The 144179-nt window shown below is 38.0% G+C and overlaps 1 protein-coding gene across 2 annotated transcripts; it reads left to right on the top strand.

Annotated features, from left to right (window-relative positions):
- The first annotated feature begins 32950 nt into the window (after nucleotides 1-32950).
- Nucleotides 32951-132364, top strand: Claspin (claspin). Of its 2 annotated transcripts, XM_083118649.1 has the most exons (21): nucleotides 32995-33086; nucleotides 33296-33402; nucleotides 35898-36287; nucleotides 50552-50671; nucleotides 52115-52288; nucleotides 60463-60668; nucleotides 65496-66668; nucleotides 68255-68487; nucleotides 71857-72210; nucleotides 75463-75579; nucleotides 80721-80834; nucleotides 81450-81640; nucleotides 95871-96081; nucleotides 97887-98328; nucleotides 103337-103488; nucleotides 118406-118706; nucleotides 120551-120672; nucleotides 126691-126821; nucleotides 127701-127892; nucleotides 128615-128776; nucleotides 129394-132364. In XM_083118649.1, exons 3-21 carry the CDS (start codon nucleotides 35955-35957, stop codon nucleotides 129508-129510), a joined length of 4845 nt encoding a protein of 1614 aa, XP_082974775.1. In that variant the 5' UTR covers nucleotides 32995-33086; nucleotides 33296-33402; nucleotides 35898-35954; the 3' UTR covers nucleotides 129511-132364. The 2 variants fall into 2 exon arrangements, with proteins under 2 accessions (XP_082974773.1, XP_082974775.1); XM_083118647.1 differs by lacking the exon at nucleotides 33296-33402 and having other exon boundaries at nucleotides 32951-33086.
- Nucleotides 132365-144179: the final 11815 nt, after the last annotated feature.

Here is a 144179-nt window from a genome sequence, read left to right as displayed (position 1 = left end):
ACTTCAGGATTTATCGAGTCTAACTTAAGATTTTTAGGACCTATTTCAGGATTTTTAGAACCTATTTTAGGGTTTTTCGAACCTATTTTAGGATTTTTCGAGCCTAACTTAAGATTTTTAGGACCTATTTCAGGATTTTTAGCATCTAAAAATCCGAGGTCTAGTTATGAGATATGGGATTTTTCCTATAGATGTCCACCTGCGAGCAAGGAAGTTAATTCTGCATTTCGGAGGGGACACATATGTTAAGTTAGCCGGGCCCCTCTGGCCGAACCAGAACGCCCCTGCTTATTATCGAAGATGTCGTATCATATGTTACTGGAAACCGGATTTCTGTCTTGTAAATTAAATTATTTCATAAGCGACACTTCCTGTTGAATTTCTAAGCTATATAAAATTTCAGAAGCAGAGAGAGAGAAAGAATATTGCGGGGCTGGTTCTACACCTCGCCACACCCTGCATTGCCGGGCGGCCACTACGCCACTGTCTCTAATTATCATGATCAATTGAGCTTTCGTGGCTCCCTTCTGTAGCTGTTATGTAAATCTTCGCAGGTTTCAGATTCAAATCTTCTGTGGAAAAATAGCGACGCATTGGCTTCGAGGAGGAGGGTGGGGGGATAACCTTGAGTTAGGACTCACTCACTGTCGTAATGTTCCCAAGTTTACGACCGCAACCATTACCCCGATGCCCAAACTGCTCGCGGATCTGATTCAGGTTTGGCCCGCTTTTGAAGGTCCTACAGGCATTTTCTTCCCCCAACTCTCGTGTTTACAATCCCGCCAGAGCCAGTTTCTCTGTGACGCAGGCCCGTAGCCAGAATTTTTAGTAGGGGGCGAAGTCAATCCTAGAGGGGGCAAATTTTTAATATATTGTGTTGCATTGGAAGATGCCCCCTCCCCCTCCTCCAAAAGTGATAAGTAACAGGAAAGGGATGATATCTTGAAACTCCAACGAACAAAAAAAGTTCGAGCAACATCAAATAACAATATTTCGATAATGACCTTTTCGGACTACCAAAGAATACAAAGATAAAGTTTAACATAAATAGGCTAATCGGGACTGTATCTACGTTATATTTACAGGTCAATAATGTTAATAGACGATTAATATGTACCAACAGCTTTGGGCTTCTCTGCGGAACTGATTAAGGAAGACGTTTATAAATCGTGCTTCATAATGTTTTCCTCTAGTTTCCAGTATGCAAGATTTTTACGCACAAAGGAATCTAACGAGAATCCAAGAACACCATTGTGTTGTGTTAGGCAAGAAAAATAGAATTAATTAAATAATAATGGTTACATATTATCTACACTTTGATGAATTGTGTAAACATTTACATTTTTTTAGGCCTACTTGCTAAAACATTAAAATGGGTCCCTTACTCCACCATGGATTATATTTGCTTCAAATGAAAGACTCTTGCATCACTTCAGACAATCTTTGCCTACGTTAACCATTTTGCAAAATATTGTGTTGACACCTTACAAACAAATAGGAATCCCTTGATTGATCAGCGACTTCTTGGATTACACTGTCATCATTAATATTTCATGTTTTATCAAGTTTTATCGAGGGAAATGCTGTATCCTCTTTACATTTTGAAAAATACCTCCCTTAATGACTATGGTACGAAACCGAAACATATAAGGGGCCTCCTTCGCTTTACCCCATTTCCGCGGCACGAAGTCTCTGAGCAGCTTATCGTCACCACTTTTTGAGCAGAAGAGTACAAACCCCAAATATCAGGGATTTTTATTCTGATATTAATTTTTACCAGTCACACAATGGCTTAAGATATATGAATAAAATTAGGAGAATCCACTCCATAGCAGAAGAGTTGACATAATTATTTGTCAAAAAATTAGGTTGTGCCTGAGGTAGGTTTAACAGACAACTTCTGCTACAGACACAATTTATAATTATAAATATAAGAAAATAAATAGAATGTAATTTGAGAGATTTTCAATCGTATTTATTTCACTGCAGCTTTTTTCTACTTGTCATTTTCTTGAACCTATATCCATAAGGTGTCGCCTGATAACATTGACAACTTTCACAGTGTGTGCAGGACATCAAGGCAAGCAACTTTTCTCAGTCACTATTTGCGCCTCTAATTCATCTTTCGATGTTACAAGCAATCAAAATAGGCATCTTCTGTCCTTAATGGATGCAATCCCATTGTAAGCTTCGTACTTGCAAATGTCATTTATTTTTACTGCCGTTTAAAATTCTGAGAGCAATATATAACATGCTATTGAAACGATATCATGCAAACAGTCAGGGTTAAAACTTAACTTTTCCTTTATAAAATGGATACAGAGGCGTGGCGTGCATGTAGCCGCTGTTACCGCAGGTAACACTAAAATATAAAGAATTGAAGAACCTGTCTTAAAATATTATTACGTACATAAACTGGTAATATTGTCGTAAAGTAAACATTGCAGACTGATATTTTTTCTGACACCGGCAAAAGCGAAGAGGAGGACTGATCCGGTACCCTCCACAGGCAACATGAGGGAAGGGCCCTGAGCCCACCAAAGGAAGACTTGGCGTAGCGGTAAAGACTGTTATGGCGGGAGGAGGAGGCGGGCTGTTTAGCCGGCGCAGTTGCCGGTGATCCTTACAGGAAACATACCAGTGTTGCCATATTCAATTGACAGAAAAGAGCTAAGTCGCCTAATCGGGTCTATCTTACTCTGAAGGTGTCCAGTCACACTGGGGAACGATGGCGCAGTGTTAGTAGCCTTATAATCAAGGGATTCCGGGTTCGATACCCGGTGGAGGCACAAGTGGTTCGGATCCAACTTTAAACTGTCCCGATTAGCATTACTGTTCATGAAGTGGACTTAAATCGCCAAATCAAAATTTTAAAAAATCAAATCACACTGGGGCAAAAGCAAACTAGAAAGTGATATTTTGTATTTACACTAAATATCAGCGATTATGAAAGTCCTCTTTGTCCTTCTTCGACATCATGGGCGAGAAGGAGAGGAGAGGGATGGGTATGGTCAAGGGGTCCGCTGTCCTAAAAATGACAACCTAAAATTCTATATTTCACACATATAATATTATTTCGGTTACAGGAATTTGTGATAATAGTTGATAATACAGATTGACATTGACATACGTTGTCGCAGGAATGCAATAATTTCGGATTGAAGCAATGTTTTTGAGGTGGTAGAACTGTTTTTGGGTGAAAACAATACTTACAAGCATAATTTTCCGATTGTTATCTTAGCACGCTCTGAAGTGTCAGGTGTCGCAGGTTTGAATTCTCAGCAAGAAATGGTTATTTCAATGTTCGTTGTTATTATTTTACTTACATAATTATAAAAATTAATAATTACATACCCAAAGAAATAATAATTTTATTTCAATAATTCACCATGCATCCTCATCGTCACGATTATCCTATAAAGCGAAAGCCTTAAAGGTAGCAAAGGACGTAAAATATACGAAATAGTAGTGGTGTCAGAAATGAGATTTCAGTGGATTTAGCGAAACATGGGAGTGGGAGTAGTTAGGAAACAGATGAAGACTACATTTACTCTACATACGTCTTATTTGAAACGAAAATGTTTCGCGATTTGGGCAAATCTGGTTTCAAAAGAACTAAGATGGCAACATTAGTAGAACTGGACTTCTTGCAGGTTCCGAAGGAAATATTGGGGAAGGGCCGATGCTGAGAGGGGAGGGGGCAAGGAGGGTGCTTCACGTGTTACAAAAGTAAACAACGGTTTGTGGGGGGGACTGTGCAGTGGGAGTTTTGTGACTGGTGTCTTTCGTCTTTATGGTGTTTTCGGGCATTGTCAATTAATTTATGAAGCTTGCTCCGAGTTCCGAGGTGGCGGGTTCATCCTATCTGGACAGTGTGTGTAATCGTGCGATAGAAGATATTTTGAAGCAATCTTTCGGTTCGTTATTTTGCAGAAAACATCGAAATTGTGGCGAAAGGGAGGCCAAAGCCTATTTTGAACGATTTAAAAACCAAGTCGTCTGCTGGATATGACTGACATTTCAATGTTTCGTGGTATAACGACTATCCGTGCTTATGTGGATGTGTGCAGTTTTCTAAACTCTTTTGTTGGCCATGTACTCTATTTTCGGGTGAAAAAAAAAAACGTGTCGAATTCAGATGTGGATAACATGGACCATGACCATGACGCACCCAAAAATTCAAATTCAAATGAAAAACTTCTCTTTATGACAGCATCATAGAAGTTTTTTGATTTGATTTGATTGATTTTGCTTCGCTTGTGCCACTTTTGGCTAATTTGCAAAGATGGGGATGAGTGATGATATGATTAAATTGATGAATAGACATCACAAACGCCCATGCCCAAGCTAGGTTTCGAACCCGGGATCCCAGCATCATATAACTATTTTCAAAGTCGGATTGATCTGCTCTATAAGTAGCCTTCGATGTTTCTGTAAGTATCAAATTACGTATTATTGTGTCAACAACCAATGTTTGCGATTTCACTTTAGTCCTTATGTCAACATTTTTTTTTTCTGATTAATAACTTTACCAAAATAGTATTGAATTGCATACGTACCAGATTAATATTATATGAACTACTTGAAAGACATTGGGGGGGGGGGGCATGAGGTGGGGAGGCGCCCAAGTCTCCCTTAAATGTCCTACTGATAACCGGTAACACTTTTAAAAATCCACGCCACGCCACTGAATGGATATCATAACACACACCTATGTTGCTTACCATATTTGATGCGTTTGCATAGAGAAATGATTCATAAGATTTGAAATTGATATTTACACTCCATAAGATGCTTAGTGTAACCCTATCGAACTACAAATTTTATCGCTTTCTAACCGAAATAATAATTGTGAAACACTATCACATTTTCATCGTGTTTGATATTTGAGCCAGTAATCTGTCCTACATCTTTCACTAGCCGATCTACATGGTAGGATGGTTACATAACACACTGCGAAGCCAGGGGTTCCAGGTTCGAGCCTGGGCATGAGTCTTCTTTGTGAGCAGAGGCGAAACCACAATTTCTTTATCTGGAGAGGGGGGTCAAGTACCAGGACAAACGTGCCAATAATAATAATAGTAATATAGTGCTGGTAATGGTAGTAATAATAGTAGCATTACAAGACGTTATTATCGTCGTAAATCATGCAAAAGGGGATAGAAGTCGGTGGTAAAGCATTTGTGTTTGAACAAATTATTTGAAATATTTTTCCAACACGTTCAATTTCATATTAGCTAATAATGGAAAACAAGCACACAAACCGTATTTTTCAAGGACAGAATAATGATGAACATTATTATTTTGTACATATGACAAGTATAACTTTCATGTATACAACATATATTTTAAACATATGTAACATAGAGCGACATAAAATAAGAAAACACATATTCAACATGTTAACGCTAAATTGTGTACGTATTCAAAGTTTCTTTAATATATATATATATATATATATAATTTAAATACATTACATGGTCAATTCATCCGCCAAATTGTCTCTCAAATGTGAACGCTCCATTTCCTCAAAAGAATTGTTCATGCATTTAAGCAGCAACAGTCTGAAGTATATATCTGGCCTTACCTCTCTCTCGGGTAATTTAGAATGCATTACAGAAAATAATCATATAGGGATCGAAGCGAGCAGGAAAATCTTTAGTATCAAATGTTTGCAAACTGAAAACAATATTTATTTAATAGGGCGCAACAAATTTCACGGGGAACATGGCATTCTCTTTAACATTTTTTTTTAATTTAGATCGTTTTGGCTCCCAGGGCTGACTCCCGCCGCCCCCTAGCTATAGCTCTGAACGTGGGACTATAAGAATATCAGATATTGACGTTGCGAGCGAAGCGAGCAAGAAAATTTTACGAAATGTACTTTTATTTGTAAAAAAAAAATTGAAATCGAGGGAGCAATTGCCCCTCTTTGTCCCCTGCAAGTGCCCTTAGCCGTCTGGAGGAAAATAGCAAGAAACACTTGAAAACTAATTTCAACTTGAGTAACCATTTTGTTCTACTATTCTTAGATTCTGCTAGTCATGTTTCTTTACTTCAATGTTTGCCCCCTCCCAGATTGGAATTCCGTTCAAGATTGGGGGGGGGACAATGCCCCTACCCCCTGTGGTTGCAGCACTGTTTGTGAGTGTCTCTTCATCAATTTCACGTCACTCCCTCTCTCTATCACGTGAATCGCTATTACCAAAAGGTAGACTTGGGAAACAAAAAATTATGCTGTTCAAACTTCTTAGCAACACATCCAAGAAAAACATCCAAATACATTAGGCACTTTTAATACAAGACTACTCAAAATATCACAACTGTTCTACATACTGAAAATTGATAAATCATTTCCCGAAGTTTGAATCTGGAAGAGACTTTATTCCCCAAATCCTGATGCGACATTATACGGAATCCCACACACCTTCATAAATCACAAAATCAATAAATGTCTTTGTTATGTTGCTAGAGTAATACAGGATCAAATTGTAAAGATTAGTGAGAATTCCAGGTACATATGTATTCTGTACTTTTTACAGGGGGGCAGTTGCCCCTTTGCCCCCTATAGCTACAGGCCTGCTGTGACGTCATCTACGTAGGTGAAAGTTCTTCCGAGGGTCGCCATTTCAGCAACGAAAACATGTTGATTTGAAGAAGGGGGGCGTATGTCAGGCTCACACAAAGCATTTGTGGGGGGGGGCAGATTCGAAAGTGTTGAATGCTCAATTGATTGAATTAGGTTATTTACGTCGTTTTCTGCCACTTTGGCTAATCACGGCGATGAGGATGAGTGATGATATGATGAAATTCATATGAGAACATTCACAATGAACATCCATGCCCAGGCCGGGCATCGAAATACACGTAGAACGAAACAATTTAATAATGATTGATGATCCAATAATATCCCTCTTTCTTGGAACTTGAAATAGAACTTGAAATAGAAGAAGAAGACAAGTTAAGCTATCTAGATATATTGATGAAAAGGAAAAGAGGACAAGAAATTGAAACCGCTTGGCATCAGAAGAAGTGTGCAGCAGGGGTATTCTGCCACAAAAGAAGTGATGTAAGTGAGGTGACAAAAATAAATTTTATAAAGAATATGGAGGACAGAATCAAGAAAATATGCATGAAAGAATGTGAAAAAGAAGGCAAAATAAATAGCCTATGGAAACAGCTGGAAAAGAATGGCTATGAGAAGCAGGATAGACTGGACATAAACAGAAGAAGTAAGAAAACGGGCAGGGGAGAATTGGAAGAGAAAGAAAAAGAGGAGAGAAGGTTTGGAATAAGGAGTATGGGGAAGACCACAGAAAAGATATGCAAAGTGCTTAGGGAAGCAGGAATTAAAACTTACAGGAAGGGAGGAAGAAGCATCTTAGGAATAGCGAGGAATGCTAACAAGAAAAAGGAAAACAGAGAAGAGGAAGAAGAAGGGATTATCTACGAAGTAAAATGTAAAGAATGTCAGAGTGTGTACATAGGAGAAACGAAAAAAAGGCTGAAAGACAGGTTGAAACAACATAGGGATGATGTACGACTTAAGAGAGAGAGAAATTCAATATTTAAACACACGAGAGAAACAGGACATGACATAGAGTGGGATGAGGCTAAGCAGATAGGAAGGGAGAAGAGAATGCTAGTGAGAAAATGGAAGGAAGCCAAGGAAATAGAGAAGAAAGGCGAAGAAGACACAATGAACTGGAATGGGGGACTGAAGTTAAACAAAGAATGGAAGAAGATGTTGGAAAGAGTGGAAAGGACAAGAGAAAAAGAGGAGAGGAGAAGGAAGAAAAATGAAGGGAAAAGAGCGTGAGATTAAAAAGTCCAACCACATTCTATATGGAAGTGTTTAGCCTTTTAGGTGAAAGTAAAGTTGGAAAGTGAAAGTCATCTGCTAGAAAGTTCCAAACAACTTTCTAAATAGTCTGGAGGGAGTAATGTTTGTGTATATATATTACCCTTCTTGCTGTATCTGGTTACTTTTGTACTTGATACAGAGTCTGAAGAAGACCTTGCTAGAAGGTTGAAACGTTACGTTAGTTTATGTTTTTTAATAAAATAAATTACTGCCTTGGTCAGCATATTTAGTTTTTCATAATCATGGAAACAAGGCTTAATGGAGTTATAAAAGAAATTCTGTGCATAATTGTTGACACAAGGTGTTGTATAACAATTCAGCTCAAACAATGTGATTTCTCCTATATCAGTAAATATATTGTCGCCAGACGGATTATTGTAAAAAAAACAAAGGGTACAAAGTTTTGTGTTCTGTATCGGATATTTTGTCAGGGAGCAATTTGCACTCTATGGAATTGAAAGTGACTTAACAGGAAGTGATATTGTTCATTTCAAGTAAGCTACTCTTGTGTAGGTGGAAGTCGAGAAAAAAATTTCGGTGTACAAGGCTCTCTTGTCCAAAAACCGACAATCATTCGTTGTGTACTGCAACTCAGTACTTAAAGTGTAAAAGATGACAAAAAGTGAACTTTCTTACTTGTACTACCATCATACGCAATGAGCAAGTGCTAGATACTGTAACGTTGATTTGTACTTTGAATTTCTCTTGGTAGTTTATAAATTTGTTTTAAAAATCTTTCAGAATTTTTAGGTCATTTTTCTAAGTTTATAGGACATTTTCTTGCATGTATTAGGTCATAAATGCATTTACAATGTACTTAAACCTGAGTTGAAGAAATAAAAATGAATAAAAAATAATAGAAATATTGGTATTTTAGGCAATATTATATAATATGGGCAGGCCCGTACCCAGGGGAGGGGCCACGGGGGGCATGCCCCTCCTCGAACTATGAAATATTTAAATGTGAACTTACAATAAGCTACGAAAATAACATCGATGATTTTTCAAATTTGTAAAATTCCAATTTTCTTCTTGCAAAAATGAATGTGTTTGTTGTGTAGAGAGGCAGACATCAGAAGTTTGCAGTCTGCAATATTGTGTATTTTTAGTTCTATTTTACAATCATTGATGCAAGGGGGGATTCTCTTCGAGATTCAGACTTCGGGAAATGATTTCGCAATTTTCAATATCTAGAACAGTTGTGGCATTTTGAGTAGTGTTGTATTAAAGTTCCCTAATGTGTTCGGATGTTTTTCTTTGATGTGTTGGTATGAACTTCGAACTGCTTAAATTTTTGATTCCCAAGTCTACCTTTTGGTAATATTGATTCATATCATATGAATCATATGGTAGAGAGAGGGAGTGGATATTTAATTTTTGTTACTTAGCTTTGCTTTTGTGCAACTTCTAGCTAATCGCAAAAATGAGTGATGACATGAAATTGATAATAAAGAGACACTCACAAACAGTGCCACAAGTACAGGGGTGAAGGGGGCATTGTCCATCCCCCCTCCCCGACCTTGGATTGAGTTCATTCTAGGGGAAGCAAACATTGAGGAAGAAAGAAAAACAAGGACAAATGGATACTCAAGATGGAATTAGTTTTCACGTGCTCCATGCATTTATCTTTCAGACGGCCGAGGGCACTTGCAGGAGGGCACAGAGTGGAAATTGCCCCCTGGATTTCAAATATTATACAAATAAGAATACATTTCGTAAAATTTTCTTGATCGCTTCGCTCGCAATATCTTCACACTTATAGTTCAAATTCAGAGCCATACCATGGGGCGGCGGGAGTCGGCCTTGGGAGCCAAATGATCTATGTGGGGGAAAAAATGTTAAAGAGAATGCCATGGAGCCCCGTAAAATTATTTGCACCCTTTTAATTAAATTTCTCTCTATGAAACTTCATATGAAATATTAATGATGCCACTGTAATCCAAGAAGTAACTGATCAATCAAGGGATTCCAATTTGTTTGTTGGGTGTCAAACACATTTATTTCAACAGTAAAATAACAAAATTCACACAACATTTTGCAAAATGATTAACGTAACCAGGAGGCAAACATTGTCTGTTGTGATGCAAGAGTCTCTGCCCTTTGAAGGAAATAGAAACCGTGGTGGACTAAGGGACCCATGTTTTAGCAAGTAGAAAAAAAAAAATATTACAAAGTTTTACATAATTTATCATCAAAGTGTAGATAATATGTAACCATTATTATTTAATTAATTCGATTTTTCTTGCATAACACAACACAATGGTGTTGTTGGTTTCACGTTAGATTCCTTTGTGAGTAAAAATCTTACATACTGGAAACTAGTGGGAAACATTATGAAGCACGATTTATAAAGGACTCGGTTAATCAGCTCTGCAGAGAGGCCCAAAGCTGGTGTTTTTCTGGCTTTGATTCTCGGGATGGGTTATCTAAGGTTGGTACTTTTCCGGCCTTATGCCTCCAAGGTTCACCCACCCTTATATCAATGGGTACCCGAGAGTAAATCAACGTGGTAAAGCCTGCCAGAGCGTAGTGATCACATCACCTCCAAAATGGTCGAGATCGAGAATGTGTGGGCCCCACCCTTGCATATGCCATCATGGCACAGTCATAGGAGCAGACTCCATGGGGCTTGGGGGGGGGCTCGAGCCCCCCCCCCAATGTTAATGATATGGGGGAAGAGACCCTCAAATAATTTTGCTTAAGAGAATCTAATGTATTATTTTGCTTCTCTTGTAAAGTTTACTCTGAATTGTGCAACATGAACTTAACTTAAAATACACATTTGAAATGTTCTAGACCATCAAATTTGGGGGCTGAGACCGCTAAACCATCAACTTTTGGGGGGGGGGGCTATGAGCGGAGACAGCAAAACACATGACTTATTACTATATACTAGGTATATAATTATGAGTATTGATAATATTTTTACTAAAAAGAGTTTCAAAATAACGAGGTGATATGACAATTATACCAGTATGTTGTTTAGTGAAATCGGAACAATTTGAGGTCGTATACACGACTTTCAGGCAATATTGATATGTACGATATTTAGTTATCCTCGAAATCTCTTCCTCTAGTCCAAAGAATAAGGGGAAAATAATTCTAAAGTCTTTGAGTTTATTTAACACTGGCTTGCAGTAAAGTACGCAAGGAAAGCTTATGAAAAGTCTGTATTGCGAAAGCGGGAAGGGTTATGATCAAAGGCATTATTGCTAAAACACGGCGTGCTATGTGTTTATTTATTATTGCAAAATTAAATTTAAAAAGTAAAATATTGTAGCAAGAACAAAAAAGTAAAACTATTTGCCTGCGATTTGTGTTAGCATTTATGTAAATAATTAAATAAAACTGTTAAATATTGTAAATATTCGCTATTTTTATGGGTACGTCAACACTAAGGTTCTTTGCACCCGTCACATGTCCTTTCTTTACAAGTCTGTTGCGGACATTAAAACACACCCATGCCCTCGCCGGGACTCGAATCCGACACCTCCGGATCAAAGCGGGTTGAGCCGATCACCCAACACGCTCGGCTACCGAGCCCGGCATAAAACTGTTATGTTGGCCTCTTAATGTAAATACATAGCCTACTTTTAAATAAAAATGTTAATTGTTATCTAAAAAACAAATGAGCAGACACACGTTTTTCATGTTACATTTCATTTGCATGAGGAATATAATAGCTGCTTAAATCTGCTATACGAAGCCGTAATTTTTATTTTTTAAAAAGGGAGTGAGTCATTCATTCATTTATTTCAGTGATCAGAGCCACCCCAATAATTTTGACAAGTCGGCGCCCCTGGGCACGGTGTTATATGCACGGGAAAATTTACATTACCTTTACCTATGGAACTCACCAGAATACATGTTGCTAAATTCCACTGAGTCTATTTTTGCGTTCAAAAGTAAATTTTAAAAAATTGCAACGCATTAATCACTTCTAGGCTATTCAGAAAGCACTTCATCAACATTATTTACTGATGTAGATGTAGATTCAGTACCACTTGAGAGTTCACAAGGGGATACGAAATCAATACCGGGAAGAACGTTCGCAATAACGACGACCCAATGCGACGAGGCAAGGAATTTTCACAATTCTGGCAAGAGTCACCCCTTGACTTTTTTTGGGGGGGGGGGGAGCGGGAATGCAAAATTGAATTTTGCGGTGGCGGTAGCTTACATGGTTTAGACATATCGAAAGTTCTCAAACGACACTGTAAAGATTCGTGATAAACCTCCAATACCGCTCTCCAAATTTTCCATTATATAATCAAAGCTCAAGAATGGGTTTAAACTCGGTACACTCAGTACACTCCACTGATGTTTCTATTTCTATACGCTTCCACGTGAACACATCACAGGAAGGCAAGTTCTTCGAGCCGATGTGACGATGACGTCACAGAATTTTCAGACCGCGAGGGTTGACAAAATCCCATTCATTCTCTTTGCAAAAGGGAACGAGGCCTTGCTCGAAAAAGGTTTTATATCCCTGCAAAAGGGGACCTTCAGGCAGTGGGCAGAGAACACAACGTAACTTGACTGCGGGCTATGACTGCGGGACAGAAGGGATGCCTTCTTGCGAGGCATAGAGGACCAGTCGTCCTTGAGCGAGGGAAGGTTGGGGGAGAGACGGAACCATTGACCATAGTTTGATGTCGTGCGTCAACGATTTCTTTAAAAACAACCCGCAAACTCCGTGCTGTGACTTCCTGCGTGATGTAGGCTTTATCTTGGTTGGGACCAGAGGCGCAAACACGAATTTTTGTCTGGGGGAGGCAAGTACCAGGATAATCGTACCAATAATAATAATAATAATAATGTTAATAATAATGTTGCTAATAATGTTATTGTAACATTATTATTATTATTATTGATTTACTTTATTTTACTTCTCTTTTTGTGCCGATCACCACTACTAATTAGCAGTCTTAAAAATATTCCCGAATCAAACGATAGTATTATATATATTGTAATATTGGGCAATGTTTGTTAGAAGTTTTAATTTAAATTTTAGATGAACTGAATACTTAAGAAGAAATGATGCCTCTCGCCAGGCACGTATCCAGAGGGGGGGCTTAGGGGGCTCGAGCCCCCCCCGAAAGTTTTAGTTTTACACTAGATAAAATGAGGTTTTTTTTGTTTCTTGTGGTGTGAAATAAAATAATGTGACAATAATTTAAGGAAAGAAATAATTATCGAGGCAAGACGGACCATGTTTTATACCCCTGTTATTATTAATAGCACGTTGCCAAGGTGGGGATGAGGTGGCTCGAGCCCCCCCCCCTCAGGAAATTTTTAAATTTACACAAGATAAAATTAGATTTTTGGCGTCTTGAATAATGTGAAGATAATAAATTTATAAATCTGAGAGAAATAATTATCGAGACAAGACGGAGAGTGTTCTATAACCCTATTATTGTCAATAGCACGTATCCAAGGTGGGAATCAGGAGGCTTGAGCCCCGCTTCAGGATTTTTTTTCTGTTTACACTAGATAAAATTAGGATTTTGGCTTCTTGAATAATGTCATGATAATTTGGGAGAAATAATTATCGAGACAAGATGGAGAATGTTCTATAACCCTGTTATTGTTAATAGCACGTATCCAAGGTGGGGTTGATGTGGCTCGAGCCCTCCCCCCCAGGATTTTTTTATTTTACACTAGATAAAATTAGGTTTTTGGCTTTTTGAATAATGTGACGATGATTTAAGGAGATAGACAAGTATCGAGGCGAGACGGAGAATGTTCTATAACCCTGTTGTTGGTAATATTGCACGTACACTTTTCTTGCGCTTTCGGTGTTGTCTCGGCGCACTTGAGGACTATGTAGAGACTTGTCAGCATTTGGAAGTTGCACAACAAAGGTAGAGCCACACGTAGGGCGATTCGTTGTAATTTCTAATCTCTGGAAGGCGGGAGAGGGTACGTTCTTGAATGAGAGAAGGAGTCAATTACTGGCGATATTAACGAATCGTTTTATCTGCGGAACGTTCTACAATATAATGAGGATATAAATACACCGATTCAATTTTCGATTGATCTGTACAAAGAATCAGTTAATGAGATTTCAGAGGTAAGTGTGACAATTCATACAGTCGATTGGTGATCAGATCAGTCAGCGTCCTCTGGTTGCTTTATAAGATATAGTGATTCGAAAATGAAGATATTGACGACAGGAGAACTTCCGGGGCCTCAGAGTAGTGCTAGCTCGGTTCGAGGGCCGAAGAGATCAAGGCCTCTCTCTCTCTCTCTCTCTAAAGTGAATATTTCATCAGTACCGGATATTAAAACAGAAATAAACTGCATAGATCAACTGAAAATCAAAGTTTTGAGTGATGATTTAGTTTTGCCAGAACTAAATTTCGTATATGCATTCTGAGAATTTCATGATATAAAAAATAGTCAGTCCTGATTTTGCCATTTTTTCCGTCTTTGACGTTCCTCTTCTTTTTTTTTTTTTTAAAAAAAAAGGATTACTGGGTCAAATGGGGTTATTACCTCACCAACCCTCCTTTGGGCACGTCACTGGAGATAAATGAGTAAGCATTTGATCATACTGGGAGACGAAACATTAGATGTGTTGGGAACGGAAGGGTTTTCATTATGCATTAATTGTTTCCTGATCCACCTGTATTCGAGAAAACTTCCTTTGTTTCGAGCCGATATATAACAAGACAGCGAAAGCTGTGACAGGCATTTTTGAACACTTGTGAGTGCAAAGGCCTGAATCGGAACAATTTGGTGGGTTTCGGCTTTTATAAGAGCTGAAAAAATGGGAGGACAAGACACGTTAGTGGTGTTCAGGCTCGAATCAGAGAGAAATATTCGAGAGCTGTCTGCGTCCAGTTCGCAACCCACAATTTGAATCTCGTGTTGTCGAGTGGATTGTCCATCCCGTGCATGTGTAACAGCTTCGTAAAAACACTCAAAGATACCATAGATGTGTTTATACCTGATGAGAAGAAATGGACAAACACACATACTGAGATGGTTCCGGCACACATTATTAATGCATGGAAACAGAGGAGTCGAGTGGTAAAAAATGTTCCGATTTCACGTTCTGATTAAAATGATAGCCTTACAGTGGCAACGATTTAAGGGATAGTTGCTCCCCATTTTTTATTTTTTTGCCTCAACATTATGTTCTCTTAATGTTAGCCTTGGCTACCAAGAGAAAGTAAACTTTTCTTACAACGCCCTCTGCACCCCCCCTCCCCTGTTTTGGAACTCAATTGCCACCTCTGGTCTTAAACACACAATTGTGAGGTTCTTACTATACCCCTTAGAAAATAGTGTTGAGCCCCCCCCGAAAGGAATTCCTGGATACGTGCCTGCCTCTCGCTCGAGCGCGTTCGTCTCCCGAGTTTTTCCCATTTACTTCTGAAAGAAGTAATCAATTCCACTTCTGCGTAACTATTGGACTTACGACCTTCAAATTTTTATGGGACACTTTTCAAAGGTTTATTTCATAATCTATTCATTCAAATTTTCATTCTCACAAATGGTTTGATATTTGGTTTTATTTACATTAAATTTGGCAATGTTCATTCCAAATGCCATAAACAGGCGAAGTCAAAATCGACCCTTTACACGGAACGGGGTCTTTCCCGGCGGTTGGAGTTTTCCCCCCCTCATTTCGGCAGGACCGCGAAGGAAGGGAGGGGTGCTGCTAATGGCCCGCCTGCTTTTGAGTACAGAATGCTTGAACCTTCTTTCAGTGTGTTTTACGAAGCAACGGGAGTTTGTGTTATTTGTAACAAGTGCCAAACCTTCGTTGGAAGAGTAAACCTTCAAGAAATGGAAGATCGAAGAGAGAAAAGGCGCAGAATACCATATTCAAAGGTTCCAAAGAATAAATCTCGGCAGGGTGCTCTTCTTCGGAATTAATGGAAAAACCACCATTCATCTCTTTTCATTTAGATCTTTCGGCGCCCAAGGCCGACTCTCGCCACCCCCAGCTACGGTTCGGAACTTGATAATACTAAGAAAATCAGGTACTGCTAGCGAAGCGAGGAAGAAAATTTTACGAAAAGTATTTTTATTTACATAAAATTTCACAATATTTTTTATTAGCTTTATTTTTACTTCAACTTTTGTTCACTTTTTGGCTAATTTGCGAAGACGGGGATGAGTGATTATATGATGAAATTGATGAATGGACACTCACAAACATCCATGCCCAGGCCGGGAACCCGAGACCCCTGGCGTTGGAGCGCAATGTGCTAACCACTCCGCCACGGGAGCCGGCGGAGTTCACAATGAAAATTGTTTGCATGTCCGGGTAAAAACAAATATTTAATTTCGATTTTGTGGTTTGATTGAATTGGTTTATTTTTATTTGCTTTTCTGCCACTTTTAGCTAATCGTGAAGATGAGGATGATTGATGTTCTGATGAACCGACACTCACAAAGAACAGCCATGCAACGCCCTGGCTTCGAACTTTGCATCCCTGGCATTGTTGCGCACAGTGCTAACCACAGCGTCATGTAGGTCGGCGATTTGGTGTATTAAAAATAAACAGAGAATCCTTGTGTATTAAATCATTCTTAAGCGAAGTGATAGCAAGGGACACCAGATCACCAAAAATAAAAAAAATAAAGACAAAATGAAATTAAAATAAAGAATACGGCTTCGGTAGTCTACTCGGTAGGGCGTCTGACTGCCACGTGGGAGACACAGTTTCGATTCTGGAGGTGGGCCTTGTCCCCTCATAAAGCGGCTCTGAGGCTCACCTAGCCTCTAATCAATGTGTATCTGGGGGCAACCCCTGGGATAAAGGCGGCCGGATCGTGGTGCTGATCACATGACGGAGACCGAGAATGTGTGGGGCCCTACCTCACATCCCCTAAATGTGTGTTATGGCACGGTGTTATACTCACGGGGAACTTTGCTTTACCTTACCTGTGAAAGTAATGACGTCCTATACAGAAATTTATCCACGCACCCCTAACGACTACAAAATTTCTCAACTCTCACCAAAATTTTTTCACTGAAGTCAAATTTATGATTATTTCGGCTCTAAATTTACCCTTACACTTCTGTAAAATTCTAGGTTGACCCCTGATCATATAAAATCAGTATCGTTCGGCTTGCAATTGCAAAACAGTGATAGACTTTTTGCTAGCTTTTTAGTAATACAAACTTTCTAGTAGAACGATATCAAATTCTTAACAGTTGGGCTGAAAAGTTCGTAGGCTAACATAGTAAAAAATATTTTTTTGACAAAATTCGATTTTATTATTCAATATAGTTGCCTTTGAGGGCGATACAACGATTATAGCGGTCATACAATTTTTCGATGCCATTTTTATAGTACGATTTCTCTTTAGCCTCAAAATAGGCCTCAGTTTCGGCGATTACCTCTTCATCAGTGCTAAATTTCTTTCCAGCGAGCATTCTTTTAAGGTCTGCAAACAGGAAAAAGTCACTGGGGGCCAGATCTGGAGAATATGGTGAATGGGGAAGCAATTCGTAGTCTAATTCATATAATTTTGCCATCGTTTTCATTGATTTGTGACACGGTGCATTGTTTTGATGAAACAGCACTTTTTTCTTCTTCAAATGGGGCCGTTTTTTCGTGATTTCATCCTTTAAATGCTCCAACAACGCTATGTAATAATCGCTGTTGATGGTCTGGTCCTTTTTGAGGTAATCGATGAATATAATACCATGCGCATCCCAGAATACTGATGCCATAACCTTGCCAGCCGACTGTTGCGTCTTTCCACGCTTTGGATTCGGTTCATCACGTGCAGTCCACTCGGCTGACTGTCGATTCGACTCTGGAGTGTAGTTATGGAGCCATGTTTCATCCATTGTAATATATCGACGGAAAAATTCGTGTTTATTACGGTTGAATATCGCTAAACATTGCTCCGAATCATCAAAACGTTGTTGCTTTTGATCGATTGTGAGCACGCGCGGCACCCATTTTGCACACAGCTTTCGCATGTTCAAATATTCATGCACAATATGTCCAACACGTTCCTTTGATATTTTTAAAGTCTCAGCTATCTCGATCAACTACACTTTACGATCATTTAAAATTATTTTGTGGACTTTTTTGATGTTTTCGTCGGTAACAGCCTCTTTGGGGCATCCACTGCATGCATCGTCTTCGATGCTCATTTCGCCTCGTTTAAATTTAGCAAACCACTTCTCAACGGTTGATTTTCCTGGTGCAGAGTCCGAATAATGTTTATCAAGCCAAGCCTTGGCTTCAACAGTATTTTTTTTCGCCAAAAAGCAATGCTTTATTAACACACAAAATTCTTTTTTATCCATTTTTCCACAATAACAAAAGCTGCTTCACTCACAATGCTATATCTCACGGACTAATTATCCGGCAGCTGTGAAATTTATACACGTATCTTTTGAAGGTTAGTACTAAGTAAAAATCACATGGATTTAATTCTAGTAACGCCATCTATGAGTCAGCCTATGAACTTTTCAGCCCAACTGTTACTTATTATACTTGGAAAATATTTCTACTTAGTAAGAACTTTTCTCCCGAAAATTTTGGCCAGGGTATGCGGTCGGAGGCCACTCACCATCGTGAGCAAATTGGGAAGCTACGAACGATTAGTGTAATCAGGTCGTGGAAACCTATAACAACAACTGAGGGTTCGTCGTGCTAATCACACGTCATCCCGTAACTGGTAGCATGACAGAGGCGGAACCACGAATTTTTTAAATTTTTGTCTGGGGGCGGGGCAAGTACCATAATAAACGTACCAATAATAATAATAATGTTATTATTATTGATTTTCTTTATTTTACTTTGCTTCTTGTGCCACTTTTGACTTATTTGCGAAGATGGGGATGAATGATATGATGAAATTGATGAATTGGCACTGAAGCCGGGATTCGAACCCGGGACCAACATTATTATTATTATTATTGGTAGTAGTAGTAGTAGTAGCGGTAGTAGTAGTAGTATCAAAGACGTTATTACCCTCGTAAATTATGCAAAAAGGGGTAGAAGTTGGTGCTAAAGTATTTGTTTTCGAACAAACGATCTAAATTATTTTTCAACACGTTCAATTTCACATTAATAATGGAAAACAAGTACTCAAACTATTTTTGAAAGATAGTAATGCTTGATAAATGCATTCCAAATATAATTCCCTTTTACATTAACATGTATAACTCATGCACGATATATGTTTCGCACATATGCAACACTAAATTGTGTACGTATTCAAAGTTTCTTTAATGCATATTATATACAATATAATATATTATTTAAATACATTACACAATAAATTCATCCATCTCACAATAAACCAACAGCAAAAATTACATAAATTGTGCACGCTCCTTTTCCTCAACAATTGCTCAAACATTTAAAACAAAATCAATTAATAAAAGTGTTACTATCTCTCTGGTAATTTACAATGCATTACAGAAAACAACCTGCGAGCAAGAATATTTTTAGATCCATTTTTTTTTTAATTTAATAGGGGGCAAATAATTTCACGGGACGCCAACGCACTCTCTTTTACAACTTTTTAGCCTCCTCGATGGCGTAGTGGTAACGTCGTCACCTTTTGATGGAGTCCCGGGCTCGATACCCGGCGGAGGCACATGACAGTGCTTCGGATCCCACTTTAAACTGTATGTCCAGTCCCTATTAGCCTTTCTGTGCATAAAGTGGACTTAGAACCACAATTCATCTCTTTTCATTTAGATCGTTCGGCGCCCAAGGCCGACTTTCGCCATTCCCAGATATATTTCGGGACTTGATAATACTAACAAAAGCAGGTACTGCAAGCGAAGCGAGGAAGAAAATTTTACGAAAAGCATTTTTATTTATATAAAATTTGAAGTTGTGGGAGGTAATTGCCCCTTGCAGATGCACTTGGCCGTCAATGTTCCCCCACCAGAACTCATTTCCGTCCAAGGTTGGGGTGGGAGGCAATGCCCCCCTGTAGTTGCGCCACTGTTGCATGATCTCCCTCTGCTGAGGCATGTGGGAGTGATGCCGGCAGTATCTTGACCTGCTTGGACCTTTGCGCCATGGGTTATAATTATAATTATTGTTTACACGGAGAGAGAAATTGTATTGTATACGCTTCATCATCCTCATAGTGGCGATTAAACTAAGAATTATAAAAGCAACGAAAATAATAAATACAGTCAGTTTATGTGAATTATAAGACTATGTTTTCCATACAGACCTCGTATGCTTTCTTTCAATTTTCTTTATCTTGAAACTTTTTCCCATCAAAGTTGATCTAACGGTGAGGTGAATATAAGTGTAAAAAACTTAAATATATTGCTCTTTATATCATTAGATTAAGAAAGACGAGATGGAGGAATAAAAATATGAAACTGGGAGGAAGAGCCTCCATTATGGTACCATCTTTGAATTTATCCGGAGTAATTAAGTACAAACTGATACATGTACCTATATTTTCTACATTTAATGGACAGCCTCAGTGGCCAAATGATTTGAGTTATCGACTCAAAATCTCACCGCCGAAGATTCCAGGTTCGAACTTCGCCCTGGGTAATGTACACGTTTTCTTGAAAATTCTATTAATGTTTGAATTAGATTTTCGGACAGATTTCATTAGTGTATATCCCACGATATATATTGATCGCTGATCATATAAATTAGAAACTATCTGTTGAAAATATAAATTACAAATTTGCTCTGTCTGGATGTCGTTCAATTTGTCTTTCAAACATGGATTCGTATAAATTGTACGCAATTGAGGCTTTTCAAATCTCATTTCACGGTGGATTTTTTTTTATGTGGAAGCAATTCTGTGAAGACTGGACTAAATATAATCTAAAAACTAATTTCTGACATAAGCACAGAAATAAGCATAATATTTCTAATGACGCCTTCTTTGACGAGATCCCAAGAGAAGAAATGGAGGACCTCTTCAACCTGGACATTAACGATAGGTTAATTATCATCTCTTAAACATGTAATTCAATTTCTGTAACAGTGCATTAATTATTATAATAGGCCCGAACCCGAAGTGACATTGGAACATGCTCTTCACAGGAATATTAGAAAATGGAATCCAAGAAGTTAAATGAAGATAGAAGTGTTTTAGTGTTCCAAGGTAAAAACCTGCAATTTTGTGACTGTCTTCGTTTGGATATCACTTTAATTCATTCCTGAATTAACAAACTTACGGACAGAAAACGGCAGCAAAAGTTTCACTAGAATAACTTACAAAAAAAGAAGCTCAGTTGTAATAAAATAAGCCAACTATTCTTTTCAGCGAGTTTGCAGATTCAAAATAAAATACCAGGCTGTTCCAGAAGACCTGCACCATACTAGAACGAAAACGAAACACAGAATATCAGAAACAAAGACAGACTTTATTCAGCAAAGTACAGGCCTCCATGTTCAATTACCTTCACCCACCTCTGCGACAACAGTTCAATCTGATGGCGATACCAGGTGGCAGGTTTAGAATTGAAAACCTCACGACAGGCAGAATTTACCTCATCATATGAACTGAAGTGCCGACCACACAGTAAATGAGAGAGAGCGAAACAAACCGTAATCCGATGGTGCAACTTCCAGACTATAGGCGGGATGAGGTAACAACTCAAATCCGTCAAGCTCAGCTAGTGTGTTGGTCACTCTTCGAGACCGGTGACTGGGAGCATTGTCATTTTGCAGCAGTAACCTCTTCCTCCTCGTTAATGCCGGGTATTTCCCGTCCAGAATGGCATACACTCGGCGTAATTGTTCAGAATACATTTCACCTGTTACAGCATGGTCTTCTGGAACAAACTCATAATGGACAATCCCGTCAATATTCCACCACACACTCAGCATGAGCTTTTTCCCAAATCTGTCCTGTTTCACATGGGCGATGGCCTCCTGCCTTCTTTTCACCCACTGTTTACGTGTATCGGGGTTTTCAGAAACACATACTTCTCGTCTCCTGTCACAATTCTCCTCCAAAAACGAAGATCATGCGGGTTTTGTAGCAATGTCTGGCAAATTGCAACTCTGCGCTGGGCCTGCACCTCTGTCAGCTCGTGTGGACTTTGTCGAGACTGTTTATTGGCGTAATCCATGTCACGCAAGCGAAGTTTTACTGTCGATTTGGATGCCCCAACCACCCTGGCTAACACGTGTGCTGGATTGTGGTGTAGCATGCACAGCATCCTGCAGAGACTCGTTAATGTCCATCGGAGGTCGCCCCGTGCGGGCCTTGTCCGCGAGGCGTAGATCACCCGAAGCGAATTTTTTAAACCAACTGGAAGCTGTCCATCGATTCACCACTTCTTCGTTCTCCACACGACAAATTTCCTCCGCTGCCGCTTTTGCTGTTAGACATTTTTTCCATAAAAAAAAGCTAGCACTGCACGAAGTGCAATTTGGTCCTCACTCATCGTGGCCACTTTCATTTCAAAGGAACACTCGCTACACGTGCCTTCACTTGATCCCACGAACCTGTCCTCTATGCCTGCCAACAGCCTTTCACCGGTGGCGCCACCTACCCTCGCAAACTTCATCTCTTAGGGCTCAGTGTGCTGATGGTGCAGGACTTCTGGGACAGCCTGGTATTAGTGTTGAACTAGTGTTTAATGACTAAATTATATATTTTACGCATGTACATATTTGTTGTGTGTATATGATAGGACAGGGTTTCGCCGATAAGCTGTCATTCTTCTGCTGGCTTCCTGCTTAATTGACTTCTATAGTGAGTACAGTTTTAATTAAAATTATTGATTTGATTTGCTTTCTTTTACTTCGCTTTTTGTGCCATTTTTGTCTAATTTGCGAGGATGGCGATGAGGAATTATATGATGAAATTGATAAATGGACACTCACAAACATCCATGCCCAGGCCGGAATTCGAGCCCAGGCCCCCTGTCGTCGTAGCGCGATGTGCTAAGCACTCCGCCACGGGGGCCGGCAGTTTTAATTACACAATTAAAATCAATCAATTTAATAAAACAATAATCAATTTTATACGGAATAATATTATATATTTTTTATCAGAAAGGGGTTTGTCAATAATAATGAACAGAAATTAATTTAATGATGATGGCTTGAGGAACTTATATGCTATAGTATTGCATTGGTCCAGTGATTGGTAACTAATTTAAATTTATATTTGTCAGTCTTTATGATTATACCACACTTTCCAATTGTTAGTATAAACTATAAAAAAAATGAAAAGTATTTACGAATAAATTTGTTGGGATTGGGCATCGTCCTATAAAATAAAAAAATACTAGGCCGAGGTCTCGAAAAGGTTGAGAACCACTGGGATAGAGTAACCAACCTACCATCTGCTCTGTGTTCCTATGGACACAAGCAAGTGGAGAATAGAAGCTGCTGCGAATTTTGTCACGCTGCCCCTGCCCATGGCTATAGTAAAAGGCCGAGGCTATTTATTCTGGAGGAGGCAGTTCACTCCCCCCTCCCCTCTCTCTCAATCCCTCCCATCGGGCGAAACACTAGAAACCACTGCCCGCTCGGTCCCGTCAATTCTCGAAACCTGTTTTGTTTACCCTCGGATTCGGAAAGTGAGAAGCCGACCATTTAGTGAGGCAATTGTACGCTGTTACCAAACTCAATATAATTAAAATCAAGTATGGAATCATTATTGCTACAGAGAATTTGAGTGAATAGATTATGAAATAAACCTTTAAAAAGTGTCCCATAAAAATATGAAGGTCGTAAGTCCAATAGTTACGGAGGAGTGGAATTGATTACTTATTTTACAAATAAACGGGGAAAACTCGTCTTTCTAGGAAAGGGAGGGGGAGACGGTCGCGCTCGGGCAAGGGGCATGATTTCCTCTTAAAATACTATTTTTATATTTATAAAGTTACTGGACAAATGACAGTTATACAAAATTTTATTGCTTGAGACCTCAATTCGAGATGTTGGAATGAGCTCTAATTTATATGACTGAAAATGTAAGAACATAACCATCAACAAAATTTTCAATATGCAGTTATTCTCACAAAATACTTTAACAATGAGTATTTCACAAAATAATCGTTTATTTTTTAAAAATAGATTTATTGATTTAGTGTGAAAGTTTATACTATTTGGAGCACTTCTGAGAAAACCAGACATTCATAGGCGTCACCGTTCCCGAGAAATATCAAACCAAAATAAATCTAATACGGTGGACTATTTTGAACATGGGAGGCATCGGCACGCACATAGCGATTGGCTCCTCGACTGAAAATTCCTTAAATGGCATAACAATTATACTACCAAGTCTCTTGCTTTTATCAAAAAGTGTAACAATTCGTCAATCATTAGGGACTTAGCCGCTGGACAGTGATCAAGATGGTGGGTACGAGCCCTCTATTTGGAGACACATCTTATGGCGATTCTTTGATTAAATGCATTAAAAGTTATATCAGTTTAACGCTTATAAATTAGGCTATAATTTTTATTCCAAATAATATTCTGTCGCATAATTTATTTGATAGTTACAATCGAGAAAATTCTAAAAGTACAGGAAGACTTGTCTCTATTTTACAGGGGAAGACAAGACTTGTCTTTATTTTAAAAGATGATTTCTTACATAACGTGAAAACCACTTACATTCGTATCATTGCCTATCCTTCCAATTTTCATTTATTTCGAATTGAAATAAATGAATATCCCACATCTATCACCACGTGGGATCGTACTACGGGTAATGTAGCTCATTCATCATTCATCACCCCAACTATTGGCATACTCGCTGTTCATGGCAAACCTGATGGTAAGGTGCAAGTGGTACTGACTAAACACATACGTGTGGCTAGGGTTAGCAGATCGCTATAAGGAAAATGTAGGACATGCTATCCAAAATGTAGGTAGGACACAAAACATTCTCAATAAATAATAGATAAACCTATAGAACACTTTAGAAAGTAGTTGAAAAGTGACACTTTTCAGTTTTAAAAAAAATAATTCTTAATGAATTTTTAAATGCAAAATTTCAAAACTTGCAATCATACTAATCAATGCACCTCTCACTACATGATTTAAGCGGTACTTCTCAGAGGAGACAATCTTTATCAAAATTTCAGGTTTAGCCAAACTATATTTATGTTAGAGTGGACAGTCAAACTCTTTGAAATTATAGGGACCAGTACCAAACAAACATTTTACAGACTTCATGAAAAAATAATTTCTCTCGTGAGTCTGTTGTGCTGATGGTAATGAAAGTACTCTCTCAACATTTGAATTATGACCTGTAATGGCAAACAAATATTCAGCAGTTACCGTAATTGAAAATGGTTCGAGAAGTTTAATCTTGAGTAGTGTCCAGGGTGTCTACCAAAATAACACATCCAGAATTCTTGACTTTTCCTGGACTTTTCTATACCTTTTTCCGTTTTTCTTAATGTCTATTTATTCGACCGCTACTTAGGTAAAGTTGAAAATTAGTAATTAAGAAAATAAATATTTATTTAATGAAAAACCCTACTAAAGAGCCTGAACTGTGTTTGGCAGATAAGCGAGGCTTTGGCGTGTACTCATGTGGGGCTTGTGTCGGTTGTAGTGTTGCCCACGAGACGAGACTTTGGCCTGTCTCGTCTCGTGGAGCCTCGTGGAAATGCTGTCCCGTCTCGAAAATATTCGTTTGTCTTATGACACATGGTCAATCTCGTCTCGTCTCGAATTTTTGAAAGCCTGTCCCGTCTCGTCCCGTGGGCAACACTAGTCGGTTGTCCCTATATGTGTGTGACTGTCTCTTCATCCATCTTATCTTACCACCATTCATCCTCATCTTCGCGATTAGCCAAAGGGACAAAAAAAGTGAAGTAAAATAAACTAAATCAACCAATCAGTCATTATGATAGCAAAACTTCTTGACCACAAGAATAATTTATTGCCTTTTTATTGACTTCTTGACCTACTTGTTAATATATTTACTTTTTCTTGACTACCATGACTTTCTTGACTGGCAGACACCATGAATAATTTTGTTATCTATACCCCTGCTTTACAATCAAATTGTATTGAATATTGAATCAGAATGGGCAAGACCTTGTTCCATCAGTATAAACCCTAAGGCAAGAAATTCTGCTCAGGCATTGAACAGTGACGTTATCAGAAAGTGGTCCCAAAACTTTGTTCATTAAGTGCTTCATTTTTCCTGTTTGTTTAATAGCAGGACAAACTTTTTTTTGGGGGGGGGGGGCAATGACTCATGGCCGCGTTCACCAACTCCGATTATTTCGAAGTTCAGATGAACGAGATCAATTTTAATCCACAATAAATGAACTTGGTTTAAGGATTTGCATTGCACCAACGAAAAACGACGTTCAGGAGATTCCGTTCAACTGATACGAGATTAATTTGTAAGGCTATACCTGATTGGTTGGCTAACACAAATTACAACCCAAGAACTCCATAGAGTAATGTGATGTGGTAAAGTATCAACATGTAGGAGAAGAAGATAATTCGGGCTGCAAACTTCTCTGAATTTGAGAGATGTACTAATCAACCTTGTCAATATGTACAAGGATGTAGTGGAGTGTAAAGAAATAATGATATTAAAAAAGAACTGACGGTACAACACAAAAGAGAAGGAGAAAGCATAGAACTTTCTTCTACAGGACTTTAATGCCTTACGAAATACATTCGATTTTGAGAGAACAGTGTACGCTGAACCTCGCCCGCAATAAAGATATATTATTATTATTATTATTTCTATTATTACTGTACTGTGTAACTATTTGAATTTTTAATTTCTTAATTCTTATATATTTATATTGTCGTGTCGTGTAAATAGCCAGTAACATGTATTTTCGTAAATTTATACAATCATATTTCCAACACCATGTAGCAATATCGTAAACATTGCTGTGTTCTAATTTACCTTGCACGTACATAATATATGACATTTATATATGTTTTGTGTTCTGGGATAGAAAGTACAGTATTTATAAATATTACAACTTTGCACCACAGAACCACAAATTATTATTATTATTTTAGCAGTTTTTAGTTTACATAGTTCTCGAATTATCAGCATTGTACATCCAACATCTCTAGCGTTTGCACGCCCTCGATATCACTTTCCGCTCTTTTTATATTAAAAAACAACTGCCTGCAGTCGAAGCGTCAGTATCGTGAACCAGGATCACACACCAAAACGGTCGCGAATGGCCGATCAGAAGATAAACAAGTGTTGAACCGTCTTCGTGCAATGGAATTTTCCAGTGATCCTTTCCCGATCCGAGTTTAAAATTTGATCTTCGTTCGTGCACACGGACATCAATGACTGAAGCAAAATAAATTTCACTATTGAGTTTGGAAGCGTAGTCCATAGACTTGTAACTTGCATGATTTCTTTCTGTTACCTATTTTCCTAATTAATATTTTGTGACGCTCAAAATGTAGGACTTTTATGATATTTTTCAAATTCCTCCCGGACGCCGGACATAAGGCTAAAATGTAGGACATGTCCGGGAAAAACCGGACATCTGGTAACCCTGCGTGTGGCAAGACACACCACTTGAGTTTTAAACCCCCAAAGACTGGATCAACATGGCTTATTGGAAAGGGTATACTTGTCTCTGCACTACAGCTGAAGATATGCGATGAGAGGTTAAGCTCGAGACTATACAAAGAGTCTGACTTGCGACTCGTCTCGACACGGTCTTCCCAAGGCGTCCTCTTATCTCTCTTCGTAATCCTCGTACTCGCTCCTCGATTGACTGACTTAGAACTGACCACTGACCTCTCTCCTTCCAGACATTTATTCCAATCGAATTTACTCAGTAATACCGACTCAGTTATCTGTAGACTCTTCCTTGATTGCGATCGTTTACACCTGTTTGCAACGACAGCGATCAAGGAAGCTCGGCAATGTCTGACAAGACATTCATTCCTTAGATGGTTGTAGCAATATCCTGATTTGGAAAGTGATGGCTAAATGTCTGGGATTTTAGAGTTCGTTGTACGTTACATTTAAAAGATTCTACAGATCGTTACGATGCCCCTCTCCGGAAAATAATTCCTTTGAATTCGTCTTTATATGTGATCCAATCTTATAGGGGTATCGTTCATTACCAAAACATAAAATCCTACAGATCGTTACGCATTATTGAACAACGAAACATTACCTTTTCTTCAGTCTATCTAATGAGGATCAAAAGTTTAATAGAAAAATAACTGCTTAGATATAAGCCAGTAACTAAGAGTCTGTGAATCCGATGCTTGAGGGGAAGCACAGGGGAGAAGGACGTGAACTTTTGAGATTTTTTTCTTCTAGCAGAGGTCTAACAACTGACCAAAATCCATCTTTTACGGAATCATTCCCAACATTCGTCGTTTTCAACTTAATTTTTTTTTTTTTTGGCTAACACAGAAGTTTTCACAACACTCCCACATCTCGTCCCCATGAACGCGGCTAAAAATATGAAAACAGTAACGTATAAATTATCAATAACAGTACAAAATAAAGGCAATTATCAAGAGGAATATCATCTGTCCCTGAACAGTACGTCCTCTAGCGCGACACAAATGAAAAGTCTCATTATAGCTCAGTTCATTGCTGATGCAGGACAAATTTCAAATTCATTTTTCTCTCTTATATATATATAAAAAAAACTCGATAAAACTTTATTAGTATGAAGAGGAAGGATGGTAGTTAAAAATATTCAAAAATGAGAAAAATCGATGGGGGAATGTTTTGAGCTGTTCAAACTTGAAATTTGAACATTTGAACAGTGTGTTCAAATTTTACAAAGTTTCAACATTTTATCATCTCATAATATGCAACCGTTTTTCCCCTTTACAACGAGCTCAAGAACGCTTCTGTATCTTCGTTCGTTCCCGAGATATACTTAATTGAAAAGAGCATGATGCTCAAAACTGACATTTTGAACAACCTTCATATAATTCGTAATAATCATATTTCAGCAAAATCCTTTCACAGGTTTTGGAGCAAAGCAAAGCTGTGTCCGAAATATCATCAACATCGTGACTATGAGGGTCAACTCCTGCCTGATTTGACATGGAATGAATGACCCGACCCATATTTATATAACAGTTGGGCTGAAAAGTTCGTAGGCTAACATAGTAAAAAATATTTTTTTGACAAAATTCGATTTTATTATTCAATATAGTTGCCTTTGAGGGCGATACAACGATTATAGCGGTCATACAATTTTTCCATGCCATTTTTATAGTACGATTTCTCTTTAGCCTCAAAATAGGCCTCAGTTTTGGCGATTACCTCTTCATCAGTGATAAATTTATTACCAGCGAGCATTCTTTTAAGATCTGCAAACAGGAAAAAGTCACTGGGGGCGAGATCTGGAGAATATGGAGGATAGGGAAGCAATTCGTAGTCTAATTCATATAATTTTGCTATCGTTTTCATTGATTTGTGACACAGTGCATTGTCTTGATGAAACAGCTTTTTTTTCTTCTTCAAATGGGGCCGTTTTTTCGTGATTTCATCCTTTAAACGCTCCAACAACGCTATGTAATAATCTCAGTTATCTCGATCAACTTCACTTTACGATCATTTAAAATTATTTTGTGGACTTTTTTGATGTTTTCGTCGGTAACAGCCTCTTTGGGGCGTCCACTGCGTGCATCGTCTTCGATGCTCATTTCGCCTCGTTTAAATTTAGCAAACCACTTCTCAACGTTTGATTTTCCTGGTGCAGAGTCCGAATAATATTTATCAAGCCAAGCCTTGGCTTCAACAGTAATTTTTTTCGCCAAAAAGCAATGCTTTATTAACACACGAAATTCTTTTTTATCCATTTTTTCACAATAACAAAAGCTGCTTCACTCACAATGCTATATCTCACGAACTAATTATCCGGCAGCTGTGAAATTTATACACGTATCTTTTGAAGGTTAGTACTAAGTAAAAATCACATGGATTAATTCTAGTAACGCCATCTATGAGTCAGCCTACGAACTTTTCTGCCCAACTGTTATATATATAATGTCATTAAATGTCTCAAATTATTTTATAATATATACAATATATTATATCGACTGTCTTTCATTCAAAATGTATAATTGCAAATAGATGAACAATGATGTGCATAAGGGAGGAGGGATAAAAAATAAGATATATATATTAAGATGATAATAGTTTCATGTATAAAATTCACATATAAATGCTATTATGTGTTTTATTAATATATCTATGTACTTCGTGGTTGCTAACGAAAGACGATGAGAAATGGAGAAGAAGTAACAAGTCGGTCCAATTTCTGTGTTCTGGGGATTGCTGGGTTTAGTGTCCTTAGAGGTGAGGCTCTTTGTTGTCCGTTCTTTTTGTATGTTCTCGATATTATTCCAGTCATGTATATTCGAATCTCAAACTAATTGTTTATATTTGTTGTTAAAACAAAAACTCTTCCCCCCTTGGAAGAATTTTTGTGAGAGGAGGGGGGGAATTTCAAGACAAGATCGTTGGTGGGAGGAATTCCCCCGTCCCCCCGGGATTCCGCACCCTGGTTTGGAACATTTATGTTACATATTATGCTGTTCATTAAATCACATTTTTGTAATCTGTAATTTTAAGGCAGTATATTGTTTGAAATAAAATATTCCAAACCATTTCAAAGGTAGAATTACAAGTATTGTCAACTGACCCCGAACATATCGCCAACTCACTCCACATACAGGTTGAATTGACAATTGTCACTCTTAAAAAAAAAAATAAAAAAAAATAACAAAATAAAAAAGCAATAATTTTACAAGTTTTTTGGAGCATGGTGAATTAAAAATTTGTAGTGGTTGAGGAAAATACAAATATTGCTCGTAGGATTTCATCAATAGTATATCTTAATTTTCAAAAGCTGCAAAAATTAAAACATAAAAACATGGTCAAGTACGATTTGATGTTGCTCTTAAAGTAGGGTGACCATAATATTTTGACCCAAAGGTCAACACTTTACTCCCTCCTGAAAAATTGGTTAGGCCTAATTAGCTATAAAATTATTGTCATATTAACGTATTATTATTATTATTTATAGCAACCGCTGTAGCTCAGTCGGTGGTCGGCCTCCGTGGAGGAGTGGTTAGCATAGTGGTCCCGGGTTCGAATCCCGGCTAGGACTTGGATGTTTGTGTTGTCCGTAAATTTAGAAAACCGAGAATATAGAGAAAAACTGATATGTACGAATGTTGAGAAAATGTGTGTGAATGACGGGGGATACCACCGAATAGGGGTATTTCTTTACTTTATATATAAAAAAAGTCGGTATGGCGTCTGACTACCATGCGAGAGGCCCGGGTTCGATTTCCGGCTGAGAGAACCGGGACTTTTTCCACCTGTTTATGCGGCTCCGGCGCTCCCCCAGTGTTGTATGAAGTGGATACCTGGAGGAAACTCTGGGAGGTAAATGCGGCCAGGGGCGTGGTGCTGATCACATCACTCCAAGCTTCGGCCGAGATACGCCTTCATGGCGTGGTGCAAAGCACAGGGGAACACTTTAACTTTTTTATTATTTATTATAGTATGGATCACATAAATGATACATCATGAACAATATCTATGTAAAATATGATCTCTCGTCGTCAAGAGCTATTAATTTTTATAATCTCGGTATGACTACTATGCCAGAAGTATTTTGCAGAAGGACCAATCTTCTTGAGAACAACTTTATTCTTTACTAACCGTTAATAAAGCTCCCCGAAAAAGTTGCATCACATATTAATATCTAACACAAAACGCGGGATTTGACATTTGAATTTCCGCCAAGACACAGAAAGTCATTCTTTTTAAGAATCTCTCAAATTTAGACTTGGTTTTCAAGCTAATTCCTAGACTTTTAAAAAACGGGACAAATAGTGTTTCTTGTATAATATCGACGGGACAACTGGGACACGCCTATGAAACGGGACTCTCCCGGTCAAAACGAGACGAATGGTCACCCTATCTTAAAGAAACGATTTTATTTCGAGCAAAGTGAAACAAAAATTATTTGAATTTCACGCTATTCAGTTCATTTTCATTTCTTGTGCAGCGAGGTCGAGTAAAGATTGTTGCAGTCAAGAAATGATTGTTGCGCCGGTGCATGGAATTCGCCGCCCCCCGTTTGTACTTCAGTTATGAGCTATTATTTTTTTTCTTTTTGCTCAGGCCAATCGGGACTAGACCTACAGTTTAAAGTGGGATCCGAACCACTTGTAGCTCCACCGAGTATCGAACCCGGAACCCCTTGATTACAAGGCGACGACGCTACCACTGAGCCATCGGGGAGGCCCACACACTGTACTCGTTATTTCAAAAGTGGTAATGGAAATTTCCACAAGCGAAGTTGAAATATTTAAAAAAAAAGTTTTTTGAGAACTGAATTTGAAAATTCAGGCGCCAGTTGAAAATGCCTACATTTTACATTCCCAATTTCGCCTTCAAATAAACACTCAAAGAACTGTAAATTGCATAGGAAAGGCAACCTTACTTTCGAGTAAAAGATTCCGAAGAACTTTGCGGTGGCGGAAACGCATCACCCATCCCATCTCTTCACCCCACCCCTAACAGCGGTGCTAGGAAGGGAACCAGCGAAAAAGAAAGCCCTTGCCATTGGTAACAGCCTTGATGGGATACAAGAGATCTGACCAATAAGGACGTTTGAAACCCACGTGACTGTCACCGAAAGAGCTCTCCCCCCAATTTGTGCTGGAAACAGCAAAAGAAGACGGCCGCGCCATCTACTGGCCACCGATGGAAATGCAATTTCAAAGCGCAGCGAGGTTTAAATGTGGGGTAATCCTCTACTCCCTAACTCCTCTATGATAGAACTGTGTAGCTGATACCCCTTTTCCTTGTAAAAGAATATCCATTTCGCCGTTTCATATTAACGCACCATCTGCTTAACAGGATGTGCGAGGGGAACCGGACGAGTGCGCATGCTCCGTAGTAGCTCCGCCTTTAAAACCATCTATGCATGATTGGCCTAATCTAACCATCACAGATTATTTACCACCCAAATGGTACCAGTCAATGGGAATACTTGAAAATGTTGTAGCAGCAATCATTACCTTTATTTTTTTTAAAGAAACTACAAAAGGTTTAGGCCAAATCCTCTACTTTTTAAAGAGAAAGAGAGAAGATTGGATACGGATAGGATAGGACCATTCTCTTAAAGAAAAAGAAGGAGAATACGAAAGCGAATACACTGTGCTTAATGCGGGCGGGAGCGCGCGGAATGTTGAAAGTTTGTATGGGATCTTCAAACAATTCTTACCTTCTAGCAAACTAAAGTTACTAATTTTATTCTACGGACATGTATAAGGTGAGTGAATTAGCTTGGAGCATCTATAGTACTTCACCACAAATTAGATCATACATTACCGCTGTTGTACCCAATTTAAGCCTTTGGTGCAGTATAATTTCGCTATCCTTCTCCCATAGGCTTACGTGAGAAGGTTAGGTTTGGTGCTCTAAACGTTATAATTATGCTCGTACGTGCTCCTTGCCCTTATTATTTCCTTTTTTTTTCAGTTGCAAAGCTCTTACTAATGGTTCCTGCAATCACAACCAGTTGCATATGAAGAGAAGGACCTTTGACTTCTACCCTGTGGAATTTTAAATCTAGAGACTTCGATTTGGTGAGAATTGACAATATAGAGAAAGTCTCCAATTTTGTTAATTTTCGAAATTGGAGACTTTCTCTATATTGTCAATTCGCTCCGACAGAATGTGTTGTTATCAACTGTACTCTAGTGTGTGTCTTGGAAATCTATTGAAACTCAATGGTTTCCCACTGAACTTCAGTAGGTGTTCAGTAGGCCTACTGTACATGTACAGTAGAAGAAATACAAGTGAAATATTCTCTTCAGTATTACATGTAATGTTGTATACAGTGCATGTAACTCAACATGTGGGCTGTAAATATAACTTTTCATTCCTCCTGATTTACAGTTTGTTTTTATATCTATTTGAAAATCGAAACACAGTAGTTTCAAAACACCTATAGATCAACTGAAAACAGTAGACAAAATTTTCATGAGGGGTGGGAAGTAAAAGAAAGCGAAAATTACAATAAGCCTTAGTACATATAGTATTATCCCTACATGTAGTTATAACACATATGGTGATTTATTTACAACCGTTTGTTTCCCCACAAACTTTATTAATAATGAAAAAGCATACATTTTAGTACAAACGTGCTACTTTGATGTCACGTTTCTGTTCGTACAGTTGCAATGAAAACATAAAAATGTCACAAAATGAGACTGTTTAATAGCCAGCTCCATAACCCCTTGGCCTTAATAACTGCTTGGCATCTCCTGTGTATTTAAGCAAACAAGGTCTTGCAGAAGGTAACAGTTCGTTATATCGGAGACACTTTTCTTTAAATTTACAGGAGAAACTACTTACTGAAATCAGTTTCTGTAGCAAGTGCAGCAAACGGTAAAAATTTACTATCCTTCGGACACCTCTAATGTTTTCGTTTCGTCAATTTTTGACATTCGTACTTACGTATCTGCTTCGCGGAACATTCCTGAAGGTGTATCAACGTTGTTTTGATTAAATCAATTGCAATTTTTCACATTACCAGTAAGTCTTTCTCATAGGCCTTTTCGCTTGCCTGAGACTAACTAACCTAACCACGTGCCAATGGTTCGTGGGGCTAGCGCCAATGGTTCGCAATTATTTCCAATTTCTAGATCCTGATACTAACACGACACCAAATTTTAACTATGTTTCCTAACCTAACCACGTGCCAATGGTTCGTGGGGCTAGCGCCAATGGTTCGCAATTATTTCCAATTTCTAGATCCTGATACTAACATGACACCAAATTTTAAATATGTTTCCTAACCTAACAGAACTAACCTATCCACGCGCCAATGGTTTGTGGGGCTAGCTATTCTCCATCGGAGAATTAATTTTCAACAAACAACATGAATTTCAGCTATGAAACATTCCCACATCACACAAAACACCTTCCCGATGTTCGACAATGCTACAGGAACTTATTACGGTAAGTAGTTTCTTCTGTAAAAATAAATAAATGTGTCCGAAGGATAGTAAACAAGTACCGCACCGGATGCTCGCAGTAATACTTTCATGATGTAAACTGAAACAACATAACCACATGCATATATTCCATATTTTCCTTTGTCTTCCCAACATGTATACAAAGTTTTCCACGTGAGAGAAATTTTTCAAATGGTGATAACATCGGAGCATGATCACTGTGTACTTTTTTTTCCCATCCCACATAGTAATACTGTGGTTGATTATTTTATGCAACTTATTTGTGGAAGTTTCAGTTATACAATTCAATTGGATTATATGTAGGTGCAGTTGATCTGTCTTTGAAGGTGAAACATTGTCGAATTAAGCTGAGAAAGCATGAAAATGAGTGTAACAAAGTCATGCTGTAGAAATTGCTAAATTTGTTCATTGTGCAAATTGTACAATCAGATATATCTTATAAAGATTTTGGGTAACATAATGTTCACTAGATAATGAGTTTTATGTGAGTTATGAAGGCTCTATAACCTGGAAAATATCAATTTTTTGCTATGAAATAAGTAAAAATATGTACATTTCGAACCTTATAAAATTTACTGCATATGATGATATGGATAGATTCATAGTTCATCCTCCTCGTAGTGATTAATTCAGGAAGTTGAAAAAGTGACTAAAATACCATAATACTAGGACTGAGACAATATTGATCTATAAATTAGCTGATATGAGTGTATCGGCACAAGCAAATATCAGTTTGAATTTAGTTCCTGATATTTTTTTGTAGCCTGGACATCATGAAGTCTGCTAAGAATCTATGCAACACTTTCACATGATCTAAATATTCTCGAAATTATTACAAATACCTAATTTTGCTAATTATGCAAAATGCTTGAAGCAAAACTGGTAGATTGTGATATTAAAATATATAATTATTCTGAATAACTTTTGAATTGTTACAATTTTGAAGTATCTGTATTAGTACCAGTGGGAATCAGGAAGAGTAATGGCTTAGCCTTTAACAATACCAAAGGATTTCTGATCTATGAAACTCAAGGAACTCTCAATTTTATTACCTTAGTGAATACACTGCTGTTTAACTATATTATTATTATTATTTCCAGGTTTCTGCAAGTGCTTTATATTAAGTGATTTGTGGGAATACTTATTCAAAGTAAAGAATGGCCACAGGATCAGTTTTAGCATTACCCTTGGAACCAAGTGAATCGAAGGTTACTTATTCTGATTCTGAGGATGAAGGAATAGTTGTGAGAAGAAAGAAGAGCACTCAGCGTGCTTTTAGTGATTCTGATGAAGAACCATTACAGAACTCCAGGCAAGACACTGAAAATGTTAATGGTTCTTCATCAGATGAAGAGGAGGTATCTGGTCAGGCCAGTAAATCTAGGAGACGAATTGTGATAGGAGAGGATAGTGATTCTGATGAACCAACTGCAAAGGCTGATGAATCATTTGCTGACAACACACGGAATCCTGGTGGTAATGTTGTAAAGGTAAGATGTTTTTTGTTGTTGTTTATTTTAATGCCTTGGTATATCTACCAAGGGCTTTGTTAGAATATTTGCTAGGTAAGTGGATTGCAATATCTGATTATTATTTACTTTTACTTGGGATTACCGCTAAGCAGTGTTTCCCATATCTATATATGTACTGTACATAAACTTACATTTTTTAGTACAAAACACTATCAATAAAAGTTTTTTTTCTACTAAATTGTTAAGCCACATTTTCTAAAAAAAATAACAATATATATCCAACTGTAAGGTTAGGTCAAAGATTCCAGACACTGAGGAAGAGGAATTGCACGTTTGATAAGAGTTTTACAGAATGTCTCTCTCTCTTGTGTTCTTCTATAACAATTTCATTGTCTTCTACCAAATTTGTTATAATTTCTACTTGATTATTAAGTTCCATATAACCTAAGGCATCCACCATGGCCTTAACAAGAACTGCCTTACGCAAATCCATTAATGTGTATATTTCCTTTTTCCGTAGTTTAAACTTCAACTTAAATAAGTATATGGGTTTAACTCAATTCCAGTCACAAAATTCTGTATTTAAAAACAGTATTCACTGAATTACCAACTATTAATATTACCACAATATTACACAAACAGTTCAGTTTCCATCAACCACAGGCTATTCTGCAATATCTGAAAGAGCAGAGCCAACATTTTGGAATTTTTTTTATGGGAACCTGCAAATATTGCCGTATTACAGACTAGTAGTTGAAAATTCAGTTATGAGTCATTGTTTATTGGTTTGCATGACACTCATGATATCATCGATCTCCATGATGGAGTGGATATCACAGCATTCCGTGACATGACTAGTTCCAGGTTTGAATCCCTGAATGGGCATGGGTAGTGAGTGACCCTTCATCAGTTTCATCATATCATCACTCATCCACATCGTCATTGTAGACAGGGGTTTATCCAGGATTTTTCTCTTGGGGGGTGGGGGTGTAAGTTTGGGGATGTTAAGTGCATATTTTGGACCCTTTTAAAAATGTTCGCCCTAATTCAATTTGTTCAGAGGTGTTTCCAGAGATTAACCCCCTCCCTTCCCTTCACGTAACATTTCAGAAGAAAAAAGATGTCAAATGCAGGAAGAGATGGAAAATAGATTTTTGTGATAATTTTGACATTTCAGTTTAACGTTTCGAGAATTGCACTAAGGCACCATCTGATAGTTGTCGGACATTTTGAAGGAACATGGAAACAAATAAGGGCACTATGCAACCCTGTGATTTGTCGAATGTGTTGGTACAGCATGAACGTTTTAGGCTCAATTGATGCATATGATTTTTGTCGGATATCGTCATCCGACTTACGTTGAACTTCAACAAAATGTCTTACTACAACATGCGACAAAAATAGCATGCATGGCACTCTTAAGGAATTGATTGTTTTTGGATGTCTTCGGGCTGCAACATCTGACGAAAATGGCATGCATAAACGGAGCCTTGTACATCCAATTTTGTCTGCTGTGGTACCACATTTCATTGAACAAACGTTTTGGCTCTGTTTAATCATGCGATTTTTGTCGAACGTAGCAGTTCGATATTTGTCATTCTGTGACATCAAACAAAAATTGCATGCATTGTAAGTACCGTTTTGATATGTACAAAAAACAAGTAAACTTTTTGTAACAATTTTATTGTTACATGAAAGACCACCCTTTTATCTACTTTTCCACATAATTGCCACCAATGTTAAGGCACTTATCATATCGAACAACAAGCTTTTGTATTCCGTCGTCATAGAAGTTTGCCGCCTGAGTTGACAGCCACTGCAACACGGCCGTTTTGAAGCTATCGTCGTCATCGTGGCGCTGACCTCCGAGATGCTTCTTCAGTTGCAGAAACACGTGGTAGTCACTGGGCGCTAGATCGGGGCTGTATGGAGGATGATCAAATTATTCCCAGCCAAATGATGCGATGAGATCTTGACAAGAAAAGTCAAGGTGCTACCTAAACGTTTGCTTTTGTGCACCTCAGTTAACATTTTTGATACTCATCGTAAGCACAATTTTCGATAGTTTAAGCATTCGGTAACAATTTCGTAGATAACACTTCTTGAAACTTCAGGGAACTCCTCTGATAACGAAGAAATTGTGAAGCGTCTGTTCTCCTTCCCTTTTTCGTAGACTTTCTGCACCAAATCGACAGTGATCACTGAGGGTCGCCCACTCCGTTCCTCGTCATGAACATTCTTTCGTCCATCTTTGAAAGCTCTTACCCATTTGCGTACCATTCCATCACTCATAATGTTTTGTCCATACACTTCACAATCTGAGGGTGAATTTCAACTGCTTTCACGCCTTTAGCACTAAGAAATTGAATAACAGCGCATATTTCACAGTCGGCGGAATTCTCAATCGGCGGAGGCATTTTAAATATGCAAAAGCAAATGTATTCACGATCGATTGTTGCCGCAATGGTGTCTGTGGCTTGCCAACAGATGTAGGTACACAGTGCGCATGCACGGGACACCGATTTTCTTTCTTCTCCTTGGCTTAATACTGGTTTTGCACAAGTTACGATGCGTGTACAACGACATTGAACTATTGACATTGATATTCTTCGATATCAAGAAGAATCCAACAAATCAAGATGTTGAATAGTATCACAAAAAGGTGAAACAGAAATCTACATTGGTAAACGTTATAAAAATTTGAAAAGCGCATGCTCCCAACCTCAAGTTTTCTGCAACATTCGTGTTGCAATTAACACCCCCCTCTGTCCTGCCTGTTTAAAACTCATGTGAGATGGATATTAATCTGTCACTGAGTCAAGTTAATGCGCAATGTTATGAAATAAAATACTAATAATGAATATGTAAATATTTTATAATTACGCAAATCATTCAGTCCTAAAAGCATATCACTTTCTTCGGTAATTGATGTTTCTCTGCCAGCCCTGCTAAATTTTCACATTTCATCTACTGATTTATACAAGGGGAATCTAGAAAGAAAGTTCCAATTAGCGGGAATCTTGATTTTTTCCAAATGTGATAACAGTGTAAAATGTTAATTGTTGCGAAGTAGTGTTTATGAATGTGCAGAGATGTCTTAACTGTACTTAAACAACGAACAAATACCTTGAAATCTAACATTCTTGTATTTTTTTAAGTACGTGCAAGTTTTCCAACATTTTTATCCAATAGAAAACTATAACATGTTATACATGGAAAAAATCCGATATACACATTAAATCACATATTTCCCACGATTTTTTAACTTCTATTAGAACAATTTGCACCACAGAGCAAAGTGGTGGGGTTCTGATAGGAGATCGAGTGTGTATCAACAGTCACATGGGAGCCGCATCATCAGTATTTGTGGCATGAGAAGTATTTTGAATTACCGAGCTAAGGGGTGTGATTTTGGCAGGGATTAAGTGCTCACCTACCACCACACGGAAGTTGTAACATCGGCATTTGTAGATCGAGAAATAATGGAAAATAACTTGCTTAAAAATCAGTTCGAACATATCAAACTGTCACGAAAATACGTAGACAATGTGACCTACAATTGAAAATGATAGTTTTAAAGCACAATGAAAGTGTATATTGGTATATTTGGCGGAAAAATGTTCTAAAATAAAATCACGAATTTTGTAAAATATAACACTAGAAAGTAATAATAAAAGATAATGCCACTTTTTGGTGCCGTAATATATCGGTATCTGTCATGTGAGATTGATTGATTGATTTAGAATTTGTGGGTGTGCCGCTAAGTATGGCCATTATGCACCCTTCAGTATATATCGGGATAAATCCCCGTATCTAAAACCCTTACATTAAAATTAAAAAGGGGTATGGAAAATAACTTTTCCAAAATAACTTCCAAGGTATCACACTCTCACAAAGAGGCATTGCCCATGAGACCTAAAATTTGAAACTACTTTAAAAATGCCATGAAATCTAACACATGAAAGTATAAATTTCGGTATATTCCTCAGAAATGCACTAAAATAAAAATGTGAGGGAGGAGAGAAGGGCACCAATTTAGAAAAAAAATAAAGAAAAATCAAGATCCTACCGATTGGGCATAAATAAAATTTATTTTACTTAGTATCTTTAGTTTGTAATTGTCAGGGAAAAATGTAAATTTTGTCATGGAAATCCTGGAAAGGTCAGGGAATTTCATTTCTGCTTGTTGGTAGCCACCCTGAATATATAATTTCTTTTACAAAGGTAAGAACTCTTAGAGCCACAAAAATGGTCACATACATCAACTATAAATGTGAATGAATCGCTTTGGTTCTTCATGAAATACTTGCTGTTTTATATTGAATACTCTGTCACTAAATTTTATATTGGTACTTTATAAATATCGGTTAAAAGAAATTATACCTACATATAGTGTCACTGCTTTTCTACTCACCACTTTCGGTTTCTTTCTGTCTGGTTTCATTTTCTCTACTTTCTTCAGCCAGTTTTGCAGAAAAGTTTCATACATTGTTACACTAAACAGAACGACAACACACAAACTGAGATGCTACACTGAGACTGACCTAAGGCATTTGATTGTTCTCTTCTCTACCACTCCAAAATCATTCATCTCGCCCAAGTTACAGAAAATAGTGTTGCTAACCATAGTAACAGAATTCACTACAAGGAGTCAAACCTGTATCTTTGAATTTCTTCACTTACTTCTATCGTACATTTTCACAAATGAAAGAATCGAAAGGAATATGCAACAAAATGTAAATTTCATTGACTCAGGGGTTGAATAATTGAATTTACAAATCTGTAACGTATTTAAGAAATGTATTTTTAGGTATTCAAACCCTGAACTGTCAAGAATGTTTGCGGAATGTGCTCCAGAAGGAGGGCGAGAGGTCAGTTTGACATTTTCCAGATGGCAGTGTCCCTTCCCTAGAGCTGACCGAAGCCTTGTCAAGGGAGCTGGTGTTTTCAGGAAATGGCCATGCACATTCCAACCTCCTTCCTTGACACTTTGGTTTCAGTTGATCGAAAGGTCCATTGGACTATGCTTCTTGAGCTACAAATGGTTCCTTTCTGTTAATGTTGAAGTATTGTCATTCTATTGTTGATATAAAAATCCATATACACCCCCCTACAGGGGGGGGTTTCTACTTTTCTGCTTGGGGGGGGGGTTGTCAAAATTTGGGAGGGTGTTAGGGGGTTGTGGATAAATCACTGGTGGTAGAAAAGCTGTCACAATACTGTAGTGTTGGGGGGGGGGGGGGGTGTTTCTTCTTTGTTTATATTTTTGGATTTTTTAAGTGAAGTGATATTGTGTCAGATTATTCTCTCTTCACTGAGATATTATAAATGAAATTGGATTCCTCTTCAACATTTCTTCTTATTCTTCTGCTAAATTTAGCATAGATAATACATTTTCCAAAGCTTTCATTTTTACTAAATACTTTTACACCTATGACACCATAACTGCAATTCCTTTTTCAAATATACAGTATCACTTGACACAAAAAAATGTGATCAAAATGTAGTTTGAAAAATCTTCTTCAGAGCCAGGCACCAGGGAAAAATATCAATGGCTAATGAAAGTACAGCAAAACATCACAGTCGCCAGGGTGAAATTTTCAGTCCCCATGGCGACCGGGATTTTCCAAGTTATCACTTAGTTATCACTTGTTGACTGATGCATTCCATTTCAAATCAGGCAGGTGAGGTGCAAGTGTGTACCATTACTATCACAGATTTCACTGAAATATTTTTGTGATAGGATGTAGAAGCTTACATTAAAAGCTGAAATATTTTTCCTGCCGTATGAGATAACAAAGTTACAGGCTGGGAGAGGTCTGAGGAGAAGTGCATATTTGGAAATAGCATGAAAGCATGCTTCGTTTCAAAGTTATGGAATGAGGGAGTTGAATACTTGCAGTTTTTTGTATTTGAAAGAGCATGGTCCCATGGAAAACAAAAGTCAACCAAAAATTATATATTTCACACATATAATTTCATTTCAGCCACAATAATGTGTGTTAATTATTGCACGAACTAGGTAAATTCAAATTTAAGCAATGTGTTTTGAGTGAAGAACAATATTATTGGGCAAAATATGTCATGTTGGGCCTCCCTGGAAAAAATCCTGCGGACGTTCCTGTGAAAGAGCCACAAAGGAAATGACAAAAAATCATTTTCAGGAACGGTGTGATAATCTGGAAAAAATATGCTGAATTTTATATTTTTTCTGATTTTCAAAAATTTCCCCCAAAGAACGATAAACTATTTTGCATTGAAAACACTAGAGTATTGTAGTATTGATAAGTATTTTTCAATGATTAGTTCAATAATTGCCCTTAACAATAACTTGGCTAAAATATATGAGGTCAAAAATTGCAAAGTTCTATATTTCTTTAAATTTTAGGAAATAATCTCTCATAATTGGCCATGAGAAATGTGGAATCAGAGCAGGAAATATGTCTAGTGTTGGGGGTCAATGCCCTCTTTGGTGGATATTAACTTTCATGTTCACCAGAGTAAGAGGGTACCATGCTGTATATGTCAATGATTCTTATCTTGAAGATGGCAAATCAGCTTGGTGGCCAAACACAGCTTGACTTTTGATCCTGCCACGGAAGTTCCCAGGTTCGAGTTCTGACTTACCCATGGGTGTTCTTTGTGGGTGTTCCTCACAGTATTCCGTACTGGCATGTTTTTATATGTGATTATTTATGAACATATCACAATGTTTCTAGTAGTTCTTATGATGAACACAAGAACCAACCAACTCAAAGGGTACCGGAAGTTTTCTTCTCAGAAAAAGCACTTCTCACCTTAATTGTTGTCATTAGCCAAAAGTGACAGATAAACAACAGGAAATAACAAAAACTCAAATACCACCAGTTACTCATTGTAATGAGTCTAGGGCTCGGATTTTTATGACCTAAAAACTTCTGTAATATTCATGCATTCATGCCCTTAAAATTAGCAAAATAAGACATTAAAAACTGAAAATATGACAAATACGATATAAGTAAAATTTAAAATGACTGACATTTAAAAATTATATGAAACACAATTTCCAAAAACAAACTATATTACATACATTTTCATTCATACATGAAAGAATAATATTTGGGGTAATTATTGAGAAGAAGCATGCTTTTCTAAAATAAGGAATCACAAGAAAATGAAACTTACCAAAGACATCTTCTGGCTCTCATAAAAATGTTTGAAATGTACAGTGCAGAAAATGCATAAAAAAAGTTACATCACATCATCTCCATCACTACGGTTGCACTGAATTACTACATGCATTTTCAAATTATCAAATTTGAATGCTCTTCTGTTGTCTTATACCTGGAGAAACTTCTTTCCACGTCACATGACGTAACAGGAGCATATCTGAAGAAGGTTAGATCATTTGGTGAAAGTTCTAAATCTTCGCCCACTTGCACATCTTTTCTGCAAAGATCGTCAGAAATTTTAGAATGGGTTTAATATCCAGGGTTTCGTTGAAGCACGCTTTTCAATTTTGCATTTACTTTTTCATCTGCTTCACCCTGTGCTCGCAATAATTTGTCTTCTGTTTCCCTTACAATGCGTAATGCATTACACAATTGCATGCTTGCGGTTTCAAGGTGACTGATGGACGTTGCTATGATGCAGAAATTGGACTTTTGTAAGCCAAATTTGTTGCCAGGCTGGATGAAAACAAGTCTTGCATGATTTTGATGGAGGATGAATCGTTTTTCTCCAAATTATGAAAGATCTTACTAACATCACTATAGTTTGTGCAGTAGCACTCAGCAGCTTGTACCCATGTTCCCCGGCATGTTATGACAGGCTGTGGAGGGAGGGGTAGTGATGGCGTCTCTTCCTTAAACCTCTGTACTTGCAGCGGAGCCTTAACAAATATATTTTGCCATTTGCAATAAGTTTATCTACATTAGGGTAATTCACGCAAACCTCTCTGTCACTGTATGTAGTGCATGTGTGAGACATGTTAAGTGTACCATTTTGGGATATAATAGCTGAAGCCCTTTCGATGCTTTAATCATGTTAGGAGCAGCGTCCGTAACAAACAAGAGTACATGCTCTCGTTTTATTTCACCTGGCCACAACAACTTCATTGCAGTGTCAAACATGACAGCGATGGATGAACTATTCACTCTTTCAAGATCTCACATGCCAAGAGAAATACTTGTCCAGGACCCTCATGTTCCAGAGTTCCTACTACAACGTTAGCCACATATCTACCATCTACATCACCTGTTTCGTCTATGGAAACCCATATCTTGTTGTTGCAAACACTGTCTCTTATTTTGTTAATTGTTTCGTCGTAACACAGTGTAAGATAGTTCTTCCTTAGCGTTGATTCTGAGGTAATGGGACGGACCGTGTACTTTTCCAAGAACTTACGGAAACTACAAGTATTTAATTTGTGTACCGGAATATTTGAAGAAACCATCATTTCACAGAGATCCTTGCAAAATTCACCCGATAGATTGTCAGATAGATATTTAAAAAATAAACCGTTGGTTGTTTTCCAACCAAGGCATAAAACAAACTGAAAAAAAGAAATCTGTCGTTTAGATAAGTTTGTGAAACAAGCCAGGAATTTCTTTTTAAACACTGGAAGTACTGTGTTGAACACGAAAATATGCTTTTATTCCACACTTTTGGGCCATAATATGCCCTAAACCGAAAGTATAGTAGAAATATGCATTTATATGACCAATAAAAACAGTGTTATTGATTTCAATACACCAAGAAACATGCTTAAACTAACTTAACAAACAGAAAACCAGCCTCTGGGAAAAATATGATGTCATAAAAATCTGAGCCCTAGTAATGACCCTACTGAAAATCAACAAGCAAAATGACAAAATAAAGACTCTCTTTGTCTTTTACATTGCTTTTGCACAGTGATTACATAAAAAAGCATTCCATGTTAACCCCACATTTGATGATTTGAGAAATTCAGTCATAGCCAGGCCACATTCTCAAAGCTTTAATGATGATTTCACACTCCATTTTGAATGTTACAAATGCTTTCCTCATAATGTGTAAGAATCATATATTACAGAAGTCAGACCACAAGTAGCTTCCAATTGTTGTTGTAATGATTAGTAGACTAGAGAGCAACTGGGAAGGCGGTCGTCTGCTACCTTCGCGCAGAGCGTTGCCACATCCGCGGCCGAGTGGATATGCGATGTGTTTCGCACGCACCGCAATGAAACGATGAACAAGATCTTTGAGCCAAAATAAAAAAAAAAAGAAATTTCGTTTGACATTAAGCGAACAAATCGAAGCATTTTTGTCTCCATAGATACTACAATTATAAACATACAAATGAAATCGCAAAACAGAAATGAATAGGATAAGAATGCGGCAACTGAACATACATACCTGCAATTTTACTCAGATTCAGAAGATTCATTTTCACCCTCAGTGTCTTCGGAGTCGGAGTCCTGGAGGTTGATAACGAAGGGCTTCATGATGCTGTCTCGGGAGATTTCACGGTGATAATCCTCTTCTTGCAGACGTTCTGCATGTTGCACACATTTATCCCAAGCAGAAACCGACACGTTCGCTACAGCCTCGTGCGTCAACTTTTCGACATCAGCCATTTTAAAAGTGCTGTTCTTTCTGCAACGTAAGATTTCACTTGCGCCCAGATTAATTCGATGGGGTTGTATTGGCAATGGTACGGGGGCAGACGCACAACTTGGTGGCCGAATCCTCTTGCAAGTGTATCCACTTCGTATGATTTCGACGTCGGCTTGTGATTCCTGACCAAAAGTAACAGCTCTGCTCTGGTTTGCGAAGATGCGTGGGGAATATTGTGTTTTTCCAGCCACGATATTATTTCTGCTTTCCTGGTATTTGTTGTTGGGGCCTTATTTAACTCTACAGAGTGTACGCTTGCATTATCCATAACTATAGTGGAATTTGGAGGAAGGTTCGGAATTAATTTTTCTTCAAACCAGTGCTTAAAAACAGCACCAGTCATTTCATTGTGGTAATCGGTAGATGTGCTTTTCGATTTTGCTCTGAAAATCAATTTGCAATCGGGAAGGAAGCCGGTGTTTGCAGAGCCAACGTGGCAAACAATCAGACGCCCCCCCTTCCCTACAGGAACTTTTAGGCCACCCGTACCATCGTTCATTTGCCAACATGTTTTTCGTGTGTGGTTCTGGTTAACCCACGTTTCATCGAGGTAGAAAACAGGTGATTTTCCTTCTTGTTTGATGCAATGAATCTTTCGCAAGAATGCAGCTCTCGCAGCTACGATGTCCGTCCTTTCCATTAACATCTTCCGTCCATCATTGCATTTTCTATATTTAAACCCCATGCTCTTTAGAATACGCAGCATAGACCATCGGCTGCCAACAAATTTACATTCTGCCTTCATTTTCTTTGCGAGTTTCAATGATGTAGGAAATTCACCATTTCTGTACATGTTCAAAACTTCCCTGCGTAATATGCTCTTATCGAAATCATCAATATCGGTAACAGGCTTTTCGCGGCGAGGATTTTTGCCTGGTGATCGAAATACAGCACTCCCACTTCCACAAACAGATTTTTTCCCCTCGCTCACAATTCTCTGCACTGAACGCAAACTTACCCCGCACGCCGCGGCAGTCCTTTCTTGAGGTCTGGCAACATGGCACTCAGCTTCGCCCTCCACAATCGTTTTCTGCTCGGCCTCGATTTTAAAGTAATTGTACACGTTGTACACGATCTCACGTGCTTGCTTGTGTAAAACACAACGCTTCCTATTCTCAGCTTCCATTGTGCACACGGATATACCAAATATTGCTACTCCAATAGCCACAACCAAAACAGTAAATCACAGCGTTCAAAACTCCGCGCGCGGAAAGACAGTTGCAGATTCGACCGTACTGGCTCCAAGTCAGCGTTGCCAGCCTCGCACGGGAAACAAACGCTGCTCACTGAATTTATTCTGTAGGCTACTGGAAAGGGTAGTAGAATTTCACGCTTATCAGACATTTTATTATTTGCGTTTGTAATAATAATAATAATAACAAAATAAGGAATAATAACACCAAACACTTATTTCGCTGTTATGGTTCTGTTTACCAGAAAATATTTAGGTCGAAATGAATTCTTGGACTGTTACACGTATATTATTTTCTAATAAGTGCTGTAACTTTCCAGTTCTTCGTTGTACGGTTGTACTTTCCATTTTTAATTCAATACATTACAGAATTACTGGGAACGATTTCTTTGGTTAGCGTTCTTATTACGCGTATGGATGGCTATGGCAATAGGTATGGCAATAACACTAATATAATACAGATACATTGTTATTGTTACCCGTATTGATATAGCAATTTTACATATATAATAATACGTACAACAATAACTCAAACATAACTGTATGACATGATGGTTGCCGTTATAAAACATTGCATAAGATCGTAGTGGCTTGAACCCAATCTATTCAGTATCAACTTTAAATATTTTGTTTTTTGATTTTATGTTTTCAGTCCACTTTATGCACAGTAAGCCTAATCGGGACTGGACCTACAGTTTAAAGTGGGTTCCGAACCACTGTGTCATGAAGCTCAACCGGGTATCGAACCCGGGACCACTTGATTGCAAGGCAACGACGCTACTACTCCGCCATGGGGGAGGCCCTTTAGATATCGTGTTTGCCTCACGGACCAGATAAAAGGCAAAACGTTCTCTGCAATTATCTCTGCAGGTTTTCACGCGTTTTACTTTCCGTCCCAATTACCCACACCTTTTCCTATTTCGATACAAACAGCTGTCCCTTGCCTCACCGACAATGTAGACTTTGAATTTGCACTATTTATTTGTTTGGAATGAGTTGCAAGGGAATAGGTACATAATGCTTGGAATGCTGTCCCTAGTTGTGGTGGTTACATTTTACGGATGGTTTCAAGACTTATAGCTAGGGTTGGCAACGCTACCTTTCCTTGCTACTGCGCACCCACTTTCCACCTGCCTTCCCAGATGCTCTCAAGTCTAGCAGGGTAGCAAACCTGGATCACTTAACAGAAACAGGCTGACCATGTATAGGGATCATATGAAGATGTTAATTTTCTTGTGTGTTTAATTTTACTCTTAGGTCATGTACACATAGGAGATAACAAATTGACAAATCTCTTAATGGGATTGAAATTCCACAATCAATGGTTCCAAGTAGAAATTGCTTTAAAATCCTTTAAGCCTGTGCACATATCGCTTCTGATAGGGCCCCAATAGCTATGTTTTAAAGAAATCAGTTGTGGATGTGTACAGCCGTGCAGTGTTCTTTTATTACCAGGAATGTCTCATGCTTTCAGATGGCACTGTGCAAAGCAGTAAGCAATAGCAATAATTCTTATGATCCATGCTTTTTAACAAAGCAAGCCATTTGTGCCTTTTCTTGAGACGAGGTAGTAAGTAACGAAGAAAGTTGACGTGCCAATTGATCTCCTTTCTATGGTTGGACCATTACAGTTAAGGATTTTATGACAGAACTGTGCAACTACTGTTTGACCAGCGATCGGATATCTCCAGTTGGCAAAGTGCCAAGAAAAAGGGGAAGGTCTTGAGGGGAAGGCAGGTGAGAACACTGTTCGCGGTTGCACATTGAACAGTGTTACCAATCTGCGAAGATGCTTATCCACCAGAACGTAACTAACGAAAACTAAGGGACATGCACAGAAGTAAAGGATTGTGACAAGGACTTTTTTAATCACAACCATATCGTTTGTCCTTCTTCCAATTCAAAATAGAATGAATGATAGTAATGTAAAGAATTGTAGTTTTACTTATAGGGGTATCGTTAGAATGGGGGTCAGGGTGTCGCGTCCTCGAAGATTTTGGCAAGAAATAAAACAGAAAGAACAAAATTTCATTTCAACAAAATAAACTCATGGTGCAAGTGAAATGTTCGTAAAGAAGATGTGCAACACAGAAGCATACGGAATGCTTCTTTGTTGCAGAATGCAAGAACATTGTGCACCATCTGTTTGCACGCACTGCGAAGTGGTTTAACACCAGAACGTTTTGACGGTCCTGTCTCCATCATTACTAGGGACATTGAATTTTCGCGATGCCCGAAATCGCGAAATGTGACAAAAAGATGCAATTTTGAACATTCTGCACGTAACTACACCCCCAATGATGAAGTATGCATGAGTTTTATTCACGAAGTAATGCGAAATGTGTGCTTTTCCATGAAATGGACGCTTTTTCGTGAAATAACTGTGAAATATCATCAAATTAAGTAGAAAACACGCAAAAACCGGCAATCGAGGTTTAGCGTGCAAACTGTCGATTTGTAACGATTTGTTTGCCTAAAGTTTCCTACCACTTGCAGCTGAAGAACGTTTTATCTTCGATGACATCAGGAAGATGCTGCAAATTGGGATTTCCCATGCACATAATCATCTCAGTTCGAAAACTTCACTTCCTGTCAAGCTGCATTCCTTTCTTCCCCCGAATGTCTACTCAACTTCGTTTCATTGAACTTGCTAGCTGTAGCAGCAATAAGATTAGTCTGTTCACGCACATCAAGGGAAACAATGGTGTCATTTGTGTTCAATCATGAATGAATTTTGTTTATCAGTATGTGATTTTCAACATGTGTTTGAGTATGTGCAGTAGTGATTATTTTATTTGTTGGACAGCAAGGATATCCTTTAAATACATACAATGAATAAATCACTTGAGATATGCAATTTAGAAATGAAGTGATTTTGTGTTGATGTTTTCTTTTTGGTTGGATAACTAATTACTTGTGTATGTTGTTTTCTCTCATAATGAAAAAGTGTGTGCCATTTTTTTTTCACCGCTGGTATATACCGCTGATCTAACATTTTATTTACCGCTCTCCTCAGTTTTTATTTACCATAAATTTGTGTCCCTAATCATTACCAAAGCACATACAGAACTCCGCAGAAACACACTACTACACACACACACACAATAACAAACTTCATGTCTTTCCGCGTTTTGTTGCAAACACGCTGCTCCACGGCCAGAGCACTTCCAATATCTTATGTGTCAATATTCTCCGGTTGGCAACATTGCTCTCTTTCCCCACATGACACTCGTGCTTCAGAGAAGCGGCTCTGCGAACTCCCCTAATTTACGAATGAATTTGGCTACTTCAGTCATGTGCGGAAAACTCAAGAGCTCTCTGGTCACTGGTCAAACGGTATCTGTCAATATGATATATCTTATGTACACCTGTCCTTAACTGTAGTAATACACTTTGTGTAGGGATGAATGATAATATATGAAAACTAAAATATTGTTAATTAATGCTATTTCAGAACTTGGAGGTTCAGAAGAGTAATGTATATGATGCTGAAGGTTCACACGAAGAAGATGACTTGACATTGGAAGATATTAATAGGACAGTTGCTGAAAAAACCAAAAGTGCAATAAAACAGGTATGGTTAATGTGTAAAGTGTAAATTTTGACGCCAGTATCAGATTAAGAGATTTCTCTTTGATTGATTGAGTTGGTGTTTTAAGTCCACTTTATGCACAGTAAGGCTAATCGGGACTAGACCTACAGTTTAAAGTGCGATCCGAACACTGCTAGGAGCATTGGAATTTATGTGTGTTAATTACCTCCCAAATCTTCCTTAGGGTAATGAAGATGGCAGAAGTGGAACCCATGAGGAGAGAGTTCAGTTATTTAACACAATTACTGAGATAAATCCCCAGTGTTGAATCATTTAGATGCATGCAGCTGTAACTTTAGTTGTCACACATGAAACAAAATATTTGAATATCATAATGTGTAACAACCAAAGAACAGAAGAGAACATACAAATGATTTGTTCTCCTTAACTAATTGCAACATTTGACAAAAGGATATTCAACATTCCAAATCTTCGCTGCTAATACATGATGGTATTGAAAGTGTGAAGTTTAAGTAGTGCAATAGCCTTACTGGCTTGTAAGATGCATGGGATTCTAGAAATATAGCGTGACCACCCTGAATCTATACTGCATGACTGTATACATGCTGGATAGAAAATGATATTTTTAGAGAGCTCATGACATTGGAATGAGTCCTTAACGAGGAAAATGCTACCAGGAGAAATTGTTCATTGTGATGTCTCTACACACTGTGAATGTTTGTTGGTGCTGTATGGTGATGTTGTGTAATAATCCAGTACTTCTGAAATTTCATGGTTGTAGCAAGTAATTCTTTTTATGTGTGTGTGTAACACATCAGCAAATGTGAATAGAATTATATTTTAACTTCTTGTCAGCTGAGAAAAAAGTACATATGAATTGCATTAAAGCACTGAATAAATACATAGCTTTTCCTGTCAGAAGTTTAATATTTATTTATTTTGTGCAGTATTTGTCAGTGCATAAGACGCACCCCATTTTTTGCACACATTTTTTGAGGAAAAGGGCTTTATTACTGAAATTATAATTAATTTACAGTATTTCAAATGTAAAGTAATATGAAGGACTACTTTCAACAAATAACGTACTTAATCTAAGTAGGAAAGAAGACATTTTAATCTTATTCGTCACACACCATAAGGAAGCAAGAAAGAAAGTGTCTTACTCAGAGCAGAGAAAATTTCTGTAATGAGAAACTGAGTATCGGCGTATAAGACGCACCCTGTTTTGAAGTGACAAAAAGTGCATCTTATACACCGGCAAATATGGTACTTTATTTCAAAATCATTTAAAAGTAAAAAATTATTTAGAGACCAAGGTATTAACAGCATGACACAGTGTTCATATTACCATTAATGTTTTTCTGTACCTAGGTATTGTATCTGATTGACAAGGCAATGAAAATTGTTTAGTAGTTAATTTTCAGTTACAGAGCTTTTGTTAATCCTAAATACACTCTATTTCAGAGGTTTCAACTTTCAATTGATAATGATTTATATGATGCTGAAGGCTCTTCAGATGAAGAAAACCATAGGAAGTCAACATCCTACGGCAGTGGAGCAGATAATGAGGAGGATGGATGCAGTTTGGATGCTATAAAAAAGACTGTTAAAGGAAAGGCCAAGAAGGAAGCAAAGCAGGTATGCGATAATTAATAGTTACCAAGATACAGCAGAAACATTGCATGCATTGTTATTTTTTTAAATAAAATTGAAAATGCAGAAGAAATCTATATTACCAATATGTGTTATGTGATGGTTTAAGCAGGTTAGGTTGAACCTTGTAAGAATTGTCAAAAGAGAAAAGAAAAAGTGTCAATGAGCATGTCATCTCTGTGATTCATATTAACATGAATGGGTTATTAAAGGAAGAATGCATGTGATGTTTAGATTTTAAATGATTTTACTTCGTTTTTGTTTTTTTTGTTCTTTAGCCTGTGGCCAGATATTAGAAACAAACAGAAGTATTATACCCATGGCCAGAGTTAGTTTTGAATCCCTAGGCTAATGTAAATATATGTTACCTCTCCCACATAATTCCTTCCACTCGAAGATAGCACTCCAATTCAATTTATGTAGTGTACATAAATATCAGTAAAGGCTGTTATCTTATGCCACTTCGCCACTTTAGATTAATTGTGGTGAAAATGTAGAAATAAAAACATTGTACATTGGTTTTAAATGTGATTTTTCGATCTGAGTTTCTACCATACCAGAATATATATATATATATATATATATATTTTGTTTGTAAGAGAACTGCATGAATATAATCCTTGTTTGCATATATACATGGGGGAGATACTACTTATTTTCTTAATCGGTTTGCTAAAACTGATCATGTTGGTGCTTTATTCGACATTGATATATCATCCCCACAATATGTATTGTGTTGGCGATATATATCGTCCCCATGATATGTATTGTGTTGGCGATTTATATAGTCTCCTTTTCTCATGCTGCATTTTCCTGTCACCAACAGAAGAGTTCATGTAATAACAACCAAGTTAAAAATTAAGAAGAAATGGAATAGGCAAGTGCTTGTTGACTGGGAAGGACTGGAGCAACAAAAAAGTAGACATACCATCTTAATATGTTACCACCGAACGTGTAAAGTATCATAAGTAAAATTACAACAAGCATTCAATTCATAAAATGTCATAGAGACTATGCATATCGTTGAAAAATGTATATCGCCAACACAATATATATCATGACCATGATATATCTTGTCTAGAGTCGTTTTCACGTTCAGAAGACACAATGGGCTCTTATGGGCAATGCTTTTCTTATGGGAAATACGAGCGCGCTGTTGTGAAATTTCTGGATTTACAAATTTAGCTTAAGAAAAATCGGTACCTGCAGTTTTGCAGGAAATTTTGTAGAGAATACGATGGTGAACACAAAAAACTGGTAACTTGCTTACATAATTTTAGATAAATTAAAAATGCAAATTTTCCGTGAAAACACAATTTTTACATTGTTTTCATTCCTAACGTTGAAACATGCCGTAAAATTGAAGCATTCATTATTAAAAAAATTGACACTGTTTTTTAATTGTCATAGGTGACGGTGGTACTCAGAATTTATGAATACTTTAAAGCATATTCGCATTAAAAAATATTCAAATAAAGTATGTGGAGATTTTTTATATTCGTGCAGTAGAAAATGTCTTCGCTGGCCATTTTTGTTCTGTAATTCCAAGTAAAAACGTCCAGCGACAAAGTTGTGGAGAAAATAATGAAATTATTTTTTATAACCACTCAAAGGTTCCCAGAAATATTACTTCCATGCATTTGGAGTTTCTTTTTAACACGAACCGCGCGCGAAGTAAGGAGACGTTGTCTGGCCATCTTGAGCCGACTCACCGCAGCATCCCGGCTATGACCACCAAGTTTTCGAGTTGTTATTTTATTTCCATTCAGTAAAAATATGAACTCATGCAGTTTGTTATAATAGAATTGAAATTACTTAAATTTAATAATTGACAATTATTTCCAATGCTGCTGTTGTGAGCAACATTAGTGCTGTCGCAAATACACGTTGTTTTCGTTTACATTACTGTCGACATTAATACTGAAATGAAGATCACCTTTCAGTTTCCAACGTACACATAAATTCATAGACACCATATTAACGTTTGAAAGGCTTTCCAACACGTGACAAAATATGGGGCTTCAAGATAGAAATATGACATGCCTTGCTTGAGTCATTCACGTCTTATCAGTTCACGTGGGCCATAAGTCATGTGTTTGTTTGGGTTGCAACTTGAATTTAACCCATGTGCCAGGTTCCCCTTACTTGAGTGAGAGATCTACTTTGGTCTGTTTAGACTTTTTCCCTCTCCCGAAAAAGTGTTTTCAGTTGTGTGAGCTCTCAGTGGTTTTTACTTTTTTAAGTGATTTCTGAAGTGTCATATTCGTGCATTACACTCGCGTGTGTAGTGATCGCAATGGATCATAGTAAAAAGGGTAACTGTAACGTTCACAGTATAATATTAATATTAATAATTACATATAATTATCATTATATATACACAAAATATGTAACACCTTCATTGTGAAGGAAGGTCATCATTTCCCGGCAACATGAGCTAGCGCTGTATTGGCAACACTGTGCGGTTTCTCCATAAGCGCCGTTGTGTCTTCTGAACGTGAAAACGACTTTAGTTTATATCACCTGGACAATATTTTTTCAGACAATAAATTGCCCAACACTAAGCCCCGTGACAGGTTACGTTTACAGCAGCTTATGTATTAATCCACGCGAGAACGGCGCTCAGCATCTTTCGTGCGAGTCTTGCCTCAACTGCCGAGCTGTTCATATCCAAGACTGTGAGAAAAAAATGCAGTATTCCAGCGGAACGTATCGGTCTGTATATGCGAAACGTTGCTGCAAACTTAACCTGTCGCTGAGCTTAGTGGTATCAATATTGGTTTGAATTTGATTGCTGACAGTGACATATTTTCCTGCTAATTGGCTGTCTTGTGAATGGAAGTATGCAAAATGTTGTGACGTTCCTTTCTGATGTTCGCCACTGGATCACTACGTCACGGTAGCTACCCAATCTCCTTGTGCAGCGGAGTTATGAGACTCTCCTTAATGTTATGCTTCAATGAGCATTTTCAGGACGTAATGATTTGAAAAAGAAATAGCTTCTTGTCATTTACAAATTTAATAACACATTTTACCTTTAAACATTAACTGCAAAATAACAACAATATTCACAAACACAATCACCTTTCAATTAAGCTGCGGCTTTTCCTTTATAACAGTGTTTTTCACAAAATTAACATCATCTCACGCAACTCAACTTACTTTTTCCTTTCCACGCACTGTTGTTCCGGCAACGGAATCAATAAAAGTTTAGACAGTTCTACAAATAACTTCCGCTTCCGATATTGCATGTAACAAATATACAGCAAAAATTACAAATTTAAATCAACACAAACAACAGTATTGAAACTAACAAATATATCAAACAGATGTCTATGAAATTAACAGAAAAGAAATAAACTATTACATATGGCCAAAATAAGCATGGCGTATCAATGCGCAGTTCTCAGTATGTCATGCAAGAATCTACAAACATTTGAAAGCAAACTTCCACTACATTGGTATTGTGTATTTCCAGTATTGTATTCTACCATTTATATAGTGAAGTGTGCCTCAATTTATAACTAGGGAATCTTAGAGTCACAAGTGATGGAACTAATTTTGCAGTGTGAGAGGTTTCATTTTACAATGTTGATTTGCCTTATTTGTCAAGGACAAGAAAGAAGAGGAATGACAGAGCTGATTTATCTCCCTTGATCCGACCGAGATGTTATTAATCCATGTAGTGTCCTTGGTTCGAGGTGCAACCTACTGAGGTGTCTCGCACCTTAAGTTATACGTGCCTCGAACTATTACGATCCCGCACTCGCTGTACTCTACAAATTCTTAATACCAACTGAGACTGAGTTTTACCTTGCAGGATGTTTTGTACTCCTTTCAATAACCTTTGTTTTTACTTCTCGATGACAGGACAAAGCCTCTATCCTGTATGGAAAATCCCCCACAGGATGTGGCGAGGCCAGAATTACATACAGAGCGGTATGCAGCTGAAACAATGAAGCTATTCTCAGTGGAATGCGGCATTGTAAATGAATGGTCGTATTGTTGGTTAAAAGTGGAGAGATGGAAAAGCATAACTTTTACAGTTTCGGCTCTGCATCTCTCATCATTCGCCTCGCTAATTAGCATCCATCTATCGATGGTTGCATGTGGATTGTCGAAAGGCCGATGGAACTTTTTTATCACATGAAGAAGGTACACAAAATAATAATAAAAACAAACCATTACCTAAACCAAGTTCACCAAAAATTAAAATAAACCACCAATCAGTTGATTAAGAACAAAAGATTAAGCCAAGCACCATGCGAAAATTTGTGAAAGGTCCAAAAAGGACATATTAATCAGGGCATTAATAGACATGCATCAGTGCTTGAGTAGTTATATAAAATATGTGTGTCACATCACAAGTCCGAATCGACCAATAAAACTTCACAATAATAATAATAAAAAATAATAATTTGCTTTGTAGAATGTTGTTTGTGTGTCGCCATAGTATGGAAGAATTCAAGTTGCCTCAGTCAATACACAATATAAGAGACATAAAAGTGACACATATGTAGAGTCGTTGCACTTGTATGGGTGAAACATGGAAGTTTGTGTTGTACCTGCTTCGTCTGTCATTGTTTGTACCTGATGAAGAAAAGTGACGATGTAAGCATTTGATCACACATGAGGGAATACACACACAATGGAATGTGGTGCGGCATATTCTGACGCAGAAAGACGTCATAACATGACGCACGATGTAGTAAGATCACTACACTGTGGGGTCGTTGTATCCATGATCCATGAGAAACTCTGACGAAGCACTTGAACACACAAGGGCTGATGACGACACATGAAGTTGAATGAGAACACAGGATGACGTAAGGAGGTTCGTACTGAAGCACTAAGGGAAAACATTGGGGTGAACTATTATATCACTGAAAGGAGGGGAGGAAAAAGCGTAGTGATGATCCAGAAAATGGGGGAGGGGTCGTAGACACTAGGGTGGGCATAAGCAGAGGGTTGCTACTCTTGTTCGGAGGTGACTGGAACCATACACACCAATGTTGGCTTTAAAGTGGCTAGCCGAGGTTCCGCTGAGGACTGTACACTGGAGTTCGGCTGATGACTGTACGATTGCAGTTCTTCTGTAGACTGTACACTATCAGTTTGCTGATGACTGTACAGCAGTTGTTCAGATGTTAACTGTGCACGGTACTACTGATGTTAATTGTACAGCTGTAGTTTTGAAGGTGACTGGACAGCTATAGTTTCGCTGTCAACTGTACAGCTGCTGTTGTGATGGTAACTGTACAACTGTAATTTTTGCTTGGGAAACGCTGCTCAGCACAGTCCAGACCAAAAGTCTTCATGAAAAGGGGGGGGGGGTGTTTCCAAAGAGCAGGACCCACCGAAGATAGCATGACAGGTCGCTATGGATCGATGCACAGTAATGTACATGACTGTACTTATCCAAAATGCTGCATGGGAATGTGGGACACTAGCTGCTGCTTGAAGAATCGCCGTTGGAAAGTCCAGAGAGAGAGAGAGGGGGGGGGGGGATCTCAAATCCACTGAGTCAAGCTGTGGGCGTGTATCCTAAGAATAGAGATGAGCTGGATACATCTGGAACCATAGAAGGTGAGATACTCCATCTTGGTGTGTGATGATTGAACACGATGCTGTTCCTCTAAATGTTATTACGCGATGTACAGGGTGGCTCAATAAGTCACTTAACACCCTCAGTACAAGGCCACTGCGGCATGGAATTTGAAATTGGCGATGACCAATCGTTATCTGGCCAAGGGGGAACCACATTGACGCCACCCACACGGTCTGCGGCCATCTTGATGTCCGCCATCTTGAATTCAACTTCAGAATTTTAAATGGGAAGGGGGTCGTGCGACATATCAAAATGGGCTAGAATTTCACGAGAAATGCAATGGTGAAGGTTTTTTCGACATATCTTTAACCAGTAAAAAGTTATGACTAAATTCTTGTACCAATTTGCTCCTTTTCGAGGTGTTAGAAAAATGCCTTAAAATTTGTTTAGCGCTTCGGTAATGCATCGAGATCAAAGTGACGTCTATGGAGAGACGATCGCATTCCATTGCGCATTATTTTAATCGGATACATCCATGAAGAGCTGCGCATTATGAATGGTTGTCGCAAACAATTTACAGTGTGACGCTTCCATTGAATTAAAAGTCCTTCACAGTGACAAGGCTAATATTTATGTTCATAAGGAAGTTTATAAACAGAATATGTGACCCTTGTCATCTAATAACTAACTTTGGACAAAAACTGGTTCATGACGTTCCCATAAGTGTTCTGGTGTTCTTCCCTATTGAAAAAAAACTCTGTAAAAAGTACCTTCTTCCATAAGCAAGGATGAAAAAAACTGTTTATTTAACAAATCCAAGTAGCCCTAATCATTTAAGGTTCCGTTGATGGAAAATTGACTAACCAATCGTGTTCCACACAGCACGCCACACCATTAACTTACCAACACTAACCATTCAGCTTTGATCTGTCGAAAATGGGTTATCAGATAAAAATCATCGAATATTCTGTTTATGAACTTCCTTATGAACATATGTGAAGGACTTTTAATTCAATGGAAGCGTCACACTGTAAATTGTTCGCGACAACCATTCATAATGCACAGCTCTTCATGGATGTATCCGATTAAAATAATGTGCAATGGCATGCGAACGTCTCTCCATAGACGTCACTTTGATCTCGATGCATTACCGAAACGCTAAACAAATTTTAAGGCATTTTTCTAACACCTCGAAAAGGAGCAAATTGGTACAAGAATTCAGTCATAACTTTTTACTGGTTAAAGATACATCGAAAAAACCTTCACCATTGCATTTCTCGTGAAATTCTAGCCCATTTTGATATGTCGCAGGACCCCCTTCCCATTTAAAATTCTGAAGTTGAATTCAAGATGGCGGACATCAAGATGGCCGCCGACCGTGTGGGTGGCTTCAATGTGGTTCCTCCTTGGCCAGATAACGATTGGTCATCGCCAATTTCAAATTCCATGCCGCAGTGGCCTTGTACTGGGGGTGTTAAGTGACTTATTGAGCCACCCTGTACATTATCGCTGACTGTACAGGTGACTTGACCGTCATGACGTGGTATCGTTGTTGCGACGATATATCGACGAGTGTGGAGAGAGAGAAGAGGAAAGAGAAAAAAAATGGGGGGCTATTCAGAGAAGATGATTCTTACTTATGTAGGCAATGGAAAAATAAAGGCGTTATGATTGTTTCTACCACAGTAGATACAATGTGGTGCATTATTGTGGCGCCTTGAAGAGTCTCCACGAAAATTTCCTCTTGAACCACCTCTTGAAACATCACGAGAGTTACCTCTGAGAGTCTCTTGCTGGCGGTTAGCTCTGTCGTTATACCTTGGTGAATTTTGTTGAATTTTTCTCACTTTGAAACTTACTTTCGGGGTTATTATATCTATTTCCCTGGTTGTTAGATTGTGCAGTTTTTGCAAAATCGAGAACGCTGGTACAAAATGAAAATCCATCATCGGGCGAGGATAATTTACAAGTGTTAAGCTGTGCCGACAATGAGTCCATTGGATTTGGAAACAGAAACAGCTCAGTTTTGAAATTATGTAGGAATTATTGGCCCCAAGACATGGTAAAGTGGCACATATTTCAACTGTCCAGATAAAGTGGCACATATTTCAACTGTCTAACCTTATAAAATGTGCCACTTTATGTGAACAGGAGTGTACATGACTTTTGTTCATGAAACAATCTGAAGCTTAGTTGTGAAAAATTATGAAGAAAAGTAACAAATTAATTTAAAATTAATGAAAACTGTATAGAAAGGTGGCGGGATCTCAGCAAGCAAGAACACTAATTACTGAGGGAATGTTGGCAGGTCCAGTGTAATAATAATTTGGAGGAAAAAAACACAAATAAACAAAAAAAGAAACCTTAAATTGTTTTGTGGATCCACAAGTATGTACCAGTACTTGATTCCAGTACATTCATATGAAAGAAACTAAATATTGGCATCAGTTACAATAACTGAATGTAACCAATTCCAATATAACATTTTATGCTGACATTCATACCCCAGAAATCAGATTCGTCATATCATTATATTTGTTCTAGTTATTTTGTTACATGTATGACATTACTAACTTCATTCACTATATTTGATACTGTGCATTTCTTTTAGGCTTCAAAACCTAAGCGGGCCTCAGCTTTGCAAGCAGCCCAGCAGATTCACAGTGAAACCCAGCGAATGATACGAGAGTCAAGAATCGCATTGCCCTACCATCGTCCTCGGCAGAGAACTTTGACAGAATTTTTAAACAGAAGACGATCGACTCCTTTGGCTGCCAAGTCCCTCCGTTTGTCAACTGATGAGCTTGGCGTTGCATGGTAAGAAGATTTCTAAAAGTTTCCCTCCAAATGTAATGTATTTGTTAACATAAAGAGTGTAATTTTATTCTTAATAGGCAACTCACACATGCGTTCGTTCATATATACACTAACTTACTCAGTCTCTCACTATCTCTCTTACACTTTTTGTCTCTCACCCACTCACAGGCGCCGACTCCATGGGACTTGGCCCCCCCCCCCCCAATGTTAATGATGTTGGGGCAGAACCCCTCAAATAATTTTGCTTAAGAGGATCTAATGTATTATTTTGCTTCTCTTGTAAAGTTTAGTCTGTATTGTGCCACATGAACTTAACTTTAAATACACATTTGAAATGTTCTAGACCATCAACTTTGGGGGGCTATGAGCGGAGACAGCAAAACACATGACTCATTACTATATACTAAGTATATAATTATGAGTATTGTTAATATTTTTACTAAAAAGAATTTCAAAATAACGAGGTGATATGACAATTATACCAATATGTTGTTTAGTGAATTCTGAACAATCTGAGGTCGTAAACACGACTTTCAGGCAATATTGATATGTACGATATTTAGTTATCCTCGAAATCTCTTCCTCTAGTCCAAAGAATAAGGGGAAAATAATTCTAAAGTCTTTGAGTGTATTTAACATTGGGTTGCAGTAAAGTACGCAAGGAAAGCTTATGAAAGGTCTGTATTGTGAAAGCGGGAACGGCTATGCATTATTGCTAAAGTACGGCGTGCTATGTGTTTTTTTTATTATTACAAAATTAAATTTAAGAAGTAAAATATTGTAGCAAGAACAAAAAAGTAAATCTATTTTTCTCCGATTTGTGTTAGCATTTATGTAAATAATTAAGTAAAACTGTTAAATATTGTATATATTCGTTATTTTTATGGATACGTCAACACTAAGGTTAATTGCACCTGTCATATATCCTTTCTTTACAAGTCTGTTAACCCTCCGTAACCCGCGTGCCTGCACTGAATGCCGCCTTTTCTAAAATTTTGAATTATTCTCCTTATCAGTGCAAGAATGGTCTGGAAAGCACTAGGATACTGATCTACACTATTCCCACGAAAACATAGAGGCGTTCGAACGTTTTTTCTGGCATTTTTCATCTGTTTACATGCCTCAAAAGTGACCGGTCCCCCTTAAGCGGCACTCAGTACCGTGCAAGGGAACGTTCCCTATTTTAAATCATAGCACTCCAGCCATGAATTTGGCGGATATAAGAAAAATGAAACAACGGTACGTTGTTTGGAATGCAAATTAATTGTATGCAGAAACTATTGCAGTACCCATACGAAATGTCGGAGTTGTCAAAATGTATTGAAAAGTGACAATATTGGTTCCGTTTTATTTGAGTTTGTATATCTCTTTTCACGTATATCTTGTAAAACAAGAAGAAACATATTGAGATTTGAAAATTGTAATATTTTGTAAGTATCTTCAAGTTGTATTTTACTCATTTGATTGCTTTTTCAGCGAGTCAGCAAGATTTTGACTGAGAATTTTAGAACAAATTGTTCCTTTCTAAGCCCATATAAGTTGTATGATTTCAATTTGTTTTGAAAAATATGTTGAACGTTTTTGAAAACTATGTTGAAAATTTTGTGAATGATGAGTTCATTTTTTAGGTCCTTTATTATATGACAAAATTTTAATTATGCGTATTTTGGGAATAATATTTTGGTGCAATTGCTTCAAGAGTCTAAACGTGTATTTCTATGTCATTTCCTCTAATGTTTTTAGTTTATATAGTTTTAGTTTAGCTAATAAAAATGTCTGCGCGCGGGACATTTGTGCTACTATGAGGGTGCGGATGACTGAGGGTTAAAACACACCCATGCCCTCGCTGGGACTAGAACCCAAGACCTCCGGATCAAAGCGAGTTGAGTCGACCACCCAACATGCTCGGCTACCGAGGTTGGCATAAAACTGTCTTAATGTAAATACATAGCCTACATTTCAATAAAAATGTTAATTGTTATCTAAAAAGACAATGAGCAGACACAAAAGACATAAAAAAACTTTGAAACATTTTCTAAATGTTTTTCATGTTACATTTAATTTGCATGAGGAATATAATAGCTGCTTAAAACTGCTATACGAAGACGTAATTTTTATTTTTAAAAAAGGGAGGGAGTGAGTCATTCAGTCAGTCATTTATTTCAGTGATCAGAGCCCCCCCCCCAATAATTTTGACAAGTCGGCGCCCCTGCACCCACTCTACCAAGGATTATTACATTTTTTATGGTAATTTCTGTGCTGTGGTAAGTGGACCAGGTATTAACAGTTGTATAATGTTGCACAGTAATTAAAATATTTTTTTAATTCACAAGGTCATTTGGAACTGCCTACCTGTCTTTAATGTTTGAACTTTTTGCAATTCTAAAATGAAATATATTTTACAGAAAGACTTAAAAAATGAACATTTTTGAAATGAGCATATTTTTTTCACCAATTCTTTCTGATTCATCTTATGAGAATATATAGTAATGGCTCACTTACACCATGCATGTCTAGAATTATTATATAAAAATTCTGGGTGGTGGCCCACTTACCCCTCACCCCACCATGGAATAATAGTAAGTGGGTCACCTCATCTTTAGAGAAAGGGATTTTTCAAATTTTCTAATTGGTTGGAAATTTCACCATGCTCAGAGAAACGAAGGTTGAGAGAATGTGTTACTCAGAAATCTCATCTGTGTTAAGACCAACACAAGTGTAAACTCAAAATTGAACTGTGCTATTTTGGTAACCTATTTACCCTATTTAAATTTCATTATTCAAGCTGCGTATTTAGCTTTATTTTGTTGATTTTTTTTATTTTTTTAAAAGTTGAAATTTAAATGTAACCTGTTACTATGTTAGGAAAAAAATCTCAATTGTGTGCATTGGTATATTGATTTCCACTTTAATATTGAAACATTATCATAAAAGATAACAAAACAATATTTGTTGCAGTTACATGTGTTTTTTTATTAAATTAGCATTTTACTTTTAAAGCTGAGGAGTGTTGTAGCATGCCATTTCTCCAGTTGTCTGTTGCTATTTTTGTGGGGATATAGGTGTAGGTAAAATAATTTTAGAATATTTGAGCTGATTTCAGTATTGAAACAGTTATTGAAATACATGATTATCTATGGAAATTGCTCTACAATTTGTGATTAATTTGATTTTCGTCTCTCTCTCCAATTTTCTCTCCACTATATACGAGTATTAACCACCTTTCCACAATAAAAAGAATAAAATTAAATAATAAAACAAACAGTACATGTGAGTTGTTCTTGTTCGAAAAAGTATGTTGCCAATCCCGAATCTTCGTATTTTAACCTTTTAAAATTTCTACCTTCACCCATTTGGTATGTCATTTATGAGTGGAATATCCTGGAAATGGGGTTGGAAGATTGAAAAAGAAAAAGGTCAGAAGATTGAAAAAAATCAGGACTGGAAGCAGTTGCACATAAATACAACCTTTTTTGTTTTGTTACTGTTTTTATATTTAAAGTTATCTGCTAAAATATTTCTTTTCATTGTCTTTTTAGATTTATTTTCCTGTAGTTTACGGTTATTACAAGCATAAGAAAACAGTTTTTTCTTTGTGACGTTTCAGGAGAACAATGATGAATTTGAATTACCTGATGATATTTGGGATTCATAATTTAAAAAAATAGACTGCTTTTTTCACAGTTAAGTTGCTATATTACAACAATGTAACATTGACAACATCCATTATATAACAGATTCTTTTTGTTTAAAAATTACTAACCATTGTTATAACTGTATCTTTAGTCAAAATGAAAATAAATGTCTGATGAAAGGAGCGTGTGTTCTCCTGAAACGTCACAAAGAAAAAACTGTTTTCTTATGCTTGTAATAACCGTAAACTACAGGAAAATAATTCTATCATGCAAGCAATGCGTACATACAAGAAAAACTATTAGTCTTTTTAGATTATTATGGGTTTCTAATGGAAGTTTTCTCACTATCTCTGAATTTCCTCCTCCTTGTCTTTTATAATAATTGTCAAATTTTATTTTGTTGTTTATTTTATTGCCATTTTTCTGCTGGTTTGTTTGTAATGTTATATAATTCTTTCATGTCATATTTCTTGCTGTTGTTTCAGTTTCAATTATAATTTCTTCTCTATGCTTTCCTCTGTCTAATTTTGTACTTTGATTTCTGAGTCCTGCTTGGTGGCTGAGCAGGTTAAGTGGCCAGCCTTCGGTCTCATCACCAAAGTTCCCAGGTTTGATCCCAGCTTGTGTATGGGTGTTCTTTGTGTGTGTTCCTTCGTCAATTTCATGTAATTATTGTTTATCTTCATCATCGCAATTGGCCAAAAACTAGAAATGCAACATAAAATAACCAAAATTCAAATAATTTTAATTTCTATGTTTTTAATTTTATACCCAATTTTCAGTCTTCTTTTTCCAATTTTTAATTTTAAATTATTAGTGAATAATTTGGTTTTGATTTCTCCTTCCATCATTTTCTGCAGGCAGTTTGGGCCATCCGTTTTTACCTGTGTTTGTGATAGGAATACATGTATTACACTTTCCCAAGGCCAAAAGCAAAGAAATAAATTCTTTGGAATTGCCGCCATGGTGTATATTATGTACTAAGGGTTGGCCAATATAAAAATGTAACCAATGTTGATTAAGTATCAATACAGTGAAATCCCAATTTTACATTCCTGGATTTTACATTCTCCCACATTATAAATAAAAAATGATACTTCTCAGTATTAATACTACTTATATTGACTTTGTCCTAGTGACAATAATTTTGCTAGTATTGAAAGTGTCTAATTATAGTATGCTATTTTTCCAGCAAACAGCTTGAGGAGAGAGTGAAAAAGGCAGAAGAATTTTACAAATCTGATTCAGAACATTCTGACGAAGAAAATCCCAAAAATACGAACAAAGATAGCGAAGGAGTTCATAAGGACAGTTCATGTAATGGAAGTGAAAATGCTCCTACTAGTGGCATTACTCTGGAACATGCTCCTAGCGTGGTCGGTGCCAGTGATGACTCGGGAATCCATGTAGTGTGTGCTTCAAGCAATCAACGGCACGAAGGTGAATGTTCCCAGTATAATGACTCTGTTCCACTCCTGCAAGACGATGGGTTGGGTAAAAATGCACAGTGTGATCAAATTATGAGTGAAAGTGTTAAACGTGATTCATCTAGAGTGGGTGATGAGGAGATGTCTCAAGTTACAAATGGCAATCAAAGTTTCATGGATAACATTCAGGATGAAAGCAAAGGTGAACGAGTGGACGGTGTGAAATCTGTTAGTGGTTGTGACAGTAGAGAAACTGAAGAGAGTGAAAAGGAAAATGAAGATAGTTCTGCAATCACTATGAAACTTGTTTTAGAAGAATCTAGTTCGGAAGAGAAGAAGGAAATATCAGGTGTAGAATGTGTAATTCATGAAGAGGTAGTGGATGAATTACTCAGTAAAAATAACCCCACGCTCAGTAGCTTGACAAGTGACGGGACCGAAAGTGAATTTTCTGTTAATTTATCAAACAAAGATTCCAGTGTCGTGCACCACAAAGAGAATGTTAGTGATAAGAATCCTGAAGAATATAACAAATCGCAGACAAACACTGCTGAGACGCAAGATGAAGACTTTCAGCTCTTCCTTGAAGCAGACTCTCAAGAAAACCAACAGACACGCAGAGATGAGATTGTGAATAAATTTTTTTCTGAATGCAAGAAATCTGAAGAACTTACAAACTCCAGTAATAAAGCTGTGAAAGATGACAAGGCACCAAGAAACGAAGCAAAGATGCAGAAGTTGGCTTCGCGGTTCTCATCTCTAAGGAACATTGCAAGTCTTAAGCCAAGGTTAAGTAGTGAAAACAATATAATCGACTTAGAAGAAGTAGCTGTACCTCGTGGAACACCAAAGCAAAATGGAGTGCAGCACTTTATGCACAGATTCATGCATCATGCCTCGGGAAAGAAACAAGCTGCCCAGAAAGAAATTTCTCTCAGGTAAGATAAGAGTTCATATTACATTATGTGTAGTGCTGTTGAGAAACAATTTCGAAAATGCTTATACTTGAAAAAGTTGCATCACAAAAGTAACGTAACAGCTACTTAGCAAATGATTTTGTTCATTACTGTTGAAATATGCTGGAAAGAAACTATTTATTTTGTTGCTTGTAACTGAAAAAAGAAAAGTAATTGTTATTTCTGCATCTTTGCATCTAATTTGAAGGGTTAAACTCTATTCCTTCCTCTATAAAAATGAAAGCTGAACTGTGAAAAACTTGCCTTGGGGCATTTACAAATATAAAAAATTAGGGATGTGATGAAGCTGAAAATTTACCGATATCGATGTACTCACCGATAATTTTTGGAACCGATACCGATGCCGATATTTAACCGATTCTGATACATAAGATTATTAAACAGAAATGGGATGTTATTTTCTGCATGACAAAAATAAATTCTATTGCATATCATATGTATATACATATATATTCTCAAGAGATGCGAATGTACATTTGCACCTAAAAAAAGTTATGTGAACCTAGAGATTTAACATTAGTACACAAGCAGTTCTTTGAAATGCAAAATGAATTCCTGTTCTGCCAGATTCAACTTCAGAAATACTACAAGATTTGGAAGCACTTCAGGAAGTAACCTACTTCTTCTCTTATCGCAAATCTGTTCAGCAACACTGAACAATTCAATCACTGAATACTGATGCAGCAAGTATGCCCAAGTATTTTCTCAGCACTTGCTTCAGGTTTGAATTTTTGAATTTCCAATACAACAGCAATATACTGTTTTATTTCCGATTTATATTTAGGTTGATCCTCTGAATGAGAGTTTGCAATAATTTTAATACAACAACTCTACAATAATGACGAATCATAACCAAATTTTCAATAAATCTTACAAAACTAGAATATAAAACTTATTAGAAGGTAAAACTCTAGTATAATCTGTACCGGTTTAAATATCGGATTTTTGCCTATTCCGATACCGATGCCGATGTGTCAATTTCGGCCGATTTTCATACATCTGTAATCGGCTTCGGCACATCCCTATGAAAAATTCAGTGGGATTTGGATTAATAAATGTAATTTTTCATGTTCAGGATTTTTCAAGCCTAATTTAAGATAGTCCATTTTAGGAACCTAAAATCATACTTTTTATACATTAAAAATCCGAGGTCTAGTTATGAATCACAAAATACAGTTTTTCACCCAATATTGGTGCAAAATAAATGCAAACTTCAAAGTTTGCTTAAATTCCAGGATAAGTTGACCCTGCAAAAGTGTTGCATGGAATTTTTATGGACCAAAAATGCTGGAAAAGTATCAGCTGATATAGGTAAATAAAATCAAATTTATACTTTCGGTACTAATACGTGGACATCAGTATCAGCTCAGCTCTAGTTTTTTTTTGTTACTCTGCTGCGTAGTATCTTAAAATTTGTTAGTTTTAGTATTTGCTATAAGATTCTCTCAAGGTATGTAGCCAACCATTTAAAATATTACTTTACTACTGTGGTAGCTTGCGATTTATTTTTTGGAGATCCCTGCTATAGAGTTATCTTGTTTTCACAGAATTGAAACCAAAGAGAAGAACGAGGAGGGAGAAGAAGAGATTAAGGAGGAATCAATATCCTTGCTGCTGGACCCTGAGCCTGAGGGCCCCAAAGAGCCTCGCTCGTCTCTGCCTGGCTCCAAGCATTTCAGGCTGCAGGAGGAGTTGCACAGGAGAATAGCCAAGCAGAGAGGGGAAGAGTGGCACAAGAAACTGGAAGCACACAAGTTGGATAACGAAGAGGACGAGGAAGGTAACACTGATCTTTTTAGTAATATTCAAACTGATAGCAAAAAGCTTTGTTTCTACAACTAGTTTCATTTTCTGGATGGAACGTGTGCTTCTTAGCTCAAATTGTATTTTTTTCTGAGGGGGAGGAACTCGCAGGCCCACACATTTTTTATCATTAAAATTCAAGAAACCATTTTGTTATTGAATCACTGCTTCCTTTGTTAATTATATGTGTGCAGTTATTTATTAGTTATAATAATTACAAAAATTACTATCTGTAATAAGAAATAATCAATTATTGCATGAGTGTCGCACACATATTTTACCATTCACTAAAACTCACAAAATACATAATAATTTTTCATTAATTCTTTTTTTGTTTGTAGAGGTGTATTTGTTTATTAATTATAATAATTACAAAAAATACCATCATTGCCAACGAAAAGTACACTCTCACTGGCATGAGTGTCTCGAATGACACACATTCAAAAATGGCACTTGAGAGGCCCACCTAGTGGATTTTGCCGTCTATGTACATTACATTTATGTTTTCATGAACAAAAGTAATACAGAAACATTTTGAACACCCTAGGGAATAATGTAATTTATTTTTAATTTTTTATAAGAAAATTCAGTTGAAATATCGAAAAAATAGAGGTGGTGGGCCTGACAGCCCCCCCCCCCCCCCTCCTGGGTAATTCAAGAGAGCAATTTTGATAGTGCCTTCGTCTTTTCCAGGATTCTTCTTTACCACCAACATCAACAATTTCGGGGCAGGTAGTGATCGTAAGTCATGAAATTTGCGAGATTCACTAGAAAACATTGGGTCACTGCGATAATTGATGCTTATGGATATGAGTGTACTTGAATAGTGCAGAAAGGAAATATAGTGTCGTAGAAAATGCTGCTTTTTTTGTTTACGTTTATAAGCGCACTTCATCTGGAGAAATTTTTGTTGCAGATAAATTGTACATCAAAGCTGCTAGAAAGTGAAACATTTTGTATGGTTTACGAAGATTGATGTTTATGAATATTTTCTGTTGTTTTTAGATTGGTGATATGTGTTGTGGTGAAATAATGTACCTCTGTTACCTCAGCCTGAAGGCTAGAAGCAAGTGATAGCACCCGTCATATCTGATGCCGATTGTAATTTTACGTTATTCTTGAAATTTTCACATATTTTTGTGTGGGTAGAATGAAATTTGCTTTTAAAAAATAGTGAAAGTAAATATTCATAATAATTAATGGGCCTATATATTTAGTTTAAAAAAACAAGGTTCAAAAGCAAAAATAATGATAATTAACATGACTGAAAAAATTCATTTTTGGACTGGAAAACCTGGAAATGTCAGGGAATTTCATAATCAAACAACCCTGTTTATGTAAAATAGGTCTCAAGTAAATGAACTGCTCAACTCTGGTTAAGTCAGCTATAAAAGAGTCCAAGTGCTGCATTCAAGTAAACTACAACATGGTGTTACCTTTAACAGGGTTTTTACTGAACTGGAAATCCTGGAAAAGTCGGGGAATTTTGTGAAAACATTCAAAACCTTGAAAAGTTAGATAAATTGGATTATTTTTGAATTTGTTAGAATTAGAGACTGAGAAAACATATTTTGCATTCTCTTCCAGCAAGCTTCGGAATTGTAGATACCTATTGTGTGTGAAAATAATTTTATATTCTATTTTAGTTCATTTTGTTTCTACTATGTTGAGTAAACTATATTAATTTGATTAGCATGCAGGGGTGAATACTTATAATTGATATACATGTTAGTATTTTAAAGTATTATCAAATGTTCTGGAAAGTTATTTAAAAATACGTAGAAAACCTGGAAACATCAGGGAATTTGGTTTGGTGAAATGAGTGGGAACTTTGCTTGATGCTTGAACTAGAGGTTACTATAAATTTGTATTTTTCTTATTTTATGTAATTTTCCTGCCTCAGTAGGCAAATAAGGTGAATGATTACATCAAGCCAGCTGGAAAATACAGACTGTGCATAAAAGAATGTACGTATTTCTCTCCTCCCCCTCCAATGCAGGTTAACAGTGTGTGGAGAGTCACATAACAACTCAACTCTGGAAGTTTCACTTGAAGCAACCCTGTGTCACATTGTAGGGCTGAAAACGGTGGGTTTGAAAATGTTACATTATTTTATGTACATCCTGTATTATGTATGTTAAAGGTGAGTTGATATGAAATGGCCAATACTGGTAAAGTACGTATAGATATCAAAATTTACCATTAATGTTATATCCATTTTTAGTAAAAACAATTCATTTTGGTCCATCGTAAAGTTGTATAAACAGCCTGGGACCAATGTACTTCTACAATTCTGTTATTTTATTAGCTTCTGTATTTAATATAAAAGAGATTTCATCTGGATGTTGAAATACATCTCTAAGTGCACACTTCCTTATTTTAAGACAAAAGAAGTCCGAACCATCTGGTTATATATGAGGACTGGGATAAGTCATGGTAACTGTATTTTTCTCAAAGTTAAACTGCGGTACCATAATATGATCGCATGTCACGAAGAATGTTGCACCCATAGTATTGAACACGTCACTAGATTGCAATGTAATGAAAGGTTATCGTACAGAGGACAGTGGTAATTAATTGTTGAGTCAACCACTGTTCCACGGCATGAACACTGTTCCACGGCATGAACGGCTTTTATGTATCATCAAAATAGCCTTTCCTTAGGAGAGAGATGCCAGACAGGGAGCTGGTGGAAAATGTGGGGAAGAATGTCCTACCATAGTATGGACCTCTCTTGTTCCTGTAAAGCTGAAGTATGCTTTCTACACTTGTAAACACATGTGGTACGATGCTATCTTTAAGAATGTTTTGCTCACTTTTCTACCCTACACCTGGTACACATGATCTGCATTGTTCATACATTCCACAGTACCATACACTGCCCCTTCCATATATCTGTTTCAGATTTTCTTGCCGGTCCCACATTCTTGTGAAAAAAAAATAGTTGCCATGACTCCCAACCCTCGTACATTGATTAAGTTATCAATTTATTGGTGAAATTGATATTGGTAAATTTTTAATTGGTTCTCAATTTTGTTGGTAAAATATTCAGATCAGTGTATTCCAAATGACTTTAAAATAATCTTAATCTGTGTACTTCTGTTTCAAAGTACATCATCATTGTGAAGAAGAGGCGTGTGTGTGTGTGTGTGGTGTATTTTTCCATAATGAAATCTTGTTTTGTGTTATTTAAAGGCAGAATTGTTCATCTCATGCATTTTTTAAAAAAATAATAGGTAAATTTAATTTTTTATATCAAACTTGAATCAGATACGTATGTAATAATTTTTGTACCAAAATTTTGCTTTCTTAGTGCCTTTACTAATGGATGTTTGTTCACCTACAGATATTCAAGATGAAAAGGACCTTGTTTTGGATGATGACCATGAGTTGACAGACCAAACGGATACAGAAGAGGAAGAGGTTGATGATGATGATATTGCCACTGAAGAACTCTTTGCGGCATTAGACAAGAAAAGGCAGAAATCTTCTGCATACGTAGATGATGAAGCAGAAGAAACAGATGAAGAGGAATCTTCTGCTGGAGAGGGTGGTGATGATCTTGATGATGAAGGAACAAAGGAGAAGAAGCCATCTAGAATCATCCGTCCTGCATCAGATTCGGAAGACGAGAAAGATGAAAGAGAAGAAATTGTTGTTCCTCTCAAGGATGACATTGAGGATGTTGAACTAGGACCAGGTCAGATGTTTGTTTATTTTATCTTTTGGATTGAAATTGTGAAGCAATGAACCTGTTAAACCACACATATGGACATATGGAGTGACTTGTATTTTATGTACTAATTGCAAGCTGTGGTTATGCGAACCTTTAAGTAGGAAATTACTGGAATTTATTTTCTGGATACCCCACATTTGTCGCTTCAAACCAGGCAGATGCTTTCTACTCAATAAACACATATGATGGGACCCTTACTTTTATAAAATCATGACTTATGTTTTTTTGCTAGCATAGTTCATTTTAAATAATATATTAGGCCTGAGCTGATACCATTTTAAACCAACTCCCACCAATACTGGAGAATTTGAGTCATTCAGAATATTTACCAACATTAACCCTTAAGCCAGCCCGCGTACCGGAGTGGTTAGTACATTGAGCTACGATGCCAGGATTCCCGGGTTCGAATCCTGGCCTGGTCATGGATATTTGTCCATTCTTCAATTTCATAATATCACTCATCCCCATCTTCTCAAATTAGCCAAAAGTGGCACAAAAAGAAGTAAAATAAAGCAAATCAATCAATCAGTCGAGTAACCCTTAAACACTAGGATGTTTTGCTTTGCTGCTATTACTAGGATGGGTGAATTTTCATCCATATCATTTTCTTTTTAATTTTTGTAGTGTGCATGAACTCTAAATCTTCTGTACAAAATTGTACAAATTGTCCGGCATGCGACAAACAGTTTTGAAACATACATTTTTTCCTCATAGTAAAAAGATTATATTTCATTGTGAAAATATATATTTTGTAACATGTATTGCAGTTTTAAAAGTTTTAACTTTTTTGTTAAAAGTAGAAGAAAAAATTGTTTTATGTAATTACATGTACACTCTTGAAACTTAATAATCAAAAGTTTTCAGAAGAAGTTTAATCTCGCACAATATAGGCTGGCTAATCACCGGGAATTCCTTGAATTCTGGGAATTATGTGTGAATTATTGGCTCTGGGAATTATGTGTGAATCCTACATGAATTTTTCTCCGTAGACGTGAAAAATGGCAACTTTTATTAATCCAAATGCCATTGAATTTAAACATATTTATAAATGCTCTGAGGCAAGTTTTTCACAATTTAGTTTTTGTTTTTATGTAGGAAGGGAAAGAAAGCTGCATGGAAAATGAAACATAATTATCTAAATCCATTTACTTTGTTAGGGTCTATCTGACAGACAGAAGATTATTGCAAGATAAGATATCTTGAAGTTGATTAGGTAAATTTGAATTTGCAACTTTTATTATTACAGGGTGGCTACTCACCAGGAATTCCGTGAATTCTGCGTGAATTTGTCTTTGTAGACGTGAAAAATTGCAACTTTTTAAAATCCAAATGCCGTTTAATTTATACATGCATAATAATGCCCTGAGGCAAGTTTTTCACAGTTCAGCTTTTATTTTTCTCGAGGAAGAAAAAGAAGCTGCATAGAAAATAAACAGAATTCTCTCAATTTGTTTACTTTGTTAGTGTCCTTTACAGAATAATATATTTGACAGACGGAAAATTATTGCAGAATAAGAAATCTTGAAGCTGATTACCCTTGTTTGTACCCTTGAATTTTTGGAAAGTTTGCCTTGAAAACCGGGAATTATACTTGAATTTTATCAAGGTCCTAGAGTGGCTACCCTGTATTACAATTAACAATTATTCGTAGATTAGTATATCCCATAACATTTGTGACTAGTGTCTAGATGTGTTCTCCTCCTTGGCCATGCAGTCTAAGGCCCCGTGCTTTGGACTCCGACTGTGGGACGGCATGGGTTCGAGTCAACCTGGATTCAGTCTCTGGGTTCTCAGGCTGTGTATAGGACTGGTGGCAACCCACCATCGTCAGGTAATTGGGGAGCTACGAGTGAGTAGCATAACCTGGTCTGGGAAATCTCCTATAATGGCTGAGGGTTCGATGTGCTAACCTCACATCACCCCATTACCGGTTGAAGATCTCCACACCTCTAGGTAGTATTGTGGGAGGAAAACTGGCAGTCAGGAGACAGGCCAAGGCTCTTCCAGGTCTGTAGAGCTACGGGTTATGTTATGTTATTTTTGTAGATGTATTGGATTTCGACAAATGTAAACTCTGCACCTTAAGTTAAGTATTTAAATATATATACCGTAAGTAAAAAAGTAAAAAAAAAAAGTAAAGTGCTCCCCTGTGCTTAGCACAACGCCATGAAGGCGTATAGGGGGTGTGGGGGTGATGTGATCAGCATCACGCCCCTGACCGCCTTTACCCCCCAGGGTTTCCCCCAGGTACCCATGTTATTCGATGCTGGGTGGGTGCCGGGGCCGCTTCCATCGTTAGAAAAGTTCCCGGATTTGAACCGGCTGGGGATCGAACCCAGGACCTTTAGCATGGTAGTCAGATGCGTTACCGACTGAGCCACCGAGGCCACTTACCGTTTATATACCATTTATTTATTAATTCAGTTGGAAGTTTTTAATACATTATAATCACATAGACCCTTTTTTAGTTAATATATATGTCTTTGTATGTGTGTGGGTGGTGAGAGGCGGTAATATGTAAGGTTGAAATAGAGAAAACATCTGCTTGTACCCTTGAATTTTTTGGAAAGTTCACCTTGAAAACCGGGAATTATCCTTGAATTTTATCATGAGCCTAGAGTAGCCACCCTGAATAAAAGTGCAAAGTACCATAGATAGTTTCATGTACAGTTTTTGAATGGTCTTCAGAATCATCAAATTTTGGCTTTCCTCCTCATCCACATTTTCATCATCTAAATTCAACACATCTTCCAAAATCAGACAGTTCTTTCTTATAATATGCTATTTTCATGTGCTCTAAATCTGTAAATATTTGAAAATTTTGTACTGAGAATATATTACACTATTACTAGGATGGGTGAAAATTCACCCACCCTCAGCCAGCGCAGCCAAAACTACTACACAAAATACTCCTCCTTTTCCAGAATATTACTCTTCACTGAACGTCTTGAGAATTCTCAGAAGTACAAACCTGTGTAAAATGCTGTTATCTAGTGCATCACTGCATGAATTTTCACCCATCCTAGTGTTTAAGGGTTAATAAATATTATTCTGTTACAATTATACCACAGTATACTTTAAGATATTCTGAGAATTACATAAGAGAATCACAGAACTTTAAAACAGCATTTAAATATAACATTCATTTTTGCTGTAAATTGTTGGTGTAAAATTAAATTATGCATTTGCATATAATTTTAGGTATATTTTTTGCAGATGCCACTGGCCAGGAAAAGCCACATGCTCTTACCAGAAAAATGACGACAGACTTATTTGCATCGCAGGAGGCATTGATGATGGAACAAAGTCCTGATGCCTTGCACAATGATGAAAGTAAGTTTTCCTTAAAGAAAAGAAAACTCTTATTTATCATAGCATCTCTTGCATGACGCTATTGTTCAAAAACATGAAAATTTTGAATATTTACTCTTAGGTTCTCAAGTGATGGTCAATTTATCTCAAGCTTGATAGAAAATTCGTGTTACCATCGTAGTTAACACAGTAACTTCCTACTTCATCTCAACAATGAATTTAACCATTCAATCTTCATTATTCACTAAATAACACCTTCATGTATTGGATAGAACATTTTTTTATCAGTTGAAATTTTTTTTGCACACAATAGAGAACCTAGATTTTTAATATTTTTGCTGGTTTCGTGTGAGTACTGTGAGGAATAAGTGGAGGATTGTCATAAACTCTGTGTGAACATTTTCTGAACACTGCATCCAAGTAAAGAATCACATGACATGTTGGAACCCATACTTACTGGTGATAAATTGTATCTGGGTCTGAGTCAGTACCATTGGAATCGAGATATGAAAGTATTGGATGGAAACAAAGTTTTCATTTATTTTGCACTTGTATTGTGTTTTAAGAAGTTGATTTTTGTGGTTGCTTAAAATGTATTTCATCATCCTGATGCATATTTTAAAGCAAAATTTCTGTAAATTGATGCATCTATTTGGAGAGGAATACTTACACAATAATTTTAATCAATATTTTGAACAACTTGTAATTACAATTGGTCTCCCATGTAGCCAAGTGGTTAGCACTCTCACCTTTGTTTTAATTTATGGTTGGAGCCCCCAAAATTTTGGCATTGAACTAGCGTCATAAGGACAATTGGAGAGCTACTTGAAAATAAATATAGCAGGCTCTGGTCACGGAAGCCAGAAAACCGTGGTGATGGGACTCAGATGCACTGACCACACGTCACCCAATGAACAAGCCACCCTGGCAAGCCCTATCCCTTAGAGGGCTGTTGAGACAAGGAGTTTAGTTTTTATTGGAGTTCAATTACAATTTTGAAGTATTGATATCAGTATCTTCAGAGTATTTGCATTGATATGTATATCCATACAAAGTGGCATGTCACTGGCAACTCTGTCAGAACTACACAAACTTACATCAGTTTTACTTTTTCATCTGTGATCTTCTTGTACACTTGCAGGATTCCCACTGACTTGGAAATCTTGAAAAGTGAGGGAAATTGACCTGTGGCTAAAAAAAAAGTGATGGGAAGATCAGGGAATTTCATAAGAATACTCAAACCAGGAAAAATTCAGGAATATTAACATAAATAGCTTCTAAGACCAGAGAGTAGGAGTATATTATAACCAGTGTGATGGCTTAGTGATGGGCAACCCACTTTTACCCTGGCTAGCAAATGTGGTTATGGAATTTCTGGAAAATCTCATCAGGAAAGAATAGTTTCATGTTTGTGGTTTTGTTCAGATATGTTGATCATTTATAAAGAGGAAGAATTCTTAGACCTGTCCAAGCATTCACATTGCTTCTGAGAAAGGAAACAATTGCACCCTACCCTTTTTTCTAGATATCCGAATACACAATAAGTAGAGGCATGCATATTTAGTTTTTGACGAAAAAACAAAATTTGAAAAAACACATTGTAGTGTTAATTTTTCATGTTTTTGAAAGGTGTGAGATGCATTTTGTGACCATGTTTTGTCACGAAATAATGCGAAATGAACTGCAAAAAGCGAAATTAACTCTTAAACACGAAATTCAGGGTTTATTCACCGACGCGACACCTTCTGAGGTCTGAATTATCCTGAGAGTTATGCAATTCCCGGAAAATTGTTTAATTCTGCTGTTAATATTGGAGAAGCAAAAATGGACTCCTTTACACAGAAATAAACTTAATACTCTTATAACTACATAAATGTGCTATTAGAAGTGAAATGTTAATTCTGTGGAATAAGTGTAGTTTTTAAATCAAATTTAGGATTATATTCACAATTTTAAAACCAAAATGTATTTTTATATACCACTTTTCATCCAATTTTTCACCGCTATAACACTGATATTTCATTTTATTTACCGCTTTTGAACCCGAAATTGACTCAGCTTTTGTACCGAAATTTTGCTTTTTTATTTACCAAAAATATGTGCCTCTAACAATAAGGTAAACATATTTTCTCCAAGTGAGAATTCTGACCAAAGTGACAGGTGAAACATGTCTATTGAGAAGAAGCCAATCAGAATCAGCAGCAGTGTTTCACACTAGTGGCATGACAGGCTGCACAAACCTGTGTTTGACTGGTGAAATCCTCAAAGGACACACACCACATGGAATTTCACACATTAATGTTGTAAATACAGTGAATATATATTTTGTAAATATTTTGCTACACCAGGTTTCAATTTGTAAAAAGAAATACTTAAAGAACTTTTACAACTGGAGCAATTGCTTTCTAATTTGAACAGTTAAATAATACAGGGTGATTCAAAAGTCCCTTAACACCCCCTATAAAATGTAAAAGAATTAGGCTGGTTACAATGGTCACGATAGAAACAGGTTAGGTCTAGGGGGAATCCATATTGGTGTGCTCGAAGTGGACGTCCGCCATATTGAATTCAACTCAAAATTTTTAAATGGGAAGGGGGTGATGTGATATATAAAATCGGGGTGATGTGATATAGTATAAAATCAGGCTAGGATATCACGAGAAATGCAATGGTGAAGGGTTTTTATTCAACCTATCTTTAATTAGGAAAAAGTTATGACTCCATGATTGTAACAAATGTATCATTTTCCAGGTGTGAGAAAACAGTGTCGGAATGCTCCTAACATGTCAGTGAAAGTTCTGGGACATCCTGATTGTTGCCTGTTGTTGACTGATCCTGTCCCCCAGAACTTTTGGAGTAATTGTGCAACTGTCATACAAGACTGGATCTCGTTGGGGGTGTCGTTGATTAAAATCATTTGCAATGGCACGTGAACTTCTCTCCCTAGACAACAGTACGATCTCAATGCGTTCCTCATGCATTAGGAGCATTCTGGCACTGTTTTCTCACACCTGGAAAGTGAGACATTTGTTACAATCATGGAGTCATAACATTTTCCTGATTAAAGATAGGTTGAAAAAAGAACCTTCACCATTGCATTTGTCCTGAAATTCTAGCCTGATTTGATATATCACACCACCCCCTTCCTATTTTAAAATTTTGTAAAAGTAACTTATTCCCCTACTAATTTCGGGGATTCACTGTCAATATTCACCTTCTGTGTGAGTCACTGAAATAGATACATAATTAAAGTAATGTTTTGCAAAAGACACATGAAATTATTATATATTTGTGTAGTCAAGTTTAGGGCTGAGCCGATACCACTTTGAACTGATACCAATACTCTCACCAATTCCCACTGATTCCAATGCTTGAAAATTGTAATAATTAAAAGGTTTTTTTTATTATTATTTTGATTTCTGTTATTAGCGTCTCTTTTCTACCACTTTTGGCTAAGTGCAACGATGAGGATGAGTGATGATATGAAATTAATGAAGGGAGACTAACAAAGAACATCCATGCTGGGATTCGAACCTGGAACTCCTGTGTGACTTATGACCACTCCTTAATTAAAAGTTGTTCAAAATATAGATTAATATTAGTATTTAAGTAGATGCATCAATTTTCCAGGATTTTTGCTTTAAATATTTGAGAATTACATAAGAATATTAAATTAGGTACATGTTACATTATCATAAAATGATGTTTGCAACATCCTCCGTCGTTGACGTAGATATGCACCTGCATGGCGAGCATGTTGCGGAGAACGACAACATTTCGTAATGTGCATAAATTTACCCATAATGTTAACTTTCTATTCAGTGGAGAGATGAGACTCCATAGTTCTCAGGGATCGGGTGTTAAAAGAGCTTCTCTAAAGATATCAGATGAATTGGGACCAATAGCTTTTACCTCAACAGAACAACAGGTGATGAAAGTTATATTCCAGTTTATTTCCTTAACCAAATAATAATATATATACACGTTTTAAAAACAAAACTACCCAGGGTTAACAATAATAAGTACCTTGAGAAGCTTACTCATTAATCTTACTAAAATTATCCTATACATATATACAAGTAGGGAAACGGGAAAACACATTTCTTACTTCAACCAGTTTCTTACAAAGCAACCGAGATACTTTCCCATTATTAGGTTGGATTAAGGTGAAACTAAATATTATAAGGGCCTTTTATCTCTTTCACGAAAAGGTGGAGTTTAACTTCTCTATGGTGCTTGAACTCTCGCCTTAGAGGAGAGCATCTTCTCTTGCCCGAAAGCAGAGAGGGATTCCTCTATGGTGCTTGGACTCTCGCCTTAGCGGAGGGCACCTTCTCTCTCCCGAAAGCAGAGCAGAAATTCTCCTCGGTGCTCAGACTCTCACATAAGCGGAGGGCACCGTCTCTCCTTCAGGTGTTTGGTCTCTCGCAGTAGCGGAGCACACCTTCTCTCACCTGGAGGCGGAGTCTAACTAACTTGCCAGCCAAGCTTTCACCCTTATATATGGTCGGCGATGCTAGCATAAGCGAGCGGGAAAATATTGAACTACCTATATTAACATTAAATAGTTACAAAAGTTGATTATACGTAGAGGTGGATCCGTCTTTACTTGTGACGATCTGGGGTTGTTACATGTTTTTCACACAAAAGTAGTGCAAAATCAAGAGAACCTTCGAATTGTGTATACCATCAAAATTAGACTCCTTGAAAGTGTCTCATGGCATTTTTGTGGAGTCCGTGAAAGATGAAAATGCCAGAAAATTATATCGTCAGGTATCGGTAAAAAAATTCCAACAGATACTTTCCAATACCGATTCCACTGGTATCGGCCAATACCGATACATTGACATTGGTATCGAGTCAGCCCTAGTCATGTTAGACACTTGACTAGAGAAGATGATGAAGGCCAAGGACAGAATGGGAACAATAGCTTCAGTTTGTTGCAGAGTACAAAGTTAGAAGATGCACAGTATAAATAGAAAATTACTAATGGGCCTTGATGTCATAATCAGAAGGAAATATCCAATTATCTGCATCAGTGCTGCCAAGAATTGATTAGAGTATTGGCCGTAGTATAAATGTGTCATCAGGTTAGTTTTTTAAAAAAAATGGATTTTTCTTAAATTATCAAAATTTCATCTAATACATATCTTTTCCTACAGAGAAAACAAACCCAGACAAACCTCGTACACTTACAAGAAAAATGACATCAGATTTATTTGATTCGCAGGAGGCAATGACGGACAGGAGTTTTGATGGTTTACCTCTAGAAGAAAGTAAGTACCATCTATTTCTAGGGATGAGCTGATACCACTTTGAACTGATACTGGTAGCAGTGCTGATAATCTTATTGATTCCAACAGATACTAATTCTGGAAAATTGTTGCAATTCAAACAATTCATAGTATTGATAAATTTTAAAATATATGTTTTCCATTATAACTATACTGTATCAATGTACCAGAGTTTTGCTCTAAATTGTTCATAATTTAACGAGTTAATCGGGCCACCCCCGATGGTGTAGTGGTAATATTGTTGCCTTGTAATCAAGGGGTCCCAGGTTTTATACCCAATGGAAGCACATGGCACAGTGGTTCGGATCCCACTTTAAACTGCAGGTTCAGTCGCGATTAGCCTTTTTGTGCATAAAGTAGACTTAAAAACAACAATTCAATCAATGAATCAATATGAGTTAATCATTTAATCACAAAATCCATTTCTCCCTGCAATGTTTTTCGCAAAAAGAAAAGAAAAATGAAAAAGAAAATTTTGCTTAATTTATAGGTAAATTTTACCCCAATAGTGTCACGTAGCATTTTTGTGCAGATGTACAGCTGAACTATCCATTTTGTTAAAGATATTCATATGCCTAACATGTGTTTTTGTTTCAGGTGGGAACCCATCAACCCAAGATAAGGACACAAGCTTGCTAAGTGACGCAAGCTTTGAGCTGTTCAAACCTCTGCCCCCTGGACAGTTGGCACTGAAGAAGAAGGAGAAGCCTGCTCTCCAAGGAAATTTCTTCAATTTTCTCACTCCCATTCAGAAGCTAACTCCCTTTCAAGGAATGTCACTTTCCAAGGTAATTCTAGTTCAAGTTTTACGGTTTTCATTATTTATGTTATTTTAAGGATGGTAACAATTCATGTTCTGATGTTTGTTATTGTCCTGGAATTGTTTTTTTAATATCTTGAAATAATGTAATTTGGTTTATCAGTAAATTTGCAAATAATTATATGAACTATAATTTAGAATGCTGAACACAGAATAACATCATTAGAGACATGTATATTTTGTTGGAATGGGATATGAATGAGTACTCTATTTTTGGGTCTGCTCTTCCTGTTTGGAGGGCTAACGTAAGAGTAAAGCAAGAAGTTGAGGAAACTCTCCATCTGACTTTGTGTGCATGAAGTAAAAAAATCTAATTTGAACACTGCAAACAATGTTTAAGGACAGGATAGATGTAGAATTTCTATTTAAGTGCAGAGGTGTGTTTAGGTGCAAATTACGGGAATACTGTACCTTGGAAACTGTTCATATAGTGATATATATATATATATATATATATATATATATATATATATATATATATATATATATATATATATATATAAACACAGGAATAGGGTTAGAAATGGTGCCAGAAGGGCAGATAAATACAACACTGGCAACACTGACCGTAGAGACGCTACGGTCAGTATTCTGTGCCTCTACTCACAGTGTCGTTGATCTTTTATCTACCTTCTTGAAAATGCGACTCAGATCGCGAAATATTGAATTATTTCTATTCGTGTGGTAAGTGTTTACTGTCTCCTTCATTATTTGTGTATATATATATATATTCCACATTATTCCCAATATTCCAATATATATATATATATATTCAACATTCCACACAGGAATAGGGTTAGAAATGTCACATCCCTTTACACAAATATTCCCCATGCCCATGGCCTCCGTGCCACGGAATCATTCCTTAACAGCCGACCCAAACCCCACAATCCCAGCACTCACTTCCTGATACAACCTAGCCAACCTTGTACTTATCTGCAACAACTTCTGCTTCGGTGACCAACATTACCTGCAGATACGTGGCACAGCTATGGGTACCCGCATGGCCCCCTCTTATGCCAACCTGTTCATGGGCAGGCTGGAACAGGAATTCTTTGACTCCCAGCAACTGAAACCACTCCTCTGGCTAAGATTCATTGATGACATTTTTCTCCTCTGGACACATGGCAAACCCTCCCTCACAACATTCCTAAACCGACTAAATGAGTTCACCATCCTCAAATTCACCTGGTTCCACTCCAAAGACCAAGTGACCTTCCTCGATGTGGACATCCACATTGCGGGAGACCACTTGGAAACATCCATACATATCAAACCAACCAAACACCTCCAGTATCTCCACTACTCCAGCTCACACCCCTACCACACCAAAAAAGCCATCCCATTTTCCCTTGCCCTCAGAGGCCAGCGCCTCAACTCATCCCCCTCATCCCGCCAAAACTACAACCTACGCCTGCACCAAGCCCTAACCAACTGTGGCTACCCCTCCACCCTCATCAACAAACAAATCACTAGAGCTAACTCCCACAACCGCACAAAACAACCCAAAACCAACCCTCCAACTCTGATCACCCAATACCACCCTCACATTACGAAAACCAGACATACCCTCCACTCCCTCCTCCCCATCCTGCACAGTGATCCCGAGACCAGAGACATCTTTCGGGAAAAACCTAGGGTCGTCTTCCGTCGCCCCCCCCCAACTTCCAAAACATCTTGGTCCGAAACACCCCCACCCCTTCCGCACCCCTTCCCCCAGCCCACAAGTGCAACAAACCCAGATGCAAGACCTGCCCCATACTCATCACCTCCCCCACCCTCCTGATCCCTACAGCGGCAGGTGAGTTCACCCTTCACCCTAAGGGCACCTGCCACTCATCCAACCTAATTTACACCCTCATCTGTCAAATCTGCGGCAACTTCTACCTAGGCGAAACCTCCACCCCCTTGAATCTAAGGATAAATAATCACCGTTCCTCCACCCAAAACTCCGATTTCACAGTTGCCATCCACACCAACAGCCATAACACCACCTTCAATAACTGCTTCCGTGTTGCCATGATCCACCTTTTACCCCCCCCCCCCCCGCTCTGACACCTCTTTCCGCAGGCGATGGGAAAGGGCCTATATAGCAGGCATGCACGCCACTATACCCCCCGGACTCAACCTAGCCAACCAGTAACTCTTTCCTCTCCTCCCCGAAACTACCCACCCACCTTACAGTAAACACTGGCTAAAGTATTTCGTGTTTCCTTTCAACTGTTTCTGGCAACACTGACCGTAGAGACGCTACGGTCAGTATTCTGTGCCTCTACTCAAAGTGTCGTCGATCTTTTATCTACCTTCTTGAAAATGCGACTCAGATCGCGAAATATTGAATTATTTCTATTCGTGTGGTAAGTGTTTACTGTCTCCTTCATTATTTGTATATAAATATATATATATACAGGGTGTTGCAAAATACCTGTTACAACGCTTGGGAGGTGATTCGACAAGTAAAAACAAGGAAAAAATGCCATGTGAAAAAATGTCGAAATCGGCACCGTTTTCGAGTGACAGGCGTGCGAAAATCGCCTCACACCATGTTTATGGCACAATAACTCAAGAAGGAAGAAAGATATCAATGTCGGAATAAAATAATACAAACAAAATCGTACCTGGCGAATACAATGGTGCATCAATTGAGGCCCAGTGTAAATTGCGCAAGGGGACTCTCAAAGAAAGTGGGGAATCCTCTGATGGAAAATACAAGAAATTTACTACTATCTTCTACATAATGTTGAGATCGGAATGTAGCCAGTAAAAAAATTGCGACGTATGTCCACATATCCAACTACTGCTGGGACACCGTCCCACACTCGGGAAATAGGAAAATAACTGCAAATCTCCTGTTGTACACGGTTCACATTGAGGTACGAAGAAGAAAAGAAACCAATTTGTTGCATGTCTCACTACTGCTGGGACACCATCCCAAATGGAAAAAAAATACGGGAAAATCATAAATAAACGTTTTCAATCCCTTAATGTTGACACACTACTTTGCAGTATGAAAAACAAAAGTTAAACAATGGCCACATGTCGTCAGTCTGTACATACTACAAGAGAGCTCCCCAAAGAAAGTGGGTAATCCTCGAAGGATATGAAGACAGAGAATGGCGAGAAAATGCACACAATGGCATGTAACATTTCCAGGCACAGCACATCTGGAAGGGATTCCACTGAGAAGCGCACAACCTCCGCACATGCAGATCGACGGTATGAAGTACAGCAATATCCAGCATCTTCACTCGCACCTTTCACTAAAGGACACTATGCGGTGCTGATAGGGGCTCACAAACACCGGTATACTCAGAGAGGTTGTTGAAAATGTCCGCCATTGACTTCAAGACAAAGATGGCATCGGCGAAGCACTGATTGTCTGGTACGCACTGGACTTGTCTGGCATGTCACCAATTGTCCCAGCAGCGGCACTAACACGAGCAACGAGGTCCTCAGCACTTTCCACATGGGTTTCATACACGAGCCTTTTCATTTCTCCCCACACAAAGAAATCCAGTGGTGTGAGATCGGGGGAACGAGGTGGCCACGGTAAAGGTCCATCCCTGCCAAGCCAACGATCGCCGAAAATATCGTTGAGTAAGGCTCTGACTCCCCGGTCGAAATGTGCGGGGGCGCCGTCGTGTTGAAACCAGATACGTTGTCTACCTGCCAGTGGCACGTTTTCCAAAAGTTCAGCTAACACGTCATGTAGAAACACCCGATAATTCCCACCACACAAAGTACCACACAAAAATTTGTATGGGTGCAATCCCTCCTCCTGAAGAACGCGGAATACATTGCTATGGTAATTTTCTTGAGTACGAGCAATGACACGTGTGCTGGTGTCAGGACGGTCTCGTATCGCGTCCAACACGTCCTCTTCAAATTGCACAGTGCGCACAGTGCGGGGTCTTCCACAATCCCACCTACGGGGTAGTAGAGATCCAGTTTCACGCAGTCGAGCATCAAGTCTTTGAAAGAGTGCATGTGCTGGTAACCGCCTATTGGGAAATCGTTCGTGATACGAACGCCGTGCTTCACGGCTGTTTCGGTTTGCCTCTCCATAAACGAGATGCATATCAGCAAGCTCGTGGGTAGAGTACTCCACCATTGTCCTGTTCGAGAACTGCCCAGCAACAGGGGCACTTTCCCTCCGAGTGACGGATCACAACTACCGTGATTAGCACCCACGTAATGTCACACAGGTGTCCACGCAGTTGTTGCAAACCGAGAAAGAACACGGGAATACGTACTCTACGTACAATATTCCTTAGCGCAATTCATCCATACACACACGCCAGACTAAACTCCACGCTGCGAGACGCAGAACAAGACAGGAAAAACAACGGCCGACTACACTCTCTACGTAGTATCCACCAACACTAATACGTAACAGGTGACCTACACTCACAGCGCCTCTAATGGGGCTTTCTGTATCAATTAGCTGAAATCAATCTGAGCGTAATTTGACGGCATAGCGTCATTTTCGAGTGAATTTCCTATTTCCCGAGTGTGGGACGGTGTCCCAGCAGTAGTGGGACATGTGGACATACGTCGTCATTTTTTACTGGCTACATTCCGATCTCAACATAATGTAGAAAATAGTAGTAAATTTCCTATATTTTCCATCAAGGGATTCCCCACTTTCTTTGAGAGTCCCCTTGCGCAATTTACACTGGGCCTCAATTGATGCACCATTGTATTCCTCAGGCACGACTTTCTTTGTATGTTTTTAATCCGACATTGATATCTTTCTTCCTTCTTGAGTTATTGTGCCATAAACATGGTGTGAGGCGATTTTCGCACGCCTGTCACTCGAAAACGGTGCCGATTTCGACATTTTTTGGCATGGCATTTTTTCCTTGTTTTTACTTGTCGAATCACCTCCCAAGCGTTGTAACAGGTATTTTGCAACACCCTGTATATATATATATATATATATATATATATATATATATATATAAATCAAATAAAGTAAAAGGAAACACTCACCGGACAGTAGGAAAATTCAAAATTTTCGCTAATTTATAGCATCATCGGTGTGAGAAGAAACAGAAGACGGAACCGGAAGTTGGGGTCCTGCAGAGTTGCCAGGTCCCCATTGAAGAAGAAGCGGTGCGTAGAACGAAAAAAAACACTGTTTCGTCACCAGGCTCGTCGTAAACTGTGAGTGTGTAGGATGAGTTGGGAGGGAGGGTGGGAGGGTGGGTGAGGGTTGGGCATTACTGGGTGGCCTTGTTCAGGCCAGGTGGAGTGGTTGCACTCATGGCCGATATATAGGCCCTCTCCCATCTTTTGCGAACAGAGGTGTTGGCTGGTTGGGGTAGGAGGTGGATGATCGCTACCCAGAAGCAGTCGTTGAAACTGATGTTGTGGTGGTTGGTGTGGACGGCGACAGTGAAGTCCAGGTTGTGGGTGGAGGAGCGGTGGTTATTGATGCGGAGGTTGAGGGCCGTTGATGTTTCCCCCAGGTAAAAATCACCACAGATGTTGCAGGTGAGGATGTAGATAAGGTTTGAGGCATAGCAGGTCCCTTTGGGATGGAGGGTAAATTTGCCAGTGGCCGTGTGCACCTGGAGGGTGTGAGAAGTGATGAGGATGGGACAGGTCTTGCACCTGGGTCGGTTGCATTTATGGGCAGGGGGGTGTTGGATGTGTGGTGAAGGAGTGTTGTGGACCAGGATGTTTTGGAGGTTAGGGGGGCGTTTGAAAACCACCCTGGGTTTGTCGGGAAATATGTTTTTGGTTTCGGGATCACTGTGGAGGATTGGGAGAAGAGAGTGCAGTGTGTGCCTGATTTTGTTGAGGTGGGGATGATATTGGGTGATGAGTGCAGGTGGGTTGGTGGCAGCAGGTTTCTTGGTGGTAGTGGTATGTGAGGCAGCTCGTGATATTTGCTTGGTGACCAGGATGGAGGGATATCCACGGTTAACCAGGGCCTGGTGTAGGCGGAGGTTATAATTCTGGCGGGAGGTGGGTGAAGTGTTCAGGCGCTGTCCCCTGAGGGCCAGAGAGAATGGAATTGCTTTTTTGGTGTGGAACGGGTGGGAGCTGGAGAAGTGTAGGTATTGCATGTGGTTGGTGGGTTTTATGTGGATGGAGGTAGTCAGGTGTCCTCCCTCGATGTGCACGTCCACATCCAGGAAGGTGATCTGGTTGGGGGAGTGTGTCCAGGTGAATTTTAGGGAACGGAAGTGGTTAAGTTGGTCCAGGAAGGCTGACAAGGATGGTTCTCCATGTGTCCAGAGCATGAAGATGTCGTCGATGAAGCGGAGCCAGAGGAGGGGTTGGAGGGGTTGGGTAGCCAAAAACTCTTGCTCAAGTTGGCCCATGAAGAGGTTTGCATAGGATGGGGCCATTCTGGTACCCATGGCTGTACCTCGGATCTGTAGGAAATTTTGGTTTTCAAAGGTGAAGTTGTTACAAGTGAGGACAAGGTGGGCTAGGTGGGTCAGGAAGTTGGTGCTGGGGTTGTGAGGTTTGGGTCTGCTATTGTTATAGAATTCTATGGAGCGGGGGCCATGGGAGTGAGGTATGTTGGTGTAGAGGGAAGTGACATCAATGGTGGCAAGGATGGTATTTGGGGGCAATGGTGGGAGGGTGCTGATTTTCTGGAGGAAGTGGTTGGTGTCACGGAGGTAGGAGGGCAGAGCTTTCACAAGAGGCTGGAGATGGGAGTCAACAAAGGCTGAGATTCGTTCTGTAGGTGAGTTATAGCTGGACACAATGGGTCTGCCAGTTTTGCCAGGTTTGTGGATTTTGGGCAATAGATAGAAGGTGGGGGTTGCGGGGATTGTCGGGTATTAACATGGCGGTGGTACGAGCTGTTAGGCCTTCAGGTGGGCCGCGGGTTTGGATGAAGTCCCGGATTTTGGTGAGGGGTTCGGCGGATAGGTCAACTGTGGTGGGTTTGTAGGTGGAGGGGTCAGCCAGCTGGCGGTTGGCTTCCGCCAGGTAGTCTTGAGAGTTCAAGACCACCGTGGTGGACCCCTTGTCAGCTGGGAGGATTTTGATGTTGTGGTTGTTGCGGAGGTCTCTGAGAGCTTTCTGTTGGGGGGGGATTGAGGTTAGGTTGGTTGTGAAAGTTATTTAAGAATGAGCTGTCAGAGGTGGTGGAAATGACGGCAGTGATGTATCTTTCCAAGGGGTGGTTGGTGGGCAGGGGGGGGGGGTGGATCTTGGGAGGAGGGGGGGCTAAATTGAAGGAGGCTCGGGTGGGTTTCACTGGTAGTAGTTTGGAGTGAGGGATTTTTGGCCCAGAAATGTTGCCATCGGAGGCTGCGAGCAAATGTGTGTATGTCAAAAAGTAGGCGGAATTGGTTGGGGGGAGTTGTGGGGGAGAAGGTGAGGCCTTTGGATAAAACAGCTATTTCATCAGTGCTCAGTTTATGGCTGGATAAATTGAGTACAGTCTGGTTGTTTTTGAGTGGGTTAGGGTCATTGGTGGTCATGGATCTGGTAGGGGTGGGTTTGTCCGTGGACTGGTTGTTTCCCAAGGTGCGATGTATGGGAGTGCAGTTTTGGTTTTCAGGGGGGTCTGTGGTGGTGTGGGAGGGGTGGGCAATGGTAGAGGGGGGTCGGGTAATAGCGGGCATGTTGGGGGCCTGGCAACTCTGCAAGACCCCAACTTCCGGTTCCATCTTCTGTTTCTTCTCACACCGATGATGCTATAAATTAGCGAAAATTTTGAATTTTCCTACTGTCCGGTGAGTGTTTCCTTTTACCTTATTTGATTTTTACTTAGCCCTTTTGGCCCTCCTTGCTTTTATCCATTATATATATATATATATATATATATATATATATATATATATAAAAGCTAGAAGACACCATATATGGAAGTCCCAACATTATTTTTTATAGTGCCTCATTCAAAAGTCTTGACCCTATTAATGATAGGGTCATGAATAGTAACTCGTTTTCATCAGCATAGATCAGGCATAATGTCCTGTAATGAAAAACACACATGCTTTAAATTAGAACAACAATTTATTTTTAGTAAATAATATTATGTGGGCATTAGGGATGAACGATATCTGAAATTAGATATCGCAATGTATTGTCACAGACGATACAATACAATATTTTTTCCATATCGTGATATCAGCGATATGTATCGTCCGCTTTTCCATGCTGCATTTCCCGTCAAAAACAGAGGTATTTCATGTAATGACAAGTTCAGTTCGTCACATCCGGATGAAAAAAAATTACGATGTAAGATCTTTACTTCGTACATACGTTAGCAAGGCAAGAAAAATGGAAACACAATAATTAGTATGTAAATATATTGTACAAAAATTAATGGTAATTACCTATGTTGCAAAATCAAAGTAGTCTTTTGATCATTTTCCATTACAAAAAAAAAAAATAATTTTCGAAAAATGTTCTTTCCATTGTCACAATATTATTTCATATAAAGTTTGCAAAATTAGGTGATTAGTGGCCTGGAATTCGTCGTTCTGGCTATAACTCTTGTCTACTCTTACGGTGGGCAGCTTTAAGAACCCTTTTTCGAGCAGGCTTCATCTCCAACTAGGAGCAAGACTCTGCAACTAACAACTTTTTGGGTGGGTTGAGTCAAGGCAAGGACTTTTAAGAACCTTTCCTGCTTCCACAAAATACGCAATATTTAGGCTGGAGAGTTTAATGAACTAACCGGCCCTCATGCTGACAAGGGAAGTGGGGAGAGGGGAATACTCTGCAGACCAACCAGGCAAAACGGTAGACCAGAGAGTTACGACATCGAGAAGAAGAAGGGCTGGGCTGGCGTGTTAACATGTTAAGGCGTGCACAACAGTGCATTGAAGCACAAGGCGGTCATTTTCAGTACCTACTTTAAAAGACAAGATCGTTTAAGTAAGTACAGACCATTGCATTAGCTTATTTCTTATTTCCTTTGCATTTCTTATTTGTTTTATTTATTTTATTTTTTGTTTGTATCTTCTCGTGGCAGCGTTCGGTTTTTCGTGCGCCACCCGTTAGTATATTTTTTACATTTTGTTTTTACTACAAAAGTTATAAAAATTATTAATTTAAATTCTAAGCATATGTTAATTTATATAATTACATGTTACTGCACATTCTTCTTGGATGGGGAATGGCCAGTTACTTTATTTTTACAAAATTTATTCATAAAATATACTCATACAAAATGTACTTTGCACTTGTACAATAATTCTGTAAGTAATAAAAACAATGTGTTCAGATTGGAATTCTTTGAGTACAACATATTCTAGTATAACTTTCTTCCTTTTCTTGACATTTAAAAATATTACCAGCAGCTATAAATGAAAGCATATGTTCTCATACAAAAGAGAAGTCAGTATGTTAAAAAGAAATAATACGGACTTCAGAGAAAAGACACTACAACCAGAAAGAGATTAAGGGCTGTAGAGGGGCAGTTTAAAGTCATACCCAGGACCATGCTTTCACCGACTTTCTCGAAATTAATGAAGAAATCCCTTGAATCGCAGCATTCCCCCCAAAATTCAAGTGGAGGCAGTGACAGACTCTGCTCAGGTATCCCCGTGGTCGCCATCCATGTACTCACAAAACATAAGCCCCTAAGTGAAGTGGACATATGTAGTGAAAATGGTAACTGAGAAAAACCCAGGTTTCTGGTTAAATTCCAGGCTTTTTCCAGGTTATCCAGGTACAAAAGTAGATTCTAGGCTAATTCCAGGTTTCCCAGGTTAGTAGACACCCTGCAGATATATTGAATAATATATTTATGAGTTGTACGTAACTCGTACTACCAATTATTCTCTTCACTTTGAAAGGAGTGGACTGTTCTACCCTTTCGACACTGTTACATGTATACATAGGTATATATACATATATTGGATATTCTGCATACACAAGTTCAGATATAACACGGAATAGTGCTCACTCTCCTTACTTTGAATGAGATGGATTGTTCCCGTTAGCTCCTATGCACGTACACCATATGCACTGTGGATGTGTTCCTGTTTCCCATGGTTGTTAATTTCTGCACAGTACTCTTGGGAAATGACAACCAACATTTGAACACTCCGGATGCTCCCTTTGCCCTTGGGGACATGGTGGATAGTTCCAGCATTATGCTTGTGATGTCATATATCGATATCCTCTTCACCCCTGAGCCTATGTGTTTTGGGATGGTGGCACTCTTGTGAAGGATCACTGAACACTATCACTTGCCCCATTTTGTACACAGTTTGGCTGACTCGGTGGTGAATATCCACTCTCAGTTTTGGCTGTACGGACATTTTTTTACCTTTGGCCTATTCAAACATGGTGGTGGTAGGGATTCCTACTCATTTTGTTTCTGCATTTTGATCTCGAGGGATGTTTTATAGCATACCCTCAAATATGATAACATAAAATTGGAATACTCTAGATACAAGATGTGTCATGTCATTGAAAATATTTTAAATGCACTAAAATGAAATATAGATCCCTTACACTATTTACATAACCAGTTCTGTGTTCAGACAGAACAGAACTCGATCCACAATTTTGAGTAGCATTTATTATGTTGTCCCTGAGTGTATGTTGATATTGACCTCATCTTTTACCTGTACGATTTACCACCGAAGCACTCGGGAAGTATTTGGTTTTTGAGGAATCAGCATTTTTGAGGCACTCTGGATGCTAAACCTGGATGTAGTAGTCTGAGCTTGACGATGTACAGGTTGTATCCCTTGGCACTACATCTCCATAGCTTCATATAATTTACATGCGGATTACTTATATACCATTGACACAATGTATAAGATCAAAAATATTGCAAGTTATCTGACTAATACAAATTAGTGAACCAAAGAATGTATGAAAGAGTTTATGAGTTTGTCTCTCTAAGGCCTTACTTTGTAAATGTGACTTGAGGAACACTAGGTCATCACTAGCAGATCGGTTGGAAAAGCATGCGATATCTTGCGAAGGATGATCAGTAGCTTACCACCAAGCCATCTATCAATATTCCTTGGAGATATGAACGTAAATTTGCTGAAAGATAACAAAGACTCGGATACATTATTGGAAATGTTATCAGTCCTAGGACACAAACAACTCGTTACTCTGCCTACAAGAATTACGTGGACATGCGAATCGTTAATCGACCACATTTATTCCTCAAACCCTCACTTGTACACAGTTACACGAACTGTCTATGAGGACATGAGTGACCATTTTCTCGTGTACACCACACTCAAAATTAATATAACTTGCACGCCAAGGAAGCTAATTACTACTCGTAAAATTCATAAAATATACAAACCTAATTTTTTCACCTTCGCGTCTTCTCTTCCATTCTACGCAAGTACAGCTCCCGACTTAACTGTAGACGACAAGGTCAGTCATCTGCAGTCTCATTTCGACTGCACTCAACGAATTTGCTCCTCCAGGGCACCTCCGTAGGAGTTGCGTTACTGTGGTCTGGTTTTCTACGCCATTTACCCCTCTCACTATTTCCCGCAGTTCACCTACTTGTTCGGATAACTGAATGTAGTCCCTATTAACCTGTTTTTCTGGCTTGTTACACTTTGTCTCTAGGTTGTTTATCCTGTCCGTATTTGAAGATACTGACCTAACAAGTACCTCTGAGGCTTTAGTCGTTGCATTGTGGATGGAGTCCAGTCTGGCCTGGAACTCCATACGAACAGCCTCCAGTTTTGTATGCATCTCAACTGATGCCTGGATGACTTCCCTTCCCTGACTGTCAATCTTTTGCCTTTGATTGTCAATCTTTTGCCCTTGTTCTTTGAGCATGGCTATGATTAAGGCAAGTTGGGAATCACCACTACCACTGGGGGATGACATGTGGCCGGCTGGCCGTTCTAATGATTTCGACCTGGTATCCATTGTGAACTTGCTACCTCTGAGTCTCATAATCTCGTATAAGGGTTTTTACTACTTATTACTTTGAAAAAATATTAATGTATTTGCTATTAAGATTATGATTCGACTCTTAGAGATTTAGCGACATTTTTTAATGGGAGAGTTTGGTGGAGTATGCTAAATCAACCAAGAATAAAAAAACAAAACAACAACACTTATTCAAAAAGAATAGCAATGCTTTACGCTGCCACACGCAGACCCTATGCTGTGTGTGGTGTTCCATGGATTATAACAGGTATCCCTTGGGAGACCTGCTAACCAACAGACGAACTTTAGCCTAAAATGTAAAATGGTAGGTAGAGGAGGCTTTAGTAGACTTACGGTTCACGTCAATGATATCAGGTCGATCACATTTAAATGATACATTTATTCAATAAAGAACATAACCTGTGACATGGCCACCACCAAACATGGACATCTTCACTGTTACACAAAGAACACAAAAATAAATATACAAAAGATTTGGTACTTACAGATCAGCCAATTTTACATAATACGTTCCATACCTGGGGGCCACACACTTTTTCACAACCACAAATCACATCCCGACACCTGGCAATTTATGGGGCACACAAGACAAAAAAATGGATAATTCCTGCTTTCTTGAGGTAATAATGACTGGGGAGTGATGGATGCACTTTCCAGGCTTTTTATGGAAGGATTGCTGGATATAACCATGGATGCTCATGGATTCTTAATGGATGTTCCTATGACTCCTTCTTGCCAACGATGTGGTCTGGATTTCCCACTTTGGGTATGGGACACAGATTTCGGCACATTGGCGAAAATTGCACTCAGAACCTTAAAATGTCTTGGCTACCATATCCTGTGTGATAACACCCACTCAGGTCCATATTTAACTTATATGAGTCTTGGATACCTATTTCCAGTGTAAGTTCATTGTTCACGGCCCACGCAGCCATTAACACACTGGTTTTAGCCATCAACACAACACCTGATCTGCTCTCAGGCAGAGTTATCAGGTGGTTGAAAAATGTAAACAAAAGTGTTTTTTTTTTTTTACTTTTTCTGGCTTATTTATGCCAGATAACTAAAAATGAGTTTACTTTTAATAAATTAGACATTATTTTACCTATGCACAAATGTTATCTTTTATATTTAATAAAAAATAAGGGATTTAGCAAATATATGATTTGGAGCACATGTTTTTTTGTATTCAAGATGGCTATTGTCTGCCTGAAAATTGTTACTTTTTAATAAATAAAGCATTTCTGTTCATCCCATGTGTGTAGCAAATTGTTTGTAATCATTACCCATGATGCTAATTGGGGGAAAGTATAACTCTTTGGGAAATAGCTCTCCTAAGCCTTTACTAATTAACCTAATGGCCCTTGCACTTAAGTTGGGTCTGTGGGTATTTGTGTGTGGGCATGTATGCCCAATCTTTGATCGGTCATAACATGAGATTTTTCCCTCGCCTCTAGGGACAAGACTTTAGGGTTGTAAGTGGCAACAAACATATTGGCCTGTCACATTTGCACTGAACAAGGGTTCATCCAGTTGCAAAGTTTCAGTTTCAGCAGGAGAAATGAAGATTGGAACTGCAGAGAAGTTAAAAGCCATTTGAAACTGGTTCCCCCCCACCTCTCTTATATCACTCTGCTATGCCAGGGGTAAATTTAGTCATGTGACACAACAATAAAAACATGACTGTCTCTGAAACCTTAATTGCCACAGTATGGGCCAACTTCCATGGCAGTGTGTGCCGGACCCTGTGGCTGAGTGGTTAGCACATCGCGCTGCTAACCAAGGGTCCCGGGTTCGAATCCTGCTCGGGCTTGGTTGTTTGTGAATGTCCATTCATCAATTTCATCACTCATTCCCATCTTCGCAAATTAGGCAAGAGGCACAACGAAGTAAAATAAACTAAATCAATCAATCAATCCACGGCAGAGTGGTTAGTACAGCACACTTTGACGTGAGGGGTCCGGTTTGTATTCCAGCCTGGGCATGAGTATTCTTTGTTAATGTTGCTTATTTCATCATATCATCTTCATCTTTGTGATTAGTAGACGAAAGTGGCAAAAAAGTGAAATAAACCAAATCAGTCAATCAATCAGGCCACAGTATGGTTCCAGTGTAATTGTCTTGGTTCAGTGTTGGCCTAAGTATTAGATTGCCCTCTATCTGCTGTTTAAAGGTTAAAGGTATATTTTTTATCAATAAAATTCCAAATAAGGGCAATTTATATGTGGGTTAGAGTTTACTTAACCTGAATATCATAGTTTCTACAATGATTCCATGTAAACTGGGAAAGAAAAGATATTTATGTATATTTACAAGTAATTTTATAATTTCAGTCAACAGACTCTTTGTCTTCATCATCTGTAAACTGTGAATCATTAGATAACACTCCTAGATCAGTACAACGGTCTACTTCACATTCATCCAGTGATTCCAGTAATCGAAGGAGACATATGAGTCAAAAAAAGCTGTTCACTGATGATGAATCTGTAGACTCGCAGAATAACATGGACGATTTGCTAGCACTGTGCTCAGGAAAATTTGGAGGTATTTATTAACGGTTTTCATTTCTTTGCGTAAAATAGTAAAAAAAAATCATGTTTATTGCAAAGTATGTACATAAAGGTTTTGGCATACAAATGCATCTTTTTTTTTTTTTCATTGAGAGAGCTTCTGTAATGTCGTTGGCAACACTTATTGATTGTTATTTGTGTCATGGATCGCTGGAGTTTAGCTCAATGTGCTACAGCTGTGAAGGCGTTCTATAAAAATGGTGACACTATTGCCTCTGTGAGAAGAGAATATTGATGTTACTTTAATCTCTGGAGACATGATATTATTCCCTCGGCCAATGCAATCAGGATGTGGGTGAAGAACTTTGAAGTTACGGCACAAGGGCACTGAAGTAGAAACCGACAGGTTTCAGATGTTGGAACCTGACATGGACAATTTCCTGAGTGTCAATGACAAAATGGTGGTCTCCTGCCGGACAAACTTCAAAATATGAATACGACTGCATATTTTTGCAAATGGCAATGTTTAAGGATGTAGTTTATGTGTTTGTATTTTATAAAAAATAAAACATAGTATTAGTTTCATTGCAATTAAAAAAGCCCATTTTTATGCCACATCCTGTATTAGTATTAATTTCACTGATTCTTCTCACCATTTACCATCAGCTGTTTGTGAATGGTGACAGAACTAGATCCCATAATGCATAGGAGGTCTGACATGGTTTTATTTTTGTTTATACCAGGCTTTTTGGAGAAATATTTATTGTCTAAAAAGTTCCATGCTGCTGGTTTGGTGCAATTTTGCAATTTTTGGGAGAATTTTCAATTATAGTGGAACCACAAGCAAACAAGCCTGCACAGACCCGCCACTCCTGTCTACTGCACTCTCCCATGGAGGGGAGGGGCAGAGTGGATCATTCTTCCTTATGGCCGGAGTTGAACGGAAGAAATGGAAGTTGCGCAAAGACTTTTCGCCGAAAATTCTTTTCCTTGTGGTCGCTCTATATCAGAGTATTTATTATTAAACCATCAAATTACAAAATCAGTCAAATTATAAACTTGGATTCCGTATGAAATTTGTGAATATCAACAATGTTCAGATGTGTATGTTAAAAAATTATTTGAACAGTATGTGTTTTGCCTTTTAAAATGTCCATGTGTCACAGAATAGTGTGGAATTTCATTAAAATATTCCAAAACTTGTAAAAGTCTGTGTAAATTGAAAATGATCACTGCATATAGAATGAACATAGGTTTTCTTACATATTTGTAATGCCAGCTTGTTATAAGTGCTTTCAATGTAAAAGGAAATGCATTAAGAATGGTTTGTACAACTAGAGCCATTTCTGTAACATTTCCAAGCTCAATTGTATATGCTATAAGCTGAGTTATAGTACCGTTAGAGCTCTTAGTTGTGGTTTAAGTGATCCAGGGTTCAATTTCTGATAGGAGGCCTCAAAATTCCGGTGTCAACCCAGCATCTTGAGTGCAATTAGGGATTTACTTAAAAGAAAGTAGTAGTAGTAGTGGGCTTCAGTTTTGAAAGCTAAAAACCAGCGGCGATGGAATATGATGCCCTGACCATGTATTACCTAACAAAAGCAGTTTGACAGGACCTGGCCCTCAGAGGGCTGTTATGCCATGGGCTTTAGTGTAGAGTTTAAGTTATAGTAAGTTAAAAGTTTACAGAGTTATCTAGAAAATTATTTGAAATTATGTGGAAAAGTTATGGAATTTGATTTGGAAAAATTGGTAGTAACCTTGTATCAAGGAAAAAAGTACGAGGAGTGCACTGAACAAGCCAGCACTTTATTTTGAACATTTGTGATTCTTTTGCAGATACTCTAAATAGAAATTTCTCCGAAGCCCTTAATAAACCCAAATCAAGATCCAATGTAGATGATCTGGTTGGTTTATGTTCGGATGAGTTTAACAGCCAGAAGTTGCCCGAGAGCCTACCTGATGGATTGGAGAAACTGGTGGAACCCCAGTCGGCCATTGATGCCCAGGATGAGCTGATAGAGTTGTGCTCGGGAAAATTTAATACGAATCCTGGAAATTTTGAGACCATGGATGGGCATACGACACAGAGCACACAGATCACGCTGCCGTTGGAAGATTCACAGGATTTCAAATTGACGTTCTCGGAAGATACTGACGCTGATTTGAACAAGCGTGAATTGACCATGTTGAAAATGCATGACAGAATGCACAGGGGACGTGGTGCCACTGAAGGAGAAAAAATGGAAAATAGTCAGAATGGACTTTCCTTGTCGCAGAGGTAAGAATTGTAAAGGTGTCAGAGTTTTGCATTAAACGATAAACATCAAAGTGGATTTGTTTATCTCTCTTTTTATGCAGAGGATTTAGCCAGACATTGTGCTAAAAGTCAACATCTGTTGTAGAATGCAAGTTTCCCTTAACACCTACACAAAGTTTCACTGAACTACAAGAACACACTTACACAGCATCTAGACAGGGTTCCCACAAAACCTAGAAAAGTGGATGCTTTTTGAGCTTGCCAGGATTAGTGACTAAAAAAAATGATGAAGGTGCAAAGTTGTCGCAGGTTAGTTGAAATATTTATTTTTTCCCCATTCTTTAATTTCTTCTTTTCCATATTGAGTGTATTTTTTAAAACTTAAAGGCAGTATGATCTATCATGAGTTGTAAAACGTTGTATAAAAAATAATTTTATAAGAGTTCAATCACACTGTACAAATTATAACTGCAACCAATGTGAAGAAAAGTCATATTGGCAATCACATTGTATAAAACAGAGTAAGGGCAGTGTGGAGATATTCTGTGGCTTTTGCTGATGGAAGCCAGGGTTTTTAAGTAGTTCGATGCATGTTGATCTTGTTTTGGAATAATTTGTAGCATGTTTAGCATGTGAAACCAAATTGACTTACTTAATTTTTTTTGCTCCATCAGGAGCATAGGGCTTCAGTGAAACGCCTCCAACTCCTTGACATCTCTCCATGTTTTTCCTTTCTCAGCTGCTGCTTCTTCTATTATTGTTATCTTCCATGTTTTCTTCGGACATCATATTTTTCGGGCTCCTTGGGGGTTCCAGTCTAAGGCTGCTTTCCCTATTGCTCCAGTTGGTTTTCATGAGGTGTGTTCTAACAAAGTCCATTTTTTTTTTTTTTATTTGAGTTGCAATTGGCTGTTGTTTAGTTTCTCTCCATAGTTCTTCATTTGATATTATTTCTGGCCATTTTATGTTGAGGATATGCCTGAGACAGCAACTAATAAAGGTTTGTATCCTTTTTGTGTTAGCTTTTGTGGTTTTCCATGTTTGGTAAGCATACAGTAAAACTGATTTTACATTTGTATTTAAAATCCTTATTTTTGTCTTTCTAGAAATATTGCAGGCTTTTCAAATGGGATACAGTTGTATATATGCCACATTGGCTTTGTTGATTCTATTTTGTATGTCTTCATCTGAACCTCCTCCTTTTGTTATGACACTTCTTAAGTATCTAAATGACTTGACTTGTTCAACCAGCTCATGACAAACATTCAATTTTTCTTTTCTTCTTGCATTGACTCTCATTTCTTTAGTCTTGTTCACATTAATAGTGAGTCCTGCTATCTTCGCTTCCTCCTGTAGTCTTTTTAGTTTCTCCTTCATGTTACTAAGTCTTTGTGCTAACAAGCAGATGTCATCCGCAAAATCTAAATCTTCTAGTCTATCTTTGAGTCCCCATTGTATTCCTATTTTCCTACAACCCATTGTTTTCTTCATAACTGCATCTAGTACTAGCAGAAATATTGTCGGAGATAGAATGCAGCCCTGTCTCACTCCATTTGTAACATCTATGTATTCTGTAAGCTGTCCTTCATGTAGTCTACTAGTGCCTGCCACATGACTCTTCTTATTTAGTGAGTCAAAATCCTTTTCAAAATCGATGAATGTAAGATATAAAGTGGCTTGCCATTCACTGTTTTGTTCCAGAATTATTCAGAGTAAATATTAAATTGACACAACTACATTGTGTGCGGAAACCAGCTTGTTCTTTCCTCAATATTGATTCTACAACATCCTTCACTCTATTTAAGATTATTCTCGATAGTATCTGGCTTGGTATACTTAGCAAAGTAATTCCCCTCCAGTTTGTACAGTTAATTGTATCTCCCTTTTTTGGCAGCTTTACTATTAAACCTTCTCTCCATTCTAATGGAACTGTTTCTTCATTCCATATTTTCTCTAACAGCAGTTGTAATAGGTCAATGGAAGTTTCCACATTAGCTTTGATTAGTTCCGGACTAATGTTATCCATTCCAGGAGCCTTGCCATTCTTAATTTGCTTTAATTGCTAGTCTCACTTCTGCTCTAGTTTGGGGGGCCTAATTTAATTTTGGTATCTTTTCTGGTTTCTTCTGTTCTTGTTTTGTTACAAATTTCTTCTTCTTCTTTCTTGAAACCAAATAGAAACTTGAAATCACGAACTTCAGACTTGTTTTTTAAAGAATTCGATGACTTAGCATATTATGTTTAAGGCCTGAAAGGTAAAAATTTCTAGTAAGGAAGTTGATCCCCAACTGTTCTTCAGCGGCAAGCAGTGCTACGAGGATTATAGGCGATCACAGCAGAAATGTGCAGTGTTTTTTTTCAAATGCCAAAAACTCATTGCAGTGTTTAGCTGTACAATGTTCGAAGGTTCTCGTGTAAAATTTATTGCAATATGAAAATGGATGTGACTTAATCATGAAATCTATTTCCGCCATACAATTTTGGTGTAAAATTAGTTGAAATTATGCATGTTGCATAATTTACAGGTTATTTAATAACCTGTGGCGCAACAGCCTATGAGAGCCAGGGCCTGCCAACGTACTGCCAGCCTCACTCCCACATGCTGAGGGGGGGGGGGGAGATCATCCAACTAGTTAGGGGATGACGTATGTTCAGTACGACGTACCTTCAGTCGTCATTGTAGGTTTCCATGACCGGGATATGCCACTCATTCATAGCTCCTTAATTTCCTCATGATGGTGGCTGGCCAACTGTCCCATACACAGACTGAAACTTTCAGGTTATTTACACACACACACAAAGAAAGAGTACCATGACATTTTACAGACTGAGATACTCCCAATGTTGGCAGGTGTTAGTGATTAACCTTTTGGTGCCCAAGCATCTCGAACGAGATACCCAAAAGTAACCCTCAGGACGCCAAGCGTCTCGATCGAGACTCTGTGTCAAGGTCGTAGTTTTTACGTTATAACTTTTCTATTTTTGGCTAGAATTTCGATTTTATTTTTTTATATTGTTCCTAACACATGTATTTAACAGAAATGGTTTTTTGCATTTTTTTTTGTCTTCATGAAAATGGAGGGGGAAAGGTGGGAAAAGGGACTTCTCTTTTGCGTCTCTTTTCAAGGTCAATTTTTTGCCAACAAAGGAAGACCGGCTTTGTTGTTCTAAAGCAATGCTTTTCACTCCCTCTTGCTAAGTGCATTCGAAGGAAGCTTGTTTATCAGTATCCGATGTCAAAATGAAAGTTTTCCGTGAGGGTGCAAGCAGGGGGGGGAGGGGGAAGACTGGTTGTTGAATCTGCATTGTGAGGATGGAATTTCGAAGCGCGCTGAAGGAAACCTTTGTTTTTTTTAGCACAAGTGGCAACAGTGGTTACCCAGCATTGTCTAAAAATAGAATTTCAAGCAGCTGCAAGAATTGGCGCTCATTTGTCACTACGTTCTAGCTTTTCGTCCGTGAATGTTGTGCTTAGGTGTCATTTTGTGCCCAAGTGCGAGGACATTTTTTGGGTGAAGTGACAATTTTTTAAAATAATTTTTGGGGGTTTTCTCCCTCCCCCCTCCATATATACACCAAATTTGCATAAATTTTGCATTTTGTGCATTTTGACATTTTTTTCGGGGGGGGGGGATGGGGTGCGGGGTGAAACACCATTTTTTTTTAAGAAAAGTATTTTTGAGGGGATTTCCCCCCTTTCCCCCTCCATATGTACGCCGAATGTGCATAAATTATATATCGTCTGAATCTGTGATTCATTCTGCGTACAACGGTATATCTTTCATATCACTAGGGCATTTAGTTTCTGAGCTATAGTCATTTCAAGGTACCGCTGCATTTTGAAGCTTGAATCAGTGGCCATTCCTTTCGGGGGTACAACTCAAGTTATATTGGCCATACGACAATGATGCAAATATTTTTCTGTTTCTTACATGCCAGCGATAATTTCTATGTGCATTTTGAACTTTTCATATCCTTTTTTTCGGAAGGGGGGGGGGCGAAACCCCATTTTTTTAAAAAAAAAAGTATTTTCAGGGGATTTCCCCCCCTTTCCCCCTCCATATATACGCCGAATGTGCATAAATTATATATCGTCTAAATCTGTGATTCATTCTGCGTACAACGGTATATCTTTCATATCTCTAGGGCATTTAGTTTCTGAGCTATAGTAATTTCAAGGTACCGCTGCATTTTGGGGGTATAACTCAAGTTACATTGGTCATATGATAATAATGCAAATATTTTTCTGTTCCTTACATGTCAGCGATCATTTCCATGTGCATGTCGACACTGTCATGTACTTTTTTCTTGGGGGGAGGGTGGGGGAACCAAATTTTTTTTTCCGAAATTTTGGAATTTTGAGAGTTAGCCCCCTCCCCCCCGCCACATATACACCGAATTTTCAAAAATTTCATATAGTCTGAATCTCTGGTTCATTCCACGTACAACGGTATATCACTCATCTCTCGAGGGCAATTAGCCTCCGATCTACACTCATTTAATTGAAACTCTGCATTTTACTCAAAATCGGCTCGGGCAATAGAGGCTTACTTGTGAAAAAGGCCTTGGGCGGCAAAAGGTTAACAGCCAACCTACCTTTTTTACTTTTATGGAAACTTTCACACCACAATGACAAGCGACAGTACCACTTTTCTCTCCATTCTAAAAAAAAAAGTATTGTGGAGGAACCTGCACACTCAAACATGCAAGAGATAAGGTGCATGCACAACTTTTGTCCTTTGGTGTGAAAGGTTGCATTTATACCTAAGTGACAAATGTCCTTTGTGACTTGTCATTTGTCACTTCAGTGTGAAAACTCCCTGCACCTAGCAATGTTATCTGCATTAATAGAAAACTAGTATTTGTTCAGTCCTAATTATTATGTCAATTGTAACAACAAAGTAACATTTTTCCTGCTCTTACACTGCACTTTTATGATGCAATTAAGTGTAACAATTATTCAAATAAATTAAGTGAGGAGTTACACTCTTTTATTAAATATATTCAATTAAGTGATGTTGTATTGTAGGACTTTGGAACTTGGTGAAGAGAATAGTGATAATGCTGTTTGGGACCAACTAAAAATAGTTTCAGACGATGAAGAAGATGTATTCAAGGTGACAGAGAATCCACAATCAAAGAAAAAAAAGAAGAGGAGGAAGAGAAAGCTTGATTACTCAGGTAATTATTTTGTTCAATAGTGTGGAATTTATGACATTTTTATTTCTCAAAATGTTGAAATAATCTGATGATTTAATTTTTTTTAAAGAATCAGTAACAAAATCTAGTCATTCATAATTGGGAAATGAGAGATGTGGTAGTAGATAAATACCAAGAAAATAGTACTCAACTTTTTCTGTGAACAGTGCAACAAGTTCCAACGAGGATGAAACTAATAGAACTACAAATAAAACAGTTTCGGGGAAAAAGTGAATACTATTTTCTCGGTATTTAAAAACTAGTCACTCGGAAAACTGAGAAATTTATAGTGTTTGTTCAAGCCCATGGACATTGTCTAGGGCTGAGCTGATACCGATACCTATGTATTAGTATCAGTCGGAATTCATCTACCGATACCAGCCAATACTTTTCCGGCATTTTGGTCTTTCACAAGGTCAGCATAAATTCCGTGCAACGTTTTCGTGGGATCTAATTATCCTGGAAATTATGCAAAAAAGAAACTTTCCTTTTATTTTGCAAGAAAATCTGTATTTTTGTGATTACGTAAGATCTATTTTAATATTCTGGTGTAATCCTTGAATATTTTAAAGCAAATTTCTTGGTAAATTGATGCATATAATTGGAGATGAATTTACACACTAATGTTAATGAATATTTTTAACAAATTTTAATTATTGCAATTTTCAAACATAGGTATCGGTGGTAATTGGTAAGAGTATCGGCATTGGTATCGGCTCTTAAGTGGTATCGGTTCAGCCCTAGTATTTTCAAATAAAATATTGTCCTGAATATCTGATACTGAGTCACAGTCACATGGAATTACAATCAATATCAAGTCGTCCCCCCTGGCTTCATTCTTTGCTGTTCACTTAACCATGCAGGTAATACCAATGAATTATATTTTGTTGTAATATTTGAAATGTCTTCTTTTCAGTTGTACAATGGTCGTTCAAGGTTGACAGAGACATTTATTGCTACAGGGTGACAATTAATGAACTATATGAAATAAAACCGTCATAATTTCTGAACGGTTCGCGTGATGACGTCCAAACTACGTGGCTGGCCACAGGGCATGATGGGAATTCGTATGCGTATGCACACGCGTGTTGATGTCGGCCATTTCCAAGTGAAAATGTCCTGGAGGAGTATTTTGGGGACCGCATTCTGGCTCTAGGGTACCCAGAGGGCACTGGAAGGGGGCTATGTTAAGGAGAAGGTGTACAGAAATAACCCCAAAACCATTGCCGAGCTGAAAACTGCCATTCAGGAGGTCATCGACACCATATTCGACACTTCAGCGGGTCATGCAGAATTTTGCTGTTCGTCTGCCCCACATCATCGCCAGAGATGGCAGACATCTCGAACATGTCGTAACCTAAATCCGAATGTCTGTAGTGCCGTTTACATTTTCAATACAGTTTGTGTACTACGTGGTTTGTCACTAATTTCCGTTTTATTTCATATAGTTCATTAATTGTCACCCTGTACATAGGCAATGGAAAATCCGACAAACATCAAACTGTGTCAGTTTTTAAAAGTATTCATTCCCCATACATGTCCAGGTACTATTGTCATTGTTGTGGAAGCTCCCTGATTCCCGTGATTTAGAAAAAAACTGGGCTGCTGTTGTAGTGTCTGAATTTCTTCTCTCCCAGATGCTCATCGTAGGCCAAAATAAATTATAATCACTGGGGGCTAAGTGCAGACTGTAAGGGACTTGGATCAAATATGCTGATATCATTTCACATTATTAGAGACCGGATGTTAGGCACTAGAAGAAATCAAAATAGGTAGGCAAGAATGTACTAAAAATTTAGAAAATATTAACTTAAATTAACACTAAAAGCATACAAAATAGGCAACCAAATAAAATACAGCTTTAAATAATGCTCCGTAAGTAGACATGTGGATTTAATTTATACTTCATATAATGAGACCGAATCTGAAGATAATAATACTTACTTGACATTCTGATTCAGAGATGTCCATTTGACTTTGGCTTCACAAGGTCAAGCCTCCGAGCTCAAGGACAGCCTCACGCAGCCTCAGCCTCCGAACTCATCTAACCATTACACAGCTTCAGCCTCCAAATTCCATCCCAGCCTCCAATGGCCTCAGCCTGCAAACTCCATCTTGGACTCTGGCCTCCAATGGCCTCAGCCTCCAAACTCCATCTCGGCCTCACAGGGCCTCTGCCTCGGAACTCCATCTTGGACTCCAGCCTCCAACAGCCTCAACCTTTGAGCTCAAGGTCAGCCGCCTCCGACCTCACATGGACTCAGCCTCTTGGAGCCCGAGGCTGAAACCGAGTCTCATGAAGCCTTACTTCCGGAGGCTGGACATCTCTGTTCCGACTACTCTGAAAGTGTTTCCAGGAAAGAGTTTGCTTTCAGTTTTTCAAAAAAAAGGATAAATGGTGAACAATGGATACTGTGATGAGCCATCATTTCACACATGGGCGTAACTTGGGACCAAACATCGGGAGGCGGCAGGATGGAATAGAGGGCGTACCTTGTATGGGGGAAGGCAGAATCGAGGAGTTTTCTATTCCATTAGAATAGCATTCAGGACCAGTTTGCTACATTTCAGAAATCACAAAAATTTTCAGGTCCCAGGAGGTCAACAAAATACCCTTAACTTGCAAATGTTAATAAACTTGAACATTTGGGCAGGGAGGAGGGGGGGGGGAATTTTAATAACATTTTTTTGGTTAAAAGAGTGCAAATTGTTTTTCTCATTGTGAACAATGGTGCATGCAATTGAGACATTTGTTCAAATTGGCGCAATCGATAACATAAATCTTTGTGCCAGAATTACTTTAACTGACGATTTACCGCAAAGGTGAATTTCATTCAAAATAATTTTAATAGTTTGTGAAGCTTCAACGAACGTTTATGAATAAAACTGTAATTCTAAATTCTAAATTGCAATGCTGATGCAGTGTAATTGTGCATTGGAAGAAGAAAATTGAAATAAGTTCATGTTCAATGCTTATTTTACTGTTTTTTTTTTATTTTAAGGTGAATTTTTAAGTGCCTATTTTAGTGCCTTCTTGATTTTACTCAAATAGTGCCTTTTGAAATGCATATTTTCATCATTTTTGGTGCTTCTTTACCTGCCTATTTGAGAGGTTTGAAAAAAAAAGGTAAAGTGCTCCTCTGTGCATAGTTCCATGCCATGAAGGCGTATAGGGGGTGTGGGTGTAACGCCCCACACTTCCTTGATCCGGTCGTGAGTGTTGGTGATGTGATCAGCATCACGCCCCTGACCGCCTTTACCCCCCAGGGTTTCCCCCAGGTACCCATGTTATTAGACGCATAAGGGGAAAAGAATTCTAAAGTCTTTGAGTTTATTTAACACTGGCTTGCAGTAAAGTACGCAAGGAAAGCTTATGAAAAGTCTGTATTGTGAAAGCGGGAAAGGCTATGATCAAAGGCATTAATCCTAAACCACAGCGTGCTATGCGTTTGTTTATTATTGCAAAATTAAATTTAAAAAGTAAAATATTGTAGCAAGAACAAAAAAGTAAAACTATTTGCCTGCGATTTGTGTTAGCATTTATGTAAATAATTAAATAAAACTGTTAAATATTAGCTATTTTTATGGGTATGTCAACACTAAGGTTCTTTGCACCCGTCACATATCCTTTCTTTACAAGTATGTTGCAGACATTAAAACACACCCATGCCCTCCCCGGGACTCGAACCCGAGACCTCCGGCTCAAAGCGAGTTGAGCTGACCACCTAACATGCTCGGCTACCGAGGCCGGCATAAAACTGTTATGTTGGCCTCTTAATGTAAATACATAGCCTACTTTAAATAAAAATGTTAATTGTTATCTAAAAAACAAATGAGCAGACACACATTTTTCATGTTACATTTCATTTGCATGAGGAATATAATAGCTGCTTAAAAACTGCTATACGAAGACGTAATTTTTATTTTTAAAAAAGGGAGGGAGTGAGTCATTCATTCATTTATTTCAATGATCAGAGGCCCCCCCCCTTCAATAATTTTGACAAGTCTGCGCCCCTGGAACTAATAACATTAGAACGTGTTAAACCTTGACAATTGGACCACAACACTCCTGAAGCAGTATTATTGCCTGTCTGTGATTGGCGACAGTCTGTTGCCTTTGTTGTACATTTACAAAGGATGCCGGCTTCCACATCAAAAACAAGTACATATATACTGCTACTAGACGATAAGCTGCGAGTGGCACTTTTTTTTTTTTTGTGCTATGAACTTGTCACCCATCAAAGCATGGCAATTCTAACACAGAAAACAATATGCATCGCATTAAGCAGCAAAAATGACAGCCTCCTCTATGCAATTTCTACAAGAACACGTGCTGGAGCCAAGAGTTGAAATGCTCATGGAGCCACATAATTTATTTCTTTTGAACAATTCCAAAATTATGAAATATGATCAATTTGTGAATTTTCCGAGCTTGGCTATGCAAGGTTTTTTATTTCAACTTTGACAGAACTGGAGGCATTATGGAATTTAACGTTCATTAACAAACACACACTTTCACATACACACACGCAATTAACGCACACAACGTCAAACCGGTCAAATACTTAGTGTGAAATAAAAATATGGTGCCTCGAATCCAACAAAACTGACGGTCATTTTAACTGCCTTTCTCCTTCCGTGACAGAAATAGTGCTTCATTCCATTCTTTCAGTTGGCAACACTAGTTACTAGCTAGCCAATGAACATGCACTGCATAAATGAAGCAACCACTTCGTCATGCTATATTGCCACATTACCGTCCCTGCCGAAAGGTGTGAACCGCGAGCTGGAGCGCTATTCAATTGTTTTCAATGATGTTTGCGCGAGTGTGTCCAGGAATGGAATGACAATATGGCAACAATGGCGAAGGTTGGCGAGCAGTGTAGAACACGTGATGTTAAGAGAGAGGGAGACGAAACGAAAATTGGTATGTGCGCAACGGCAAAGATATGTGTGATGCACTCTACTTGGAGAATCCGAAATAATAATGAAATAAACATAATAATTCAAAATTACACCATAATAAACTTTATCAAATCTCAAAGACTAAGATGGCTTCGGACATGTTCATAGAATCCACAAGAAAGGTTAGTTAAAGGGATATACAGATGGAACCCAGTAGGAACAAGAGCAAAAGGCAGACCAAAATACAGATGGATGGATGATGTTATTAATGATCTGAAAGATATGAAGATCAACAAATGGTGGAAGTGCATTCAGGACAGAAAAAAAATGGAGAGAAATTGTTGACTTACAGTGTATGAAGTTGTAGTGCCTTATGAAGAACAAGAAGAAGTGACTTTTTAAATGCCTATTTTCATCATTTTTGGTGTCTATTTACCTGCCTATTTGAGAGGTTTTTAGTGCCTTTAAATCCACACATTAATCATTAGAATGATAATAATAATAATAATAATAATTGCTACTATTTGTACTGTTCAAGTTTTATCAATGACCTGACCCCCCCCCCAATAAAGATTTCAGCGACATTCATAGTACTATGCACTTCTGAGAGTTCAGCCCCCTCCCTCTCAGACAAAAATCCAGTGTACGCCAGCGGACATGTTTGCTACAAAGTCTGAAGTTACGGGGAAAAGACCGCACCCCATGCAAGAGGGAGCCAAACGAGATGCCAAATGAAGTAAAAGCTCATAAGCTCCTAGGCCCAAATCAACTCTGGCATGACTCCTAACAACCACTGGGCTTGCTTTCTGAAAGACAAAGACAGTTTCATATAATCCGAATTTCTCAATCATTCTCATAGTACAATCCATTGGAAACGAGATGTAGCTTTTGTGGTGCTATTGAGCTCTGTGTGATCGAATTCTGCTTTCGTGTAGGGAGAGATGTCTATTTTACTTTGCTTGGGAGCTCCGGCCTTAATTTCTGCCTAAAGGAACCTTGCCTTTAGATGCTCGCATTTCAAGAATAAAGGTATGCATGAGGGAGAATGGAAAATTTACTCGCAAATGCACCTCGTGAAGAATGTTCTTTCATTTCTTGTCTCTTCTCCTTTTTACACGAATCTACGATTTGGCAACACGGCAGTTGGTTCTTATGAATCACCGTTTTAATCTCAATACAAGCTTTACTGATAATAGCACAACATCAAAACAGTAGTGACTTGAATCCACTTACAAGCTTGCTTCTTATCAAAATTAATCAAGCAATGAATTATCTTTACACGTTAGCCAGTCAAGTCAAAACGTGGCACAATTTTTGTAACACAACTCATACCAAGCACTAGAAATTGAATTTGTTCACGTAATATACACTATGTTGCCATTCGTCACCGGACACCCCTCAAAAAGTGCTCGGGATCTTCTATACACGTCATACAACCTATAAAAGGCATTGGCGGTTGAGAATACACTCATAGCAGCTACAGCAGTCAATATGGACAGACGACGCGAACTGCGTGAGGCAGAAAGAGGGATGATCATTGGAGCTCACAGGTTTGGGCATTCCACCCGTGAGATTTCCAACGAATTTCAGATACCCCGGTCGACAGTGAGTGATGTTATTGTGAAGTGGAAGCAAGAGGGGGGTCATGACATGCCGACCCAGACCCAGTAAACCGAAAATATTAACAGATCGTGACCGTTGATGCTTGAAACGTGTGGTGAAGTCAAACCAGAAGGCGTCGTTACAGATGGTGGCACAGGAGTTTCGATCGTACTGTCCACTGGGAGATCGTCGCACTTGGTTTTCATGGTCGCGCAGCAGTTCACAAGCTGCATATGACAGCCTGCAATGCGACCCGTCGGTTACAGTGGTGCAAGGAATGCCGCCATTAGACTCTCGAACAATGGAAATCCATCCTATGGAGTGATGAATCGTACTACCAGATGTGGCGGTCTGATGGACGTGTGTAGGTGTAGAGTGTGCCCGGTGAACGCTGTTTACAGGACTGTATCGTACCCACAGTGAAATACGGTGGAGGTGGCATCATGGTGTGGTCCTGCTTTCCGTGGTATGGTCTTGGTCCTCTTGTGTTAGTTCGGTGAAACATGAATGTCGATGCGTATCAAAACGTTCTGGACAATTCTGTGCTACCGACATTGTGAGAACAATTCGGTATTGGCCCATACCTGTTTCAGCACGACAATGCTCCATGTCATACAGCAGGCATTATCAACACATGGTTCGAGGACATGTGTGTGCAAAAACTTGATTGGCCAGCCCAAAGTCCAGATATCAACCCCATTGAACACCTTTGGACGAGTTGGAGTGCCACTTGAGAGCCAGGCCATGCTGCCCAAAAAAAACCACTGAGCTGTTTGCCGCTTTGCAGGAGGAATGGGGCAAGATTCCTGTATACACATATCGCAAATTGGTGGAAAGTCTACCTCGAATGATTGCGGACGTCATTGCGCCGAAAGGTGGCCCTACACGAGACTGATGCGGTACTGCGACCAGATTAACGTACTGGTATGGGGTGTCCGGTGACGAATGGCAACATAGTGTATGAATCCTTTACATAACTCAGTTTTAAGTCCTTGTCATAGTTGATTGTTCTGACGTATAATACTGACGAATCAAAACGGGATGGTCAAAACTACCTCGTGGCATGTCATCTTCCGTGTTCGGGCTTCCTTCTTATCTGCGCTGACGCAATCAAGCTTTCAATTGTTTCTCGACAAAGGCAACAGCTTGGCTTCCTTCATAGCGTTCATAAATCCACTAAAAATTGGGAGACCTTGCAGCAATCCGTAATCATGTTCTTCCGTGTAATTCCCATACGATTACAGCTATCCATCCATTTCATCCACACATTAGCAATGTTTAGTTTTGACGAAATAAAAGTTCAAACACTGCTACACACAAAGAATAGCCCAACGAGAAGTAAGTTTAATAAGGAAGTACTAGGTACGCTGTTCTCAATTCTTGCGAGGGTGAAGTGTTCCCAACGACTGAGAAATGTGTTCTGTCTGACAAAGTCTTGAGTTCTGTTTCACTGCACAAACCATGAGGTTGAAGTTGCTTGCACGGCGATTACAGAGCCATCTGTTGGGAGAAATCTACCTTGAAACAAAAATAACCTCGAGGGAGGTTACCACACGAAGAGAAATAATTCTATATTTCACGATCTGAGTTGCATTTTCAAGATAGAAGAAAGGATCTTTAAGTGTTAAGTGTTTACTGTCTCCTTCATCATTTGTATTTATCTGCCCTTCTGGCACCTTTTCTGATCCTATTCCTATATATATATATATATATATATATATATATATATATATATATATATATATATATATATATATATATATATATATATATTTCCATTGCTCGTCTTTGCAAGTGACGAATCCTTATTTGGCTCCTCTTCTGTCTCAGTGGGCAAGCATGCACTTGATTCCATGTATTTTCCTCTGTTGCTCTGCTTCCCTTTGTGTCTCTTCTGCACCAGTGGGCATCCAGCTTCAGGTTGCAATAGATTAGGGTTGGTACAGGTAGCTGTTGGTTTAAAGCCTCACAACGCCATCAACGTCTCTACCATCTGTGAGGGCCTCTTTTTTTCAGTTGTAAGAGGGACACAAGGCCATTTGTACCTTACAGCCTTGCACCGGAGAACCAACTGTGTATAACAAGATGTCGCTTTTGTGTACACAGCGACCTACAACATGAAACAATTATTTCTTTCAAGTCTGTATTGGCATATATAAATATAAAATAATAATATAGCATCACCTAACCTAAACTAAAAGTAGGACTGAGTCGATATTACATCAGAATATAAAAACACCTGTTATGCATAAACAAAATACAGTTATTTCTCATAATATTGGTACAAAATCAATGGACACTTCGAATATGGCATAATTTCTAGGAGAATTAAACTCCCCGAAAGTATTGTGCAGTTTTTGCAGACCCTGTGAACAATCAAAATGATGGAAAAGTATCGGCAGATCCATTGCCTAAAGTCAAATAGGAAAATTGCAGGATGCTAGGTTGTGGGGATTGACCCCAAAAATGATGACATTAATATGTTATACCAAACAACAGTTATACATTTAAAATTTGAAACGTAAAAGTATTGTACCCCAGCATAACAACAGCGAATGACCTTTCCGACAGGTCAGTATTCCAGAGCTGACGAACTCTTACTAGCTCGGACAACCGTTGCGTACTATCACATCCTAGTATAGAGCCAACGCATAGGCCCATTTTCCTAGGTGGAACTTCCTACGAGGTGTCCACCAAACAGAAAGGGTAGAAGCTCGAGTCCCTCGCCTCACCTTGTGAGGGAGATAGCCTCCCCCGTCCCTTTGCGCTTGGAAGAGTTCCAAGGCTCGTGGAAAGATGGCGAGTGGTAACTACGCCGTGAAAGTTTTTGGCCAAGACTGGCCACTTTTACGCACGTAGGTTTTCGGGGAACGATCCTACAGTTTTGCTTTCAATTCGAATAACAAGAACCCTACCTCCTTCTGTCATGAGTATCAAATCTGCATGAATACAATACCACTGGATATAGTAACCACTACACTAACATAGTCGGATTTGGAAACAGGTTCTTTAAGCTATGAAGCAAATATAACTGTTATTTTGCGACTTATAACATCAATATAATTGAATTACACTTAGAGTTGTTCATAAAAAATAGTGGTCGATGAATGGCATTATAATATATGATTTAGAGCACAAAATGTCCCGATTTTTCTCAAGTCACTTCAGGCAAATCCTGTGTGCTATCTTCTGTATACTATCCTAGGCTATAGGACTGTAAGCTAACAATGAAACTGGTGTATCGTTTATCCTATTGTCCTGCTTAGAAAGACAAATAACATTGGCAATAGGACTAGACGAGTTGACTAGGCATCATCCAACTAAAATCTGCTAATGCTCGAAGAACTGTTGGTCACAAGGTTTGCCTATTTTACAGGCATCATCATGTTAAAAAATTTTGCATAAACATGATTGAACACAATAATTTTGTTTGAAATTTGCATCAGTGAGCCTCATCACTAGCTTATCACAATACACAAAGAAAATGAGTTTTGTGTCTTACTAGTTGCAAGCTATTTAATAACATTGGATAGACTGGAACTTAAAACCGAATGAAAGAACAATAGTTTCATATTCCCAAAACTATTTTGGGAACTCTTTACTCTATTCTGGAATAGAAACAACTTTTAGCACAAGAAAAGTTCAATTATGAAGGAAATGAACACAAATATCAACCATTATGGTAAATAACTAACTTATGTACTAAGCTGCAACTGTCAACATCTCTCCATTTTGGCAATCTGTCATTGTCCTGGAATTGAAAACTTAATAAAAACATTTACCTTGAGATAAAGTAGAGTAGAATTATTTCACATGTACATATGTGTCGAGTCGGCCATTTTTGGATGTAGTTTCATAGCTACTGGAATGAGCTTCAACAATGCATAATTATTGTTGAATGTTTCTATATTATTGTGCCTCAAATATAAAAATCTTAAGGCAAGTTAATGCTGATAAACACTGCAAATATACAGGGTGGCTCAATAAGTCACTTAACACCCTCAGTACAAGACCACTGCAACATGGAATGTGAAAATAGCGATGACCATTCATTGCCTGGCCAAGGGGGAACCACATTGACGCCACCCACACGGTCGAAGGAAGTTCATAAACAGAATATTCGATGCTTTTTATCTGATAACCCATTTTCGACAGATCAAAGCTGAATGGTTAGTGTTGGTAAGTTAATGGTGTGGCGTGCTGTGTGGAACACGATTGGTTAGTCAATTTTCCATCAACGCAACCTTAAATGCTTAGGGCTACTTGGATTTGTTAAATAAACAGTTTTTTTCATCCTTGCTTATGGAAGAAGGTACGTTTTACAGAGTTTTTTTCAATAGGGAAGAACACCAGAACACTTATGGGAACGTTATGAATCAGTTTTTGTCCAAAGTTAGTTATCAGATGACAAGGGTCGAATATTCTGTTTATGAACTTCCTTATGAACATAAACATTAGCCTTGTCACTGTGAAGGACTTTTAATTCAATGGAAGCGTCACACTGTAAATTGTTCACGACAACCATTCATAATGCGCAGCTCTTCATGGATGTATCCGATTAAAATCGTGTGCAATGGCATGAAAACTTCTCTCCCTAGACATCACTTTGATCTCGATGCATTACCGATGCGCTAAACAAATTTTAAGGCATTTTTCTAACACCTCGAAAAGGAGCAAATTGGTACAAGAATTCAGTCATAACTTTTTACTGGTTAAAGATACGTCGAAAAAACCTTCACCATTGCATTTCCCGTGAAATTCTAGCCCATTTTGATATGTCGCACGACCCCCTTCCCATTTAAAATTCTGAAGATGAATTCAAGATGGCGGACATCAAGATGGCCGCCGACCGTGTGAGTGGCGTCAATGTGGTTCCCCCTTGGCCAGGCAATGATTGGTCATCGCCATTTTCACATTCCATGCCGCAGTGGCCTTGTACTGACGGGGGTAAAGTGACTTATTGAGCCACCCTGTACAATGTTATTTCTGCATTTGTCCTCATACAATTAACCTGGAGAATAACCCCCTCCCTCCTTTCTAGAATGGAATTTTATAGGATTGTTAACTACATTCTTTGGTGGGATACAGATGTAGTTTTCCTAGCTGCAGTGTTGCCATAACTTCCCTTTTCTGGGTGTGAAATCACCCCTTTTTATTCCTTCACCTTAGAAAATCTAAGTCTGCAATAACAAACCTTCATTATTATTATTATTACCACCACATTTCTACACATGTGATTTGCATGACTGCAGTCGGAGGAACTTGTCGACATGAATCATTAATCACCAACTCTCATCCTTCGCCAGATTGTTGATGCCATACATTCTTGCCTGTGACATTGTCTGTTTCCCATACTATGCTTGCAATCTTCTCAAAACCTTTGCTGGTTTAATGTTTTTCTTCACAAGACATTTGATTATGCACTGCTGCTTCACAACCACAGATATTGCTTACCATCATTTTAGCTGCAATTGTTGTGCATGTACCAAATTCATCATGCTGGATGCTCGATACTTTCGAAGGATCCTCTGCAAGCTTTATTGTGTTACAGTTATTCATCACACATGCACACACAAGTCTCAGTCAACCTTCATGACCCTCACATATTAATATAATTTTTTTCATTAAATATGAAGGGGTTCAGAGCACATGTGGCATAACCCCAGTCAAGACAGTTTTGAGATAAAGGCACATTTAGATAACTTAGTATTATGTTTAGCTGTTGGAGCACAAACATGGTGGTGCCTCTATGAGCAAGAATTTGAAACTTACTTCTAGTACTAAACTGTTGATACTTCACATTTCTATGTTATACGTGCCACTACATTTCCATGAAAAGTGGAGTTTCATTCCTTGTGTTCTGAACCCCTCATATGTCTTCAGAATATATCAAAATATACTAAAAATGTTATTTTGTGAACTCTTTTTTTGATAAAAATGAAACTAGTATACCTGTAGTTTTGAAATCATGTAATTTGAAATTATCTCTTGTGCACAAGTAATGAACAACTTGCTACTCTACAACAAAGAAAAATTTTATTGTTCTTCAGTGAATACTTTTTTGACAGTATAGTGAAAACTCTGACACTGTGATTTCCTACATAAAATAGAACATTGCCAATCTGAAGAACATGAATTTCAAAGCTTGAAAAAATTAACTATACAATGGTTTAGTTTCTCCTACAGACATGGAAAATTAACATTATTTCTTATATTTGAAGCATTCCCTCTTTTTACCATGGATTAAAATGCAATGTATTTTGAGGTGAATGGAGAGAATAACATGAGATACCACATATCATAACCAGATATGTGCAACATAAATAACAGTTCTCCCACATCAAATACAGCGTTATTAAAAAAGAATGATACAAAAGTAAGGTTAATTTATTTTTAAGTGAAAAAAAAAGCAATTCTCATGGGAAAGAAGAAAGGAAGGTTGTAAATTTATAGCTTTTGGTTGTAGTTGACGTAAAATCTGCAAGATACTCTACTTGTTGTTGATAGCTAAAATGGCAACAGCGAAGGTAGAGCAAGCATATTGCGTAATGGAATTTGCACGAACAGGAACAGTTGTTACAGTTCAGAGACACTTTTGGGCAAAATTCAAGAAACAACCGCCACATGGACACTGCATTACATGCTGGGTGCAGAAGTTTGAATCAACTGGATGTCTGTGCAGTAGAAAAATTCCCGGTCGGCCAGGAACGTCGAGGGAGACAGTGGATAGGATTCGTGCTGCTTTTCAAACGAGTCCCAGAAAATCGACAAACCAAGCAAGTAAAGAACTTAATGTGCCACAACCCACTGTATGGTGTATTCTAAGAAAGTGTCTATGCTTTAAACTATACAAATTGCAACTCATGCAGGTGCTGAAAAATGCAGATATGCCAAAATGCCAGACCTTCTGCATTAAAATGCAGAATCCGTTTGAAGAAGAGGATGGATTCGCTGACAGGTTAGTGTTTAGTGATGAAGCGGCATTTCATGTTAGCGGGAAAGTGACTTGCCATAACGTTAGGATCTGGGGTACAGAACACCCTCATACCATAGTGCAGCAGAAAATGGACTCCCCAAAAGTGAATGTGTTTTATGCAATAAGCAGACGGAAAGTGTATGGACCTTTATTTGTTGCCGAAGCCACTGTTACTGGCCAGACCTACCTGGACATGTTATCGGAATGGCTCATGCCACAACTGGAGGAAGATATTCCGAATTCCATCTTTCAACAGGATGGTGCTCCTCTCCACTTCCACAACCTTGTTCGTGCGTACCTCAATGCCACCAGACCAGGTCTTTGGATTGGCCGTACCGGGAATCAAGATTTGGCAATGCTGACCTGGCCTCCACAATCCCCAGATCTTACTCCATGCGACTTCTTTTTATTGGGGTTTGTGAAAGACACTGTGTACGTTCCTCCATTACCACAGGACCTGGATAATTTAAACCAGTGCATCTCTCATGCAGTGGAGCTGATAACCGAGGATATGTTGGAACGCGTCTGGCAAGATATGGATTATCGTTTTGACATCTGCAGTGTTATTTTGTATCTCTTTTCACTTAAAAATAAAATAACTTTACTTTTGTACCATTTTTTTCAATAACCCTGTATAATCTAATTACATACCTTAGGATGAGATGATTGATTGATTTGGTTTATTTTACTTCACTTTTCTGCCACTATTGGTTAATCACAAAGATGAGGATGAGTGATGGTATGAAGAAGTTGAAAGGACACTCGCAAAGAACACTCGTTGCGAGGCTGGGATTCGAACTCTGAGATCCCTGCAATCATAGCATGCTGTGCTAACCACTCTGCCACATGGTCGGCTTAGGGTGAGATGAGAAAGAAAAACTTTTTTCTTTGGTATGAACTCGTGTCCTTTCTGTTGCACTGCCCTCCATTAAATTTAAAACTGTCTCATGTAATGTTCCGTAATTTGAAGACTTGTGAAAACTGAAAAGTGAAACAATTTAGTCACGTTATGGATCTAATGTATCAGTAAAATACAACTTCAAACTGAATTCTTACAAGAAATCCCACCATGGTCCCACATCAACAAATAACAACAGTATGAAGTACTGTGGAGAATTTGTTTCAAAATGTTTAAAACATGACCTTTTTTCTATCAGAATCATCGGAAGGGAACGGTGGCAGCGTAGCCCTAATTGAGGCTTTTGTTACAGTGGAACCTCGATTTTACATTTTTAGGAGACCAAGGTAAGAAACTTAAAATTCAGGAAAATGTAAAATCTAGGGAAATTCTGTAGTATTGAACATATATGGAGGGAAAATGTTAAATCCAGGAATATGAAATTGTGGTTTCACTGTATGACCATAATTATGCAGTTCATCTTTCCAACTATGATTTACTGATCTCAATTTTTACAGATGATGAGGATGAGGAACTGAATAACGAAGACTATGAGGACGAAGAGGGACTGTACGATTATGATTCAGAAGAAAATGAAATTGAAAAGGAGGAGGAACCGGCATTTAAGGGTTTCACAGTGAAGGGCAAGAAGGGATTATTTCGACCAGAATTTCTGGAAAACGAGGCTGAGCTTTCTGAATCTGAGTGGGGGAGTGAAGATGAAGATGAACAAGGATTGGATCGCCTGGAACTGGAAGAAGGTGATAAGGACAATTTGAACGAAGACGAAGTGAGAGAAGAACTTGGAAAGATTCACATGTAAGTTGAATTTTTTATATTTTTAATTTTTTGATTTGTTGAGTCTTATAAATTATTCAGTGTCCATTTATTGAATAGCTCATGATAAATTCAGCTAGAAATTGAAAATTCAAACAAGGGAAAAAATATTTACAATGAGATTGGCAAAAAATCAGAAAATTTTCAGATTGAACTGCAGTAGGAAAAATATGTCTATATCTGAAGAATTATGTGGAACATTAAAATATTTCCTGGGAGAATTGTAGGACGCTGTATGTCCAGGGTGTCTACCAGTCAAGAAAGTCATGAAATTTTGCTTTTGGTCAAGAATTCTTGATATTTTTTACAGTATAGTGAACTTAACATTGTTGTATACCTGTACTAGGATTTGATAAAATTGAATATTTGGAAATCTAAAATTGTATTGAATTGTTGTTCACTTTGTTTCTTAAGAATTACTTTCTTATGTGTGTGAAGTTTCGTAAAAAATATTAAATAAAGCAATCTGGCCATTCCCCATCCAGGATGAAGTTTGAAGCATTAATTTTTGTATGCCTTAATAATTACAGCAAGTCTAAATGTCTTGTTAAAGTACAGCTTCAGTTTTCATCTTAACTGGACTTGTGGAAGGGTTTTTTATTGAATAAAAATAGCTATTTTCTTAATTTACAACTATACTACGTAAGTAGGGGACAATTAAATAAATGTGAAGAAAAAGGGGAAAGGTCAAGAAAAAGTAAGAATTTTGGATTTGTTACTTTGGTAGACACCCTGATATTACTTTGACTAAGATACAATAAAAAATGAATACTGTTTGTGAAAAAAAGAGTGGAAAATGTAGTATTGACAATTGAGATAGTAAATGAACCATCATATTACATCTCCACCTCAACCTGAAGTAGTTAGTAGTGAATAAGCTGCTGGCAATATGAATTTGTAATATGTATTTCCACACAGATATGTGTAGTGGTTGACTTTTGATCTTGTCGTAAGTGTTCTTTGGGAGTTCCTTCATCAATTTAATCTAATCATCGCTTGTCCTCGTAATTGCAATTAGCCAAAGGTTACAGAAATACAACAAGATAACAAAACTACAAACTACACATATACACAGTGTCCCAAAATAATTATCAGGGTTTCAAGTAGTTGGTATATTGCAAGAGACGAAGGTGAATGTTTATATTGTACATGTACGATAAGAACGACAGCGAAAGTTTGCTAACCTATCATTTGTTTCCCATCAGTCACAGTGGTGTAGGTGTATATTACAAGATGGTGACTCCTGTGCAGAAGTCCTTTTGTGTCATTGAATTTGCAAGCTGCGGTTCTGCTGTTTCAGATCGGCGAGCTTTTTGATGGCGATTTGGAAGTGATCCTCCTTCCGATAACAACATTCGTCGATTGTTTAATAAGTTTCAAACTGGGTGTATCTGCAAAGGGAAGAGTTCTGGATGTCCAAGGGTGTCGAACGAAAGTGTCGAGAAGCATTGGGCTACCGGATGAATGTGTGCGGTGTCACGAAAGGTGCTCACATTGAACATTTATAAACTTGTTGAGTTGTTGTTTATTCCCATACAAGCTTTGTCCTTGTACCCCACATAAAAGGAAATTAAACGACCATGGACCATGAAACTGCAATAATCATTTTGGGACATGCTGTATGCACACGTGTGCAAACAAAAGTTTGGATAATCATTGATTAGATGGATTTACATTGCATCTTCAATAAAAATGATGCAGAATAGAATGAAATCATGTAATTAACTGTTGACTAACTTTTTCCTGTTTTTATCTTTATATTTTATTTAACTTAATTATCTGCTAACATCTTCAAATTTGGATTAATATCATTATTTCCATTGCAGGCGAAGAGTCCTAGATGAGGATCAACGTGATGTGAAGCTTTTTCAGGAAAGGTTTCTGGAAGATGGAGAATTTCATTCCGATGGCCCAGGGAGAGAGAGGAAATTCCGGTGGAAGAATCTAGGTAAAAATTGCTCTGCATTTAATAATTTTTTATCCTAACTTGTTTAATATTCTTCAAGTTTGACAGTGTGTGTGATCATGCATTATTGTTACAATAATATTGAAAATGATTAATATGAGGGCCATACTGAAAGTAATAAGCTATAATTTTTCAAAAAACAAAATTCGTCAATACACGTGAACAAAGTAAATCATCACAAAATACTTTACTGAATGCGTTGAGGTAGTGTGACGTCATTAGCTTTGATTGTATGAGCACAGGCAGTTGTTTCAAAATGGCTGACAGTGATGTTTCGTTTCGACAACGTGCTGTGATTGAATTCCTTGTTAAAGTGGTAATTCCTGCTGCTGAAATTCAGAATAGACTTCAGCATGCATATGGAGATGTATGTTTGGGTGCTAGCATTGTTAGAAGATGGGAAATATTTTAAAAATCAAACGCGAGCATCAAAAATCAGTCTTGGAACGGCACCCACAAACTGCCTCCACGGAATGCAACATGGAAAGAGTTGACAACATCATTAAAGAAGACAAACAGGTCACTGTGGATACAATTGCAGCAATACTTGAGATAGGATACAGTACAGTGCAGGAAATGATTGCAAGGTTAGGCTATTTGTTGCTGCTGGGTTCTATGTTTATTGGCGACAGACCCCAAAGTGCAGCGAGAAAACACCGTTCAACAAACTTCTTCAGAGATATCGCAATGAAGGCAGTGATTTTTTATTGAGTATTGTGACAAAAGTATTGTGTATTATATTGAGTATTGTGATGAAAGCTGGTTCCACCATTGTGAACTGGAAACAAAGTGGCTAGAATATGGAATGGCACCATTCCATGTCGCTGGCAAAAAATATAGCAAAGACAGTGCCATCTGCTGGCGAAGTTATAAGCACTGCTTTCTGGGATGCAGAGTGGTGCATTCTAGTGGAATTTCTTGAACAAACACTTCACAAGCTCTTTTATGCATTGCAGGATAAACATCCTGGAAAGAAAATCATCCTTCAACATGATAATGCACGCCTAACTCTGCTCAGTTCACCAGGGAGAAAATTGGGAAAATGGGGTGGGAACTTCTGCCTCACTCTCCCTACAGTCACAACATTGCAGACATACAGAAAGCAGTGCGCCAGTGTCTGCGAGTAGACAGGCGGTTGTTTTCCGATAAAAAGCTGGCTTTTTGGGGGGGGGGGGGGGAAACTGGAAATTTTTGCTTGCGGCTAAACTATTTCACTGGCATTGTTAATTAAAGAGTTTAGAGGTTCATAATGTCATATTTTGGAATTAGCTAAACAATTTTAAATGCTGTAACAGTGAAAAGACACATATTTGCCATTTCTTCTACAGGGTGTCCAAAGAGTGACGCAACCGGGACTATGAATGTATGTTACTTTTGTACAAAAAGTGATAGAGACATGAATCTTCCACAGCTATTAACTTTGTCTATGTGGATATTTATTAAACATGAAAGTAGGAAATCGTGCTGTACATGAACATTCAGGAAAGAAAATACTAAGGTGTAAGAAAGGTTTTGTATGAAGTGAAAACAAACATGGATGAAAGACAGTTATGAAGTCACTTGAAAAAATTTTCGATGTGTATTGATACACTCTGTAGATATTTACCAAAATGATAAAAGAACAATAAAATTTTAAACATTTTACACATTACAGGCGATTTATGGGGTTAATTATGGTACAGTCATAAAGTAGTTATGAGGTGTACTGACAATATTGGTTGTGTCAGAAGGCAGTACCAAGTGTGCCTGACATTTGGCTATGTTATTCATCCAGTGTCTACATGAAAAAAAAGGTTTGAAATTTATCGTACAAAATAGTAATAACTTTTTCTCCATACTGAACGTTCATGAAAAGCACGATTTTCTAGTTTTTAATGTTTAAAAAATATCCACGTGGACAAAATTAATACCCAATGTAAGTTTCATGTCTATCGTTTTTTGTACAAAAGTTACGTAGAGTGAAAATTTTGGTTGCGTGACTTTTTGGATACCCCGTAGTTACTAATTTGTTTTTACTATACGTGAGTTTATGTACCAGATTTGATCCTCAGTACAGAAGACATGTTGCATAAAGATTCAGATTCCATTTTAAACCTGTGGGCCCAATCAGCGTAAAATGACTTACAACAAACTTTCATATGTTTGTGCCGTTGATGTCACAAAAATATGAAGAAAATGTTAATATTAAACTATCATATGTTTGAGGACAATTAAAAACTTTACTATGACATTTAGGCAGAGCTACATTGGTATATACCCCATTTAATACTGAAGATCAATATGCTACTACCCAAAGTAAGTTATAATTATGTTGTTGGAAAATGTCTGGATATATAGAAAAGAATGAACCTCCCTGATGTAAAATAATGATGTCACCTTCTATTCAAGGGCTCCAGGTTCAATCCTCAGAGGAGGCATAGTGGTTCAGGTCACATTTTAAGCTCTAAGTCCAATCCGAATTAGGACATCTTAGCATAAAGTGGACTTAAACAAACAACTTTTTATTGAAGAAAAGAGATTTTTTAAACAAACTTTTTTTTTTGTTGTTGTTGTTGTTGCTATTTGTGGCCAATCTATTTCAGTTTCTGCTTTACTTTTAGGACAACAGTGCTGTAGGGCAGTGTTTCTCAACTCCAAGGCTGTGACCCGCTACCGGGTCACTCGAGTTCATAAGATACAATGGTTGCCAACTATTTTAAACCCGATTTTATATATGTCAATAATCCTAAACGCATGGCCATGAAAATAGACAGAATTGTGCTGGTGACACATTTGGGAAAAGCAAAGCGAGAGTGGGACATGCACTGTGTGGCAACGTCAACCGGGCTCCTTTGCCTAGTTCGTGCATCAGATAACCTCTCTCCCTCCAGAGCACTTTTGTGTCATACCTGACCTTTGGAGCAAATACTGTCAGTTTGTATCATCATTCTCTTAAGGCTCTGTGTGTTTGTGTGCTCTCGAGAGAGAGAGAGATCAAGAAGACTCACGGCATCCTTAGTGTTTTAAGATTTTTGCACGGCACCCAAGTCAGAATGTAGGCTTTTTTAACACTTGCAACACTCAGTGTGGTTAGGTTGCTTGTCTTAAATTAAAAAATAAATATGTATTTCAAATTCAGAAACATTTTATATGTAAAAAGTACTAACTAAGCATATACTTGGAATAATATCATATCAGTGAAATATAATATAGGAACATTTAGTGGTGGCCCTGTAAGCCAGCCATGGTACCTAGGGTGCCATGGCGCACACTTTGGGAACCACTGTAGTTGCCTATAATTGTCATGAATGAAGGTGAGAATAACATTTGAAAACTTACTCCGTCCATTCTCTCTGAGACAATTACATAAACAAGCGAGAATGATGGCTAAAAATCATCCTGATTCCTAGGTTTGCCACGTTATTGTAATTCACTGTTGTGTCAATAACAGTGGTGACATTATTATTATTACTATTGCATCCAAAGTAAAGATCTGTCATGTCCGTCACGAAAATTGGTTCTCATTTACATGTTAAATGAATAGCACTTACCAATTTTTTTCTAAATTTCCAGAAATGCTGAATAATCGTAAATTTGCGAATTCTAATCGGAAATATTTTTACTTCAGTTTTTAAATTATCAGGAATTGAGATTAATGAAATCACATAGAAGCAATTACTGTACATTGTTTTCCATTCATATGCATACTTGCTAGCTCTCGTCTTCTTCAGTTTCGTTCATACTGTCGAGTTCTTTCGTAGAACCACTAAGAGTATTCTAGCAAAGAGAAACTATTGGATGATTATAAATTATAAGGCCACAGACGAACAAACTACAAAAACACTTTACAACATACAATTCCACTTCTGGGAAATCCACCCCTCTTCCGAAGTATGCATATCACTTTGGGCATTTGAGGAGTATCCAATGAAAGATTAAACATGTGATAAACCTGTCACCCTGGCACCTGGAGCCTACCGACTGGAGACAAATTTAGTACAACTTTCTCTTTTCCCCTTCATCTATTGTTTGCATGAATTAATGTAACAAAGAGTGGACTTTTGTATTGCAGCTGAAACTTGAGATCCAACTCACTTTAAGTCCTAAATTGACAATAATTTACGACACTTATTTAGCAATTTAAGTGTTGTAAAGTAACTGTTTAAACATTACTTTTGCTGGGAAAACTAACTGTTAAAGTTACAGCAACTCGATTTTAAAAGTTACTAAATTTCCTCAATAAAGGTAAATGTTATTTGTAAGTGAGTTACTGTAACTAGTTACTTCCAAACACAGTGATGTAGTGCGTTTTTCTTTAATAAAAACTAAACTCTGTTCTTGAAAAATGGTTGCTTATTACTTTCAGTATCTGTAAATAATGATGTATCATACAAAAGATGATATTTCGTGTCATATGTCAATAACATAATAATTAGAGCTAGGCCAATAGAGATGTGTTGGTAATAAAAATTATCAGTTGGAATTTAATCGTAATACTAACTGATGTTTTTGTGGTCTTGAGTGTTTTGCAGAGTTGTGGGAAGAAATGGATTTTGTATTTAAATGATTTACTCATGTGAAATTATGATTTTTTTAAAGCAAAGCTGGTAGACTGCAAGGATATAATCTATATGATCAAAAGTATCCGGACACACTGCGAAACGTGTGTGTATCATAGACGGCGATACAGTACTGCCATCTACTGTGTGGAACACTTGGCCAGAGATCTCAGTAGTCTGCATCAGCATGAGACAGAAGTATGGGATGGTCTGAGGAACTCACGAACTTTCAACGTGGTCAGGTGGTTGGGTGCCACTTGTGTAAGAAATCTGTGCGCGAGATTTCCACCCTCCTAAACATCCCTAGGTCCACTGTTTCTGATGTTATAGCGAAGTGGAAACATGAAGGGCTGTGTACAACCCAAAAGTATGCAGGCCAACCTCCAGAGACCGTCGGGTGTTGAAGAGGGTCATACAGTGTAATCATCAATCATCCATCGCCACCATCACACAGGAATTCCGAACTGCATCAGGATCTACTCCAAGCACCATGACTGTTTGGCACGTGGTGCGGCAACTTTGTTTCCATGGCCGAGCAGCTGCCCATAAGCCAAACATCACACAGGCAAATTTCAACTGCCACCTCACGTGATGCAAGGAGCATCAAAACTGGACCATAGAACAGTGGAAAACCATAGTGTGGAGTGACGAATCACGGCACACAATGTTTCGATCTGATGGTAGGGTGTGGGTGTGGCGAATGGCTGGTAAACGACATCTACCAGCCTGTAAGGGTCGACGGTGAAATTCAGAGGAGGCAGGGTTACAGTGTGGCTATGTTTCTCCTGGAGGGGGCTTGGCTTCCTTGTTGCTTTACGTGGCAATGTCACGGCACAAGCTTACGTTGACATTTTAACCACTTTCATGCTGCCTACCGTCGAAGAGCACTTTGGGAATGACCATTGTGTATTTCAACACGACCAAGCACCCGTCCATACTGCAGGGCTTGTGGGGAGTGGTTTGACGACAACAACGTCCCACTAATGGACTGGCCTGCGCAGAGTCCTGATTTGAATCCCATAGAACATCTCTGGGAAGTGCCCATAGTTGTACAAAGTTATTGTTATATAATGGTCGTGTCAATATAATGCATCAAATAATGACCTCCAGAAACTACTACAGAATGCAAGATGAAATTGGACTGATTTAAAAGCTCAGTGTAACATAATTTAGATAAGTTTGTTCGACTTGTTGGTCTGGCAGTGTGAGAGAACATAATTGGTATTACATGACCTGTTGATGTCTGAACCAATATATGCTGGTCTAAAATGTTGTGATGTCCAGGATCTCCACAGTATTAGTTTAATGTGAACTCAATTTGGTCTGCCTGTCAAAGTAGAAAACATGAACAAATCATTTTGCCTGAGAAAGTGTTGTTATTTCAGTGTCCATACATTGCAGGTTTTTCACGCCTGTGTTGTTAGTAGTGATGATTGGTCATAATTTCCTTTTATGATTTCAGACATTGACCCAAGTGAATTCCGAGCCCTGGACTCAGACGAGGAAGGGCAAGAGCAGGAAGGGGAAGAAGAGAATGAAGAAGAACTCAGAAAGATGCGGTTTGAGAGGGAAAAGTTACTCAGAGAGCAAGAGGTAATGGATTCTTTTTATATTGAATGCAGTATAATTGTGGTTTTAAATTTCTCAGTACCAACTGGGAGTTACACAGGAATTTTACACATGGAATGATGGATGAATTTTCTTCACAGATGTGAAAAATGACCATTATTTAATGCAAAATGCACTACTTTTTCATGCCTCTATCAAGCTTTATTGAAGGTTTACTAGTTTGAGAAGTAAGTTACAAGGGTGACCCTATTTATTGTCAGCTTCCTGGCAGACAAGGAGTAAAGATGGACACACTTCATGTTGACCATTTGTTTCTTGTGATGTAGCTGGCATTTGTTTATCTGGATTCCACCACATATCACAATAAACATGCCAAAACTGGACCTTTTTAGCTTCAGCTAATTAGTGAAATGATGGCATGTGGTGTAAGTTACGCTTTATTTGATTTTTTGTTACTGAATCAAATTTTAGTGACATCGGTTTTAACTTTTGGTGCCTAAATGCCACACATTCATTGCCAAATGGCACTTAAAAGTTGAAGTACAGTTTTCATCCCTAATTTAAACTTGGCTTGACTGCCTTTTGTGTGGGAGGTCCTATGTGGGAGCTCCAAAATTTGTGAGAAATTCAGGATCTATTTGAAAGCAATAGCAGTGGATTCTTGTCTTGCAAGCCACATAATAGCGGAGATGCGATTTGAAATGTTGTCTGCATGCCACCCACTGAAAAGCTGCTTGGTAGCTAGTCACATAAAACAAGCATAGCACATTTAGGAAAGTTGAAATTGTTTAACCTTATCATTATCAAAAAATCAAGGTCTTTGTCTAGTGGCAGTTTTTTAATTAAAAACAATTACATATGTGTATTTGAGTTGTGATATTTGATTCTTTCTATTTTGCCCAGCTGAAGACAGGAGAGGATGATGGAGTAGTGCTGGATGATAACAGCGAACTGCTGAAGCTTGGGAAAGCTGCCATGAAGAGAATGATGACCTCCAATTCTCAGGACATTATGAGGGACAATGAGAACCCATTGAAGAGGACTTCCAGTGAACCCATACACTCACCAGATGGCAAAAATCCTTTGAAATTACTTGTAAGTAGCACTGTAATGTTATAAACTTTTGTAATGGGATCACTTAATCACTATATTGATTTTAGCTGATATTGGTATGATATATTGGTAAAATAGATGATAATTTTCAATGAACTGGACATGAAAGGAAGTAATATGTTCAATACTCAGGGTGGTTATTCACCGGCAATCCCTTGAATTGCGGGAATTATGCATGAGTTATTGGCTCTGGAAATTACGCGTGAATTCTATCTGAGATTTTTTTCTGTAGACATGAAAAATTGCAACTTTTATTAATCCCACATATTTATAAATGCCCTGCACAAGATTTTCACAGCTTATTTGTACCGAGAAAGGAAAAGAAAGCTGCGTAGAAAATAAAACAATCCGTTCACTTTGTTAGAGAACAGACTATCTGACAGATGAAAGATTATCGCAAAATTAGAGATCTTATCATGATCCTAGAGAGGCCACCCTGATACTAAATCAGTCAAGGTTCCCACTGACCTCAAAATTCTGAAAAACTTGGAAGAAAAATGATGATGGAAACGTCATGGAAATTGGATATTTTTGTGTTTGGCACAATTAAGAGACTGGAGGGAAAAAACATTTTTGCAATTTTATCCAGTAAGCTTCTTGATTATGTTTTGTATAAAAGTGCTTTTACGTTTCATTTTTTGCCGTAATTAACAGATTATGTTGCACATAATTTATTTTTATTCATCTTGTATATTTTCCTCCAGGTAAAACGTGGCTCGTTCTTGAATAGGAATGATGGTGCCTTACAAAGGCTTGCAGAGTTCACACGATCGTCCGGCCCCGTTTCAGGTCCACGGAACACCAGGAATTTTGTGTTTGCTGCTCTGAGTCCTGAAAAGAAGAACAATGCTGATGACAAAGCAAAGGTAATGTGGAATTCTTATTTGTTTCTGCACATGAATTTTTCCGTTACTAAGTACAGTGACTATTTTCAGGGGTCAGTCATATTCATTCTATTTTTCAGCTCCTTTTTTAGATTTTTGAGATATGTGTAAATTGTTATCATTTCAGAAAGACAACTAAATTTTAATAACTTTCCCCCAAAGAAACTGAATGCTTGTGTTGTAAACAAGGTGTACAGTTTCCTTCACGAAGCAGCCCAAGGAACTTAATGAAAGCTGGAAATTTGCATGGGCTTATTTGGAACTATTACTTTTTAATGTTCTTATTTAAAGAGAAGTGTGACAGTTTCACACCAGGTCATTCACTTGTATAGGAAGCTGTGCAACTGAAGAATGTACATGTATATCCCATATCCAGTGTTTCAATTATCCCTGTTGATGACAAGGGTATTTTTATAATTACTTATGGTGGTGCAGGAGCAGGCCAAGATAAAATTTTCACCTGGGCGAGGTCGATGTTTGGCCACCCTCCTACTTTTCACCTGCCATCACCAGAGGGAGACAAGAGATCCATAGGCAATTTTTCTTTCATTTATCTGATGTGATCATCGTGATTAACCTGATCTTTCTTTAACTTCCAGGTTGTGCCCAAGAGGAAGGCCTCTGACGCTCCAGTTGCCAAGAATTTGAAGAAACAAAGATTGGATAGGAAATTTGATGAAACTTCAGAGGGAGCCAGTGTGTTTAAATTTTTATAAGAAAGTTATTTTAGTCTGTAATATAGTTGTAAATTTTGTGGGAACTTTTATTTGTTAATGCAAAAATTCATTTATTTGTGTTCAAGACTGTATTAATAGAGTTGAAACAGTACACAATAATTTTAATTCATATTATTTATTAAAAATGAAAAAAGAGAGGAGTTATAGTAGTAAATGTGGTTATAGATTGAACAATGAGTTCAGATTGAATGCAATGAAAGACAAAATTCAATAGTAGCCGAATCTGTTAGCTACTTTTTATTATTGCAATGTATCCCATTATAAACAAGAGATTGTTTTTTCTTGTATCTGGTAATTGTGAAGGTAAAGCTACTGCACGTTGAAACGTGCGTGGAGGATGTGGAGGTAGAGCCAATCTGGGCAATTTGTGGAGATGATGTGATCAGCACCATTATCCAGCCAACCCTATACCCCAGCATTGCGTGGGTACTCATTTTATTAGAGGCCATGAAGTAGGAAAAATTCCTACCTGAAATTCACTCTGGGAATTGAACCCAGGTCTCTTCTGTGGCAGTCAGACACCCTACTGACTGAACCATCATGTCTTCTCTGTCTCATTGCTTCTTCAAAACAAAGAGTCATATATTAGAGTCCACACACATGGCAACTAATTATTTCACCTACTTCATCCATGATTACAAACTGGATGGCTAGTTCCTAGTAATAAGCACAAGTGTTTAATTTCTTCACTGCTTGACTCAGGTATATAATAAAATGTTTAGTTTGGTAATATTTCCTTATTATATGACCTGTGTTTAGGAAAAGTTTTTAAAGGTGTTAGAAACTAATCAGAAAGATATAAATCAGGCATGTCCAACTTCAATCAAGTAGTGATTACTTTTTATTGTCACAACAGGCAGTGAGCTACTATTAATCGTTAAGCACTGTAGGGAAAATATACAAATAACACAATAAATAATACAATAAAAGTAATATGTGTTGAAATGAAATGTAAAGTCGACTAGAAATGCCAGATCAAACAACCAATCATCATTTTCTAATTATGGTTTCTCGTCTCCCCTCTCCTTCAAAACTTAATTCCACTCAGCAAACTACGAAATCTTTGCAAACATTTGTACTTTCAGCCACCTGACATTAATGTGAAAATTCCTCAAGAGTGAGATTAAGTAGTCGCCTTTGAAGTGATTTACCACGAATAGAATTTGCTATCCATGTCTGTTTTTGTGTTAAGCCTTTTGCTTGCCAAAACTTGTTGATGGATAATACAGTGGTATGTAAGGAAATCAGGGAAGTCTTCATGCTGTCGGCAGAGAGCAATAAATGCACCTGGTCATTGATTTTGCCCCACCAGTAGTATTGAAAACAAGTTTGTGCAATGGAACACTAAGCTTTGTAACAAAAGAGTGAAATGAATTAAATATGTCCTGACCTGTAGTTCTCCCTTTCAAAGATATCATTCCTAACAGTTCTTCTTTAACTTTAAACTCTACCAAAACCATCCTAATGAAAACTAGTAACTGAGCTGTGTCTCTGAAGTCCATAGATTCATCCAATTGGAGTGAGAAATTTTGATGCAACTTGTTTCTATGTAGGACTACTGGTTAATTTTTAATTGGAGTCCAAACTCAAGTATCCATAATTTTGAATCCGATAGTAGTTCTTGTTAAGGAAACTATGACCTTATTAGTTTAAAAAATGATTAAGGAAGTTTTTAACAGACTTATTTTATTTTCTTGTTAGGATTCTGTCCTCAGTTTTGTTTTAGTTAAGGTACTTATCCCTGTATTATGTGATGGACAAAAATAGCCTGCATGTGGATGTGCTCCTCATATAAAATCAACCAACCATTTGGGCCTCTCCAATGGTGTAGTACTAGCATCGTTGTCCTGTAATCAAGGGGTTCCGGGTTCGATACCTGCTTGAGGCACATAGTGGTGTAGTCCCAATTAGCCTTTCTGTGCATAAAGTGGACTTAAAACACAAACTCAATTAATCAATCAAATCCAACTAACTATTTAGAAGCATTAACTGTGGGATTTCCAATCCATTCAAGAGATCACTGTCTGCCAATTTGCTATATTTCCTGTATGTACATGGTGTCATAATTGATTATTTTAATAATTTTGAACATTTATCTCCCCCTCCTTTTTTGACCTATTTTTAATGTTTTGAACTACTGGAAAAACTCCTGAGAAACATCCTGAAAAGAAGATCGACATTGATATTCCAGGATTAGAACCACATGTATGTGTAAATTTGCAGTGGAACATCAATTGTACAATTGGCGAAAGACCTTAAAATCCAGTACCATTACCTGGTTGCATCCAAGAAAGTGAATGAACGAACCAGTTAGTTTCTTCGAGGAACATTCTCAATTTTACATCAAAATGGTAGAATATCTTTATCTGAAAAAAAAAAATCATATAGACTCATCATCCTAATACATACCATACTATCTCTTACAGTCTTTTTATGTCTAGTTTTTGACAACCAGTATCCTTGCCTTCATATTAAAATCTTTTCCAAATGTATTTTCATACAAATTTATCACCCACTAATGCCTGATAGACATGAAGTCAGCTTCATCTACCTTCATGTATTACAATTTATAATAAGTATTGTTGTAAAAGAAAGAAAGCTTGTCTGATTGCTATTGTTGTATCCTTGTAATAGAGGCATGATTGTACATAGAAGGAAAAAGGATGTAGCACTGTTGACAAGCTCAAAGTTTAATTGGCATTTATTTTATGTTAGTTTAAACATGTCAGTTGTTAAGGGACAAGAATCTTAAAAAGGCATAAAAGTCTACAGACTTGTGAGTAAACTTTCTACTAAAATTTGTATTTTTATAGTACTTTGTAATTATTGTACAGTGTCCATGTAATTTATATTTTGCAATAAAATGCATTTGGATTTTTTTACAGAATGTATAATTTGTAACATGATTTAAGATTGGAGAAAGTCACTATGGAATGCCACATTCAGAGAAAGATTACCTTTCTTTCCTAATGTTCCTTATAATTATGGACTTTAAACTTTCAGTTTTTTTAACCTTTTATTTTTCCCAGAACTTGCATTTTAAAAGAACAAACAAACTGTAATCAACATTAAAGTTCTGCACTGTGCTCATGGAGTCTAAGGCTTTGGGCTCGGGCTACAGGACGTGCACTGGTTCGTGTCTCCTGGGGGGAAGCATAACAACTTTTCTCCAGATATTTTGGCCAGTGTATGGGACCGGTATTAGGGGTTCTTCATGCTGACCACACATCACCCCGTAACTGGTTGTATGATCTCTCACCTCTGCTGAGGTGTGTGTGGGTGAGGCAACAGTTGGTAGGTAGGTAGGTCTTCGTCCTCAAGGGCTGTTGCACCATGAGTTATTTATTTTTTAATCAGCATTTAAATTAATCAACATGTAAATGCTTAGGACTTCAAGATCCTTCTTCATTAAAAAAGAAGCCTTTCTGAGAGTTCTCACTGGCCTGTGACTGAAAAACTAATGATCATGGAATTTCATAAAAATATTTAAAAACCTGTAAAGGAATATTAACTACAATGCTAACCATTCGTACATTTCACAATCAACAAAAGTTGTTATGGCTATACCTCTGTTGGGCCTCTAGATACTACTTTGGGTCTCAGTGTCATCCATATCTGCTCAGCTAGCTTGAAGAAGCAGATATTATCAATAGTTTAAGACTTACGTAATGGCAAAACTGTTGATAATATCTAGATAACAGTGAAAGCAAACTACACGAAAATTCACTTCAATGCTCTAGAGGGAATTCTAAGGTGATGTAATTTTTCAGATTTTGGAATATCACAGCGGTTTTTCGAAAGGACAGGAAAATTTTGAGAAAATTGCCCATTCGGTTGCCAAAGGTCCAGTCGAGCTTTAACACAAGTTTTTGCGTGACAATTTGCCTGTGATTTTATGGTACATATCTTGGTATAGCATCTGTTTTTGTAATATTATTCAGGTGTAGATATGCATTCATACATGAAGGATTGGTGCAGTTATGTGTGTGTGTGCTGTTCTTTTGAAGAAGGTATAAAATATTTGAGAAGCCGTAATTTATCTGCAAAGGGAAATGCCAGAATATGGCAGATAGAAGTCATCAACCCCATGGCAACTGTGGTGATCTATTCACCAACAATTTGGTTCTTGTAGACACAATCTGTTGTTTTTTTTATCTTCGAAACATTTTTTCCAACAAGTCTAGTAAGGAGCATAAGTGCATTTTTTCTCATTTTTTAATGTCTTATTACTTTGTGATTTCATAGAAAATACAGATTAATATACTGAATTGTACCCACATATCTACGAAACCGTTTTTAATGAAGTTCTATTAATTTTGGTGACTGCTATCACTCTCTTCTAAAAACAACTTCCAGAGTGGTGGTGGTCACCGAAATTAATACAGACATTATGAAAAACAATTTTGCAGATAAGTGAGTATATTTCTTACAATTAATTAGGCTTCATGTTTGTCTAGGGAAGAATAGCATTCCATAGTTAGATAAGGCTGTTGTACAGATGCGAACTTTAAGAAAAGGTCTCCCGCCTCTTAGTTGGAGTTGGAAGGTAGTTGCCACCAGTACATACACCGAGGCACGGAGTCTGAGATGTAGGCTTCTAAATGTAAACGTGTTTCGTGCTTATTTTCTGTTGGAGTCTTGTCAGACATTAACTGGGTAGTTTATGGAAGAATTGTATGTGTTACTGCCTTTGTGTGTATAGGGGTGGGGGGGGGGTGCATGTGCCGACACCTATTTGTTTCTAATTTGAATGTATTTTTATTATTCCCCTCGATTAATTGCGGTCATGGGAATGACCTAGCTCAGCAATGCTTAAGTTAAAGAAGGATGAAAATTTCAAAATTCCAGGCAGGAATAGCTTCCCTACTCCTGTCGAATGTTGCAGACTAACGAGGCTCTGGCATTTCTACACTCAACCGGTGTTGTGGCGTATGGGGCTTATGTTGTATCCTGTCCATTTATGTTTGTGATTTCCCTTTCACCAATTTTATCCTGCCACTCTTAATCCTCATCTCTGCAATTATCCAAAAGTGACACACAAGTGCGGTAAAATAATAAAATCAATCAATCGGTCATTTTGTCCCTGCATTTTTTATGGTTTCTCCATTACCGAAAAACATTCATATGCCCATGTGAATTATTTTTCATCATCGTCGTGCACTTAATCAATCCTTAAAGCTTACACTTTCATTGATGCTCTGCGCTGTCTGGTCTTAGTGTCATCAATGATAATTATGTGAAAGCTTTTATACAGAAAGACACATGGTTAAAGAATAAATTCCAATTGTTTGTTCGAATTTTAAAATAATACTCCGACGTGACGCACAAGGACTGCTCTTAGTTCTATGTTAAGGGACGAATTTCTTTTAAACATTAAAAAGGGAATGAAGACTACATATTTCATCACGAAATATAAAATACGATATTTCCCTAACTCCACACAGAGGGTTGTTAAAGGTCCAGGAATTTTAAATAAATTCAATTCCAGTCTAGGAGAGAAAATCAGCAAGCGTAAATGGGTTCTGGACCGTAAAGAACCTTTTTTATCTGTAAAGTATTTGAATTCGGTCCACGAACCTTTTCTCCGGATGAATTTAAATACGGTCCATGAACTTTTCTCCGGGTGAATTTAAGTACAGTCCAGGAACCTTTTTTTCCGGATCAATTTAAATATGGTCCAAGAACTGTCTTTCTGATTCAGTTTAAATAGGGCCCAAGTTCCGTATTGAAATGAAACAATATGCGACTTGGATCGAATTTTAAATTGTGCGTCATATTGAAGAACCCAGTGTAATATACATATGGGTTTTTGGCACTTCAACAAGCCTGACAAAATACATCCACTTGTGAGAATGAAAGACTAATCCAGGTACTGTCTGTCTCGAGAAAGGAACAAGGCTGTGCATAAGGGTAAAAATGGGCAAAATGCAAATGCTGCAGTCATGTTACCCCTCTCCATGTAGCCCCATTATCTCGCGTGCGTTCCTTCCCTGGGTTGAAACCGCTTGAGTCACTACTTGCTCAGATACTTGTTTTCGTTTCCCATCGCACTGCAATGTAAAGCTTAGGGTAACAAAGTGACGAACGAAATACTTCAGGGACACGACAGGGGTGGCGTCGGCACCGGAAAAGTTTGGCAATGAACAACCCCATTTGCTCCTAATTTCCTTGCATAAAGGACAATTGCCCTTGATGTAGCAACACTGCCTGTCCCTGTTGTGAAAGCTGGTGGGAGCACAGCAGCCTCACGTTACCTCATCGCCGACTCCTATTGAATATGGTTCCTGGATCGGATGCCAGAGCAACACCTGGCGGGTTTGTTTGAACTCAATGTGACGTCACACTAATATGGTCCATTGCATTATGTAACACTTCGACAAGGGAGGTTTTTGGCCCACAAGAGAACAACAGCGTTATGATTTATTTCCTACGCTACGGTTTCTACAACCACAATGTGACATTCCAACGTATAAAACGTACTCGTGGACATTTTTAGATGGCATTTTAATCGGTCAACCCTAGTCCAGGAATTGTAATAAATTCAATCCCGGACTGGGAGAGAAAATCAGCAAACATTAACGAGTTCTATACAGTGTAGAACCTTACCAAGGGAAAGTAAACTCTCTTTGCCTTTTCAGTTTTGACACCTTGCCCCCCTCCCAGTTATGGCATCGCCACCACCGAGTTACTGTAATGAAGCTACAAGCAGCAGTTACTTTTTTTTTGGTGAATCCCAGTGGTGGCAATTGGGTTCCAAAACTGAGGGGGAGGAGCAAGGTGCCGAAACTGAGGGGGCAAAGACAGTTTACTTTCTCTTGGTAGATAAGGTTTAGTATAGTGTGTGAGCAAAAGTAGCAAAAAGTGGGGGCATCTGCCCCCTTCGCCGCCATTGGTGAATCCTAACTGTAAAGTTACTTTTAAAAGTAACTGTTACTTTTGTGCAATAGAAGTAATCAACAGTTACTTTACGACACTTAAATTGCTAACTTGAAAATTTGTAACAGGGGGGGGAGCTAAATTTGGCATCTCTGTTTCAAAGTGCATCTTCTCTGGATGCTAAGGTGAAATTAATTTAGTGGTATTGGCTAAGTCAAGGAAGCTAGGCTGTTTTGCATGTTCAATTTAGAACATAACAGGCTTTCATCCATCATTTCTAATTGCTTGTAAACACTTCAGTGCTTTGGGTGAATTGCTGTGTTCATTTGGAATGTGGTAGCCGAGCTAGAAAGATGTCATTGAGTAGAGTAACTAAGTGTCATTAATAAGAGTAAGTGTTTAAGGTATATGCATACATAGAGAGTAAAATAAAATGAATGATCATTCAAAGAAAGCTTGTTTCATCGTTTATTTATTGTAATAATATCAATATACGAAGATTTTATATTATATACCAGAAACATAAATAAAACATCTGTAGCTCTTCATATATTATTTCTTATTACAATTAACAATAATCGATTGTGTAATTTGTTTACAAGAAAATTTCCCACACAAAGTTACTTTTCAATTATCAGTAACTCTAACAGTTACTTTTTAAAATTGAGAACTTAAAATCAGTTACTTTTAAAAAGTAACTCTCGGAACGTTGCCGCAGTAATATCACTAAATTTTATATTTGTGTGTCTAGTACTTTCTGAGTAAATGATGGGTATTAATTGAGTTCAATTGTTGAAGAGGAAAGTAGATATTATAATTTTATTATTAATTCATGATTCTTTCAACTAGACAGACTTCATTTTTGTAATTTGAGTAGTTTTGATATCACAATACAAAAAACAATATCGATTGTTGACCAGACTATTTTAATGCAAAAGACAGACAGGCTGGCGAATTCATATACACTCTGTAAAAAAAATAGCATCACTGTATTCTTATTAAGGATGTTGACAATTTTGAGTTTCGCATGCATGCATCTTTCCTGCACAACTTGAAATCAATTGATTGAAGTATTGGTCTGGTATCACTGCGTAGTGTGGTGTTATGCTTTTGTTGATTTAGTGTTTGGAGTGTCCGCTAGAGGGTGTTGCAATCAGTTACTGCTGCAAGGCTTTATAATCAATTGTCAGGAATCTGTAAAACGATTGTTAGTAGTGCAACTTGTGACGTGTTTATGTTGCAACTACATGTTCATTATTGACAGTTTGGATACGTTATCATATTTATGAAGTGTTCTGGTGGTGTGTAGTGTATTTGAGCGTGTTTTCTCGAAAAAATGGGCAGAAAGTGTGACATTTCACCACGTAAGCAAGGAATGGTTCTTGCTTTGCATATGGATGGTCATTCTCAGAGAGAAATTGGTCGACAACTTCAAATGCATCAATCCACAGTTAGCCGCTGCCTGCAAAAGTAACAAGAACATGGAAAATCATCACTGAGAAGTCACTGTGGCAGAAAGAAAAAGACATCACCTTGACTGGATCGTATGATAAAGGACATGGCACTGAAGAACAGAGGAATGAGTTCACGCCAAATTGCACATAAACTACAAAATAAGGTGGGAGTTAATCTTACTCATGCTACTGTAGTATCCCGACTAAAGAAACAGGGTGTTTCTAAACACGTCCCACGTAAAAAACCCAGACTAACTGATGCACATGCAAAAGCTAGACATGAGTTTGTCACACGTTATGGCGCATGGAATGATACAGATTGTGAACATGTGATATTTTCTGATGAAAAATGATTTAAATTGCTGAGGAATGACAGCTCAGTTAAACTGTGGATGCGGAAGGGAGAAGAACTTGCAAAATCTTGTATTTTAGAAACTCAAAAGTTTTGTGGCAGTGTTATGATTTGGGCATGTTTCTCTGCAAAAGGGATTGGCAGGATACATTTTGCACATGGACCGTTAAGGCTGATCAATATCTGGAAATCCTGAATCGGAAAGTTCTACAAACTGCAGGAGATAATTTTTCTGGACAGAATTTGGACTACTTTATTTTTCAAGACGATAATGCAAACTGTCACCGTTTTCAGGTGGTGAATAACTGGTTTCATGATATGAATATTGAAAGACTTTGGTGGCCGCCCAACTCTCCAGACATGAATCCTATAGAAAACCTGTGGGCTATGATGTGCAAAAAACTTGGTAATCAGACGTACAGGTCAAAAGAGGAACTTATGGCAGCAATTGTACATGTTTGGAATCAAATTGAGGTCGAATATTGTCAAAATCTCATTCATAGCATGCCTCGAAGGTTGGAAGCACTTAGGAAGGCCAGGGGTGGCCACACTAAGTACTAGTCAATGTATTTACTAACTATCATTTCAAATTGACATATCATGATGCATTTAAAACCTTTGTTCAATCTTTTTACTTGCAAAAATTGTCTTTGTGCGAAAACGTTCAACAAGCTATATTTGCTTTAATTTTGTTATTAGTTCTGTCAAGTGCATTATGTACATAACTATGACTTAAATAATAAAAATATATTGTACAGATATAGTGTTTTATATAATTGTTAGGAAAACAAATCGACAAGTGGAATTAAATCAATAAAACAACTGATAATTCACGAGCGAAATGCTGACGACCAAAAATAATGAAGTGATGCTATTTTTTTTTACAGAGTGTAATTTATGCCGCTTTAAATTAGCATTCTGTGGGTCTTCAGTTCTAGAAAATTTCAAATCTTCAGATTGTTTGATAGCTTCTGAGATATCGGCAGGTCACTTTAGATCAAGTGTTACTTCTCACGACCAGACGGACAGCCCGTTAATCGTCGCTATCAACCCAATAGTAGAAAAGCGGCGTAAAATTACGGAAACGGAAAGATCCAATAAAAATAAGACGACTTAGAACGCTTATTTTTATCAGCATGAACTGGTAAAGTGTTTTATTGTTATTTGACATCGTCTTTCTGCCATCGCGTTGATGAGTATGAAAGATTAGATGACATTCATGAACAGACACTCGCAAACTCCAAATCCTTGGCGGGACTCGATTCTGAACCTTCTCTGTTGTAGAAACATGCCGCATTTACTATGTAACCGCGATATACTCTATTAGGATTAATGGTAATGCATTATTAATTAATCATATAAATATTTTATATTAATAATAATCATAATTAGTTAGTAATATTTAAATTTGATTTAATTCCACCAAACGTAGTCACCTTGTAATCAAGTGGTCCCGGGTTCGATACCCGGTGGAGGCACACAGTGGTTTGGATCCCACTTTAAACTGTAGGTCCAGTCCCGATTAGCCTTACTGTGCATAAAGTGGACTCTAAACACCAACTCAATTCATTCCACCAAATTTTATCTTTGTACCGTTTACAGTTTCCTAATAGCCAAATCGAGATAACTATTTGGCTTCCCAGATAGCGTAGTAGCACAGACTTTTGTCTGTGGTAGTAGCTAACTCTGTCACGTTGTAATCAATGCCTCTCGGGTTCGACACCCGATGGAGAAGTTGCACAGTGGTTCAGATTCCACTTTAAAGTACCAAGTCGAGTCCCGATCAGCCTATCTGATCATCGAACTCTGGACCCGTGGTCACCACCACAACGCCATCGCATGCATCGCTGAGGTTCACTATTAAAAAAAAATCTTCTGCACATTTTACCCACAGAAATATAAGTATGTATGTGTGTGTGTACACACAAAATCACACACACACAAAACCACAGACACACATTGTTTTATTTCTTACAGTTAAGTTTGCTATTGCCGATTCTTGTTATTTTTTTAACTCTCGTTAAGCAACTGACGAACAGATCGCTCGAGATTTTAACTGCCCCATTATACTATCACCGCGAGGGCGATTTCCTGCACAACGCGTGTGCTTGCAGTTCCTTGCACGGCTAGGTCTGCATCCTAATCACACAGTACCTTACTTCCGAGTAGCAGCATGACTCCTCCAAACGATGTACAATTTTTTTTTCACGTTTCAGTCTGCGTTGATCGTTCTAATTGTGAAGTGGCTATGGCTGAACTGGAATTTGCATTGAAAGAAAGTGTGTTTGTTTTTGATTCGTGCATCGCGAATCGATGTACGTACAATAACACACTTTTGTTAGTTACACGGGGAACTTGTAGGACAAGAAACTGAAGCAGGAACGTGAGAAATGGCGACCCTCCCCCACGAGGAAGTGCCTTGTTTATGAAGATTGTGTGCAATGTGAACGTTTTCTGTTGTTTTTAACTCGAGGAGACGTACTATATCTTAGTAATGAAGGGTTTTATGTCGTTAGAGTGTCCTCACGTGGTTTGGCGTTGTGTGTGCCTGTAGAACCATATTTTGTTTTTAAAAACACTAAAAGTGGTACACGGTACAACGAATTGGACGAACGCCTGTCACACGGATACTGACGCGTCCATCCCCCAAAAAACTATGTTGGAGGAAATGCATATTTTCAAGGTATGTATATATCTTCTTGTTAATACAGAGTATTCCGTGACATTAGTTATGAGACTCGGCGGCAAGCGGCCCGGCGGTCAGCGCCGAGCCGCTTGCCGCCGAGTCTCGTAGCGAATGTCACGGAATGCTCTTAGTTTCCATTCAGATGTGCTTGGCATTATTTAGATAGAAGTGTTAGATTTAATGATGATAGCGCAATATTGCGTTGTTGGGTTAGGAACGTTGGGTTGAATACTGTTAGAATTTCAGCGTATTTTTAGGAGTTGTGTGTGTGCATACAACGAATTTGCATTTTAAGAAACTGAAAATGATCCGGGATATTTGAGGAACGCTGGTCACACTTCGGCGCTAAATATCTCCGTTATTTGTAGTTTCCGTATCTTGAAATACTTCAGTCGATTTAAAAAAAAAAAAAAATCGAAATTTTCGGGTGCGTACGGTTGGTACCGGGCACTGTGTTTGAGGGGGGGGGATGCTCATTCAGTGGCGTATTTCTGATTTCATTTCGGGAGGTTTTTTGGGTATGCGAATTGGTAAATGTTACCAGTTAGTGAACAAAACAGTTGCCTTGCGGTTCTAAGTGCCGTAGAACATTGGTTCTAGCCTAGATCATTAAATCTTATGGTAACATTTACAAGTAATTTAGAAACATTTAGAATATTTACATTCTAAGAAAACCCACACTCGTACACAAAAGAGCTATGGAAATAGTAACACCGAAAACTTGACCATAGTTCTATTTCCAAGTTCAAGGTTAATGCCCAACCTACATGTTTCTTGTGAATACTTTAATATTTGTAAAATATCAGCACTGGCCCTGAAAACCTAAGTAAACAGCCTGCTGTTGGCTACTTGCAAAGTGGTGTCCTTAATCCACAAAGCTGCATACTTTCCGACAGGGAAATGTTTGACCACTGGACGATTTTTTCAGTTGTATTTGTTGTATAGTTAAGAAACAGGATACTCTATGCTTTCAAACCCACTTTATTTGAGAGGGATACAAACATCCATTGCAGGGGTATTTTCATTTTATTTTGTCGGGATAGAATTTTTTGTTAATTCGCACACTGGTGACGGCCCCCTTTTTCATGGGCGTAACTTGGGACCTAACTTTAGGGGGGCAGAATCGAACTTGGGGTTTAATTTAGGGGGTAGAATCGAACTTGGAGCCTAACTTTGGGGGTAGAATCGAACTTGGGGCCTAACTTGGAGGGAGGGGGGAAGGCAGAATCGAACTTGGGGGTTGGTAAAATTTAACCTGGGGCTTTATTTTTGGGGGCAGAATCGAAAAAGTCTTCGATTCCATAAAAAATAGTTCGGATAATTTGTTAAATAACTGTTACAGGTGCGAAATCACAAGAATTACTCTTTAATACTTTTCTCTTCAGGTCCCTGAAGGTTAACAGAAGCTCCAATAACTTGTATATTTTAATAAACCTGAATTTGTTTTGGGTGGCAAGAGCTCCCCCCCCCCCCCCGCAATGCCCCCGCTAAGTTAAGACTATGCCCTTGTTCATTTCTGTTTCCAGGTCGACTAAACGGCTGCTACTTCCACGCAGTGGTGTGTGTATACGTGCAAGCAACTACGTGCAGACCAGTAGTTCCCAAAAGTTTTGAGAGCATTTTTCGGGAGAGAAATTTGTCATAGAGCATTATTCATTATTCACCGCCCTTATGCCAAACACACGTACGCGCATTTCTGGCTGTAACTTAACTGCATTTTTCAAGTTGCTAGTCGATATTAGCCTAAAACTGGGTCCACACTTAATTTTGCACATATGTATCTTCGGCGTAAGTTCGACGATACCTTTCAACTAGCACACACACACAAAGCGGGGAACCCCGTGAACCGCTTTCACGGGTATGCATTCAAGGGTATGTGCTTAATGTCCTGGTGTCTTTAGTATAAACCAGGATGTATTTCCTCAGAATTACGGTCCCCTCCCTTTTATTATTTAACTTACAAAATAATAATAGTTTCCGGACGCATACATAAATAAAGGAGTAAAATTTATGGGTTTCAGTTTAGTGTATTTGTTTAACATGTTTGTTCGGATATCCAGAATAAACGAGTTACGTACAATACAATAAGAAGAGCGTGGATTGTGCTATATATGTCCTTTTGCCCGTACTAAAAGCAAATTAAGAAAATCTAGTACTTACATACAGGTAATGAACCGAATGACAACAGCATTGACGATGGAAGGTATTTAGTTGATCATCGCCGACATTTTCTATGTTTCTAGTCTTTCCAAGAAGGCGCTGACTGGTAAAGCTGACTGAAGCGACACATGCCATTCATTTGCTCTTAGAATACTTACTAGCGTGTTTACACTGCTTCCCAGCATCCTGCATGAACTAAGTAATTTATACCTAATACAGTTCATGGTCATAGAAATTCACAACTTTGAGATCCTGTAACATTTATTTCTCTTGCCAATCTCTTCGCAAAGCAGTTGGATAAGTTGGGGACCACTGGTGTAAACAATGTAGGCTATGTAATACGCATAGATAATGCAATTAATGTATGTAAAGAACCAAGGGCTCTCGCAGGAGTTTTTCTCAGGGGCGCAGGGTCACAGAAACTTTTATTATTATTATTATTATTGCTATTCTTACTGCTATTATTGATTTTATTTTTGTTAGTTATTATTACAGATATTATATTACTATTACCACTAATTATGTTTCTTTAAAATTACATACATTTGTAATTTCCATATTCTGTATATCTATATACAATTTGCATAACTGCACAGCTACTTAACATTAATTCATGTAGGACAAAAACCTGTTTTTTATAGTTAGATAAATCAGTATAAAATGGACTGTAAGCTTAAATGTAACCTTATTTCAAATAATAATAATAATAATAGTTGCTGTAACGTACGGCCTGCAAGTCACAGAAAACAATACTTTTTGTTATAAAATATATCTACAATTTCAACATTCGAATTACATTAACTCTTTACAGAAATCTCGGGGGGCGGCAAAGAAAACTCATGAGCGTAGGCTTAACAACAAGCGTAGAAGTGAAATAGAGTTACCGTGCGTTTCAATTCTTGAAAAAGATTGAGAAGTACCTTGCACTCTTTCTTCTTCTCAATTACGAACAATTTTCTACTCGAGTTGACGAGTAGTATCGTTGCCCGTGATTGTGGCTACTCCGCGCAGACAGACAGACAGACAGACAGACAGAGAGAGAGAGAGAGAGAGAGAGAGAGAGAGAGAGAGATAGAGAGAGATAGAGAGTGTTAGTTCTTTAATTGCCACCTACTGCAGT

The sequence above is a fragment of the Lepisma saccharinum genome, chromosome 3 (assembly GCF_977018435.1).
Source record: "Lepisma saccharinum chromosome 3, izLepSacc3.1, whole genome shotgun sequence".
Taxonomy (NCBI): Eukaryota; Metazoa; Arthropoda; class Insecta; order Zygentoma; family Lepismatidae; genus Lepisma; species Lepisma saccharinum.
The sequence above is the reverse complement of the archived record's forward strand: the minus strand, read 5'-3'. Positions and strand labels throughout refer to the sequence as shown.

Coding starts and splice junctions, on each gene's coding strand:
- Claspin (XM_083118647.1), top strand. CDS start 35,955: ATGGCCACAGGATCAGTTTTAGCATTACCCTTGGAACCAAGTGAATCG. Junction 60,669..65,495: donor GATGAGCTTGGCGTTGCATG/GTAAGAAGATTT, acceptor CTATTTTTCCAG/CAAACAGCTTGAGGAGAGAG. Junction 75,580..80,720: donor TGCCTTGCACAATGATGAAA/GTAAGTTTTCCT, acceptor CTTTTCCTACAG/AGAAAACAAACCCAGACAAA.